Source organism: Callithrix jacchus, chromosome 7 (genome assembly GCF_049354715.1).
Source record: "Callithrix jacchus isolate 240 chromosome 7, calJac240_pri, whole genome shotgun sequence".
NCBI lineage: Eukaryota > Metazoa > Chordata > Mammalia > Primates > Cebidae > Callithrix > Callithrix jacchus.
Window position 1 is genome coordinate 160,035,796 of NC_133508.1, and position 122,367 is coordinate 160,158,162.

The 122,367-nt window shown below is 41.1% G+C and overlaps 1 protein-coding gene and 1 pseudogene across 1 annotated transcript; one reads left to right on the plus strand and one right to left on the minus strand.

Moving 5' to 3' along the window:
* Positions 1-30,341: 30,341 nt before the first annotated feature.
* LOC144577181 (uncharacterized) lies at positions 30,342-121,296 on the plus strand. The gene is made up of 9 exons (XM_078333085.1): positions 30,342-30,546; positions 110,591-110,743; positions 112,709-112,806; positions 113,533-113,737; positions 115,885-115,970; positions 117,216-117,417; positions 118,181-118,290; positions 118,497-118,613; positions 120,599-121,296. Exons 3-6 carry the CDS (start codon positions 112,750-112,752, stop codon positions 117,249-117,251), a joined length of 384 nt encoding a protein of 127 aa, XP_078189211.1. The 5' UTR covers positions 30,342-30,546; positions 110,591-110,743; positions 112,709-112,749; the 3' UTR covers positions 117,252-117,417; positions 118,181-118,290; positions 118,497-118,613; positions 120,599-121,296.
* Positions 104,507-104,603, minus strand: LOC144577216 (small nucleolar RNA U13; annotated as a pseudogene).
* Positions 121,297-122,367: the final 1,071 nt, after the last annotated feature.

The window sequence follows — 122,367 nt, forward strand, 5'->3', positions numbered from 1 at the left end:
TTACATGAGAGAGCATACTGAGTTGGTGTATATACTCCAAAACAGAGTAGAATAAGGCATTGTATATTTTTTCTTACAGACTATATTCAGAGCCATTTTCTTTTAACTTTTGGGCGCCTAGATATTATTTAGATTATTTTCAATTCACTTAAAATTAGAATTTCGGTATTTTACATGAGAGAGCATATTGAGTTTGTGTATATACTCCCAAACAGATTAGAATAAGGCATTGTATATTTTTTCTAACAGACTATATTCAGAGCCATTTTCGTTTAACTTTGGGGTGCCTAGATATTATTTATATTTTTTTCAATTCGCATAAAATTATAATTTCTGTATTTTACATGAGATCGCATGTTGAGTTGCTGCATATACTCCAAAACAGAGTCGAAAAGGGCATTGTATATTTTTTCTGACAGATTATATTTACAGCAATTTTGCTTTTAACCTTGTGGTGCCTAGATAATATTTAGATGTTTTTCGATTCGCTTAAATATAGAATTTCTGTATCTTACATGAGAGAGCATATTGAGTTGGTGTATATACTCCAAAGCAGAGTAGAATAGGGAATTGTATATTTTTTCTGACAGATTATATTCAGAGCAGTTTTGTTTTTAACATTGGGGTGCTTTGATAATATTTAGATATATTCGATTCGGGTAAAATTAGAATTTTTGTATTTTACATGAAAGAGCATATTGAGTTGGTGTATATACTACAAAACAGAGTAGAAAAGGGCATTGTATATTTTCTCTGACAGATTATACCCAGAACAATATTGTTTTACACATTTGGGTGCCTAGATAATATTTAGATTTTCTCTATTCGCTTAAATATAGAATTTCTGTATTTTTCATGAGAGAGCTTATGGAGTTGGTGTATATACTCCAAAACAGAGTAGAATATGGCATTGTATATTGTTTCTGACAGATTATATTCAGAGCAATTTTGCTTTTAACTTTGGGGTGCCTAGATAATATTTAGATTTTTTTAGATCTATGTAAATTTAGAATTTCTCTATTTTACATGAGAGAGCATACTGAGTTGGTTTATATACACCAAAAACAGGTAGAATAGGGCATTGTATATTTTTTCTGACAGATTATATTCAGAGCAATTTCTTTTTTAACTTTAGGGTGCCTAGATCATATTTAGATTTTTTTCGATTCGAGTAAATTTAGAATTTCTGTATTTTACATGAGAGAGCATACTGAGTTGGTGTATATACTCCAAAACAGAGTAGAATAAGGCATTGTATATTTTTTCTTACAGATTATATTCAGAGCCATTTTCTGTTAACTTTGGGGCACCTAGATATTCTTTAGGTTTATTTCCATTCACGTAAAATTAGAATTTCAGTATTTTACATGAGAGAGCATATGGAGTTGGTGTATATATTCCAAAACAAAGTAGAATAGGGCATTATATATTATTTCTGACAGAATATATTCAGAGCAATTTTTCTTTTAACCTTCGGGTGCCCAGATAATATTTAGAATTTTTCGATTCCCTTAAATATAGAATTTCTGTATTTTACATGAGAGAGCATATGGAGTTGGTGTATGTACTCCAAAACAGAGTAGAATAGGGCATTGTATATTTTTTCTGACAGATTATATTCAGAGCCATTTTGTTTTTAATATTGCGATGCCTAGATAATATTTAGATTTTTTCAATTCGGGTAAAATTAGAATTTCTGTATTTTACATGAGAGAGCATACTGTATTCAGAGCCATTTTCTTTTAACTTTGGGGTGCCTAGATATTATTTAGATTATTTTCAATTCACTTAAAATTAGAATTTCTGTATATTACATGAGAGAGCATACTGAGTTGGTGTATATACTCCAAAACAGAGTAGAATAAGGCATTGTATATTTTGTCTAACAGACTATATTCAGAGCCATTTTCTTTTAACTTTCGGGTGCCTAGATGTTATTTACATTTTTTTCGATTCGCGTAAGTTTCGAATTTCGATATTTTACATGAGGGAGCATACTGACTTGGTGTATATACTGTAAAACAGAGTAGAATAAGGTATTGTATATTTTTTTTAACAGACTATATTCAGAGCCATTTTCTTTTAACTTTGGGTCGCGTAGATATTATTTAGATTTTTTTCAATTCGCGTATAATTAGAATTTCGGTATTTTACATGAGAGAGCATACTGAGTTGCTGTATATTCTCCAAAACAGAGTAGAGTAAGGCATTGTTTTTCTTATCTTACAGACTATATTCAGAACCATTTTCTCTTACCTTTGGGGTGCCTAGATATTCTTTAGGTTTTTTTCCATTCACTTAATATTAGAATTTCTGTATTTTACATGAGCGAGCATATTGAGTTGGTGTATATACTTTAAAGCAGAGTAGAATAGGGAATTGTATATTTTTTCTGACAGATTATATTAAGAGCAATTTTGCTTTTAACATTGGGGTGCCTAGATAATTTTTAGAGTTTTTCGATTCGGGTGAAATTAGAATTTTTGTATTTTACATTAGAGAGCATGTGGAGTTGGTGTATATACTCCAAAATAGAGTAGAATAGGTCATTGTATATTTTTTCTGACAGATTATATTCAGAGCAGTTTTGTTTTTAACATTGGGGTGCTGTGATAATAGTTAGATATTTTCGATTCATGTAAAATTAGAATTATTGTATTTTTCATGAAAGAGCATATTGAGTTGGTGTATATAATACAAAACAGAGTAGAAAAGGGCATTGTATATTGTCTCTGACAAATTATACTCAGAACAATATTGTATTCAACATTGGGGTGCCTAGATAATATTTACATTTTCTCGATTCACTTAAATATAGAATTTCTGTATTTTACATGAGAGAGCATATGGATTTGGTGTATATATGCAAAAACCGATTAGAATAGGGCATTGTATATTTTTTCTGACAGATTATATTCAGAGCAATTTTGTGTTTAACATTGGGGTGCCTAGATTATATTTAGATTTTTTTTGATTCGCTAAATATAGAATTTCTGTATTTTACATGAGAGAGCATATGAAGTTGGTGTATATACTCCAAAACAGAGTAGAATAGGGCATTGTATATTTTTTATGACAGATATGTTCAGAGCAATTTTTTTTGAACATTGGGGTGCCTAGATAATATTTAGATTTTTTCAATTCCGGTAATATTATAATTTCAGTATTTTACATAAGAGAGCATACTGAGTTGGTGTATATACTTTAAAACAGAGAAGAATAAGGCATTGTATATTTTTTCTAACAGACTGTATTCATAGCCATTTTCTTTTAACTTTTGGGTGCCTAGATATTATTTAGATTTTTTTCAATTCATGTAAATTTCGAACTTCTGTATTTTACGTGAGAGAGCATATTGAGGTGGTGTATATATTACAAAAGAGAGTAGAAAAGGGAGTTTTATATTTTTTCTGTCAGATTATGTTCAGAGCAATATTGCTTTTAACATTTGGTTGCCTACATAATATTTAGATTTATTCGATTCGGGTAAAATTAGAATTTCGCTATTTTACATGAGAGAGCATACTGCATTGGTGTATATACTCCAAAACAGAGTAGAATAGGGCATTGTATATTTTGTCAGACAGATTATATTCAGAGCAATTTTGCTTTTCATATTGGGGTGCCTAGATAATATTTAGATTATTTTCAATTCATGTAAAATTAGAATTTTGGTATTTTACATGAGAGAGCATACTGAGTTGGTGTATATACTCCAAAACAGAGTGGAAAAGGGCATTGTATATTTTTTATGACAGATTATATTCTGAGAAATTTTGCTTTTTACATTGGGGTGCCTAGATAATATTTAGATTTTTTTCGATTCGCTTATATATTGAAGTTATGTATTTTCTATTAGATAGCATATGGAGTTGGTGTGTATACTCCAAAAAAAGGTAGAATAGGGCATTGTATATTATTTCTGACAGATTATATTCAGAGCAATATTGTTTTTAACACTGGGGTGCCTTGATAATATTTAGATTTTTTTGATTCGGGTAAAATTAGAATTTCTGTATTTTACATGAGTGAGCATATGGAGTTGGTGTATATTCTCCAAATAAGAGTAGAATAGGTCATTGTATATTTTTTCTGAGAGTTTATATTCAGAGCAGTTTTGTTTTTAACATTGGGGTACCTTGATAATATTTAGATTTTTTCGATTCGGGTAAAATCAGAATTTCTGTATTGTACACGAGAGAGCATACTGAGTTGGTGTATATACTCCAAAACAGAGTAGAAGAAGGCATTGTAAATTTTCTCAAACAGACTATATTCAGAGCCATTTTCTTTTAACTTTGAGGCTCCTAGATATTATTTAGATATTTTTCGATTCGCTTAAATATAGAATATCTGTGTTTTACATGAGAGAGCATATTGAATTGCTGTATATAATCCAAAACAGAGTAGAAAAGGGCATTGTATATTTTTTCTGACACATTATATTCAGAGCAATTTTGCTTTTAACATAGGGGTGTCTAGATAATATTTAGATTTTATTCGATTCACGTGAAATTAGAATTTCGGTATTTTATATGAGAGCATATTGATTTGGTGTATAAACTAAAAAACAGAGTAGAAAATGGCATTGTATGTTTTTTCTGACAGTTTATATTCAGAGAAATTTTTCTTTTAACATTGGGGTGCCTCGATAATATTTAGACTTTTATCGATTCGCTTAAATACAGAATTTCTCAATTTTACATGAGTGAGCATATGCAGTTGGTGTATATTCTCCAAAACAGAGTCGAAAAGGGCATTGTATATTTTTTCTTACATATTATATTCAGAGGAATTTTGTTTTTAACATTAGGGTGCCAAGATAATATTTAGATATTTTCGATTCTCTTAAAGATAGAATTTCTGTATTTTACATGAGAGAGCATATGGAGTTGGTGTATATACTCCAAAACAGAGTAGAATAGGGCATTGTATATATTTTCTGACAGATTATATTCAGAGCAATTTTGTTTTTAACATTGGGGTGCCTAGATAATATTTAGATTTCTGCAATTCGGTTAAGTTAGAATTTCGGTATTTCACATGAGAGAGTATACTGAGTTGGTGTATATACTCCAAAATAAAGTAGAATAAAGCATTGTATATTTTTTCTAACTGACTATATTCAGAGCCATTTTCTTTTAACTTTGGGGTGCCTAGATATTATTTAGATTTATTTCGATTTGCGTAAAATTAGAATTTTGGTATTTTACATGAGAGAGCATATTGAGTTGGTGTATATATTTGAAAACAGAGTAAAAAAGGGCATTGTATATTTTTTCTGACACATTGTATTCAGAGCAATTTTGCTTTTAACATTGGGGTGCCTAGATTATATGTAGATTATTTTCGATTCGCTTAAATATAGAATGTTTGTATTTTACATGAGAGAATATATGGAGTTGGTGTATGTACTCCAAAACAGAGTAGAATAGGGCATTGTATATTTTTTCTAACAGATCATATTCAGAGCAATTTTGTTTTCAACATTGGGGTGCCTAGATAATATTTAGATTTTTTAGATTCGGGTAAAATTAGAATTTCTGTATTTTACATGATAGAGCATACTGAGTTGGTGTATATACTCCAAAATAGAGTAGAATAAGGCATTGTATATTTTCTCTAACACACTATATTCAGAGCCATTTTCTTTTAACTTTGGGGCGCCTAGGTATTATTTAGACTTTTTTTGATTCACATAAAATCAGAATTTCGGTATTTTACATGAGAGAGCATATTAACTTGGTTTATATACTATGATACAAAGTCGAAAAAGGCATTGTATATTTTTTCTGACAGATTACATTCAGAGCAATTTTTCTTTTAACATTGGGGTGCCTAGATAATTTATAGATTTTTTTCCATTCGCTTAAATACAGAATTTTTGTATTTTACATGAGAGAGCATATGGAGTTGGTGTATATACTCCAAAACAGAGTAGAATAGGGCATTGTATATGTTTTCTGACAGTTTATATTCAGAGCAATTTTGTTTTTAACATTGGGGTGCCTAGATAATATTTAGATTTCTTTCGATTCGCTTAAATATAGACTTTCTGTATTTTACATGAGAGAGCATATGGAGTTGGTGTATATACTTCAAAACAGAGTAGAATAGGGCATTCTATATTTTTTCCGACAGATTATATTCAACGCAATTTTGTTTTTCACATAGGGTTGCCTCGATTATATTTAGATTTTTTCGATTTGTTTAAAATTAGAATTTCTGTATTTTACATGAGAGAGCATATTGAGTTGATGAATATACTACAAAGCAGAGTAGAAAATCGCAGTGTATATTTTTTCTGACAAACTATATTTAGAGCAATTTTGCTTTTAACATTGTGGTGCCTAGATAATATTTAGATTTTTTTCGATTTGCTTAAATATAGAATTTCTGTATTTTACATGAGAGAGCATACTGAGTTGGTGTAGATACTCGAAAACAGAGTAGAATAGGGCATTGTATATTTTTTCTGACTGATTATATTTCGAGCATTTTTTTTTTAACATTGGGTTGCCTAGATAATATTTAGATTTTTTCGTTTCGGGAAAATTTAGAATTTCAGTATTTTACATGAGGGAGCACACTGAGTTGGTGTATATACTCCAAAACAGAGTAGAATAGGGAATTGTATATGTTTTCTGACAGTTTATATTCAGAGCAATTTTGTTTTTAGCATTGGGGTGCCTAGATAATATTTAGATTTCTTTCGATTCGCTTAAATATAGACTTTCTGTATTTTACATGAGAGAGCATATGGAGTTGGTGTATATACTTCAAAACAGAGTAGAATAGGGCATTCTATATTTTTTCCGACAGATTATATTCAACGCAATTTTGTTTTTCACATAGGGTGCCTCGATTATATTTAGATTTTTTCGATTTGTTTAAAATTAGAATTTCTGTATTTTACATGAGAGAGCATATTGAGTTGATGAATATACTACAAAGCAGAGTAGAAAATCGCAGTGTATATTTTTTCTGACAAACTATATTTAGAGCAATTTTGCTTTTAACATTGTGGTGCCTAGATAATATTTAGATTTTTTTCGATTTGCTTAAATATAGAATTTCTGTATTTTACATGAGAGAGCATACTGAGTTGGTGTAGATACTCGAAAACAGAGTAGAATAGGGCATTGTATATTTTTTCTGACTGATTATATTTCGAGCATTTTTTTTTTTTAACATTGGGTTGCCTAGATAATATTTAGATTTTTTCGTTTCGGGAAAATTTAGAATTTCAGTATTTTACATGAGGGAGCACACTGAGTTGGTGTATATACTCCAAAACAGAGTAGAATAGGGCATTGTATATTTTTCTAACAGACTATATTCAGAGCCATTTTCTTTTAACTTTGGGGCGCCTAGATAATATTTAGATTTTTTTCGATTCACGTAAAATTAGAATTTCGGTATTTTACATGAGAGAGCATATGGAGTTGTTTTATATACCCCGAAACAGAGTAAAATAGGGCATTGTATAATGTTTCTGACAGATAATATTCAGAGTAGTTTTGTTTTTATCATTGGGGTGCCTAGATATTATTTAGATTTCTTTAGATTCGCATAAAATAAGAATTTCGGTATTTTACATGAGAGAGCATATAGAGTTGGTGTATACACTCCAAAACAGACTAGACAAGGACATTGTATATTTGGTAAGACAGATTATATTCAGAGCAATTTTGCTTTAAACATTGCGGTTCCTATATAATATTTAGATTTTTTTCGATTCACGTAAAATTAGAATTTCTGTATTTTACATGAGAGAGCATACTGAGTTTGTGTATATACTCCAAAACAAAGTAGAAAAGGGCATTGTATATTTTTTCTGACAGATGATATTCAGAGCAATTTTTTTTTAACATTGGGGTGCCTAGATAATATTTAGATCTTTTCGATTCGCTTCAATATAGAATTTCTGTATTTTATAAGGGAGAGCATATTAAGTTGGTTTTTATACTTTAAAACAGAGTAGAAATGGGCATTGTATATTTTTTCTGACAGATTATATTCAGAGCAATTTTGGTTTTAACATTCGGGTGCCTAGATAATATTTAGATTTTCTTCGATTCACGTAAAATTACAATTTCTGTATTTTACATGAGAGAGCATACTGAGTTGGTGTATATACTCCAAAACAGAGTAGAATAAGGCATTGTATATTTTCTCTAACACACTACATTCAGAGCCATTTTCTTTTAACTTTGGGGCGCCTAGATATTATTTAGATTTTTTTTGATTTGTGTAAAATCTGAATTTCGGTATTTTACATGAGAGAGCATATTTACTTGGTGTATATACTACAAAACAGAGTCGTAAAAGGCATTGTATATTTTTTCTGACAGATTATATTCAGAGAAATTTTGCTTTTAACATTGGGGTGCCTAGATAATTTTTAGATTTTTTTCAATTCGCTTAAATACAGAATTTTTGTATTTTACATGAGAGAGCATATGGAGTTGGTGTATATACTCCAAAACAGAATAGAATAGGGCATTGTATATTTTTTCTGACAGTTTATATTCAGAGCAATTTTGCTTTTAACATTGGGGTGCCTAGATAATATTTAGATTTCTTTCGATTCGCTTAAATATAGAATTTCGGTATTTTACATGAGAGAGCATATTGAGTTTGTGTATATACTCCAAAACAGTGTAGAATAAGGAATTGTATATTTTTTCTTACAGATTATATTCAGAGAAATTTTGTTTTTAACATTGGGTAGACTAAATAATATTTAGATTTTTTTCATTTGGGTAGAATTAGAATTTCTGTATTTTACATGACAGAGCATATTGTGTTCGTGTATAAACTACAAAACAGAGTAGAAAAGGGCATTGTATATTTTTCGGACATATTATATTCAGAGCAATTTTTTTTTTAACATTGGATGGCCTAGATAATATTTAGATTATTCTCGATTCTAGGAAAATTAGAATTTCTGTATTTTACATGAGAGAGCATATGGAGTTGGTGTATATCCTACAAAACAGAGTAGAAAAGGGCATTGTACATTTTTTCTGACAGATTTTATTAAGGTCAATTTTGATTTTAACATTGCGGTGCCTAGATAATATTTAGAAACTTATGGATTCACATAAAATAAGAATTTCGGTATTTTACATGAGAGAGCATACAGAGTTGTTGTATATACTCCAAAACAGAGTAGAATAGGGCATTGTATATTTTCTCTGACAGATTATATTCAGAGAAATTTTGTTTTTAACATTGGGGTGCCTAGATAATATTTAGATTTTTTTCGATTCACTTAAATATAGAATTTCTGTATTTTATATGAGAGAGCATACTGAGTTGGTGTATATACTCCAAAACAAAGTAGAATAGGGCATTGTATAATTTTTCTGACAGATTATATTCAGAGCAGTTTTGTTTTTAACATTAGGGTGCCTAGATAATATTTAGATTTTTTTCGATTCGCGTAAAATTAGAATTTCTCTATTTTACATGAGAGAGCATACTGAGTTGGTGTATATACTCCAAAACAGAGTAGAATAAGGCATTGTATATTTTTTCTAACAGACTATATTCAGAGCCATTTTCTTTTAACTTTGGGGCGCCTAGATATTATTTAGATTTTTTTTGATTTACGTAAAATCAGAATTTTGGTATTTTACATGAGAGAGCATATTTACTTGGTGTATATACTACAAAACAGAGTCGTAAAAGGCATTGTCTATTTTTTATGAGAGATTATATTCAGAGCAATTTTGCTTTTAACATTGGGGTGCCTAGATAATTTTTATATTTTTTTCCATTCGCTTAAATACAGAATTTTTGTATTTTACATGAGAGAGCATATGGAGTTGGTGTATATACTCCAAAACAGAGTAGAATAGGTCATTGTATATTTTTTCTGACAGGTTATATTCAGAGCAATTTTGCTTTTAACATTGGGGTGCCTAGATAATATTTAGATTTCTTTTGATTCGCTTAAATATAGAATTTCTGTATTTTACATGAGAGAGCATATTGAGTTTGTGTATATACTCCAAAACAGTGTAGAATAAGAAATTGTATATTTTTTCTGACAGATTATATTCAGAGCAATTTTGTTTTTAACATTGGGTTGACTAAATAATATTTAGATTTTTTTGATTCAGGTAGAATTAGAATTTCTGTATTTTACATGACAGCATATTGTGTTGGTGTATAAACTACAAAACAGAGTAGAAAAGGGCATTGTATATTTTTCGGACATATTATATTCAGAGCAATTTTTTTTTAACATTGGCGTGCCTAGATAATATTTAGATTTTTCTCGATTCTCGGAAAATAAGAATTTCTGTATTTTACATGAGAGAGCATATGAAGTTGGTGTATATCCTACAAAACAGAGTAGAAAAGGGCATTGTACATTTTTTCTGACAGATTTTATTAAGAGCAATTTTGATTTTAACATTGCAGTGCCTAGATAATATTTAGAAACTTATGGATTCACTTAAAATTAGAATTTCGGTATTTTACATGAGAGAGCATACAGAGTTGTTGTATATACTCCAAAACAGAGTAGAATAGGGCATTGTATATTTGTTCTGACAGGTTATATTCAGAGGAATTTTTTTTTGTAACATAGGGGTGCCTAGATAATATTTAGATTTTTTTCGAGTCTCTTAAATATAGAATTTCTGTATTTTACATGAGAGAGCATATGGAGTTGGTGTATAGTCCAAAACAGAGAAGAATCGGGCATTGTATATTTTTTCTGACAGATTATATTCAGAGCAATTTTGTTTTTAACATTGGGGTGCCTAGATAATATTTAGATTTTTTCGATTTGGGTAAAATTAGAATTTTTGTATTTTACATGAGAGAGCATATGGAGTTGGTGTATATACTACAAAGCAGAGTAGAAAAAGGCATTGTATATTTTCTCTGACAGATTATACACAGAGAAATATTTTTTTTAACATTGTGTTGCCTAGATAATATTTAGATTTTTTTCGATTCGCTTAAATATACAATTTCTGTATTTTACCTGAGAGAACATATGGAGTTGGTGTATATACGTAAAAACTGATTAGATTAGGGCATTGTATATTTTTTCTCAAAGATTATATTTAGCGCAATTTGTTTTTAACATTGTGGTGCCTAGATAATATTTAGATTTTTTTCGATTCGCTAAATATAGAATTTCTGTATTTTACAGGAGAGAGCATATGATGTTGGTGAATATACTCCAAAACAGAGTAGAATAGGGCATTGTATATTTTGTCAGACAGATTATATTCAGAGCAGTTTTGTTTTTAACATTGGGGTGCCTAGATAATATTTAGATTATTTCTATTAGGGTAAAATTAGAATTTCTGTATTTTATGAGGGAGAGCATACTGAGTTTGTTTATATACTCCAAAACAGAATAGAATCAGGCATTGTGTATTTTTTTTAAGAGACTATACTCAGAGCCATTTTCTTTTACCTTTGGGGCGCCTATATATTATTTAGTTTATTTTCGACTAATTTAAAATTTGAATTTCGGTATTTTACATGAGAGAGCATATTGAGTTGTTGTATATACTTTAAAACAGTGTAGAAAAGGGCATTGTATATTTTTTCTAAGAGATTATATGCAGAGCAATTTTGTTTTTAACATTTGGGTGCCTAGAGAATATTTAGGTTTTTTCGATTCCGGTAATATTATAATTTCTGTATTTTACATGAGAGAGCATACTGAGTTGGTGTATATACTGTAAAACAGAGAAGAATAAGGCATTGTATATTTTTTCTAACAGACTATATTCAGAGCAATTTTCTTTTAACTTTGGGGCGCCTAGATATTATTTAGATTTTTTTGGATTCACGTAAATTTTGAATTTCTGTATTTTACATGATAGAGCATATTGAGGTGGTGTATATACAAAAAAAGAGAGTAGAAAAGGGCATTTTGTATTTTTTATGTCAGATTATATTCAGAGAAATATTGCTTTTAACATTGGGTAGCCTAGAATATATTTAGATTATTTCGATTCGGGTAAAATTAGAATTTCGTTATTTTACATGGGAGGGCATATTGAGTTGGTGTATATACTCCAAAACAAAGTAGAAAAGGGCATTGTATATTTTTTCTGACAGATTATATTCAGAGCAATTTTTTTTTAACATTGGGTTGCCTAGAAAACATTTAGATTTATTAGATTCTGGTAAAATTTGAATTTCTGTATTTTACATGAGAGAGCATACTGACTTGGTGTATATACTGCAAAACAGAGTAGAATAAGGCATTGTTTTTTCTCTAACAGACTATATTCAGAGCCAGTTTTTTTTAACTTTGGGGCTGCTAGATATTATTTAGATTTTTTTCGATTCGCGTAGAATTAGTAGTTCGGTTTTTTACGTGCGAGAGCATATTGAGTTGGTGTATATACTGCAAAACAGAGTAGAATAAGGCATTGTATATTTTCTCTAACAGACTATATTCAGAGCCAGTTTCTTTTAACTTTGTGGAGCCTAGATATTATTTAGATTTTTTTCGTTTCGCGTAAAATTAGAATTTCGGTTTTTTACATGAGAGAGCATATTGACTTGGTGTATATAATTTAAAACAGAGTAGAAAAGAACATTGTATATTTTTTATGAACAGATTATATTCAGAGCAATTTTGCTTTTCACATTGGGGCGCCTGGATAATATTTAGATTTTTTTCGATTCGCTTAAATATAGAATTTGTGTATTTTACATGAGAGAGCATATGGAGTTGGTGCATATACTCCAAAACAAAGTAGAAAAGAACATTGTATATTTCTCTGAACAGATTATATTCAGAGTAATTTTGCTTTTAACATTGTGGTGCCTGGATAATATTTAGATTATTTTTGATTCACTTAATTTAGAATTAAGTTATTTTACATGAGAGAGCATACTGAGTTGGTGTATATACTCCAAGAGAGTAGAATAGGGCATTGTATATTTTCTCTAACAGACTATTTTCAGAGCCATTTTCTTTTAGCTTTGGGGTGCCTAGATATATTTAGATTATTATCGATTCACGTAAAATTAGAATTTCTCTTTTTTACATGAGAGAGCATATTGAGTTCGTGTGTATACTCCAAAACAGAGTAGAAAAGGGCATTATATATTTTTACTGACAGATTATATTCAGAGCAATTTTGCTTTTAACGTTCGGTTGCCTAGATAATATTTAGATTTTTTCGATTCACGTAAAATTAGAATTTCGTTATTTTACATGAGAGAGCATCCTGAGTTGGTGTATATACTTTAAAACAGAGTAGAATAAGGCATTGTATATTTTTTCTGACAGATTATATTCAGAGCAATTTTGTTTTTAATATTGGGGTTCCTAGATTATATTTAGATTTTTTTTCAATTTGCTTAAATATAGAATTTCTGTATTTTACATGAGAGAGCATATGGAGTTGGTGTATATACTCCAAAACAGAGTAGAATAGGGCATTGTATATTTTTTCTGACAGAGTATATTCAGAGAAATTTTGTTTTTAACATTGGGTTGCCTAGATTATATTTAGATTTTTTTCGATTCACGTAAATTTCGAATTTCGGTATTTCACTTTAGAGAGCATATTCAGTTGGTGTATATACCCCAAAAAAGGGTAGAAAAGGGCATTGTATATTTTTTCTGACAGTGTATATTCAGAGCAATATTGCTGATACCATTAGTGTGCCTAAATAATATTTAGATTTTTTTCGATTCACATATAATTAGAATTTCGGTAGTTTACATGAGAGAGCATACTGAGTTGTTTTATATACTCCACAACAGAGTAGAATAAGGCATTGTATATTTTCTCTGACAGTGTATATTCAGAGCAATTTTGCTTTTACCATTATGGTGCCTGGATAATATTTAGATTTTTTTTGATTCACGTAAAATTAGAATTTAGGTATTTTACATGAGAGTGCAAACTGAGTTGGTGTATATACTCCAAAACAGAGTAGAATAAGGCATTGTATATTTTTTATAACAGACTATATTCACAGCCATTTGCTTTTTGCTTTTGGGCTCCTCAATATTATTTAGATTTTTTTCGATTCACGTAAAATTCGAATTTCGGTATTTTACATGAGAGAGCATTTTGAGTTGGTTTATATACTCCAAAACAGAGTAGAAAAGGGCATTTTATATTTTTTATGACAGATTATATTCAGAGCAATTTTGCTTTTAACATTTGGATGCCTAGATAATATTTAAAATTTTTCGATTAACGTAAAATTTGAATTTCGGTATTTTACATGAGAGAACATACTGAGTTGGTGTATATACTCCCAAACAGAGTAGAATAAGGTATTGTATATTTTTTCTAACGGACTATATTCAGAACCATTTTCTTTTAACATTGGGGTGCCTAGATATTATTTAGATTTCCTTCGATTTCTGGAAAATTAGAATTTCAGTATTTTATATGAGAGAGCATATTGAGTTGGTGTATATAATCCAAAACAAAGTAGAAAAGGGCATTGTATATTTTTTGACAGATTATATTAATAGAAATTTTGCTTTTAATATTGGGGTGCCTAGATTATATTTAGATTTTTTCGATTCGATTAAATATAGAATTTCAGTATTTACATTAGAGAGCATATGGAGTTGGTGTATATACTCCAAAACACAGTAGAATAGGGCATTGTATATTTTCTCTGACAGATTATATTCAGAGCAATTTTGTTTTTAAAATTGGGGTGCCTAGAAAACAGTTAGATGTATTCGATTCGGGTAAAATTAGAATTTCTGTATTTTACATGAGAGAGCATCCTGAGTTGGTTTATATACTCCAAAACAGAGGAGAAAAAGGCATTGTATATTATTTCTAACAGACTATATTAAGAACCAGTTTCTTTTACTTTGGGGCGCCTAGATATTATTTAGATTTTTTTCGATTCACGTAAAATTAGAATTTCGGTATTTTACATGAGAGAGCATATTGAGTTGGTGTATATACTCCAAAACAGAGTAGAACGGGGCTTTATATATTTTTTCTGACAGATAATATTCAGAGCAATTTTGGTTAATACATTCGGGTGCCTAGATAATATTTAGATTTATTTCGATTCGCTTAAATGTAGAATTTTTGTATTTTACATGAGAGAGCATATGGAGTTGGTGTATATACTTTAAAACAGAGTAGAATAGAGCATTGTATATTTTCTCTGACAGATTATATTCAGAGCAATTTTTTTTTTTATCGTTGGTGTGCCTAGATATTACTTAGATTTTTATTCGATTCACGTAAAATTAGAATTTTGGTATTTTACATGAGAGTGCATACTGAGTTGGTGTATATACTCCAAAACCGAGTAGAATAAGGCATTGTATATTTTTTCTGACAGATTATATTCAGAGCAATTTTGCTTTTAACATTGGGGTGCCTAGATCATATTTAGATTTGTGTCGATTCCGTTAAATATAGATTTTCTGTATTTTGTATGAGAGAGCATATGGAGTTGGTGTATATACTCCAAAACAGAAGAGAATAGGGAATTTTATATTTTTTCTGACAAATTATATTCAGAGAAATTTTGTTTTTAACATTGGGGTGCCTAGATAATATTTAGATTTTTTCGATTCGGGTAAAATTAGAATTTATGTATTTTACATGAACGAGCATAATGAGTTGGTGTATATACTCCAAAACAGAGTAGAATAAGGCATTGTATATGTTCCCTAACACACTATATTCAGAGCCGGTTTCTTTTAACTTTGAGACGCCTAGATATTATTTAGATTTTTTTCGATTCGTGTAAAATTAGAATTTCGTTTTTTTATGTGAGAGAGCATATGGAGTTGGTGTATATACTGCAAAACAGAGTAGAATAAGGCATTGTATATTTTCTCTAACAGACTATATTTAGAGCCAGTTTCTTTTAACTTTGGGGCGCCTAGATATTATTTAGATTTTTTTTGATTCGCGTAAAATTAGAATTTCGTTTTTTTACATGAGAGAGCATATTGAGTTGGTGTATATATTCCAAAACAGAGTAGAAAAGGGCATTGTATATTTTTTCTGAAGAGATTATGTTCAGAGCAATTTTGCTTTTAACATTCGGATGCCTAGATAATATTTAAAATTTTTCGCCTAGATATTATTTAGATTTTTTTCAATACGCATAAAATTAGAATTTCGGTTCTTTACATTAGAGAGCATATTGAGTTGGTGAATATAATCCAGAAAAGAGTAGAAAAGGGCATTGCATATTTTTGTCTGAACAGATTATATTCAGAGCAATTTTGCTTTTAACATTCGGGTGCCTAGATAATATTTAGATTTTTTTCAATTCACGTAAAATTTGAATTTTGGTATTTTACATGAGAGAGCACACTGAGTTAGTGTATATACTCCAAAACAGGGTAGAATAAGGCATTGTATATTTTTTCTGACCGATTATATTCAGAGCAATTTTCCTTTTAACATTGGGGTGCCTAGATAATATTTAGATTTTTTTCGATTCGCTTAAATATAGAATTCCTGTATTTTACATGAGAGAGCATATGGAGTTGGTGCATATATTCCAAAACAGAGTAGAATAGGGCGTTGTATAATTTTTCTGACAGATTATATTCAGAGCAATTTTGCTTTAAACACTGAGGTGCCTAGATAATATTTAGATTTTTTTTCGATTCGCTTAAATATAGAATTTCTGTATTTTACATGAGAGAGCATACTGAGTTGGTGTATATACCCCAGAACAGAGTAGAATAAGGCATTGTATATCTTTTCTAACAGACTATATGCAGAGCCATTTTCTTTTAACTTTGGGGCGCCTAGATATTATTTAGATTTTTTCCGATTCGCGTAAAATTAGAATTTCGGTATTTTACATGAGAGAGCATATTTAGTTGGTGTATATACTCCAAAACAGAGTAGAAAACGGCATTGTATATTTTTTCTGACAAATTATATTCAGAGTAATTTTGCTTTTAACATTGGGGTGCCTAAAAAATTTAGATTATTTTTGATGCACGTAAAATTAGAAATACAATATATTACATGAGAGAGCATACTGAGTTGGTGTATATACTCCAAGAGAGTAGAATAGGGCATTGTATATTTTTTCTAACAGACTAATTTCAGAGCCATTTTCTTTTAGCTTTCGGGTGCCTAGATATTATTTATAATTTTTTCTATTCGCGTAAAATTCAAATTTCGGTATTTTACATGAGAGAGCATATGGAGTTGGTGTATATACTCCAAAACACAGTAGAATATGGCATTGTATATTTTTTCTGATAGACTATATTCAGAGCAATTTTGTTTTTAACATTGAAGTGCGTAGATTATATTTAGATTTTTTCGATTCGCGTAAAATTATTATTTCTGTATTTTACATGAGAGAGCATACTGAGTTGGTGTATATACTGCAAAACAGAGTAGAATAAGGCATTGTATATTTTTTCTAACAGACTATATTGAGAGCCATTTTCTATAAACTTTGGGGTGCCTAGATAATATTTAGATTTTTTTCGATTCCCTTAAATATAGAATTTCTGTATTTTACATGAGAGAGCATACTTTGTTGGTTTATATACTCCAAAACAGAGTAGCATAGGGCATTGTATATTTTTTCTGACAGATTATATTCAGAGCAATTTTGTTTTTAACATATTGGTGCCTAGAAAACATTTAGATTTATTAGATTGTGGTAAAATTAGAATTTCTGTATTTTACATGAGAGAGCATACTGAGTTGGTGTATATACTCCCAAACAGAGTAGAATACGGCATTGTATATTTTCTCTAACAGACTATATTCAGAGCCAGTTTCTTTTAACTTTGGTGTGCCTAGATATTATTTAGATTTTTTTCGGTTCGCCTAAAAGTAGAATTTCGGTTTTTTAGGTGAGAGAGCATATTGAATTGGTGTATATACTGCAAAACAGAGTAGAATAAGGCATTGTATATTTTCCCTAACAGATTATATTCAGAGCCAGTTTCTTTTAACTTTGGGGCGCCTAGATATTATTTAGATTTTTTTCGATTCACGTAAAATTAGAATTTCGGTTTTTTAGGTGAGAGAGCATATTGAGTTGGTGTATATTCTGCAAAACAGAGTAGAATAAGGCATTGTATATTTTCTCTAACAGACTATATTCAGGGCCAGTTTCTTTTAGCTTTGGGGCACCTACATATTATTTAGATTTCTTTCAATTCGTGTAAAATTAGAATTGCGGTTTTTTACATGAGAGAGCATACTGAGTTGGTATATATACTTCAAAACAGAGTAGAATAAAGCATTGTATATTTTTTCTGACAGATTATATTCAGAGAAATTTTGCTTTTAACATTCGGTTGCCTAGTTAATATTTCGATTATTTTGATTCACGTAAAATTAGAATTTCGGTATTTTATATGAGAGAGCATACTGAGTTGGTGTATATACTACAAAACAGTGTAGAAAAAAGCATTGTATATTTTTTCTGACAGATTATATTCAGAGCAATTTTGCTTTTAACATTCGGGTGCCTAGAAAATATTTAGATTTTTTCGATTCACGTAAAGTTAGAATTTCGGTATTTTACATGAGAGAGCATATTGAGTTGGTTTATATACTTCAAACCAGAGTTCAAAAGGGCATTGTATATTTTTTCTGACAGATTATATTCAGAGCAATTTTGGTTAATACATTGGGGTGCCTAGATATTTTTTAGATTTATTTCAATTCGCTTAAATATAGAATTTCTGTATTTTACATGAGAGAGCATATGGAGTTGGTGTATATACTCCAAAACAGAAGAGAATAGGGAATTTTATATTTTTTCTGACAAATTATATTCAGATAAATTTTGTTTTTAACATTGGGGTGCCTAGATAATATTTAGATTTTTTCGATTCAGGTAAATATAGAATTTCTCTATTTTACATGAGAGAGCATATGGCGTTGGGGTATATACTCCAAAACAGAGTAGAATAGGGCATTGTATATCTTTTCTGAAAGATTATATTCAGAGAAATCTTTCTTTTAACATTGAAGTGCCTAGATAATATTTAGGATTTTTTCGATTTGCTTAAATAGAGGATTTCTGTATTTTACATGAGAGAGCATATGGAGTTGGTGTATATACTCCAAAATAGAGTAGAATAGGGCATTGTATATTTTTTCTCACAGATTATATTCAGAGAAATTTTTCTTTTAACATTGAAGTGCCTAGATAATATTCAGATTTTTTTGATTTGGGTAAAATTAGAATTTCGGTATTTTACATGAGAGAGCATACTGCGTTGGTTTGTATTCTCCAAAAAAAAGTAGAATAAGGCATTGTATATTTTTTCTAACAGACTATATTCAGAGCCATTTCCTTTAACTTTCGGGCGCCTAGACATTATTTAGATTTTTTTCGATTCGCATAAAATTAGAATTTCGGTATTTTACATGAGAGAGCATATTGAGTTGGTGTATATACTCCAACACAGAGTAGAATAGGGCATTGTGTATTTTCTCTCAGAGATTATATTCAGAGCAATTTTGCTCTTAACATTGGAGTACCTGGATAATATTTAGATTTTTTTCGATTGACTTAAATCTAGAATTTCTATATTTTATATGAGAGAGCATATGGTGTTGGTGTACATATTCCAAAGGAAAGTAGAATAGGGCATTGTATATATTTTCTGACAGATTATATTCAGAGCAATTTTTTTTTTAACATTGAGGTGCCTAGATAATATTTAGATTTTTTCAATTTGGGTAAAATTAGAATTTCTGTATTTTACATGAGAGAGCATACTTTGTTGGTTTATATACTCCAAAACAGAGTAGAATAAGGCATTGTGTATTTTTTCTAACAGATTATATTCAGAGCCATATTCTTTTATCTTCGGGGCGCCTAGATATTACTTAGATTGTTTTCGTTTTGCAAAAAATTAGAATTTTGTTATTTAACATGAGAGAGCATACTGAGAAGGTGTATATACTCCAAAACAGAGTAGAATAAGGCAATGTATATTTCTTTAACAGACTATATTCAGAGAAATTTTCTTTTAACGTTGGGGTGCCTAGATATTATTTAGATTTATTTCGATTCACGTAAAATTAGAATTTCGATATTTTACATGAGAGAGCATATTGAGTTGGTGTATATACTCCAAGACAGAGTAGAATAGGGCATTGTATATTTTCTCTGACAGATTGTATTCAGAGCAATTTTGTTTTTAACATTGGGGTGCCTAGATAATATTTAGATTATTTTCGATTTGCTTAAATATAGAATTTCTGTATTTTACATGAGAGAGCATATAAAGTTGGTGTATGTACTCCAAAACAGAGTAGAAAAGGGCATTGTATATTTTTTCTGACAGATTATATTCAGAGAAAATTTGCTTTTAACACTGGGTTGCCTAGATAATATTTAGATTTTTTTCGATTCACGTGAAATAAGAATTTCGTTATTTTACATGAGAGAGCATATGGAGTTGGTGTATGTAATCCAAAACAGAGTAGAATAAGGCATTGTATATTTTTTCTAACAGGCTATATTCAGAGCCATTTTTGTTTAACTTTGGGGTGCCTAGATATTACTTAGATTTTTTTCGATTCACGTAAAATTAGAATTTCGATACTTTACATGAGAGAGCATTTTGAGTTGGTGTATATACTACAAAACATAGTAGAAAAAAGCATTGTATATTTTTTTCTGACAGATTATATTCAGAGCTATTTTGCTTTTAACGTTGGGGTGCCTAGATAATATTTAGATTTTTTTCGATTCGCTTAAATATAGAGTTTTTGTATATTACATGAGAGAACATATCAAGTTGGTGTATATACTCCAAAACAAAGTAAAATATGGCATGGTATAATTTTTCTTACAGACTATATACAGAGCAATATTGTTTTTATCATTGGGGTGCCTAGATTATATTTAGATTTTTTTGACTCGGGTAAAATTAGAATTTCTGCATTTTACATGAGAGAGCACACTGAGTTGGTGTATATACTCCAAAACAGAGTAGAATAAGGCAGTGTATATTTTTTCTAACAGACTATATTCATAGCCATTTTCTTTTTACTTTTGGGTGCCTAGATATTATTTAGATTTTTTTCGATTAGCGTAAAATTAGAATTTCGGTATTTTACATCAGAGAGCACACTGAGTTGGTGTATATACTCCAAAACAGAGTAGAATAAGGCATTGTATATTTTTTATGACAGCGTATATTCAGAGCAATTTTGCTTTTAACATTAAGGTGCCTATATAATATTTAGATTTTTTTCGATTCGCTTAAATATAGAATTTCAGTATTTTACATGAGAGAGCATATGGAGTTGGTGTATATAGCCCAAAGCAGAGTAGAATAGCGTATTGTATATTTTTTCTGACAGATGATATTCACAGCAATTTTGTTTTTAACATTGGGTTGCCTAGATCATATTTAGTTTTTTTCGATTAGGGTAAAATTAAAATTTCGGTATTTTACATGAGAGAGCATACTGAGTTGGGGTATATACTCCAAAAAAGAGTAGAAATAGGCATTGTATATTTTTTCTTAGGGACTATATTCAGAGACGGTTTCTTTTAATTTTGGGGCACCTAGATAATACTTACATTTTTTCGATTCACGTAAAATTATAATTTCCGTATTTTACATGAGAGAACATATTGAGTTGGTGTATATACTCCAAAACAGAGTAGAAAAGGACATTGTATATTTTTTCTGTCAGATTATATTCAGAGCAATTTTACTTTTATTATTCGGTTGCCTAGATAATATTTAGATTTTTTTCGATTCACATAAAAGTAGAATTTCGGTATTTTACATGACAGAGCATACTGAGTTTGTGTATATACACCAAAACATAGTTTAAAAGGGCATTGTAAATTTTTCTTTCACAGATTATATTCAGAGCAATTTTGCTTTTAACATTGGAGTACCTGGATAATATTTAGACTTTTTTCGATTCGCTTAAATATAGAATTTCTGTATTTTATATGAGAGAGCATATGGTGTTTTTTTATATACTCTAAGAAAGAGTAGAATAGGCCATTGTATATTTTTTCAGACAGATTATATTCAGAGCAATTTTGTTTTTAACATTGGGGTGGCTAGATAATATTTAGATTTTTTAAATTTGGGTAAAATAAAAATTTCTGTATTTTACATGAGAGAGCATACTGAGTTGGTGTATATACTCCAAAACAGAGTAGAATAAGGCATTGTATATTTTTTCTAAGAGACTATATTCAGAGCCAATTTATTTTAATTTTGGGGCGCCTAGATATTATTTAGTTATTTTTCGATTTACGTAACTGTAGAATTCCATTATTTTTCATGAGAGAGCATATAGAGTTGGTGTATATACTCCAAACCAGAGTAAAAATGGGCGTTGTATATTTTTTCTGACAGACCATATTCAGAGCAATTTTGCTTTTAACATTGCGGTGCCTAGATAGTATTTAGATTTTTTTCGATTCGCTTCATTATAGAATTTTTTTATTTTACATGGGAGAGCACATGGAGTTGGTGTATATAATCCAAAATAGATTAGAATAGGGCATTGTATATTTGTTCTGACAGATTATATTCAGAGCAATTTTGTTTTTAACATTGGGGTGCCTAGATAATATTTAGATGTTTTCGATTCGGGTAAATGTAGAATTTTTGTATTTTACATGAGAGAGCAAAGTGTGTTGGTGTATATACCCCAAAACAAAGTAGAATAAGGCATTGTAAATTTTGTCTAACAGACTATATTCAGAGCCATTTTCTTTTAACTTTGGGGCGCCTAGATATTATTTAGATTTTTTTCGATTCACGTAAAATTAGAATTTCGGTATTTTACATGAGAGAGCATATGTAGTTGTATATACTCCAAAACAGAGTAGAATAGGTCATTGTATATTTTCCCTGACAGATTATATTCAGCGCAATTTTTATTTTAACATTGGGGTGCCTAGATAATATTTAGATTTTTTTCGATTCTGTTAAATATAGAATTTCCGTATTTTACATGAGAGAGAATATGGAGTTGGTGTATATACTCCAAAACAGAGTAGAATAGGGCATTGTATATTTTTTTTTACAGATTATATTCAGAGAAATTTTGCTTTTAACATTGGGGTGCCTAGATCATATTTAGATTTTTTTGATTCGGGTAAAATTAGAATTTCTATATTTTACATGAGAGAACATAGGGAGTTGGTGTATATACTCCAAAACAGAGTAGAATAGGGCACTGCATATTTTTTCTAACAGATTATATTCAGAGCCATTTTCTTTAAACTTTGGGCACCTAGATATTATTTAGATTTTTTTCGATTCGCGCCAAATTAGAATTTCGGAATTTTACATGAGAGAGCATATTGAGTTGGTGTATATACTACAAAACAGAGTAGAAAATGGCATTGTATATTTTTTCTGACAGATTTTGTTCAGAGCAATTTTGTTTTTAATATTCAGGTGCCTAGATCATATTTAGATTTTTTTGTTTCGGGTAAAATTAGAATTTCTCTATTTTACATGAGAGAGCATACGGAGTTGCTTTATCTACTCCAGAACAGAGTAGAATAAGGTATTGTATATTTTACCTAACAGACTATATTCTGAGCCATTTTCTTTTAGCTGTGGGAGGCCTAGATATTATTTAGATTTTTTTCGATTCGCGTAAAATTAGAATTTTGGTATTTTACATGAGAGAGCATATTTAGTTGGTGTATATACTGCAAAACAGAGTAGAAAAGGGCAATTTATATTTTTTATGACAGATTTTATTCAGAGCAATTTTCCTTTTAACATTGGGGTGCCTAGATAATATTTAGATTTTTTTCGATTCACGTAAAATTAGAATTTTGGTAGTTTACATGCGACAGCATACTGAGTTGGGGTATATACTCCAAAAAAGAGTAGAAATAGGCATTGTATATTTTTTCTTAGAGACTATATTCAGAGACGGTTTCTTTTAATTTTGGGGCACCTAGATAACACTTAGATTTTTTCAATTCACGTAAAATTAGAATTTCCGTATTTTACATGAGAGAACATATTGAGTTGGTGTATATACTCCAAAACAGAGTAGAAAAGGACATTGTATATTTTTTCTGACAGATTATATTCAGAGCAATTTTTCTTTTATTATTCGGTTGCCTAGATAATATTTAGATTTTTTTCGATTTACGTAAAATTATAATTTCGGTATTTTACATGAGAGAGCATATTGAGTTGGTGTATATACTCCAAAACAGAGTAGAGTAAGGCATTGTATATTTATTCTGACAGATTATATTCAGAGCAATTTTTCTATTAACATTAAGGTGCCTAGATAAAATGTAGATTTTTTTCGATTCGCTTAAATATAGAATTTCTGTATTTTACATGAGAGAGCATATGGAGGTGGTGTATATACTCCAACACAGAGTAGAATAGGGCATTGTATATTTTTTCTGACAGATTTGATTCAGAGCAATTTTGTTTTTAATATTGGGTTGCCTAGATCGTATTTAGATTTTTTCGATTCGGGTAAAATTAGAATTTCTGTATTTTACATGAGAGAGCATACGGAGTTGCTGTATATACTCCAAAACAGAGTAGAATAAGGTATTGTATATTTTAACTAACAGACTATATTCAGAGCCATTTTCTTTTAGCTGTGGGAGGCCTAGATATTATTTAGATTTTTTTCGATTTGCGTAAAATTAAAATTTCGGTATTTTATATGAGAGGGCATATTTAGTTGGTGTATATACTGCAAAACACAGTAGAAAAGGGCATTGTATATTTTTTATGACAGATTATATTCAGAGCAATTTTCCTTTTAACATTGGGGTGCCTAGATAATATTTAGATTTTTTTCGATTCGCATAAAGTTAGAATTTTGGTAGTTTACATGAGAGAGCATATTGAATTGGTGTATATACTCCAAAACAGAGTACAAAAGGGCATTGTATATTTTTTCTGACAGATTATATTCACAGCAATTTTGCTTTTAACATTGGGGTGCCTAGATAATATTTAGATTTTTTTCGATTCGCATAAAATTAAAATTTCGGTATTTTCCCTGAGCGAGCATACTGAGTTGGTGTATATAATCCAAACCTAAGTAGAATAAGGCATTGTATATTTTTTCTAACAGTCTACATACAGAGCCATTTTCTTTTAACTTTGGGGCACCTAGATATTATTTAGATTTTTTTCGATTCACGTTAAAATAGAATTTCGGTATTTTACATGAGAGAGCAAACTGAGTTGGTGTATATACTCCAAAACGGAGTAGAATACGGCATTGTATATTTTTTTCTAGCTGACTATACTCAGAGCCATTTTCTTTTAACTTTGGGGCACCTAGATATTATTTAGATTTTTTTCGATTCTCATAAAATTAGAATTTCGGTATTTTACATGAGAGAGCATATTGAGTTGGTGTATATACAACAAAACAGAGTAGAAAACAGCATTGTATATTTTTTCTGACAGATTATATTCAGAGAAGTTTTGCTTTTAACATTGGGGTGCCTAGATATTATTTAGATTTTTTTCGATTCGCTTAAATATAGAATTTCTCTATTTTACCTGAGAGAGCATAAGGAGTTGGTGTATATACTCCAAAACAGAGTAGAATAAGGCATTGTATAATTTTTCTTACAGACTATATTCAGAGCCATTTTATTTTAACTTTGGGGCGCCTAGTCATTTTTTAGATTTTTTTCGATTCGCATAAAATTAGAATTTCGGTATTTTACATGAGAGAGCATATTGAGTTGGTGTACATACACCAAAACATAGTAGAAAAGGGCATTGTAAATTTTTTCTTTACAGATTATATTCAGAGTAATTTTGCTTTTATCATTGGGGTGCCTGAAAAAATTTAGATTATTTTTGATTCACATAAAATTAGAAATACGGTATTTTACATGAGAGAGCATACTGAGTTGGCGTATATACTCCAAAATAGAGTAGAATGAGGCATTGTATATTTTTTCTAACACACTATATTGAGAACCATTTTCTTTTAACATTGGGGTGCCTAGATATTATTTAGATTTTCTTCGATTTCCGTAAAATTAGAATTTTAGTATTTTACATGAGAGAGCATACTGAGTTGGCGTATATACTCCAAAACCAAGTAGAATAAGCATTGTATATTTTTTTCACAGATTATATTAGTAGAAATTTTGCTTTTAATATTGGGTGCCTAGATTATATTTACACTTTTTTCGATTCGCTTAAATATATAATTTCTGTATTTAACATGAGAGAGCATATGGAGTTGGTATATATACTCCAAAACACAGTAGAATAGGGCATTGTATATTTTCTCTGACAGATTATATTCAGAGCAATTTTGTTTTTAAACTTGGGGTGCCTAGAAATCATTTAGATTTATTCGATTTGGGTAAAATTACGATTTCTGTATTTTACATGAGAGAGCATACTGAGTTGTTTTATATACTCCAAAATAGAGTAGAAAAAGGCATTGTATATTATTTCTAACAGACTATATTCAGAGCCAGTTTATTTTAACTTTGTGGCACCTAGATGTTATTTAGATTTTTTTCGATTCACGTAAAATTAGAATTTCGGTATTTTACATGAGAGAGCATACTGAGTTGGTGTATATACTACAAAACAGTGTAGAAAAAAGCATTGTATATTTTTTCTGACAGAATATATTCAGAGCAATTTTGCTTTTAACATTCGGGTGCCTAGAAAATATTTAGATTTTTTTCGATTCACGTAAAATTCGAATTTCGGTATTTTACATGAGAGAGCATATTGAGTTGGTTTATATACTTCAAACCAGAGTTCAAAAGGGCCTTGTATATTTTTTCTGACAGATTATATTCAGAGCAATTTTGGTTAATACATTGGGGTGCCTAGATATTTTTTAGATTTATTTCGATTCGCTTAAATATAGAATTTCTGTATTTTACATGAGAGAGCATATGGAGTTGGTGTATATACTCCAAAACAGAGTAGAATAGGGCATTGTATATTTTTTCTGACAGATTATATTGAGAGCAATTTTGTTTTTATCATTGGTGTGCCTAGATATTATTTAGATTTTTTTTGATTCACGTAAAATTAGAATTTTGGTATTTTACATGAGAGAGCATACTGAGTTGGTGTATATACTCCAAAACCGAGTAGAATAAGGCATTGTATATTTTTTCTGACAGATTATATTCATAGCAATTTTGCTTTTAACATTGGGGTTCCTAGATCATATTTAGATTTATGTTGATTCCCTTAAATATAGAATTTTTGTATTTTACATGAGAGAGCATATGGAGTTGGTGTATATACTCCAAAACAGAAGAGAATAGGGAATTTTATATTTATTCTGACAAATTATATTAAGAGAAATTTTCTTTTTAACATTGGGGTGCCTAGATAATATTTAGATTTTTTCGATTCGGGTAAAATTAGAATTTCTGTATTTTACATGAGAGAGCATACTGAGTTGGTGTATATACTTTAAAACAGAGTAGAATAAGGCATTGTATATGTTCTCTAACACACTATATTCAGAGCCAGTTTCCTTTAACTTTGGGACGCCTAGATATTATTTAGATTTCCTTCGATTCGTGTAAATTTAGAATTTCGGTTTTTTACGTGAGAGAGCTTATGGAGTTGGTGTATATACTGCAAAACAGAGTAGAATAAGGCATTGTATAGTTTCTCTAACAGACTATATTAAGAGCCAGTTTCTATTAACTTTGCCGCACCTAGATATTATTTAGATTTTTTTCGATTAACGTAAAATTAGAATTTCGTTTTGTTACATGAGAGAGCATATTGAGTTGGTGTATATAATCCAAAACAGAGTAGAAAAGGGCATTGTATATTTTTTCTGAACATATTATATTCAGAGCAATTTTGCTTTTAACATTCAGGTGCCTAGATAATATTTAGATTTTTTTCAATTCACGTAAAATTAGAATTTCGGTATTTTACATGAGAGAGCACACTGAGTTGGTGTATATACTCCAAAACAGGGTAGAATAAGGCATTGTATATTTTTTTTGACAGATTATATTTAGAGCAATTTTGCTTTTAACATTGAGGTGCCTAGATAATATTTAGATATTTTTCGATTCGCTTAAATATAGAATTTCTGTATTTTACATGAGAGAGCATACGGAGTTGGTGCATATATTCCAAAACAGAGTAGAATAGGGCGTTGTATATTTTTTTTGACAGATTATATTCAGAGTAATTTTGCTTTTATCTTTGGGGTGCCTGAAAAAATTTAGATTATTTTTGATTCACGTAAAATTAGAAATACGCTATTTTACATGAGAGAGCATACTGAGTTGGTGTATATACTCCAAGAGAGTAGAATAGGGCATTGTATATTTTTTCTTACAGAAAATTTCCAGAGCCATTTTCTTTTAGCTTTCGGGTGCCTACATATTATTTAGATTTTTTTCAATTCGCGTAAAATTCGAATTTCGGTATTTGACATGAGAGAGCATATTGAGTTGGTGTATATACTCCAAAACAGAGTAGAGTAAGGCATTGTATATTTATTCTGACAGATTATATTCAGAGCAATTTTTCTATTAACATTAAGGTGCCTAGATAAAATGTAGATTTTTTTCGATTCGCTTAAATATAGAATTTCTGTATTTTACATGAGAGAGCATATGGAGGTGGTGTATATACTCCAACACAGAGTAGAATAGGGCATTGTATATTTTTTCTGACAGATTTGATTCAGAGCAATTTTGTTTTTAATATTGGGTTGCCTAGATCGTATTTAGATTTTTTCGATTCGGGTAAAATTAGAATTTCTGTATTTTACATGAGAGAGCATACGGAGTTGCTGTATATACTCCAAAACAGAGTAGAATAAGGTATTGTATATTTTAACTAACAGACTATATTCAGAGCCATTTTCTTTTAGCTGTGGGAGGCCTAGATATTATTTAGATTTTTTTCGATTTGCGTAAAATTAAAATTTCGGTATTTTACATGAGAGGGCATATCTAGTAGGTGTATATACTGCAAAACACAGTAGAAAAGGGCATTGTATATTTTTTATGACAGATTATATTCAGAGCAATTTTCCTTTTAACATTGGGGTGCCTAGATAATATTTAGATTTTTTTCAATTCGCATAAAGTTAGAATTTTGGTAGTTTACATGAGAGAGCATATTGAATTGGTGTATATACTCCAAAACAGAGTACAAAAGGGCATTGTATATTTTTTCTGACAGATTATATTCACAGCAATTTTGCTTTTAACATTGGGGTGCCTAGATAATATTTAGATTTTTTTCGATTCGCATAAAATTAAAATTTCGGTATTTTCCCTGAGCGAGCATACTGAGTTGGTGTATATAATCCAAAACTAAGTAGAATAAGGCATTGTGTATTTTTTCTAACAGTCTTTATTCAGTCCTGAATGTAATAAAATCTTTTTTATTATTGACCTATTCTACCAAAAGTATTAAAACATGTAGTTAAACTCCCAGTAAACACTATTTTTACCCAAATCACAAACTGCCAATCCCTTAAGTCTTGAGCTCCCAAGGGGAATTAGGAACCCTCCTGTGGCATTCCTCTTCTAAACGTCTGCTGAACAAAACTTGATGTTGCATTTTCAAAGAGCCCAAATGGATTACTTTTATGAAGTTTGGGGCAAATGAATTACACATGTATATAACCCTCCCTCAACACCCAGAAGGTATGCGGACATGCAGAATTCAAAAGTCTGAGGGTGACTGTGCTCAGGGGGTGAAGGGATGCTTAGAAACCACCTCTTTGAGGAGGAAGGCAGGACGTTCAATAAGAGCGGGTGGCTACCAAAGAACTAAATTTTAACGCAACAAAGGTGAGTCCATCTCCCCGCAACCACAGGCATCCAACCCAGGAACACCTGGCTCCGCCTGGATGGCTGAGGTGCAGCTGGAGGGGGACTGAAAGGGTCAGACCACGGGATTGTTTTCCACTTTGGGCTTTTACACAGCAGTTTTGAAGACAAAAGGGCTTTTCAGCTAGGTTTGGTTCACCGTTCCCCTCCTCCCAGGCCCAAGCTTGGTCCCCAATGTCCCCAGCAATGCTTTGGACGTCCCTCACTTTGCTGTTTTTTTGGGGGGCCACTGCCCACCCCTAGGTTGCGTGCTGTCCCTCCTAGAGAGAGGTGGATGGCCATGACATTCCAGGGAGCAAAAAGGGAGGGGCGAAGGGGCAACGACACCCTTCTAAAGTTTCACCCCAGAAAGGCATCCCACTCGGCCCAGGAGGCGCCCTCAGGCTACAACCTTCCCGTGAGCCTCCTCCCTTTGCCCCGCCCCTCAGCACGGGGGAGGGGCGCTGTGCAGCCGGCGCTCTCTGATTGCCTGCCGCGTCAGGGTTCCAGCCGGGATTGTGCTGTGGGCGGCTGTGGGCGGCTGTCGGCGCCTGCGTGCACAACGTGGAGAACCAGCGTTGGGAGTTGCTGGAAGTTGGAGGCGAGGGAGCGGTCACTCGCAATGAGCGCGGGCGGCACTGGGCGCAAGGTGGAGAGCAGTCCCTAGTCTAAGACTTTCCATCGCCCTCCGGCACCGCCAGTACCACGGACTCCACCCTGCTGCGGCCCCTCGGCGATGCGGTGCAGCTGCCACTCGACCAAGTGGGTTGAGGTACCACGAGGCACCGAGGCGTCGGGCACGCACCCTCGCTGCCCTTTGTGGCCATGGTGCCACCAGACCGGGGGCCTGGGAGAGGGGTGGGGACTGGGGCCCGCCACTGCTGGAAGGGAGGGGAAGACAAGCCTGTCCCAGTGACCTCTAACTTCCGCTGGCCTCCTCTCTGCCTCCATGCCTCTGGGGCATGCGCCCCAGACCCCCATCCGTCGCCCAGGGCCGGGGTGATCCAGGGGTAGGTGCTGGCGACAGTCTCGGCGAGGGTCTTCATGTAGACTTGAGGGTGTGCGTGCTGGTCCCTGCCCTCTGCCGCAGTGGGGCTGGGACTCAGCTGTTGGGTCCCTTCGGGTGCACAGGCTGGGATGTAGACGGAGCAGAAGTCTGTGCTCCGGAGAGGCCGGCGTGGTAGTGCCTGCCTGGCAGGTGGCTCTGAACGACCCCCGGAAAGGCTGAGGCGTGGGTCTAGGCGTGAACGGTGCATTAGAGATGGCGTCCATGAGTGCGAGGGGCTCAAAGAAAGCCCCCTTTCCACAGTAGAGTTCTGACTCCACTTCTAAAATACTTTTCTGCACGCCTCTGTACCTCATAAATCTATTTTATTATTTTTTGCAATGGAAAAAAACAGCTCTGTTTTTGTAAAAAAAAAAAAAAAAAAAGAATTTTCTATTAGGCCTAGAAAGAAACTTAAAAAGTGTTTCTTCTTTTATCTAATCGGAACTTGTGTATGTGCACACACCCGTGTGACAGAAAGAGCCAGGGAGAGAGGGAGGGAGAGGAGGTGAAGGCAAGAAGAGAGAGAGCGATTAAAAAGCAAGTGCACTGTGGCAAGCTCGTCTGGACTAAGTGAGAAGCAGGCGGTTGTGGTGATGAGATAGGAGCTCGGGATGCTTCCTGGTACCAAGACTGTCATAAGTGGAATTGGGGTCTGAAAAAGTGACAGCAAAATTCAGCGTTCCTTTGACAACCACTCAGAAAATAGAATGTGAGGAAGCAGGAGGAAGGGAAGGTGTGGGGCCAGCCATGAGAATGCACCCCGCTGCTCCACGGATGCCTAGAAATGCTGGTCGCTTATAGGGCACAGGTGAGGGGAAGTCTGGACTGGTGGCAGTAGTGCTGCCAAGCCATGTAGCCTGCTCTCTCAACGGTGAATGTTCTTGCATAAGTAGTGGGGAAGATTATTCCCTAGTTTATATAGGCCCCATTTGTCCTAGACACAGATTTTAATGTTCTCAGGTGATCGCTTGCTTGATTGTCTGTGTAAAAGATCAGCAATCCTTTTTTTTTTTCTGGAAAGGTCTAGGCAGTAAATATTTTAGGCTTGGCAGCCCATATGGTCTCTGTCACAGCTACTCATCTCTGTGGTTGTGGTGTGAAAGCAGCCATAGAAATGGGTAATAAAGGAGTGGGGCTGAGTTCCAAAGTACTTTTATGAGAACTGAAAATTGCATTTTATATAATTGTTGACATGTCCCAAGATATTGTTACTTTTTTGAATTCTTTCACATTCGTGGCTCATGAGCTGTCTGACAAGAGACGACAGGCAGGAATTGGTGGATGGGCCATGGTTGCCCAAACCCTGTGTCCAAATCATGGCATTGTACAAGCAGGAGGGATCTCTGACCCTCTCTTTTTTTCCTCTTTCCTTCTTTTCAGTTTCTCATTGTGCTGATTTGGAAACCAGAAATCGAAAGCTCTGGGAAGTGAACTCTTTCTGACTTAACCTGTTAGTGGCAGTGTTAGGATAAAATTTCATGTCTCAAGGAGCACTTCTTAGAGCCCAGATCAGACTGAATGCTGCTTTTGTGATTGCAGAAGGCATACCATCCTCTGGTACACTAGCTCCTTAGCGTCACCCTGAATCTGAAACTTAGTTCTTCATAAAGTCTTTTGTTCTATGATTCCTCAGTGCATCATTTGCTAATTTGCGCCAGTTATTCTGTTTAACACAACTGAGATATAGACATAAGCAAAGTTCCTACCCTTTAGGAACTCACTTCTTCAGGGCCTGGTTTTGATAATCCAGACAAAGCTACTTAAATGTAGTTTTATCCTTAAAAGCAAAATCGGCTGCACTTATGTAAGTTACAATAATAATTAGAATTTAGGAAAAATCCATTCTTAAAACAAGAAGGCAAAGAGAATAAAAAATAAACATCCAAGTCACCCTCTGACTGTGCGTTGGTTTTAAAACAACAAGACTATTATTTTAAGTGAACACAAGGAAAATTTTGCTACCAAGCGAGTACAATTTCTAACAGGTGATACATCGACTCCTCTGATTCCAGACATTTCCGAAAGTGCCCTTACTACCTACATTACTTCCTTCTGTAAAGCTCTACTGATTAAGACTTTATCTTTTGTGGTTGGATTTTTGCTTTTGGAATTACAATTCCAAAATTTTGCTTTGGGAATGAATGTCTCCCCGTGTTTGCCAGGGTAGTCTCCAAAGCCTGACCTTATGATCTGCCTACCTGAGCTGCCCAAAGTACTGGGATTACAGATGTGAGCCACTACACTGGGCATTTTTTTTTAATTACACTGAAGACTTTTGAAAGGGTTGTGTGTTGTATGAACTCCTTCCTCACCCAATTCTCATGGATGGGAAAATGCTGCTGCTTCATTTTAAAGCTAACGAGCTGCATGAACAGGAACTTCTAATTAACAATTCAAACTGATTAGCTCCTGTCCCTGAAGGCTGGAGAACACGGGAACTGCTATCCCATCTGAATACAATCCAAAGGCAAAAGGCTGTGGCCAAGTTGAAATAATGGGGCAGATAGAAGCGATAAAGACTGGAGCTGGGAGTGGCCCGTACTTCAAGTTAAGCCAAACAAAGGTGTTTGCATGTTTTATATGGGCCAAATAGGAATTCCATAATAGAGAAAACCATTGATTTTAAGGAGGACGCTGCCCTGAAAAGCTTCCTGCCAGGGGTAAGGAAGAGGCTGCCCAGGACCCCCAGAGGCAGGTGGTAGGAGGGCTCTTAGTGGCTTCCTAGAAACTGTATTACCTGAGGTAGTGAACTGCTGTCAGAGATCCCTACCAGGAGAATTTCTCAGGAACGCATGAGAAAGGGCCCAAAACTGCATGACTGCTCCTAAAATGTGACACCATAATACAGCTGAACTATTCAATAAAGCCCTATCTGTTCCTCTGTCTCTCCTTTCTCCCTGCCCCTATCCAACCCTAGAAGAGCCAGAAAGCACTGCTAAGAAGTGAGGGTGGGTGGTCATAAACAAACACACTGTCCTCCTTTCCCTTCCCACTGTGGGTTTCTCAGGCTGAGGCTGTCACAGAGGAGGAGGGATGAAAATTGTTTTCGTTGATATTTTATGATGAACATTTATGAACGTACAACAAAGTTGAAAAAACTTTACAGTGAACACTTTAACTGTATCTCCACCAACTTGGAGTCTTGTTTTATCTCATGTCCATCCATAGATCCATCTTTCTATCCATCCAGTAATCCATTATAGTTTTTAGGCATTTTAAAGTAAATTGCAGACATCAGTAACTCAACGTGCATTAACTAGAATTTGGTACCTTTTTTTTCCTTTTGGTGTAAAGTTTACAAATGATGAAATGCAAAAATTTTAAGTATGTATTTACCGAATTTTGACAAAAGTATACATATGTGTAACCCAAAACTCTATCAAATAAAGAACATTACTATAATCCCTGATATGGTTTGGCTGTGTCCTCACCCAAATCTCTTCTTGAATTGTAGCTCCCAGAATTCCCACGTGTTGTGGGAGGGACCTGGTGGGAGAGAATTTAATCATGGTGACAGTTTCCCCCATACTGTTCTTGTGATAGTGAATAAGTCTCACAAGAGCTGATGCTTCTATAAGAGGAAAGCCCTTTTGCTTGTTTCTCATTTCTCTCTTGTCTGCCACCATGTAAGATGTCCCTTTGACTTTCTGCCGTGATGATGAGGCCTCCCCAGCCAGGTGCAACTGTGAGTCCCTTAAACCTTTTTTGAATAAAGTACCCAGTATCAGGTATGTCTTTATCAGCAGTGAAAAAACGGACTAATACAATCCCAGAAAGTTTCCTCATGACTTGTCTCAGTCTCCAGCTCTGTACCCTTGGATTTTTTTCATTGTCGACTAAGTTTGCCAACTTTAGAAATTCCACATAACTTGAATCATGTTGTGATAACCCTATATATAAGGCTCTTTTCAGTCCACAAAATAATTTTTATATTTATCAGTCAGGTTACACATATCAGTATCTCTTTCATTTTTATTGCTGAGTAGTATTTCATGCTATGAAATAACGTAGTTCGCTACCTGATCCTCTATTTGTGGTCACCAGAAATATTTTCAACTTTTGATTATTATGAGTAAAGCTATTGTGGTCTTCTGTAAGTATTTTTATTAACATGTATTTTCACTAATTGGGGTAGATTCCTAACTCGGAAATTTATTATAGATGAGATGTATATTCGTTCTATAAGAAAATTCCAGAAATTTGACAAAGTAGTTGTACTGTTTTATAGTCCCATTAGCAATAGTTGTAGTTGTGCTGTATTCTTGCCAACATTTGGTGTTTAGTCTTTCCCAACCTAGTTATTTTGTGGGGTGTGTAGTAGTATCTCACTGTGGTTTTAATCTGCATTTCCTTGATGTTAACCATTTTGTCCCACTTGTATATTATCTTTGCAAAGTGGCTCCCCCAATTTTTTCCCCTTCTAAACAGTAATTGTTATCTTTTTTTCTTTTAGTTGTTCTGTCATCCAGGCTGGAAGGCAATGGTGCAATCTTGGCTCACTACAGCCTCTGCTTCCTGGGCTCAAGCGATCCTCCCACCTCAGTCTCCCAATTAGCTGATACCAGGCTAACTTTTTGTATTGATATTAGCCCACATACAAGGCTAATTTTTTGTACTTATACTAGGTATCAGGGTCTCACCATGTTTCCCAGACTAGTCTCAAACTCCTGGCCTTAAGCCATTCATCCTCCTCGGCCTCCCAAAGTACTGGCACTACAGGTGTGAGCCACTGTGCCCAGCCTTATTTTCAGGTTATAAAACTGCTTTCTATATTCTGGAAATCAGGCTCTTTACTGAAAATAGATTTATGACCATTTTCTGTCAGGCTGTGGCTTGCATATTCTTTTGTTTAATGTATCTTTTAATTTTCCCGGACACATTTTCTGCAAAATTCGTGTTAGTTTTTGTTGTATTTTTCAGATACTTTGTTCATTTCATCTAAGTTGCAGAATTTGTCACCATGACGTTGTTTATGATAGTCTCTTATTATCCTTTTCACGTCTGCAGGATCTGTAGTGATAGTTTCACTTCGCTTTCACTTCTGATATTGATACTGACCATTTGTGTTTCCTCTCTTTTTTTCATGATCAGAGTAGCTTAAGGTTTATTAATGTTGATATTTTAAAACAACCAGCTTCTTTGCTTTGTTAGTTTTCTCTATTATTTTGTCTGTCTTCAATTTGGTTTATCTCTGCACTTTTACCTTTATTGTTTCCTTCTTACTACTTCGTTGGAGTTTTCTTTGCTCTGTGTGTGTGTGTGTGTGTGTGTGTGTGTGTGTGTGTGGGTTTTCAATCTTCTTTAGGTGAACATTTACGTCATTGATTTTAGACCTTTCTCTTTTTCTTCTATTGCAGTATAAGCATGTACGGCTATACTTCCCTCTGGGAACTCCCATAGCTGTAATTCATAAGTGTTGGCATGTTGTATTTTGATTATCCCTTAGAATAAAATATTTTATATTCTACCTTTTGATTTCTTCTTGGGCTTGTGTATTATATTTAATCTCCAAGTACTTGGAGCTTTCCTAGTTCTCTTATTGTTAATTTCTGTTTTAATCCTATTGTGGTCAGGTAACATACACTGCATGAATTCAATTTGATTTAATCTATTCAGTCTTGTTTTACGACCTAGCATGTGACCTATCCTAGTGAACACTACATGTACTTGAAACATACAGTATTCTGTGGTTATTGGGTGTCGTCTTCCATTGGTTTGTTTAAGATGGTGGAGAGTGTGGTTCAGGTCATCTGCATCTTGACTAAGATTTTGTCTAGTTTATCTATCAACTGCTTGGGAGATGGGTATTAAAATCACCAATCAAAATTGTGGATTGTTTGTTTATTCCTTTAGTTCAATTTTGTTTTGTGCAAATTGATGCACAAATTATTTTTAATCCATTTTTTTGATGAAATGACTCTTCTGTAATCATGAACTATCCCTCTTTATCTTTGGAAATACTGTTTTGACTTAAGCACATTTTATTTGGTATTAATATAGCTTCTTCACACTTCCATTGCTGACTGTTTGCATAGTATATCATTTTAAATGTACTCATTTAGGGTGAGGTACAGTGGCTCACACCTGCAATCCCAGCACTTTGGGAGGCTGAGGCAGGTAGATCACTTGAGGTCAAAAGTTTAGGACAAGCCTATCCCATGCAGTGAAACCCCAGCTTTCTTAAAAATACCCCAACATTTAGCTAGGCGTGGTGGCAGGTTTCTGTATTCCCGGCTACTCAAAAGGCTGAGGCAGGAGAATTGCTCGAACCCAGGAGGCGGAGTTTACAGTGAGCAGAGATTGCACCACTGTACTCCAGCCTAGGGGATAGAGTAGGACACTGTCTTAAAAAAATTCAAATGTACTTATTTAGACCTACGTATATTTGTCTTCTTTTTTTCTATTCAAAGTGTGTATTTCATATACAGCACTGGGTCTTGTGGGTATTTTAAATCAATTCTGGCAATCTCTGCACTTTAATTGGAGTATGTGGTATGATTCAATAACATTTAACGTTATTAAATATAGATTTATTAGTGGTCGAATGATGTAATTGGATTCAAGCTTACAATTGAATGGTTTGTTTCATTATTTTGTTTGTTTTCGTTTGCATCCCCTTCCCCACTTTTTGTCCTGTCCCTTTTCTCCTGATGTCTTTTGGACTCTTTAAATACTTTTAAAATTTCATTTTAAAGTATCCATGACTTATTAGATGTAGTGGTTGAATATTCCTTATCTGAATTCCTTGGGACTAGAAGAGTTTTGGATTTTAAACTTTTTTCATATTTTGGAACATTTACATATACATAAAGAGATCTCTTAAAGATATAACTGAAGTCTAAACACAAAATTCACCTATGTTTACGTACACCTCATACACATAACGCAAATAAAATTTTACATATTTTTAGCAATTTTGTGCACGAATCAAAGTTTGTATACATTGAACCATCAGAAAGCACACATATCGCTACCTCAGCCATCGATGTGGATGAATTTCAGATCTTGGAATATTTTGGATTTTGGGGTTTATGGATCAGAGATGCTCAACCTCTACCTGTTTTCATTGTTGATTATTTTATGTGTTAAAATATGTAAAAAAAGGGTTAAGTTTTCAGCTGAATGAGATTTTTGAGTTTGGAAATTAAACTAAACAGGATTTTTCTTAAGTTCCAGGATACAGGTGCAGAATGTGTAGGTTTATTATATAGGTATATGTGTACCATGGTGCTTTGCTGCACCTATCAACCGTTCATCTAGGTTTTAAGCTTCACATGCACTAGCTATTTGTCCTAATGGTCTCCCCGTCTCACACTCCTCTGACCCCCAACTGGCCCCAATGTGTGTTGTTTTCTCCCTGTGTCCATGTGTTCTCACTGTTCGACTCCCAATTATGAGTGAGAAAGTGTGGTGCTTGGTTTTCTGCTCCTGTTTTGAACTAGACAGAATTTCTTAATATCTTAAATTGCTCAGTGAAATAGAAAATATCAAAGATTCTACCCAACAGGTGGGTAAGAATGAGTCCACGTAGCAACTTTGATAAAGTGAAGGGAAATAACAAACCATTTCTGATTGCTCCCTGCCACAGTCAGTGCATTCAACCTTTTTACTGTCCTTTTATTATTTTTCATTGTTCTTACAGTCATTATTATTTTTCCCCAAATGAAAAAATAAAAGTGGTGGGATTGATAGTGAGGAAACAAAGACTGACAGCTGCCCATACACGTGAGTTTAACTTTTGAGAAATATAGTCACCATGATGATTTTCACACAGGGCTAGTAGGCCTTCTGCATCTGTTATAATTCCTGTTATGTTGTGGACAGAAAATAAATTTTTCTCTCCATGGGAACCTGTTAGTGATACTTGAGAACAATGTCAACTGTAGACCAAAACCGAATACAAGTGGAAATATTGTTTCATTTTTTTTGCAGTATTCCTTTTTTAAGACCTGAGATAGGAGGATAAAAAAGGAAAGAACTATTGACATGTGCAAAAACATGGCTGAATATCAAAAACATTTTCTTGACTAAAACAAACCTTACATATGGAGTGATCACAATATAATTCTATTTCTATCAAACTTTAAAATCTGTGCTGAAAGAATATTTAAAAGTATATTTGGGTTCGGGACCGACTAAGAGGAGGCAAAAGTGAACTTTTTACTCTCTGCTGTGATCCAAAACCCATGCTATACACTTTGTACACAGTATCACATTTAATCCTCAAAATCACCCTAACAGGTAGTTACTGTCACTTCCCCTGCTTCAAACAGAACATAAAGCTCAGAGAATCCAGGTACTGTGTTTTTTTTTTTGTTTGTTTTGTTTTTGAGATGGAGTTTTGCTCATGCCACCCAGGCTGAAGTGCAATGGCGTGATCTCGGCTCACTGCAAGCTCCGCCTTCTGGGTTCAGGCAATTCTCGTGCCTCAGCCTCCCAAGTAGCTGGGACTACAGGAACGCACCACCATGCCCAGCTAATTTTTTGTATCTTTAGTAGAGATGGGGTTTCACCATGTTGACCAGGATGGTCTCGATCTCTTGACCTCGTGATCCACCTGCCTCGGCCTCCCGAAGTGCTGGGATTACAGGTGTGAGCCACCATGCCTGGCCCGGTACTGTGTTTTACACCTACTTAGAAGTCACCAATTCCTAAAGTTCTATAAAATGTTCTAAATAAAAATGAATAAAGTAGGCAAAAAAGACCATGTAAATAGCATTTCTACAAATATCTCCTAAGACAATTTTCACATCGATGTCCAAAGACATTTACAAGAACGTTTTCCACAACACTGTTTAAAATAATAGAAAACTACAAGCAACCTAAATGTCCATGGAAGAGTTAGATTCTTTCTCTTATTTCCGTATAATGCAATACTGTGCTGATGTAGAGATATCATATTCATTTTTAAAAATTACATTCACCTTCTTCTTATGGATCCAAGGAGATATGTTAGAGAATATCTATTGCATTTGGACATAAACATAAATACAAAGGAAATAGTAGGGGCTCTCTACAAGTGGTTATATATTGGAAGAGGAAGAAGAGAAAAATAAAAGAGATTATGAACTTGTATATGCTTTGGTAGTGTCTGGTTTTGTATATAACTTGAATTTTTCATAAATATATTTTACAGTCTGCATAATTACTAGGTAAGAAGACAAGTAAGTCACTTTAGTAAAAGTTCTTCCAATTACTGCAACTGATTTCTACAGCCAGAATGTTCCCAGAACCTGAAAAGAGGAAGCACTAGAAATGGAAGGCAGAAATACTGACACTAGAGGGCCAGAGCTGGAGAGGGTGGATCTAATGCAGCAAATCCATCAGCAGTTCTCATCGCCATCTTTGAGAAACCTCAAAATTTTCCTTGCTTAATAAATGAGTTAAATTGAAAACAAATCCATGACAGTGGTGCATGAGAAAGGTTACATGTGTCCCGAATAATAAGTCTGTGCACAATATAAATTAAAACATACCATTTTACATTCATAAGATTGACAAACAAAAAGTAAAGCCTAGGAATATCAAGTGAAGCCAAACACAAAACAAGTTTCCCCACATTTCCTGTGGGAATACCAATTGTTACAACTACTTTAAACAATTGGAAATTCATAGTAAAAATGAAGACAAGCCTCCCCTACAATTTACCAATCCCTCTTCTGGGAACACAGTAAGAGAGATTCTTCCCAAGAAACCTGTAAACAAATGTATATGGCACTATGCATGTAATTGTACATCGTGGTATTTCCATATGGTAAAGTATTATTCGGCAGGGAAAGTAAGTAGACCAGAGGTAGACATTTCAATATCAATAAGTTTTAGAAAAATAAAATGGAGTATAGGAAGCTGCAACTATATCTGTAATGCTTTGTTTTGCCAGGAAAATAAAGGGACACGTGGGGAGGGCAAAGGACAACAAAAACTAAACAATCTGAAACACATGCAGAAAAATACCCATATTTTAAAATTTTCCATTGCTGCTTATATTAGTTTCTGTCTTTTCTATACGCTTGAAGTACTTGATAATCAAGAAAATATAAAAGGCATAGGAAAAAGTATTCTGAGAAAATACATCGAAAGGTTTATGGTTATTAGATTTGGTAAGATTTTAAATGACTTTAATTTTCTTTGTTATATCTCTCTATATGTCCTAGTCATACCATATTAAATGTGTATTTCATTTATGACAATAAAAATGTATTGTTTAAAAACTCATATATATGCAGTTTTATCTGACATATGATGAAACTCTACGAAACATAGATTCAGCAAAAATACTGAGAACAAGAACAAAAATAATGATATTAAGAGTTGTTGACTTTTGGATGGAGCTATGAGTGACTTTACATTTATCTCTAAACTCGATTTTTCTATAGTGGGCAAATAAAATATTTGTGAAAGCTAGATTAAATAGAAAGCTATAGGTTTTAAATGAAAAGGAATTCAAATAATTTTCCAGCATGATAAAATGTTCATATTCCTAAATATGAACTACTTTACAAAAGCACCAGTGATTTTAAAGAAACATTAGATGATTTTTAAAGGAAGTCAGTTATGATACTGCAGTGTATAGTGATACTGAGTGTTTGCTAGCTCCACTAATCAGGATATTAAGTTAATAGTATATAATATGCCATAAAGAAATTATATGAGCAGAGGTTATTGCAAAAGGAGAACACAATGATTTTAAGTGGGCTGGTGACCTGAATTTCTTCCAGTGAGGGGAAACATCAGAGTCATTTGATCAATGAAGTGCCTTTTATAAATCTTCAGTAAATCTCCTATGAAGGCTTTAAGAAGATGGATTTCTTATTACTTCTGATGTATGTTCCCATGAAATTTTTCCATTGCCACCATGGGCCTGCCCAGCCTAAGAGATGGAAACTGTGAGTCCAGCCCACTGACGCCCACCATCAGTAAGAAGATTGCACACTGAGGAGGCCATGACCAGCCTGCTGACTGAAATCTATACTGTAAAAGGATGATGCTGCTCCAGCAATCCTGAAACCCTGCCCTAGGATCAATGCAAAGTGGTGTCAACCTTAGAATTTCAATACACCTAGGCAGATAGTTATCTTTAAATATAAGAACAGTATCATTTTCTGGAGAAACCAAAAGAATCCAGAAAAATTCTACAGTAGTCTACTCTGCCCTTCCTCCCCGTTCCGTCTTGTTAGTAACAGCCAAATCCAGGCACAAAGATGTCCTAACTTCTACACCTGAGGTTGCCCACAATGTGTGCTAGGTGATGCATCTTATAGAGCACATATGCAAACAATTATGGGATCTGAAAAACAATAACTCAGGCAGAAACATTAGGAATTAGTGCCCCTAAGTGAACCAGTGGGAAAAAAGGAGGCTTAGAGAGTTTAAACAACTTTCCCCAGTAGCTGATAAGTTACGGTGGCCTTAGACAAGCTGACAAGAGTGGTAGCAAAAAGGCTTCAAGGATTACAAATTGTTCTACTATAAGGTTTTAAAAAGGTTTCAAAGGCAAAGAAGAGCAAATGAAGCCATGAATTTTACAATCTATATATTTTTAGCCCTTTCTCTTTTTTGCTCTTCTTGAGTAAACTAATTAGACCCTGCAAACACATTCCCACCCACAATGTGGTCTCCATTGCTTTAGGAACTCACCTCTGAGCAGCCAGAGGAAATGCAGCTGACCCCTTATCTAGTTAACAACCTTTTATACTCTGCCCTTTCGCTTTGCTTTCTCCATGCCAACATAAGACATACAAAGATTCTTCTGCCTCCAAGATGCTGCAGCTTTCTTCTCAGCTAGTTACCCCCAGCTAAAAATAACTGTTCCACATACTCAGAGATATATGGCAATCAAGCAACCAAGTGCCCCTTTTGCCAATGACATGTTTTTAAAAAATATGTTCAATGAGCGGCTCTTTGAAAATTATTCACTTTTTTTCTGAGTTGCAAAGGAAAACGAAAGGCAAATTATGGCTCTATAAGCAACTGTTTGCACAGATCCCATTAATTCGCCATCCACAGGGCTATTGACAACTAGCTCTTTTCTCTTGTCATTTCGCTTACCAGGCAGAAATGATTACAAACTTAATTTCTTTGGGGGGTTATTTAGGTTAGAGAGGGCCCCTTGATAATGCAGAAGTCATAACGGCCACCAGACACAGGAGAACAATAGCTCCCAGTGCTTCCACAATGGAGAGAGAGATAACTGAATGTCATATTCGGAAGAAATTCAAACCATCATTGATTTTTTCAGATGAAAAAACTGAGGCTCAAAGAGGTTAGGGGGTTAACCAAAGTCAGTCAGTGTTTTAGTTTGCAGCAAAGCTGAAAGCAGGCGCTAAGCATTCTATATACAGTGCCCTTTTCTACTCTGTTTTGCAGGATATACACCAACTCAATAGGCTCTCTCATGTAAAATGCAGAAATTGTAATTTTATGCGTATCGAAAAAAATCTAAATAATATCTAGGCGCCCCAAAGTTAAAAGAAAATGGCTCGGAATATAGTATGTTAGAAAAAATATACAATGCCTTATTCTACTTTCTTTTGGAGTATATACACCAACTCAGTATGCTCTCTCATGTAAAATACCGAAATTCAAATTTTACGCGAATCGAAAAAAATCTATTTTTTCAGCCAAGTGCCTCACTTGGCTGTTCAAGGGAAAAATTCTTGCAAATGCAGCTCTTATTATTTGCCAAATGTTCATGCACAAATGCATTTATTTTACCAAGAGCGTAGTGTTGGGTCATTTAAGGAGAATGGGAAAACACCACTCACAATTGAAGAGGCAAAATAGCATACAGATAGCACTCCAGAGCTTGCAAACCCCTTCATATACACTATACCAATGGTACCTCACACTGACTGCGGAGAGGCTGAGATGATGAGAAAGGGCAGGTATATTTATGATTATTTTTAAAAGTAAGGTTAACTTAGACAAAGTAACTCTCTCCAGGTCACAACTCAAGGAAGTAATACATTTCTGTGATGAAAATACAAGTCTTGGGGCTTCTGATTTTATCATGTGTCTATCAAAATCCCCCACCTGCCAACGTTAAGCCATACAATGTAGAACATAAAAACCATACAGCCTCTGAAACAGAGGAGGGGGCGAGATCAAAACTCATTTGAACTTACATAATCATATTTTATCAATTCATTATTAGTCCACTATGATCATTGTGGTCGTCATTAATAGACAAGACGTGTTGAGCAACTACTACCTGCCAGACCAAATAGGAAGGACTTCATCTGTGCTGTTTCACTGAACCTTTACTTTCAACAAAGGTGCTCTTAAAAATCAGAATGATGAAAGTACAGATGAGAAAATGGAAGCCGAGAAGGCTTGAGTTGCCTAAACCTGCTCCTAAATCCTAGCCTTTTGCCAAGGCCACTCTACTAGACTTGCTTCTGTGGGATCTATTGTATTCATAGTCAAATACCAATAAGGCCAAGACAATGAGTACTTTTGAGTTCTTCTGGGTTTTGGGGAAAATTTAAACAATGTCTCCCAATCTCCTGAATGCATTGAATGTATTCGGCCGATTCTGAATAAAGACTGTGTTTTCTGGTTTTCCGGTGAACTGCACAAGGTTTTATAGACTTGTTGAGGAGGTGGTGTTTGATTTACATAGTGTCCAAATAAGGGTTGGACCAGGTGAGAGCTTTACATAGCTCGTGAAGAAGCTGGCTATCCACCCGAATCTCCTTATGCGTATAGGTTTTTTACTTGGCCAGTGCATGTTGGTCTGTCCCTTACTGCACTTGTGGTTGATAAAGAAAAAGGAAGATGAAGCCGTCGGGTTGAGCATGCCTGGCACCCAAGTAGCTTCCTATTGTTACAGCTGCTGGCATTCGCCTGTGCAAGCTTCCAGCTTGCTTGTCTATATCTGCAGCTCGATTTTACAGGCAACTCTTTGTTAGAAATGGTTTTGGGGCTGCTTTTTATTCAAAGGAAACCTTACCAAAGACTTCCTTACTTTCAATCTCTGACTAAATAATTCCTTTAGAACTCCTGTATCAATGGGACTTCCGGATTACAGTTGAAGTAGTTTTGGCTGATCATCAACTCTGCCTCCACTTAATAGTGAATGCTTTTATTTTCTATGTTTCAAGGAGGGTCTCTTTGCTTCTTGCCCTTCTTCAGAATAGCAGTGTGGAAATTGCATTTAGAACACCTGTTGGGCACAGTGGCTCACACCTGTAATCCTAGAAATTTAGGAGGCTAATATGGGAAAATTGCTTCAGGCCAGGAATTTGAGAGCAGTCTGGGCAACATAGCGGTACCCCATCTCTCAAAAAAAAAATTACTGGGTGTGGGGATGCATACCTGCTGCCCTGTTGGCCCAGCTTCTGTCAGGAGGCCATGGCAGAAAGGTCACTTGAGCTCAGGAGTTTGGGGCTGCAGTGAGCTATGGGCATTTAAGCAGCCAGGGTGGGCATTGAGGCTGCTACGACCAGAACTTTAGTAATAGCCTGCTGTGCATAGGTATGTAGTTTGCACCTATTTCTGCATGTGTACATTGTTTAAATAGTAGGCACATATTTGTATACGTGTACATACGGTGTTATCATGATACATATTTTCATCATATGTGCACTATACATATGTACCTAATACATACCTAATGTGTACAATACATACTTTTTGGTGATATTACACGACATATATGTATTAGTGTGATTATATATCTTACTGTGACTATATATATTTTATCACTGATATTTTAAGGAATGTGCATTCCTTTATTTATTTTTATTTCAGTCCTGAAATTGACCTTTATTTTTAAACGTCAGACTGGTAACGTGCTGATGTTGTAAAAATGTTCACACTTAGGTTTGAGTGGGGAAACCCAATCGTCATACTTAGGAATTAAAAAAGAACTAAAATAGACGTAAAAAAATGCACATGGGTACTTTTTAACCAGTAGTACCAGGCACCCAAAAATTAATGCTTTCAAGTGAAATAAGAAAAGATCACAGTTCTTATTTGGGCTAGTGCTTCTGATAGGCATAGCAGGAATGAATGAATGAATTTTATTAACATATATAATAAATAAGTAAAGAACTTTACAAGATAATTTGAGATAGTGATAAGTACCATAACATCAGTAAAATGGGGTCTATGATAAGTGAATTAAATATTTACTTGAATACCTAATACATTTCCAAACTTATTGTGGTCAGAGGGCTCCTGATTCCCCTTACCACCAACTTCTCACTAGGGGATGCTTCTGAAGATTGCGAGGTTTGGGAAGCTTTTGAAGACGTTATTTGAGTTGAGATATGAATGATGAAGTATCTGTATGCATTCCAGGTATGGAGGTGGCAAAGCATTGGTTTTGGGGTGGAAATGAGTTTAGGGTGTTTGAGACTGTCAGTAGGAAATGTTGGAATGTATCCAGAGAAGAAATAGTAGTAGATGAGGCTAGAGAGGTGGAAAGGGCCTTGATATTTTAGGGTAGAATAAGGAGTTAGGATGTCACTTTAATGATGGCAGCAAGTCTGTAGAGTGTTCTAGGTCTGGGGATTGATGGGCTCATGACTGTGGCTACTGTGTAGTGATGACTGGTAGAGGTAGAAGAGAAAATGGTGAACTTTCAGAGCTGTTGTCTGGGTAAGAAGCCATAGTAGCTGTGTAGATGGAGCCTGGGCCAGCTTTAGCAATGTACTTTGCAGACAGAGCTAAGAACTTAAGTGTGGATTCTATGTGGAAGGCAGGAGATGAGTAGTCAAGAGTTGATTCCTAGGTTTTAGTTGAGCAACTGAATGTATGATGGTTCAATTACTAAGATGGGGAAAATTCGAGGAGAAGTTGGTGGTGAGGGGAATCAGAAGATACCTTTTGGCCACAATTGGTTTTAGATACTTATTAGATAGTCAAGTGAGGTGGTTTAGTGGGCAGTGGAATAAATATCTGTAGTTCAGTGGTGAGGTCAAGATTAAAATGACAAAGGTAGGTGTCAGCAACATAGAGCTGACTTCAAAGCCATGAGACAGGATGAACTCCCTACAAGGGGAGGGGCTCAGTTTACTTCCTTAAATTGAGAAAGTTGGACAGGATGGTGTTTAAGGTCTCATCTTCTTCAAAAAGTTAACTGTTTATTGAATTTCAGAGAGTCTCTGTAAGAAACTTGAAGTGATGGAATTTTTTTTGTAAAATGCTGTAGCTGCTTTAAAATAATGAAATTGAATGGGAAGAAATACAGACATTTTAAGTATTGGAAATCTGTATTTATTCTGAAATGGCTTGTTTACAAAGCATAATATGTAACTGCGATCAGATATCCTTCTGAAAGTGAAAATAATCTTCATTTTGTAAGGTTTCAGTTAAACCCAATTGGTGGTCAATATGAACTTATTTTTATCAAAACATTTTAAACAGCTTTATTGAGGAGTCAAGTGACACCCAAGCTGCACATATTAGAAGTGTAAAGTTAGATGTTTTCACATAGGTATTCAGCCATAGAGCTGTCACCACTAGAGATAATAGACATACTTATCATCCCAACAGTTTCCGTGTACCCTTCAGTACTGTCTCCCTCCTGCCTCTGATCCATAGACAACCACTGATAAGCTTTTTGTAACTGTAGATTACTTTTCATTTTCTAACTTATATAAATAGAATCATACAGTAGGTATTCTTTTTTTCTGGCTTTTTTCATTCAACGTGATTATTTTGAGATTCATCCATGGTGTTTTTTGTGTCAGTAGTTCTTTTTCTTCCGTTTGCTAAGTAATATCCTATTGTATGTATATACCAGATGCATTTTTGCAGTCATAATGAAGTTAGACTACCTTCTTTTTTCCCTTCAGTGGGTCTCAGGATTTGCTGGTATTATTTGTAATCCTGAAAATTTGAGACAAGTCTCAGTTAATTTAGAAAGTTTATTTTGCCAAGTTTGAGGATGCACCCTTCTTAGACAGTCTCTGGAAGTCCTGATAACATGTGCCCAGGGTGGTCGGGACACAGCTTAGTTTTATATATTTTAGGGAGACGTGAGACATCAGCCAACATATGTAAGAAGTACAATGGTTGTGTCCAGAAAGGCAGGACAACGTGAAGCAAAGACAGAAAAAAGACTTGAAGTTGGAAGGAGCTTCTGGGTCACAGATAGGTGAAAGAGAGGAGTGCTTGCATTCTTTGAGTTTTTGATTAGCCTTTTTAAAGGAGGCAATCAGCTATGCATGTATCTCAGTGACAGGCAGGTTATCCCTAAGCAGTTCCCGGCTTGGCTTTTCCCTCTAGCTTACTGATTTAGGGGCCCCAAGATTTATTTTCCTTTCACACACCAAAGAGACTAAAAATGTGAGTACATATACACACAGAGACACATTCCAAACTCTCTTCATAGAAGGGCTTCCTTGTTCTTGTATTCATCCCCTTCATCCTGTTCAGGGATGAGCTTTCTGCTGGCTTTCATTTACCAGAGCAAGCTTGACAGTGCTGTGGATAGGAAGCAGGCCCACCCTTTCTGTGTGTTTGTGTTCTGTGTGATTTTTTTGGGAATGTGTGTATGTTGTTGAGCTTTTTTTTTTTAAATATAGATTGTGTTTATGTCAGGAGGTTGCCTAAAATAAAACTGAAGCTTCATAGTTTAGCCTTTAGTTGTGTTTCATAGTTTAGCAGTTATGGATTCAGTTAATCTAGTACCTCTGATTTCACAAGAGAGTATAATAACCCTTTGCTCAGTTCATAGGAATTTTGTATAGTTGGTTACGACAGAGATCAAAATGAGACAAACACTCATTCATGTGGTAAGTAGATGCTTACCTTTAATCTCTGTGGTGTCTTGATTAAATCACTTGCTTTCTGCTTCTGTTTCTATGCATTTGGAAAAGTTGACTGCTTTCTTGTTCCTGTGGATGATCTGAGAACACACATGAGTTAATCACCCTCTGGGTGTTTTTAACATCATGAGCTTACATGCAGTTTAAGGATTTCTGGGCTCTCTGTGCTGTTATCTGGGGTTGTCTGAGGAGGAATAGAAGCAGATACGGTAGGATGATGACACAGGTTAGCATGCAAGTGCAGTAAAGAATTCCATTTTGGATGTTTTTAGAATTTTCTGCAGGATGTTCTGTTTTCTAGGTAATTTGTAGATTTTTACACTGCTTTATAAAAAGCTCTTTCCTCAGTTGGTAGCTTTGAATTCTTCTTCAGTATTTATGGGAAGTCATATTCTTGATTTAGATGTTCTGCTTTACCTTACCAAAGATGACTCTACCAGTTGTGAAGCCAACAAGGAAGAAGATCTGCTGCTCTGGGTATCTAAGAGATCACTTCATCTTGGTACTTACGAGACTGCCTCATTCTTTGTGATGGCTGTAGAGTATTCACTCCATCGACTGAATGTAACATGTTTTAGTTGTCCCCGCCACTTTTCCTGTTATATCTATGCTGAAGTACATAATACTTACATGCAAATACATTATCTCTCACATTTCCAAATTGTTCTCCATTAACATTTTATCGTTATGTACTTCCACCAACAAGGTTTTAGTGTGTCTCTTTCCTTATACACTCAACAATACAGAGTGCTACTAGAGTTTATCTGATTGGCGAAAATGTTATTTTCTTCTGATTTTTAACTTATATATCTCTTATTACAGAGTTTGGGCATCTTTTCATGTGAATGAGTCATTTGTAATTCTTTTTCTGAGGACTCACTGTTCGTATGTGCAACCTATTTCTCTATTATATGGTTACTGTTTTATTGATGATATGTAGGAGCTTTAGATATATTAAGCAAATTAGCTCTTGGCGATATGACTTATACTGTTGCTTTTAAGTTTGTTGTTTGTCCTTCGATGTTGCTTACCGTGTTTTGCCATGAGGGGATTTTTTATATTGATGTAAAGGAATTACATCTAATTTTAAAAATTTCTTTCAAATTTTGTGTTACACTCAAAACATTGCAGATATTACGTTTATCATATTTTGAATACCCGCCTCAGCCTCTCAAAGTGCTAAGATTACAGATCCAACAGTGGCTGGAGCCACTGCACCCAGCTACTCAAGGCAAATATTGAGCCAATGTACTTGGCCATCCAAGGTTTTACCCTGAGTAGGGGAGCTCTGAGCACTGGCATCGGAGGGAGCAGTCTCTTGGATGAACTGTGGGATATACACATTTTCTAATGGGCACAGAATTCCAAGGCTTCTCATTTATATCTTCTACAACTCCAAGTCTTGGGATGCCTCAAACCCATACTCTACATGGGCTAGCCTTCATTGAGCAGCTAGTGTGGGGCAGACAGGCCAGGGTGGGCACGCAAGAGGAAGGAGACCCAGACTTTGCCTCAAGGAGATCACATTCAAGCAGGAACAGAATTACTCCAGAATGTCAGATCAAGGGACCAAAACCTCTGATTTTTTTTTTCCTTTATTTCTTCTCTCTCTAACTCTCTTTCTCTCTCTCTCATTCTCTCTTCCTCTCTCCTTTCTTTCTCTTTCTTTCTGTTTTTCAAGATAGAGTTTTACTCTTGTTGTCCAAACTGCTGTGCAATGGCCTCAGGTGATCCCACCCACCTAGGCCTCCCAAATGTTGGGATTATATGTGTGAGCCACTGGATCTTGCCACCTCCAATTTTCACAGAAAGAGGCACAGAAAAATTTGGCACCCAACAGAAATGAGTTCAAATATCAGTTTCCCTAGTTCTTGGCTCAAGCTTTCCGATTCTCAGTGATTTCCTATGAAAGGGAATGAGAGGGGTCTGTGGTGACAAAATCATGGCAGGCAAGGTGACACTCACCTGCAATCTCAGCAACTCAGGAGGTTGAGGTGGGAGGATCGCTTGAGGGCCTACCTGGGAAACATAGGGAGACCCCAACTCAAAAAAAGTAAAAAGGGGGCATGGTGGCTCATTCCTGTAATCCTATCACTTTGGGAGCCCAAGGCAGGTGGATCACTGGAGGGGTCAGGAGTTTGAGACCATCCTGGCCAACATGGTGAAACCCCATCCCTACTAAAAATACAAAAATTAACCAGCCGTAGTAGTGCATGCCTGTAGTCCCAGCTACTTGGAAGGTTGAGGCAGAAGAATCACTTAAACCCAGGAGGTGGAGGTTGCAATGAGCTGAGATCACCCCACCGCACACCAGCCTAGGAGGCTTTACAGAGCCAGACTCCAACTCCAAAAAAAAAAAAAAAAAGAGAGAGAGAGAGGAAGGGACATCAATCAACAAACACTGGTGATGAATAGGGTAGTGGTGCCACTGCCTGGCTAATATATATATATATATATATGTATGTATGTATGTACATGTATATATCTATATATATGCATATATTTATATATGTATATATTTGTATTTTTAGTAGAAACTAGGTTTCTTCATGTTGATTAGGCTGGTCTCAAACTCCTGACCTCAGGTGATCCACCCACTTTGGCCTCCCAAAGTACTGAGATTACAGGTGTGACTCACCGCACATGGCTCTCCTTTTTTTCTTTTTTTTTTTTTCGAGAGGGAGTTTCACTGTGTCTCCCAGGCTGGAGTGCAGTGGTAAAATCTCAGCTCACTTCAACCTCCCCCTCTCAGGCTCAGGCATTTCTCCAGCTCAGCCTTTCGAGTAGCTGGAATTACAGGAGTGTGCCACCACAGCAGGCTATATTTGTATTTTTGATAGAAATGGGGTTTTGCCCTGTTGACCAGGCTGGTCTCAGACCCCTGACCTGAGGTAATCCACCGGCATTGGCCTCCCAAAGTGCTGGAATTACACACAGGAGCCTACCCCACCCCCATCCAAGTAAGTTTCTTGATTGCACAGAATGTATCGTGATATTGGTGGACTTATGGACATCCTCTCCAGCATTGAGTGTTGCGTCTTGGGTGTGCTGTGCTTTTTGTTTGTTTTTTATGAGACTGAATCTCACTCTGTTGCCAGGCTGGAGTGCAGTGGCATAATTTTTTCTCTCTGCAACCTCCACCTCCCAGGTTCAAGCAATTCTCCTGCCTCAACCTCCTGAGTAGCTGGGACTACAGGCACCTGCCACAATGCCCAGATAATGTTTTTAAAAAGTGTTTTTAGTAGAGATGGGGTTTCACCATGTTGATCAGGATAGTGTCAATGTTTTGACCTCGTGATCCAACTGCCTCGGCCTCCCCAAGTGCTGGGATTATAGGCATGAGCCACTGTGCCTGGCATGTGCTCTGCTTTTAAACTCTTTTTTTTCTAATATGGGGTAGACTTGAAAGTGTGCCTTGCTTTCATAGCCCTCATGCAGCTTGTTTTGAACTGTTTTATGTTCACAGTTTGGGATATATTAGGCAATATTGCTGAGCTGTCCTGTCAACCTGAATTTGAGCCCTTTATCTGCCAGTAACCTTGCCATGTGATTATGAGCAAGGTATTCTAGCATCTCTGTTCTTCAATTTCTTTATCTGTAAAATGCAGACTATGCCCAGCTCATAGCACTGGTGTGAGGAATAAATGAAGATATGTGTAGATCACTTTTACATGGTATGTGACACTTGGTAGGCACCAAATCATTATTTCTGGGAGTATAAGTACATTCTTGCTTGTCTACACACACACATACACACACACACATACAGAAAGAGAGAGAGAGAGAGAGACAGAGAAATTGCAGAGATTATACAAAAAGTTCCCGTGTACCTGTACCCAGCTTCCCTTATAATTAACATCTTACATTAGTAAGGTGCATTTGTTAAAATTAATGGACAAATATTGAGATGCTTTTATTAACCCAAGTCTCTACTTCATTCAGATTTCTTGGGATTATTCCTAATGTCCTTTCCTGTTCCAATGTCTCATCTGGGACATAACATTCCATCTCATCATCATTTCTCCTTAGGCACTCTTCCTGGCTGGGTCACTCGAGTTTCTTTTGATTACATTGAAATTAAATTTTGGTGAAGACAATGAGATCTCTGTTACAGAATTCTTAGGTTAAAATTTACTCACAATGGCTGGGTGCAGTGGCACATGTCTGTAATCCCAACACTTTGGGAGGTCGAGGCATACTCATCACTGGAGGCCAGGAGTTTGAGATCAGCTTGGGCAACATAATGAGACCCTATCTCTACTAAAAATAGAAAAATGTTTGCCAGGCATGGTGGCACACATCTGTAATCTCAGCTACTCTGGAGGCTGCGGCGTGAGAATTTCTTGAACTCAGGAGGTGGAGGTTTCAGTGAGCTGAGACTGTGCGACTGTATCCCAGCCTGGAAGATGAAGCCAGATTCTGTCTCAAATAAACAAACAAACAAACAAATAAATAAATAAATAAAAGGCAAACCTTATTCACAAAATTATTATAGGGCACCTGGTTGTAGCGCCTGAGCTGGATGTGTAGTAGCCTCCCAAGATCTTAACCTAAAGTCTGCCCTACTGTGGCTAAACCTGCTTGTATGCCAGAAAGCAGACCCAAGCTGCTGAAAACCACCTGTACCTTATCCTGACCCATTTGTCCTCCCCCATCTTTTGGTAAATAATGTCCATTGAAAAATGCTGGTTGGGTCTACATGGTGACCTGAGTGATAACACATCTCAGGAATGTGTGGGGGCATGGGGTAGGAAAAGGAGGCCACTGTGTTTTTTCTAACAGTCACCTCAAAACTGCTGGTGCCTTGGTGATGGAAGGGTGTCACCCCAACATGTTAGCTGAGCTGTGTGGTTTCCCTGAATGTTAATAACTTTCACTGCTTTGGCTTGTGTTTCCTCCTTGATATCACCAACTAAAAAAATGTCAGAATTTTTTGGTTTCTGGTGCCAAAACCAAGCTGGTTTATCAGAAGACACCCCCTGCCAGACAATGGAGTCTGTGTGCTGGGGCAGAGCCGCTTTCCCTTTGACACTGGCTCTTTTCTAAGAACTGAAAATAAGCTGCAGAGGCTGTGACTTCACTTTTCTTGGAACTCCTTTGCATTACTCCCAAAAATGCAGAAAATCCTCATTTAGCAGCTTTTGGATTGCTGAGTTCTCTATTTCTTTCTGTTGCATATTCTTGTAATGCTCAAGTTTGACTGACAAATTCTTCTGCATCAGGTGAAGCAAGAGGGGGAAGGAATGACCGTGTGAAGGAACTGAGTGCTTTGTCACTTGGCCTTTTTGTGGTTTAATGGTTGATGAGAAAAAGGACCTAGAAGAGACACTGTGTGTAGAATGGCTTCCAATTCCAAGGGTCACAACCCTGTGATCTGTTGGCCAGCAGTTGGCTAGGGCTGAGGCAGATGAACATCAGGCCAAAGCCCAAACTTACAGAGCATATGCAAGGACAAGGAGAAAATGCATTTTCAGCCATAATGACCTACATTTAGTTGACACTTTGGAGCTTGTGCAAAAGGACATCCTCAAGGGGCCTCTGCCTCCTTGCATGAAGGGAGATAGTGATGTCAGACAAACCTGGGGTCCGGTCCTGGTCTTGTTGGTTCCTTTTTGACTTTGGCCTTGAAAGTCAGTCTGTGAAATGGAGATCTCTTCCTTTGAAGGGTGGTACCTGGTAGGTTCTTGGGAACTGAATTAATGTTCCCCTCTTAAGAGTGGGTGTCTGTAGACAGGCACATATGCTGTTCTGAAATCATCTGTTGCAATCTCTGTCTCTGTTGGAGGTGCTTCCAGTGATATGTGATTGTTTCTTACTTATCTCAGTATCCCTGCCCAGCATGGGGTCTTACATAACATACATGGGCAGTCATTCAGTGTCAGGACTGGCTGGGTTTTAGGCTGGAAGACAGTGGAAATATACAAGCAAAGGCAGTGCCTTGCATTTACACGTGGCCTGCAGCAGTATTCAAATGAAAGGAGCTCCCTGCTTAGAAGGGCCTTTTGAATTGGGCCCCCTGTATAGTTTATAGTTAACCTGAGGATGATGGCTAGACTGTTGGGGAGTGCTCTTTAAGTACAGAGGGAAGACTTGGTAAAGACATAAAAGCATGGAGGAAAAGGAGATAGTCAGCTGAGTCCAAAAAATGATTCATGTTGTTTGTTCACAATCTGAAATGAGAGGCCTTCAAGATTGACTCTTGATAAAGAATGCAAATTCAGCTAAGCTCAGTGGCTCACACCTGTAACCTCAGCACTTTGGGAGGCTGAGGTGGGCAGATCACCTGGAGTGAGGAGTTCAAGATCAGCCTGGCCAACGGGGCGATATCACGTCTCTACTAAAAATGCAAAAATTAGCCAGACATGGTGTGTGTGTGTGTGTGGGGGGGTGCCAGTAATCCCAGCTACTCAGGAGGCTGACACAGAAGGATCAGTTTAACCCAGGAGGTGGAGGTTGCAATGAGCTGAGACTGCTACTGCACTCCAGCCTGTGCAACAGAGCAAAGCTTTGTCTCAAACAAAACAAAACAAAAAGAATGGAAGTTTAACAAAGAATGAAGTGCCAGGGACTGTGAAAGAAGCCGTCTCATAAGTTGCTTCATTTTACTGTCCCTGTACCCCAAAGAGGTGCATTTCCCCTGTCCCCTTTCACAGCCATGAAAACTGCAGCCATGGAGATGAAGTCCTTTGTCCAGGGGCTCTCTCCAGTCACAGAGCCAGGTTATGAACCAGTAGGTGCCCCTCATCATTAAGGACACTTGTGGGTGGTCAGAAGCAGGCCCTTCCATACAGCAGCTCTTCCCCAGGGCAGCTCTGGGAGCTGAAGATCTCTGCACGAGCACTGGCACACTCTTCTGGTCTGTGCTCGGGAAATAGAATGACAACCAGTCACCAGAAAGCAAAGGCACAGAATGAAGCAAAGAAACAAAATGGGGCCATGAGAAGCTTCACTTCTGTTTACCCAGAAATTCTGCCCATTTTGGCCAGGCCGAGGTGGGGGTGGAGAGTTGTCAGATTTGTCAACCAGAAGGGTTCTGAGGAGCTTGCAGTGGGGCCAGCCCCACTGTTCATTCATTGGATAACGTTGGGTGGGTTATTTCAGTGCCCTTACTTCTGGATGACAGGGGGTCAGAGAGGTTAAATAATTCATGGCTGCTAGCTGGAATCCAGTGCTTAAATGTTCAGTTTAGTGGCTAATGCCTGTAATCCCAGCACTTTGGGAGGCTGAGGCGGGTGGATCAGCTGAGGTTAGGAGTTAGAGACCAGCCTGGCTAACATGGTGAAACCCCATTTCTACGAAAAATACAAAAAATTATCTGCGTGTGGTGGCACATGCTACTCGAGAGGCTGAGACAGGAGAATCGCCTGAACCCAGGAGGCAGAGGTTGCAGTGAGCCAAGACTGCACCATTGCACTACAACTTGGGCAACAAGAGCAAAACTCCATCTCAAAAACAAAAGGAAACCACAAAAGTTCACTTTATTTGCCTTTCTGTGGCCAAACGCCTGCTGGGTTCCAGGCTCTGGGGATACACGAGGTGAACGAGATGCATGGTTGCTCCCTGTGCGGCATGGTGACTTCTTGGACCTCCCATTCCTCTTTATTGTTCCTGTTTAAGCCCGAGAAAGTACTGTGCTTTTAAGAACGTGTGTGGTTAGATTGGGCTCACCTGGTTATTCAGGCCAATCTCCCTGTCTCAAACCCCTTACTAATGCCACCTGCAAAGTCCCTTTTGCTACATAAGGTGACATATTCAGAGGTTCTCAGGATTAGGACATGGATATTGTGTGGGGAGGAACAGTCTGCCTATCTAGTCAGCTCTTTAGACCCTGAAGATGTGTGCTCATCCCAAATACAAAATACATCCACCCTGCCCCAAGGCCTCATGCCATTATAACATCAACTCAGGAGTCCAAAATCTGCTCTAAACCTCGTCACTTAAATCACCTCAATCTGGCATGGGGGAGGCTCCTGGAACTTAGTAAACCAGTTACCTGGCCCTAAAGTGTAGTGAGCGGCCACCCAGAGGGGTATAATCTAGTTCTGTCCCTGATCCAAGGGACCTGATATGTGATATGGACAAGAAAAGGAAGAAACAAAGAAGCTGTACACCCAGAAATACCAGACCACTAAGCCTCCTTTCCTCCTGGTCACAGAGGATAGGGAAAGGAGTTTCTCCAAACGGTCTGTCAGCACCTCATTCCATGTCCTGTGAACTTGGGAGAAGGCTGACCTAGACACTTTTCTTCAGTGGGTACTGCTCATTTTAGAAAGTGAATCAAGCCGGGTGCGGTGGCTCACATATGTCATCCCAATACTTTGGGTGGCCAAGGCGGGCAGATATGCTGAAGCCAGGAGTTCATGACCAGCCTGCCCAACATGGCAAAACCCTGTCACTACTAAAAATACAAAAATTAGCGATGCGTGGTAGTACACGCCTGAGGTCCTAGCTTCTGTGTAGACTGCAGCAGGAGAATCGCTTGAATCCAGGAGTCAGAGGTTGCAGTGAGCCAAGATCATGACTGTGCACTCCAGCTTGGGCCACAGAGTGAGACTGTGTCTCGAGACAAAAAAGAGAGTTGGAGTCAGGGCCTGCCCTGGGGTCTTCCATCGGACAGCTGCGCATTACTTACAGGTGAAAATTTTCCCAGAGCACAGCTAAGCCTGGTTGTCCTGCTTGTAGGACTCTGGCATGTAGCTAATTATCAGCTCCACCTGAGCTGTTTTTACCTGGTCCCTACCCGTATCTTCAATTAGGAGCCACGTGCTTTGGGCTCAAGAAAGTCTAAGCTTTTAGAAAGCTCTCCAGTGACTCTTATCATCAACCAGGTTTGGCAGACACAGATCTACAGCTTTCTGGCCCAGAGACACCTGGGGCACAGGAGGGGTCAGAGCTTCCCATGACACTGGTTGTGAACTGGTGAAGGCTTCCTTGAGTGGGGACCCTGGAGTCCAGGGGACTAGGACCAAGGGGTCCCTGCCTGCCCCAGGCTTGTGAGGGGGAGAAGAAAGGAAGGCTGGAAAAGCCCATGTTTAGGAATAGAGCTTCTCTACCTCCTGGATGTCCAGGGCCATCCTTGATACTGGGCCGTTGCAAGGTAGTGATATCAAGTTTCCTTTTTAAAAAGCCCTGTGACTGGTTGCAGTGGCTCACACCTGTAATCTCAGCACTTTAGAAGGCCAAAGTGGGCGGATCACCTGAGGTCAGGTGTTCGAGACCAGCCTGGCCAACATGGTGAAACCCTGTCTCTACTAAAAATATAAAAATTAACCAGATGTGGTGCTGTATGCCTATATTCCCAGCTACTCAGGAGGCTGAGGCAGGAGAGTCACTTGAACCGAGAAGGCATAGGTTGTAGTGAGCTGAGATCACTCCATTGCACTCCAGCCTGGCTGTCAGAGTGAGATTTTATTTCAAAAAAAAGTGAGCCCTTTTACAGAAAACTATTAAGTAAACAATAATACAGTAGTACCTGAGAGACTGATGTGTGGGTACTTGGTTTTCCTTGATGTTCTAGAGTAGAGCTGCACTGTCTAATGTGATTGTCAGCAGCCTCATGGATCTATGGAGTACTTGGAATGTGCCAGTGTGGCAGGCAGGGTTGCCAAACTCAGTAAATAAAAGTTGAGGATGCCTCCTCCATCAGTGTGGGCTGTGCACAGTGACTTTCTTCCAGAATGGAAAGATAAATAAGAGTAACTTTACAGTGGCAAAACCTGACAGGCTGCCCCAGACAGCCAGCTGGGGTTAATGTCAAGTGATACACCACTTTAACAGCACACCTGGGTAAGACACATGAGGCCCTAGGGGGCCAGGACTTAGAATCTTCAAATTCTGCAGCCACTCGTCTTCTCACTGCCCTCACCTGGCTCCTGCAGAGAGTAGTGACAGTGCCCTAAGGGGCCTCTAGGAGCCTAATGGGACCACAGGAGGTCTCTTGGAGGCCTGGAGAGGCATGTGAGGACTTGGCATTTTCCAAAGGTATGACAGCTGGGGTTGGTGCTTGAGATCTCTGGTCAGAGCTGGTAATGCTGTGTAATGAATTGCCACAAACTTAAGAGCTTAAAAAAACAAATGTATTGGTCGGATTCAGTGGCTCACACCTGTAATCCCAGCACTTTGGGAGGCCAAGGCAGGTGGATCACGTGAGGATGGGAGTTCCAGACCAGCCTGACCAACATGGAGAAATCCTGTATTTACTAAAAATACAAAAAATTAGCCAGGTGCAGTGGTGTATGCCTATAATCCCATTTACTTAGGAGGCTGAGAAAGGAGAATCGCTTGAACCTAGGAGGCAGAGGTTGCAGTGAGCCAATGTCACACCACTGCCCTTCAGCTTGGGTGACAAAGCAAGACTTCATCGCAAAAAAGAAACAGGCTTGTTAAATTCCTCACATGTGTTGATGCCCTTGCTATAATATCTATTTCTGCTCTTATGAGTCACCCGCTCCCAGGGCTGCCCTGCCCATTGCGAGACCTCTTCTGTCTTCGTAAGTGTGAGACAGTGTTTTCCCTGCCTTTATCACATTGTCTGCTTCTCTCGCTGGTGTCACACCCCTTTAAGGAGAGAGAGCACATTGGCTGTGGGATCTTGGCCTCCCCAGTTTGGCAGCAGCAGGTCCCTGACTTGGCATAAGAAATAAATGTCAGTGGAAAAATATTTTCTTTTTTTGAGATGGAGTCTAGCTCTGTTGCCAGGCTGGAGTGCAATGACACAATCCCGGCTCACTGCAACTTCTGCCTTCCAGGTTGACGCGATTCTTTTGCCTCAGCTTCCTGAGTAGCTGGGACTACAGGCATGTGCCACCACACCCAGCTAATTTTTGTATTTTTTAGTAGAGATGGGGTTTCACCATGTTGGCCAGGATGGCATTGATCTATTGACCTTGGGATCTGCCCGACTCAGCCTCTTAAAGTGCTGGGATTACAGGCATTTTACTATCTATGTGCATCTTTATAAAGACTTTTACCGTACAGGGAAATGTCTTTATAAAGATGCACATAGATAATAAGGTGCATGTCCCAACACAAATGTCGTTGCACCTGTTGATGTGTGTCTTAAGCCTGAGGTAGGGAAGTTTGGTAGGTGGAAGTTACTTTCCATCTCCTTCCTATAGCATGGCACATGGAAGAGAAGATTTTGGCTTTAGCATTTCACTGTGAGCATCCTGTTTATTCCATGGTCATGGGCCTTACTACCAAATTTACTTGAAAACCTTGTGAAATTATTTATGCAGAAAGAATGAGGAATCTCGGGTAATGGGAAAGCAACTAGTCAGTTTTGGAAAACCTCCAACATCGGTAGTTTACAACTAATTGGAAAAACATGTCTCATCTCAGTTGCGTTAATCCTTTCTGCAGTGCTGGGCACCTTAAATGTTCCCAGAAGGTTTAAGGAGCAGAATCAGCTCCCAAGAAGGCCAGCATAGTGACAAAAAAGGACAAAGGGCTCTGCCTGCCCCTGAGGGTCCTTCAGTCATGGTCAGCTCTGTCTAGGGGAGCAAAGACCATGTCTGTCCTCAGCCTTCCTGGCTATGGCAGGGGCATGGGGTTGGGAGAGAAGAGCACGGGCATTTCTTCTGGCTGGAAACTTAGCCTTTGAAACAAGGCTCCAGGGGCAGAGTTTGAGACCCAAACAGGAGAAGGAGATGGCCAATGTTGATGCTCTCAGAGTGGAGGGTCCTGAACTGTCTGATTATAAGTGCAGTGTTGCGTCCTCATGTACTTTTACAAGGGTATTTTCAGAGACACGGAAGTCAGTGGACCCACTTTTGCTTTCTCATTGAAGGTCTCTGGAAAAGAGTGTTCCCAGGGATAGATGATCTGATGGGGCCACGGCCCCACCAGTGTCCTTAAGAGGAAAAGATCTGTCAGCAGAGAGAACCTCAGCCCTGGCTGATCACACAGGATACACTAGGGTGGGATCTGCAGACACCAAAAGCCTGCCCTAAGGCTTCCAAGTCAGAAAGGCTTAGTCATTTCCAGTCCTGGTTTTGCTAGCCAGTCTCAGTCCCTGGCTTTGTCTCTTGGGGGGGCTGATGCAATGTTGTTTGTGAGATGGAGCAAATGGTATTGCTCCTACCCCCACCAGGCTGGCATCAGGATGAAATTCAACATAGAAAGCATGCTCCCCCTACCCCCATGGACCAAGAGGTAATGCTATTAGAGTTACATGGGTTTGGGGTTTCCCCTTACTGTTTCCATTTCCTTCCTGAAACCTTGCAAGAGGCTTCGTGGGAAAGGAAGTTTCTTTCAGATGCCTGAGTCCAGCTGGGAGTAGCTGTTCCCAATTAGCCAGGCTGGTTGGAGTCCAGGGTGAGTTGGCTGAGTTGTAGGTTTGAACCGCCAGAGCCACTGAGGCACAGCTGGCCTACTGCCAAGTGCTGCCAACCATCCTGTAAATTTCACCATTGCTCATGCCTGGGAGACGCTTCAGCATTGACCGAAAGTGTTGCTAGGTCTTGTTTTGCTCAGGACAGGACACTGAAGAGTGATCTGTTGTCATACTCTAAGGACAGATCTGGGTCCTGTGCCTCCCAGGGACTCCAAACACGGAATGCCCTTGACAGGACCCCAGCCCATGGGCACAGCCCCTTTTGTTAGTATTAATTATGCACTTATGTGAAATGCACCTGCTCTTGAAGAGGGGGATAGCCAGTGATTAAAATAGTTGAGAGCAGGTCACCAGGCTCTTTCAGACTCCATTAGGAAATGGCTCTTAGAGGGTTACTTTAGAGCAAGGGAAAGGTCTCCCTGTTGTAGGGGCTCTGTGCCTGGCCAGCTTCTTTAAATCCTGGCCTGCTCCAGCCATCCAAAATGGCTCTGAAGTAGGAACTGCTACTTAATTTGCAGGGATCAGTACAAAATGAAAATCAATAATTTTCAGAAATTAAGATGAAGGTGGGCTGGGTGCAGTGGCCCACGCTTGTAATCCCAGCACTTTGGGAGGCCAAGGCAGGCAGATCACAAGGTCAGGAGTTCGAGACCAGCCTGGCCAACACGGTGAAACCCTGTCTCTACTAAAAATACAAAACTTAGCTGGGATGGTGGTGGGTGCCTGTAATCCCAGCTACTTGGGAGGCTGAGGCAGGAGAATTGCTTGAACCCGGGAGGTGGAGATTGGAGTGAGCTCAGATCACGCCATTGCACTCCAGCCTAGGTGACAGTGCAAGACTATTCTCAGAAAAAAAGAAAAATGATTCAAGCAGCAGAGCCTTCAAGCAAGCGTTAGGGACCCTTCTGAGCACGGGGCCCTGGTTGTGAAGTTTGTACACTGGGCCAGGTCTGGAAAGAGTACAAGGCATGCAGCTGGCCTGAACCATGTGGGTGAACTGAGTCACCCTGCCCTTTGTGGGGGTTGATGGGGATAGTTTTCTAGGCTGCTGGCCTGGGCATGGCTGACGCATGAGTGGGGCTTGTCCTGGTCTGGGCTGAAAATGATACACTGGGACAAGTTGAAGGGAGGGGGATTGGAGCAGGGTGCTCCAGGGAGCATCATCTGTGTCCAACAGGAAGTCCCTGAGCTTGGACACATGACTTAATCATCTGTCACGAGGTTCAGAGCAAAACCCAGAAGGCCAGGCAATGATGCATTGAAACTGTCCCTACCCAAGTTAGCATTTTCCAGTATCATTTAAAAATGTTTTATAGATAAGAGGTCTCGCTGTGTTGGACAGGATGGTCTCAAACTTTTGGTCTCGAGTGATTCTCCTGCCTTGGCCTCCCAAGGTGTTGGGATTATATTCATGAGTCATTGCCCCTGGACTCCAACACTGTTTTAAATTTTTTGATATATCTGTGATTTTTGGATTATACCTGTTTTGTGACTTCCATTGGAGAAAATCAACCTGGCTGGGTGAGGTGGCTCACGCCTGTAATTTCAGCACTTTGGGAGGTTGAGGTGGGCAGATCACATGGCATTTCTCTTGTGAGAGTTTGAGACCAGTTTGGACAAATGGTGAAACCCCGCCTTAACTAAAAACACACAAATTAGCCAGGCATGGTGATGGGTGTCTCTAATCCCAGCTACTCAGGAGGCTGAAGCAGGAGAATCTCTTGAACCCACGAGATGGAGATTGCAGTGAGCTGAGATTGTGCCACTGCACTTCTGCCTGGGCTACAGAACAAGACTCTGTCTCCAAAAAAAAAAAAAAAAAGCCATCAAAAGCAGATGTTTGTCACTGCCAGGTGACCTTACTAATCACTGACCATGGGCGTACAAGGACAAATGAAATCAGGGCAAAATAACTTATGCCTTGTTTTCTTTGCCTTTGACCTTCAGCCCCATGCATTCCTGCAAATGTTTTGCCCACAGCAAACCTTTGAAGACCTTAACTTTTCTGTTTTAAATGAGATTTCCAAGTGAATTGATGTCTGAAAAGATAATCCCTTTAGTGGAGAGCAATTGGTATTTGAAGAGAATGAGATCAGGTTGCTAAGGACACCCTTGTTTGTAATCTTTGGTTTATATAAATTGTTGGTGAATAAGAGAAATAAGTTTATTCTTTCTTCCAGATGGTAAACTGGAAGGGAAGTTTGTTAAGGGGTAAAGTGAGTCATTGGGTGTGGGAGGCTCAGATGGAACAGGGCTCTGGGACACCTCTCTTTCTTGACATTGGACCTCTAATTTCCATCCCAGGCCTCAAATTAAAAGACAAAGGCTTCTAATCTGCTTGGGTGGGAACACATAAAAATTCCTCTGGGTGGATGGATAGGGGTGGGAAGGAGGAAGTTTGTAGAAACTGAAAGAGGACTTTTTTGGGGAGAGAGGAAGAAATCTCTTGTTTAATTACAAAACCAAAATATCATTGGCATAAAGTTTTCAGGGTTCATCCATATTGTTGCATATGTCAGAACTTAAGTTTTTTGATGGCTGAAAATACTTCATATATAGTGTATTTTGTTTATTGATTTACCTGTTGATGGACATGTGACATTTCTACTTTCGGCTATTGTGAATAATGCCATTAGGAACAATGGCATGCAAGTAACTACTTGAGTCCTTGCTTATAATTTTGTTGGGTATGTATCAAGGAGAGGATTATCGGCTTATGTAGTAATTCTGTATTTAACAATTTTAGAAACCGGCAAATTGTCTTCCACAGTGGCCACACTATTTTGCATTCCTACCAGCAGTATCAAGTTCTCCATATCCTCACCAACACTAGTTATTTCTTTGTTTTTTATTAGAGCCATGCTAGTTGGTGTGAAGTGATACTTACTGTGGTTTGTATTTTCATTGTCCTAATGACTAAAGATTTTGAGGAGCCTTCAATGCACTCATTGTCCATTTGTATCAAGTTATTTGCCCTTTGCAACCTCATTGTGTTATAGGTGTTCTTATGTGTTTTGAATATTAACCCCTTATCAGATACATAATATGCAATTATTTTCTCGCATTGTGTAGATTGTACTTCACTATATTTAGAGTGTCTTTTCATAGACAAAAATTTTTAATTTTGATGAAATTTATCTTTTGTTGTTGCCCGTGATTTTAATATCATATTTAAAAAATATTGCTAAATCGGTGGCCATGAAGATTTGCCGCAGTTTTGTTCTGAGTTTATAATGTGTGGTCTCAAATAAAGGTCTCTGATCCATATTGAATTAATATCTGTGTATGGTATAAGGTAAGAGTCCAACTTTATTTTCTTGCATGTTAAAATCCAGTGGTCTCAGCACCATTTGTTGAAAAGACGGTTCTATAGGACCTTAGCATCATTGTTATGAATCAATAGGCCATGGATTTGAGGGTTTCTTTCTGGGCTCTCAATTCTATTCCATTGGTTTATAGGTCTGTCCCTATGCCAATATCCCATTGCTTTTTTAAATTATAGCTTTATATTTAGTTTTGAAATCAGAAATTTGAGACCTCCAAATTTGATCTATTACAAAATTGTTTTACCCATTCAGGATCCCTTGAAATTCTATATATATTTTAGAATGGTTTTCTTTATTTCTGTGAAGGATGCTGTTGGAATTTAGATAAGAATTGCATTAAATCTGCCAATTATTTGAGTAATATTTTCATCTTCACATTATTAAGCTGTAAGATATTAACTTTTTTTCAGATATATGAACAAAATCAGATATATGATTCTGACTAATGAATCAGGTTTCAGTTTTCCAGTTATTTAGGCCTTTTTAAATATCTTTCAACAATGGTTTATAGTTTTCAGTATACAAGTCTTGTGACTCCTTTGTTAAATTTATTCCTAAGTATTTTATTTTTATTATGTTACTGTAAACACAACCGTTCTCTTAATCTCCTTCACTTGATTGTATGTAGGAATCCAAATAAACCAGTTATGCAATGATTTAATATCTTGAAATTTTATGAGCTCATTTATTGGTATTGACAGCTTTGTGTGTGTATATATATATATATATTCTTTATATTTTTCGACTTATAAGATTGACTTCTTTTTCAATCTGTATATTTTTATTTCTCTTTCCTGCATATTTGCTCTGACTACAACTTTAAGTATTATGTTAAATAGAATAGTGAAAATGGGCATCCTTGTCTCACTCTTGATTTTAGGAGAAAATTTTCAGTCTTTCACCACTGAGTATGAAAGTTGTGAGTTTTTCACATGGCCACAGCATGTTGAGAAAGTTTTCTTATATTCCTAGTATATTGATTAATTTTATCATGAAGGAGTGTTAAAGTTTGTTAAGTGCTTTTTCAGTATCAATTGAGATGATCATGTAGGTTTTTCTTTTATTCTATTAGGTAACTGACTGATTTCATATGTTGAACCCTTCTTTTGTTATTGGGAAAAATCTCAATTGGTCATAGGGTACAATGCTTTCAATATTCTGAATTCAGTTTATCGATACTATTGTGAGGACTTTTGCATCTATATTGATAAGGAATAGTGGTCTATAGTTTTCCTTTTCTTGTTGGGTCTTTGTCTATATTAGGATAGTGCTATATTCACAGAAGGAGGTAGGACATGTTTCCTCCTCTTCTCTTTTTGAAAAAGTTTGAGGACTGGTGTTAATTTTTCTTTAATTGTTTGGCACCTTCACCAATGAATCCTTCTGATCTTGGGTTTTTCTTCATTAGGAGGTTTTAGGTCACTGATTAAACCTCTCTGTTTCTTTTAGTTCTATTCATATTTCCTACTTCTTCTAGAGTAGGCTTTGGTGGTTTATGGTTTGTTTTTACCTTAATTTATTTCTTGCTGCTATTGTGATTACTTTTTCTGATCTAATGTTGCTTAAGACCATAATTTTTAGAAAAATTTTCACATATTTGTGAGTTTTTCACAACTTTTTCTTCTGTTATTGATGGTAGTTACATTGCAGAGTAGTCAGAAAAGAATTATGATTTCAATATTTTTAAATTTATTAAGATGTTTTGTGAACTTAACATATGATCTGCCTCAAAGAATGTTCCTAATGCATTTGAGAAAATTGTATACTCTGCTACTGTTGAGTGAAGTGCTTTCTGAGTATTAGATAAAATTGGTCTATTGTGTTAAGTATTAGATACAATTGGTCTATTAATCTTCTGTCTGGTTATTCTATTCACTATTGAAAATGGAGTAATTAAGTCTCCAGATATTATTGTTAAACTATGCCTTCAATTCTGTTAATTTTAGTTTCACATGTTTTGGGAGTGTTGTCATTAGATGGGTATATAATTTGTATGTTTTCTTGATGTAGGGCAACTTTTATCAATATATAATGTCTTTGGCCAGGTGTGGTGGCTCAGGCCTATGATCCCAGCACTTTGGGACTCTGATTTGGGTGGATCACAAGGTCAGTTCAAGACCAGCCTGACCAATATGGTGAAACCCTGTCTCTACTAAAAATATAAAAATTAGCTCAGCGTGGTGGCATGTACCTGTAGTCCCAGCTACTTGGGAGGTTAGGCAGGAAAATTTCTTGAACCCGGAAGGCACAGGTTCCAGTGAGCCAAGATGGAACCACTGCACTGCAGCCTGGGTGTCAGAGCAAGACTCCATTAGGTGTGTGTGTGTGTGTGTGTGTGTGTGTGTGTTTTCATCTTTATTTCACTCGTAAAATTTTTGACTTGAAATCTATTTTGTATGATAGCAATATAGCCACCCAGCTCGGTTTTGGATGCCATTTGCATGAAATATATTTGTCCATTGTTTTTATGCAAACTTTTTGTGTTTTTGTATTTACAATGACTCTCTTGTGAACGGTATGTAGATGGATCTTTTTTTGTTTATTCTGCCAATTTCTGTCTTATGAGTAGCAGGGTTTGATCCAGTTACGTTGAAAATAATTACTGATAAGAAAAGACTTACTTCTGTCATTTAATTTTGTTTTCCGTAGGTTTGTTGTTGTTGTTGTTGTTGTTGTTCAATTTCTCTATTACCGCCACCATTTTTTGGTATTCTGTTGTTTTTTTATAGTTTGCCAGTTTTTCATTTTGTATTGTTTAAAGTTATTTTCTTAGTGGTTTTCTGGGAAATTACACTTAATGTCTTAAACTTGTAACTATCTAGCTTTAACAGTAACCCAATTTATAACCAACTTAGTTTCAATAGCATAGAAACATTCTGCTTCTATCCATCTCCTTTCCTACCCTTTATATTGTTATTGTCACATATTATGTCATTCTATATTGTGAACTCATTACCATAGATTTATAATGATTGTTTTACACACTTTCCCTTTAAATCATATAGGGAAAAAAGTACAAGTAAAAAGTACAATAAGAGTGGCTTGTATATAAAGTTACTTTTACCAGTCTTCTTTATTTCCTCTTATATCTTGAGTTCATGCTGGTATTCTTTCATTTCAGCCTGAATAACTCCTTTTAGCATCTCTTATGGGAAAAATTTACTGGCTTCTTTTGCCAACCTGACAAAGAAGAATGGGCTGTTCACACCATTTTCTCTTCCTCCCAGTCACTCAGCTAGGCTCCTCTTGCCAGCCTCTTTTGCAGGTGTTAGATAAAATAGTAGAATGTTAAAGTGGTACATACCTGGTCATTCAGACCTCCCACATATGATTATCTCAATACATGCAGTAAAAGCCTTTGATAAAATTTAACATCCCTTCATGTTAAAAATGCACAGTAAACTAGATATTGATGGAACATATCTCAAATTCTTCTTAAACTTTTCTAAAGTTTAGAACTAGAGAGAATACAGTCAAACCCATTTTGGGGCCAGCATCATTCCTGTGTCAAAGTCAGACACAATAAGAAAACTACAGACCACTATCTAAGATGAACATAGATGGAAAAATCATCACTAGAACACCAGCAAAATGTACTCAAGAAACATCAACAAAATTACACATAATGACCAAGTTGGATTTATCCCTGTCTCAGCACTGTTTTTATCATGAAACAATTGCAAAGAGGCTGAAAAGACAACTTAAATACTGAGAGAATAGATTTACCAAACATGGTCTCTCTTAAAAGTTTAATATCTAAAATATGTAAGAAATTCAAACAACTCTAATAGCAAAATAAATAATAACCTGATTAAAAAATAGGTAAAGGACCTGAACAGACTTATCTCCAGAGAAGACATAAAAATGGCCAACAAGTACCTGAAAATGTGCTCAACATCACTAGTCAACAGGGAAATACAAATCAAAACCACAATGATTTATCCACTAACATCTGGTGAGATGCTTGTTGTGAAAAAGTCAAGAGATAAGTAGTGGTGAGGGTGTAGAGAAAAGGAAACACTTGTAACCTGTTGATAGGAATGCAGATTTATGTAGCCACGTTTTTATTTGTTTGCTAAGCAAAATATCCTTGTTGGCAAAGTCCCATGTGAAATATAGAATGCAGTATTATTCTAAGATGGAGTTTAATGATGGGTTGCTCGATACACCCAAATTTCATAGTTTTGGGGTATTTCTGGATTTACTTCCTCAGAGTTTCCTCTCGTAGTTGTGGGAGACTTTTCTATTTCTGTTGCTACCTGGCTGCCAAATATTACTTCTTTCTAGAATTCATTTAAATAGTATAATCCAGCAAAAATATAAAGATTTTTGTGAGTTTTGAAAAAAAATGTTGTATTACACAAGGAGTCAATGGAAATCTTCTTGGCCCGGTGTATTTTCCATCCTTCCTCTTGTGGACATTCTTCATCCAAAAGGTTCCGGGCCTCTGGTGAAGTGTCTTTCCGCACTGAGTCTAGTCCCTAGGTCTTAGAAGGGAGTGACTCCCTGAAGCTGATGCTAATTTTTAGCTATGTTGAATTCTAATGAATAATATTCACATCACATTAAATTTTTATTTCTTATGAAATTGTTCTAAATTGCCATCTTGTCTCCCAGTCCTTGAAGAATAAATGGACCTTGATCTTGCAGATCCAGCAATCTTAATTCAGTTCAGCTGCCACATTTGACAGATGAGGAAACTAAAGCTCAGAGAAGGGAAGTGATTTATCACAAAATATTGGGGCTGTTTGGAAGCAGAGCTGAAGCCATAACTCTGGTCTTTTTTCTCTTAGGCCAATGCCCCTATCCACTTGTGACATTTTTTGCTTCCTTCCTGATTGGCAAGATTGTAATAATGAGAGGTGACAGCGTTGCTTATGCACCTTGTATTCTTGTCTATTATAACTATAAACCCAAATATGTTTCCCAGAATAGTTAATCATCTAGTAGAAGGTAGTGTGATTTCTCGTCCTGTAAATCATTAAAAAAACACCTCTGGTACCTTCTATTATGTTTGCCATATTGTTTTTTAGGCTATAAGGAAGTGATCTCATGTAGTTGTGTATAAATACTGCCTGTTGGTCTCTCCTTATTAGTAGATGCTGACTAACATTACAAGGTAATAATTGGTTATATTGTACTAGGAGAATAACAGTTTATAACAATATTACCTGCAATAAACTACATAGTTTATTTTCTATTCAATGAAGCAATTGTTTGGCTTTTTGGCTACACAGTTTTTTGCATAGCTAAGTTTGTTTTGTCATAAGGCAATCAGGCGGCACAAAAGTATTAACAACTACAGGAAACCAGCATCTAGCAAAGAAATTTGAAGATCATGTTCACCCTGAATAAACAAGTGGCTTTAAAAATTCTTCCAACTTTTAACTTCAAACAGAAAAGTTGAAAAAGAAGTACGGTAAAGACACATGTGCCCTTTATTTAGATTCACAAATTAACATTTTCTGGGATTGGTTTTGTGTGTCTCTCTGTCTCTTTTCCTCTTCACATACACACTCATTTTCTCTCTCTTACACACACGTACATATACATGCATACGCTCACATTTTGTGTAGCTCTGAACTGCCTGAAAGCAATATTCAGATATCAAGATTGTACAAGAATACTTAAGGCAGTTTTCCCAAAATTAGCACATTCTTTTATATTACTACAATAACAATCACAAGACATTTGCTACTGATAATTAATATCATGTAGTATGCAGTCTAAATTTAAATGTCTCCACTTGCTCTCAAATATTCTTTATATTAGTCAGGGATCTTATATTGGAATTTTTATCATGTTTCTTATTTTCATCAGTCTTGAATATTGCTTCCCCTCCACCATTTCCCTCATCTTTTGCAACCTTGACATTTTTGAAGAGTGCAGACTAATTGTCTCTTAGACTATTTCTCAAACTGGATTCATCTAACTGTTCTTCTGGATTAGACAAAATGTTTAGGCAAATATTATGTTTCCCATTGCATTCCATCGAGAAGTTTATAATGTCATTTTATCTCAATATTTGTGAAGCTAAGTTTCATCTCTTCATTTTAAATTCCTTACTTAATAAACATTAAATGGATAATAGAGATATATGAATGTCCTTTTCCTAACAATATGTTAGTGTATAGTGTTAGGAGTAATTTCATGCCAGAATCTCATATTAACTTGGTGGTATTTGTAAAACAGTGATTTTAAAATTCAGGCATTTTTCTAGCTCAGGGGCCAGTCAATTTTTCCAGTAAAGAGCCACATTCTAAGTATTTTAGGCTTTGTGCGCCACATACGGTCTCTGTTACTTATTCTAGTTCTTCTTTAGCTGTGTAAAAATTATTAGCTCATGGACTGCAGGAAAATGGTCTGCAGCAGCATTTGGGCCATGAGTAGTAGTTTGTCAAAGTCCTGTTCTGTGTTATAAAGAAGAGCTTTCCTTTTCCTCGTAACACATGTGTGTGTGTGTGTATGTGTTTGTGTGTGTGTGTGTGTTAGAGGGAGAGAATGAGATCCTTAATAACTTTTTTTCTTTATAGAGTTGATCTCTTTAAGCTTTTTTTTTTTTTTTAAATAAATACACTTTGGATTTAACTCTGGTAAATAACACTGTCTTAAGAAAATTTCATCTTCTATGCTTTCTGATACAATAGCCACTAGCTTCATGAGACCATTCAAATTTAAACTAAGTATAATGAAATTATAATTCAAAATTAAATAAATTAATAATTCAAAAAAAATTAGTTTCTCTGTCACATGAGTCACATTTAAGTGTACAAGTATTCACTCAACACTCGTAGCTAGTGGCTACATATTGAACAGTGCAGATGTGGGACATTTTTATGATTTAGAAGTTGTATTGGATAGTAATATACGTAGATTTCAAATGTATTTGCACAGAGTTATGCAGAATAGTCCCTCATAATTAGAGTTAACTTATACTTTTTTTCTTGTCTTTTATTTGCTTTTATGCTTATTTCCCTTCTTAGTAATTTGTCTATTCCTTTTCTTTTAAGGTACCAAAGTATTTATTATATCTATTGTTTTTTTGTTTTTATCTCACATTTTTCTTTCCTTATGCTTTCTTTTGATTTAGTTTATCAGTTTTTTTTTTTAACTTTTATTTTAGGTTCAGAGGTACCTATGCAGGTTTACTATATAGGTGTCACTGGGGATTTGTGTACAGATTACTTAGTCACTTATGTGGTAGGCCATGTACCTGATAGGTAGTTTTTAAGTCCTGACCATCATCCTTCCCTCCATCCTCAAATAAGTCCCAGTGTCTGTTGTGTCCATGTGTACTCAATGTTGAGCTTTTACTTGTGAGAACATTTAGTATGTGGTTTTCTGTTCCTCTGTTAGTTTATATAAGATAATGGCTTTTACCTTCATCCATGTTGCTGCAAAGGACATGACCTCATTTATAAATAAAACATAAAACAGGACATGACCTGTTTTATGGCTCCATCATATTCCGTGGCGTATATGTACCACATTTTCTTCATTAGTCTAGAATTGATGGGCATTTAAGTTGGTTTCATGTCTTTGTTATTGGGATTTATGCTGCAATGAGCATATGCGTGCATGTATCTTATTCTTTCCTCTATGATCTTCCTTCCCTCCTTCCCTTTCTCTCTTCTTGGCCTCCTCTTTCCTTCCTCTTTTCTCTCTCTCTTCCTTTCTTTCTCTTTCTCTCTTCCTTTCTTTCTCTCTTATCTTCCTTCCTTCCTGTCTTTCTTTCTTTCTCTTTCTGTTTCTTTTTCTTTTTTCTTTCTTCCTTCCTCCTTCCCCACCTCCTTCCTTCCTCTCCTCCTTCCTTCCCTCCCTCCCTCCCTCCTTCTCTCTGCTTCTGTCACCCTGGCTGGAGTGCAGTGTCACCATCTTGCCTCATTGCAAGCTCCACATCCCAGGTTCAAATGATTCTCCTTCATTAGTCTCCCAAGTAGCTGGGACCACCAGCGCCTGCCACGAGATCTAGCTGATTTTTGTATTTTTTATTAGAGGCTGGGTTTCTCCGTGTTGCTCAGGTTATCAGGCTGGCCTCGAACTCCTGACCTAAGGTCATCTGCCCACCTCGACCTCCCAAAGTGCTGGGATTACAGGTGTTAGCCACCACACCTGGCCTCCATCGCTCCCTTTTGTATCCCCCAACTCACACCTTGCCCATGCCACTCATGCATACCCCCTGCCTTTCCCCACAGTCACTTTTGAGTCCTGCACTAAATAGCCTTCAGTCCAGAGACCAGACATCAGACAGCAATCTGGACCTCTTCCTTGATCAAAGATGAGACCTCCACAAGAGGGAAATGCCTGCTATGGAGCCTGCAGGCTGAACACAGTCACTCTTCAGGCAAACAGCTAGAACAGAACTGAGTAAAATCTCCAGCCAAAAAAAAACTTCTCATTCAACTCATCCCTAACCCCATTTTACAGATTGAAATACTAAGGCTCAGAGGGGAGGAGACAGAGCAGGCACTGGACAATAGTCTTTTGGCTCCAAAGCCAAGTGCTGTTCACCCAGCCAGGCTCCATCCTTCCTTCTATAAATGTTTATAACAGTATGTGCTGGGCACTCTTAGGCTCTTTTACACATATCACTCAGTCTGCTTTTCCCATTCTTTTGACAAGTATTTATTGAGCTTCTACTGTGTGCATAAACTGGACTCAATACTATGGATATCTTGGTAAAAATCTCAGGCAAAATCTACCCCCCTGGGGTTCTAACAAGACAATGAGAGGGTTGGTGCTGTGGGCAAGGCTGTGAAGGCAATGAATGAAATGGTGGGGTCACACAGGAAGGGTGTTCAGGGATTCTCTCTGCATGGAAGGGGCATCTTCTTGGCTTTGAGATGCAAATGCTAAAATACCCGTGAGCAGCAGGCCATGCCCACTCAGTAACAGAGCTGAGCCACAACCCTCCACAGATGCCAAACCAAACACCAGATCAGGCCACAAAACCACCTAAGGGCTGGCTGGTTGTGCATTTGGAAGAGGGGGTGCTGTTCTTCCTCCAGATTGACAACATGATAGATTGAAAAATACATGGGATGCTGGGTGCAGTGGCTCAGGCCTGTAATTTTGGCCCTTTGGGAGGCTGAGGCTGGTGGATAACCTAAGGTAGGATTTCAAAACCAGCCTGGCCAACATGGTGAAACCCATCTCTTAAACATACAAAAATTAGCTGGGTGTGGTGGCATTTGTGGGATTACATTGCCTGTAATCCCAACTACTCAGGAGGCTGGGGTGGAAGAATCACTTGAATCCAGGAAGTAGAGGTTGCAATAAGCTGAGATATCACCACTGCACTGCAGCCTGGGTGGCAGAGTGAGACTTTGTCTCAAAAAAAAAAAGGAAAGAAAAGTGCATGAGCTCTGGAGGTAGAGAGATGGAATTGAATCCCAGCTTTTACTTCTCAGCTGTGTGCCCTTGGACAAGTTGGCTTCTCAGAGCTTCAGTTTTCTCATCTGTGAAATGGGAACAACATCTGGCTTGCCGGCGGTCTTAGGATGACTGGGGAGTGTCTGGTACTTAGTAGGTGCTCAACGTTTGTGCTTTCCCATGGCCATCTAAGAGTCCTCAGGGCTGCCTTCCTGCCCTTCCCCCACAACTCCTGTGACTGCCTCTTAAATGGGTACTCAAGGTGATAAGGAGGCACAGGTGAGGGAGCCACGCTGGCTCCACACCCACCCACGCCCATTGTTAGGAAAACAAGCTTTTAGTGCCTGGCCCTGCTGCTGCTGGCGGCTGAGAGTATAAAACGGGACCCAGAGGCAGCCTCTCCCTTCCTGTAAGGCACATCAAGGCAATGGTGTTTAAAATGAAAAGAGGCAGTGGCATTCCTACAGCAAAAAGGGAGGCAGTGGGGCCCCCTGCTGAGGGTTATCTGGCAAGTGTTTCATTCTACCTTCCTCATGGGACCCACAGCCTCTTCATCAGTGATGTCTTCAGGTTCACTGTCCCCAAGCTGCTTAGGTGAGTCCAGACTTCAGGATCTCGCTAAGGCTTGTGGTCTCTTAATGGCATCCATTCAGAGTCCGGGGGCTTCAGCTCTCATGCCTCTGCCTATAGATCTGGTGCTCGGGACACTGGAGGGTGGGTGGGAAGGATACTGAAAAAGAAAAATGATTAATGAGAAAGTAACTGTCCCCCACAGGGGCAAATAAGTAAGCTCTTACCTGACTGTATAAATTAGCTTTTGTTGTAAAATGCCCCCAAATAAGTGGCTTAAAGTTATAAGCATTCATTTATTTAGTTTATAGTAATGTGGGTCAGTAACGTGGACTGGGCTCAGCTGGGTGGGCTTTCTTTTCTTGGCTGGGTTTTCTCATGTGTGTGTAGTTGTGCCTGAAGCTAGCTCAGACATGTTCATGTGGCTAGTAGGGAGGGTTCTAAGCAATAGGCCAAAAGCTACATTTTCTCTTGAGGCTCACAGCTGGCATAGCTTTACCTCCACTCTACTCTTGGTCAAAGGTGGTTTTGTGGCCAGCCCAGGTCCAAGTTGTGTCTGCTCAGCTGCCATAACAGAGTATCACAGACTGAGTAGCTTCAACAACAGAAATGTATTTTCCTCTTGTTTCTGGTGGCTGTGAGTTCCAGATCAGGTATCTGCAAGTTGGTTCCATCTGAGGCTTCTGCCTCTGGTGTGCAGTTGGCCACTTTCTCCCTGTGTCCTCATATGGTCTTTCCTCTGTAACCACCCAGGTGTTTCCCTGTGTGTCTACATGTTCTCCTCTTATCAGGAGTCCAGAATGGGTGAAGGCCCAGCCTAATGACCTCATTTTAACTTTATTGCCTTTTTAAAGGCCCTATTTCCAAACACAGTCACATTCAGAGGTACCGGGGGTTGGGGCTTCAACATATAAATTTTGTGAGGACACAATTTACCTCATAACAAGGGGAGAGAAAAACACCATCTGTTGATCTTGAGGAGCTGCAGTAAGATTGAAAAGAAGCATGGACAGTGGGGGAAATAACCGAGATCACGATTGCGAAAAAGTCAACCACGCCGACCGATCCTCCACACCTGGCCTGGTTTGGGCAAAGGCAACACACATGGGCATCTACTCTCACCAGCTGTATCTTCTCCCTCCTTCCCCTGCAAGCCTTTTTCTGGAGTTTATTGGTGATCCCAAGTCTCCAGCCTGGAAGGGCTACCTCCTCGCGATGCTGATGTTCCTCTCTACCTGCCTGCAGACGCTGTTTGAGCAGGAGAACACGTACCAGATTAAGGTGCTGCAGATAAGGCTGCTGTCTGCCATCACTGGCCTGGTGTAAAGAAAGGTGAGTCCCGGGGGACAAGTGCAGGTCTTCCCAGCCGGGAAAAGGAACAAAACTGAACTGGTTGGAAGTAATGCTATCAGCAGCTGAGAACGCTTTCAGTCCTCACTTATTAGAGTCACTCACGATATATTCTCACTTCCTTTGTTATTTCTCTTTATTTGGATGTATTTATTATGTTGAGACAGAGTCTTCACCCACTGTGGCTTCCTAGAGTGCTGGGATGATAGGTTTGAGCCACCTCACCTGGCCTCCCTTCCTTCTTAAGTCTGAGTCATATTCTGCTTAGCAGATGGATCACACTGTGTTTTTTTTTCATCTGCTGGTGGACCCGTTGGTTGATTTTGTCTTTTGGCTTTTGTGAATTGTGCTGCTGTGAGCACAGGTGTGGAAATCCCTCTCGAAGTTTCTGCTTTCTATTCTTTTGGCATGGATGGCAATGGCTTTGTTAGAGCCAATGGTAATGCTGTGTGGAAGTGTTTTGAGGGACCACCATTCATAAAGTGTTTTGTTGTTGTTGTTGTTGAGATGGAGTCTCACTGTGTCACCCAGGCTGGAGTGCAGTGGCATGATCTGGCCTCACTGCAACCTCCTCCCAGGTTCAAGCCATTCTCATGTCTCAGCCTCCTGAGTAGCTGAGATTACAGACATCTGCCACCACACCTGGCTCATTTTTGTATTTTTAGTAGAGACAGGGTTTCACAATATTGGCCAGACTGGTCTCGAACTCCTTGCCTCAGGTGACCCACCCACCTCGGCCTCCCAGAGTGCTGGGATTGCAGGTGTGAGCTACCTCCCCTGGCTGTTGTGAAGTGTTTTAATCATCCTGTTTTACTGTTCTTCACCTGGGGTTATGATCTCAACCCTGCTTCTCTCTGTTCCTGCTAAGGGACTCCCCGTAGGCAGCCCAGTCCTTGCCTCTGTCCAGGAGACAGCATACCTGGAAGTGAAGTTGGGTCAGTCCTGCCTCAGTGCTGCTTCTGTTTTAGGTAAATATCCTGTGGGTTCAGGAGAGGAAATACCAAGTGCACATATGAAACACCATGGGCATCCCCCAACTCAAGACTGTGGGAGAGATGGGGTGTTGGAGGAGAGGTAAACCTGGAGGCCACTTAGCCCCACTCTGTCCCCTGCCCCAACTTTTTTTTTGAGATGGTGTCTTGCTCTTTCACCCAGCCTGGAATGCAGTGATGCAATCTTGGCTCACTGCAACCTCTACCTCTCAGGTTCAAGAGATTCTCCTGCCTCACCGGCCTGAGTAGCTGGGACTACAGGTGAGTGCTACCACACCTGGCTAATTTTTGCATTTTTAGTAGAGCTGGGGTTTTGCCCTGTTGGCCAGGCTGGTATCCAACTCCTGACCTTAGGCGATCCACCCACCTCGGCCGCCCAAAGTGCTGTGATTCCAGGCGTGAGCCACTGCGCTCAGCCAAGCCCTGCTCCGTTCTAATTCTACTGTCTGTGAAAGGCCTCTGGGAGCTTACAGAAACAATGGCCCCAGTATGATTTCTCCCACTCCCTTGCTCTTGGAGTTCTGGGGACCCACAGTGAGAAGTGATTGTTTTCCTCACTCATCTGGATGTGATGAGCCTGGTCAAAGAAGTTTACTGTTGCTGACTTGCAGCTGATCAGGTCCCGTCCCTGTGGAAATTGCCCCTACTAATTCCTTATGCCTCAGTTTACCCAGCTAACTCAGCTCTATAGCTCTGCCCCAGGCTGGGTTAGGCTCCTCGCTGTCACTCCATGTGGGAATCTCCTGTTATTTATTTATTTATTTATTTATTTATTGAGACAGGATCTTACGCTATCACCCAGGCTGGAGTGCAGTGCTACAATCTCAGCTCACTGCAACCTCTGCCTCCAGGGTCCAAGTGATTCTCCTTCCTCAGCCTACTGAGTAGGAGGCCATCACGGTCTGCTAATTTTTGTATTTTTAGTAGAGACAGGTTTCTCCATGTTGGTCAGGTGGGTCTCAAACTCTTGACCTTGTGATCCACCCGCCTCATCCTCCCAAAGTGCTGGGATTACCAGCTCACACCGCGCTGTTCCCGTGTGACACTTCAGTGAAGTCTGGTGTGTAGGTGATGGCTGCCTGAATATCTTCTCACCACAGGGCAGGGCTGGGGTCTGTGTTGTCTATAAATTCCTCAGCTTTTTATGCTGGTAAGGAAAGAAGGAAGAGGGGGCCCTCAGGGGACATGCAGCAAGGTTTGGTGTGGACATAGCTCACCAGATTGTACTTGGTGTTCCCATGTAACTTGTAACCGCTCTCATAGAAAGTGGCCTAGAACCCCAGAGAGTGGGGGTTGCTCTCTATCAGCTAGGGGTCGGGGGAAGAGAAGCTGAGGCTGTACAGAGCCAGGAGACAGGACAGGGCAACCAGGGCCAGGTGCGGTGGCTAACACCTGTAATTCCAGCAGTTTGGGAGGCTAAGGCCGGTGGACCATTTGAGGTCAGGAGTTTGAGACCAGCTGGCCAACATGGTGAAACCCCATCTCTACTAAAAATACAAAATTAGCCAGGCATGTTAGTGCATGCCTGTAATCCTGGATACTCAGGAGGGTGGTGCAGGAGAATCTCTTGAATATGGGACGCTGAGGTTGCAGTGAGCCGAGATCATGCCATTGCACTCCAGCCTGGCCAACAAGAGCAAAACTCTGTTTCAAAAAGAAAAAAGAAAAGGAATTTGCTCTGCAAATATTGCTGCAGGTGCAACCCCGATGTGTCCTCCCTTCCCTGCTCCTGCTCATGCTCCAACATCACCCCCAATCCCCAGCCATGGATTCAAAGTCCTGCAGTGCAGACAGCATGGATTTGCAGAGCTGTGAGCCTGGGGTCTGTCCTGCAGCAGGAGACACAAAGGAGGGAGCCCTGGGTTTGAGCCAGAGTCAGCCTGTGGTGTCCCCCTGGAGGCCCTGGTCCCGTTGTGTTTTGTGACACTCCCCCATATCCTCACACAAGCCACCCTCATTTTCAGCATAAATACAGATGCTCCTTAACTCATGATGGTGTCATGTCCCCATAAATCTGTCATAAATTTGTAATAGCAGCCAAGTCCAGTAGCTCACATCAGCAATCGCAGCACTTTGGGAGGTCAATGTGGGAAGATTGCTTGATCCCAGGAGTTCAAGACTAGCCTGGGCAACATAGAGAGATTCTATCTCTATGTGGGGGAAAAAAAGTGAAAATATACTAAGTTGAAAATGCATTTATTTATTTTTTGAGACAGTCTCACACTGTCATCCAGGCTTGAGTGCAGTGATGCAATCTTGGCTCACTGCAACCTCTGCCTATCAGGTTCCAGTGCTGGGATTACAGGCATGAACCACTGTACCTGGCCTATTTATTTTTATTTTTGAAGGTGGAGTCTGGCTCTCTTTCCCGGGCTGCAGTACAGTGATCCCATCTTGGCTCACTGCCTGCAACCTCTGCCTCCCGGGATCAAGTGATTCTCCTGCCTCAGCCTACTAGGTAGCTGGGACTACAAGCACACTACCACACCCAGCTACTTTTTGTATTTTCAGTAGAGACAGGATTTCACCATGTTGCCCAGCCTGCTCTTGAACTCCTGAGCTTAGGCAATCTGCCCACCTCAGCCTCCCAAAGTGCAAGGATTACATGTGTGAGCCACCATACCCGGCCCGCAAATGCATGTGATACACCTACCCTACCAAGTATTGGAGGTTAGCCCAGCCGACTTTGGGTAGAGAACAAGCAAGCAGTAGTAAAAGGAGAACAAAACCCACTCACCCTTCCCCACCTTGGATCATGACTTTGACATTTCAGGGGTCCAGCCTTCATGAATGTTTGTAGAAATAGGTAATAAACTTGGATTAATGTACCCACACTTAAGTGTACAATTCAATGGCATTTGGTAGATTCACAATATTGTGGAACCAGTGCCACCATCTGTTTCTAAACTTTCTCAACATCCCAAATAGAATGCTGTCCTCATGAAGCAATAGTTTACCTACTTTTTAATTTTTATGTATGTATGTATGTATGTATGTATGTATGTATGTATTTATTTTGAGACCGAGTCTTGCTCTGTCTCCCAGGATAGAGTACAGTAGCGCAATCTCGGCTCACTGTTACTTCTGCCTCCCAGGTACTAAGCAATTTTCCTGCCTCAGCCTCCGGAGTTGGGATTATAGGTACATGCCACCACACCCAGCTAATTTTTGTATTTTTAGTAGAGACGGGGTTTCACCGTGTTTCTCATGCTTGTCTCGAATTCCTGACCTCGTCATGATTCACCCACCTCAGCCTCCCAAAGTGTTGGGATTACAGGCGTAAGCCACCATGCCCGGCCTACATTTTTTGTTTTGTCAGAGACGAGGTTCTGCTCTGTTACCCAGGCTGAAGTGGCTTGATTATAGCTCACTGCAGCCTCAATCTCTTGGGCTCAAGTGACCCCTCCTGCCTCAGCCTCCCAAGTAGATGGGACTGCAAGTGTAAACAATTGCACGTGGCTAATTTTTATCTTTTTTATAAAGAGAGGATGTCAGTATGTTCCCAGGCTGGCCTCAAACTTCTGGGTTTTAGCCATCCTCCCACCTCAGCCTCCCTGGGGAGAGGGCAGCCGTATAGTCATTCTAGATTGGTAGATAGTTGTTCGATGGTAGAAACTTTTCGCTTTGAGGAGAATGCTTCTCAAATTATGAAAATTATAAGAATAACTGCTGTTAGTGAGATGAAAGATCCCACAGATGAGACAATGTTTTATGTGGTATATGCATCTGGATAGTCTGAGTATCGTCGAGGTATTCCGGATAGGCCAAGGAAGGGCTGCGGAAAAAAGGTTAGATTTACTCCTACAAACATAATAGTAAAATAAACTTTAGCATAGATTTGCTCAAGTGTGTAGCCTGAAAACAGTGGAAATCAGTGAATAAAGCCTCCCATAATAGCAAATACTGCTCCCATAGATAATACGTAATGAAAGTGTCGTGTAATACAATGTCTAATGATGAGTTGGCTAATACAATTCCTGTCAATCCGCCCACGGTGAAAAGAAAAATAAAGTCCAAGGCCCATAGTATTGCAGGGGATCATTTAATATTACCGCCGTGTAGTGTAGCTAGTCAGCTAAATACTTTTACTCCGGTGGGGATTGCGATGATTATAGTAGCTGATGTGAAATATGCGCGAGTGTCTACATCTATTCCTACTGTGAACATATGGTGGGCCCATACAGTAAATCCCAGGAAGCCAATGGATATTACAGCTCAGACCATACCCATGTAGCCAAATGGTTATTTTTTATTGGAATAATATGTTACAATGTGTGAAATTATTCCAAAATCTGGTAGAATGAGAATATACACTTCAGGGTGACCAAAAAATCAGAATAGATGTTGATATAGAATGGGATCTCCGCCACCAGCAGGGTCGAAGAAAGTAGTATTGAGATTACGATCAGTTAGTAATATAGTAATTCCGGCAGCTAGGACTGGAAGGGAAAGTAGAAGAAGGACCGCTGTAATTAGGACAGATCATACGAATAGGGGGGTTTGATATTGGGTCATGGCTGGGGGTTTTATGTTGATAATTGTTGTAATAAAGTTAATAGCCGCTAGAATGGAGGAGACACCTGCTAAATGCAACGAAAAAATAGTTAGGTCTACAGAAGCTCCTGGGTGTGATATGTTACCTGCTAAGGGTGGGTAAACTGTTCAGCCAGTTCCGGCACCAGCTTCTAGGGTAGAGGATGCGAGTAGGAGAAGGAGTGAAGGGGGTAGAAGTCAGAAGCTCATGTTGTTTATTCGGGGAAACGCTATGTTGAGAGCACCAATTATTAAAGGGACAAGTCAGTTCCCAAAGCCTCCAATTATGATTGGTATTACTAGGAAGAAAATTATAATAAATGCGTGAGACGTTACAATAACATTGTAGACGTGATCATCTTCTATTAGGCTTCCCGGTTGGCCTAATTCTGCTCGGATTAGGAGGCTTAGGGCTGTTCCTACTGCTCCTGCTCATGCACCAAATAATAAGTATAGAGTTCCGATGTCTTTGTGATTGGTTGAAAATAATCAGCGATTTATGAACATAGTTAGGGGTAAAATAGCTGAGTAAGCATTAGACTGTAAATCTAAAGACAGAGGAGTAACCCCTCTTTTTACCAGCCCCGAGGTGATATATCATATTGAATTGCAAATTCAAAGAAGCAGCTTCAACTCTGCCGGGGCTTCTCCCGCCTTTTTTTCCCTGACAGCGGGAGAAGTAGATTGAAGCCAGTTGATTAGGTTATTTAGCTGTTAACTAAATTTTTGTGGGTTAGAGTCCCATCAATCTAGGAAGGGCTTAGCTTAATTAAAGTAATTGATTTGCGTTCAGTTGATGCAGAATAAAGTTTTGCAGTCCTTATAATGGTGCAGAAATTAAGTAAAGTTTACTTACTAAGGGCTTTGAAGGCTCTTGGTCTTATTAACCTAAATTTCTAGTTTATAAGTATTAGTGGGGTTAAAGGTAGTAGTAATGTGGAAAAAGTTATGAGTGGGGGTAGGAGTGGCATTGGTTTTATGTGTTTTAGTTGTCAGTTAATGTTTGTGTTGTTGGATGTGGGAAATATTGTTATTGAGATGGAGTATGTTAGGCGTATACAGAAGTAGAGGTTTATTAGTGTTAATATGGCTATTGTGAGTGGGATAATTAGGTTATTGTTTTTTGTAAGTTCTTGTATAATAGCTCATTTAGGGGAGAAGCCTGTTAGTGGGGGTAAGCCTCCTAAGGATATTATTATTAGTGGAATTATGGGTATTATTCATGTTAGTTTATTTCAAGTGTGCGATAGTGATAGGGTTGTTACGTTTGAGTTTAGGTAAAAAATTATGAATGTGGAGATTGTTAGGAAGATATAAATAATAAGGGTTAGAATGGTGATGCTTGGGTTGTAGTATAGCACTGCTATTATTCATCCCATGTGGGTGATTGAGGAGTAGGCTAGAATTTTTCGTAGTTGTGTTTGGTTAAGTCCCCCTCAGCTGCCAACCATAATTGATAGGATTGAGATCATTAGGATAATGTTCATATTTATTGATGAGAAGATTTGAAATATGATTGACAAGGGGGCAAGTTTTTGTCATGTGAGAACAATTATGGCTGGAATTAGGGGGATTCCTTGGGTTACTTCTGGAAGTCAGAAGTGGAGGGGGGCTATTCCTATTTTTATTACTAGGGCAATCAGTATTATTGTGGATAAAATTTGGTTATGGGGTGGGTTGATTGTTCATTGTCCGGAGGTTAAGTTATTAAGGAAAATGGCTATTAGGAGAATTATTGATGCTGTTGCTTGGATTAGGAAGTATTTAGTAGAAGCTTCTGTGGATTGGGGGTTTGTGGTTTTGGCTAAAATTGGTACGATGGCTAATATATTCAGTTCTAGGCCTAGAAATCAGTGTGAGCTTAGAATTGTAATTGTGGTTCCTGTTAGGATGGTTAAGGAAATAATGAGGTGGGCTAGGGGGTTGATATTAGTACGGGAAGGATTTAACCAACATTTTCGGGGTATGGGCCCGATAGCTTATTTAGCTGACCTTACTGTTTAGGATATGGTGTAATAGGTAGCACGGAGAGTTTTGAGTTCTCAGGTATGAGTTCAATTCCTAAAATCCTAGAAATAAGAGGGTTTAAACCTCTATAATTTACTCTACCAAAGTAACTCTTGTCAGACATATTTCTTATGTTTGTGGTGGGATGCCGGATATTAAGATGGACATTGAAATATATCATATGCATAGTGCTAGTGTAAGAGGTAAGAAATTTTTTCATAGGAGGTATATTAGTTGATGATAGTGGAATCAAGGATATGCTGTTCAAATTCATAGGAATAGGGTGGTTAATAGGAGGGTTTTAGTTATAAAGTTGATTGTGTATGTTTCTGATATGGTTATGTTGAATGATGTTGCTAGGAAGATGGTGGTTGTTAGGGCATTTATTATGATAATATTTATGTATTCTGCTATAAAGAATAGGGCGAATGAGCCTGCGGCATATTCAATATTAAAGCCTGAAACTAGCTCTGATTCACCTTCTGTTAGGTCAAAGGGGGCTCGGTTGGTTTCTGGGATTAAGGGCAGGAACCACTGCACTTGGCCCTCATGCAGTTTATTGAATACTATACTAACAGTAAAAACCAGAAAGGTTGTATCAGTACTGGAAGGACAGTTTCTACTTAATGTGATCGTTTTTGTGCCACTGTAAAATCAAAAAATTGTGTGATCATCTGCACTTGCAACTACTGGTAGGCTTAGACACTTGGATTTTAGATCCAGAAACATCCAAACACTTCCTGCTGGGTGGGAGAAGGCTTTAAGGGTCAGAGCTCTTAGCTGCTAGCAAGAGAAGCCCATTCAGGCTGAGTTTAAAAACTGAGGCCAGGCACTGTGGCTTATGCCTGTAATCCCAGCACTTAGGGAGGTCGAGGTGGGTGGATCATCTGAGGTCAGGAGTTTGAGACCATCCTGACCAACATGAGGAAACCCTGTCTTACTAAAAATACAAAAATTAGCAATGCATGGTTGCACATGTCTGTAGTCAGAGCTACTTGGGAGGCGGAGGCAAAAAAATTGCTCAAACATGGAAGGCAGGGGTTGCAATGAGCTGAGATTATGCCACTTCACTCCAGCCTGGTGGCAGAGCAAAACTCCATCTCAAGAAAAAAACAAAAGAAAGAAAAGAAAATGAATTCATAGGCAGGTGAGAAGTATCGAGGAGACACGAAATTAAGATGACAGGCAGCCAGCTGGACAGCCACAGCCTCATCAAACCCAAACATGCAGAGGCTGGCCTAGGGGGGTGACACAGAAATTGCCAGGCATGATGGCTCATGCCTGTAATTTCAGCATTTTAGGAGGCCTAGGTGAGCGGATCACTTGAGACCAGGAATTCAAGACCAGCCTGACCAATATGGTGAAACCCCAACTCCATTCAAAATACAAAATTAGCCAGGCACGGTTGCAGGTGCCTGTAACTCCAGTTACTTGGGAGGCTGAGGCAGGAGAACTGCTTGAGCCTGGGAGACGGAGGTTGCAGTGAGCTGAGATCACACCATTGGACTGAAGTCTGATCAACAGAGTGACTCTGTCTCAAAAAAAAAAAAAAAAGGACACATCGAGACGATTTCTACACAGAATTGTGAGTGAGGGTCCCTCCTTTTGGGGGTAATGTCGGGAAATTTCCAGAATCTGGGAGTGGGCACCAAGCATGTGGCTGAGAATCCTGGACAGTAGCAACATCCAGATGTACTTAGCAGAGGAATCAGGGATGTGCCTGACTGGGGTATCAACAAAGATGTCAATTCCAGCTGGCTGTTCATGTTGATGCTATATATCTGGTATATAAATTCTCCTGTCAGAAACTCTATTTAGAAAGGCAAAGAAGAAAGAAAATCGTGCTCCCGTTCCCAGAAGGAAAGGGCAAGAAGGCAGGAAAGTGGAAGGGAACTTCCTGGTGCTGCAGCCTGAATCTCCACTCGTGTTGCTGTCTTCCCCACTAGACTCTGTACTTCCAGAAAGGGCTGGAGATGGGCACAATGCCAGCCCCTCCCTTCTCTCCAGAAGTATTCCCCAATGCTGACATTCACAGTAATTGCTGATTTCTGTTCCTCTCTCTCTTTTTGTTTTTTTTTTTTGTTTTTTGAGGCAGGTTCTTGCTCAGTTACCCAGGCTGGAGTGCAGTGGTATAAACATGGCTCACTGCAGCCTTGACTCTTGGGCTCAAGTGATCATCTCCCCTCAGCCTCCTGAGGAGCCAGGACTATAGGCGTGCATCACCATTCCCGGCTAATAAAAAAAAACTTTTTTCTGTAGAGACAGGATCTTACTATGTTGCCAGGCTGATCCCAAACTCCTGCGCACAAGCGATCCTCCCTTCTCGGCCTCCCTAAGTGTTTGGTGTTACAGGTGTGAGACACCACACCTGGCCTCCTTCTGTTTCTTTAGAGTAGAGCAGCCCTAGTATGCATTTCCAACCCATAACTGTTTCCCAGCATTGTTATGTCTTTTAAGCCTCTTTCAATTTCCAAGTTTGTTAGCTGGGTGAGTGCTCACACCTGTAATCCTGATGTGATAGGATCATTTAAATTCAGAGGTTTGAGACCGACCTGGACAACAAGGGGAGACTCCTGTCTCTACAAAACCTAATTTTTTTTTAACTCCAGCCAGGCTGCAGTGCAGTGGTGTGATCTCAGCTCATGGCAACCTTCACCTCCTGGGTTCAAGCCATTCTTCTGCCTTATCCTCTCGAGTAGCTGAGATTACAGGCACATGGGACCATGCCCAGCTAATTTTTATACTTTTAATAGAGCCAGAGTTTCACCATGTTAGCTTGGCTGTCCTCAAACTCCTGACCTCAGGTGATCTGCCCACTTCAGTCTCTCAAAGTGCAATGATTGTGATCACAGGTGTGAACAGTGCCCGGCAAAATCTAAAATTTAAAAAAATATGCAATCTACAAGTTTTTTCTCTATCCCTTTTCCCTTTTTATTCTTTTTTCTTTTTTTGAAAGAGAGTCTTGCTCTGTCACCCAGGCCAGAGTGCAATGGCACAATCTCAGCCCACTGCAACCTCCGACTCCCGGGTTCAAGTGATTCTCTTGCTTCAACCTCCTGAATAGCTGGAATCACAGGCATGTGCTACCACACCTGGCTAATTTTTGTATTTTTGGTAGAGATGGGGTTTCTCCATGTCGGTCAGGCTGGTCTCAAACTCCTGACCTTGTGATGTGCCCACCTTGGCCTCCCAATGTGCTGGGATTACAGGCCTGAGCCACCTTGCCTGGCCTATCCCTTTTCCTTTCTATGAATTTTGGAAGACTCCACATTGTTGGGTCTTTCTCAAAGTCTGGATTTCCTTGGTGAAGGTGAACCCATTCTCTGTCTTTTGTATTTGTGGCATATTTGCAGGTGGATTCATGGTCACCCCATTAGATTAGAGTTTGATTATGTTGGCAAGATTCAGTGGGTGATATGATTGATCTCTTAGTGATGATGAATTCTATCCTATTGTCTCTCTTATTTTATTCATTTTTTAAATTATTTTAAATTTTTAAAAGAGGGGTCTCATTTAGTCACCCAGGCTGGAGTGCAGTGACTCCACCATAGCTCACTGAAGCCTCAAGCAATCCGCACACCTCAGCCTCCTGAGTAGCTGAGACCACACACCACCACACCCAACTTTTTTTTCTTTTTTGAGATGAAGTCCCGCTCTGTCGCCCAGGCTGGAGTACAGTGGTGGGATCTCAGCTAATTGCAGGCTGCGCATCCCAGGTTAATGCAATTCTCCTGCCTCAGCATTCTGAGTAGGTGGAATTGTAGGCACCTGTCACCACACCCAGCTAATTTTTATATTTTTAGTAGGGATGGGCTTTCACCATGTCGGTCAGGCTGGTCTGCAACTCCTGACCTCAAGTGATCTGCCTGCCACAGCCTCTCCAAGTGCTGGGATTACAGATGTGTTCTACTGCACCGCACCTGGCTAATGCCCAGCATTTTCTTTTTTTAGACTGAGTGTTGTTTTTTCACCCGGGCTGGAGTTTAGTGGCGCAATCTCAGCTCACTGCAATCTCCACCTCCTGGGTTCAAGCGATTCTGCTGCCTCAGCCTCCTGAGTAGCTGGAATTACAGACACCCACCACCACGGCCAGCTAATTTTTTTATTTATAGTAAAGATGGTGTTTCATCATACTGGCCAGGCTGTTCTTGAACTGACCTAGTAATCCACCCACCTCAGCCTCCCAAAGTCCTGGGATTCCAGGCGTGAGCCACCATGCCTGGTACCTAATTCTTATTCACTGGTCATGTATGAGAGCTATGGAACGTTTTTCCAGAATACATGCTGGCCCCATCAGAACATCAGGGTTCAGTCTCCTAAGAGATGTTCCTCTGTTTGTGCTACACACCCAAATAATCCATCACAGTCCACTGTTAGAATATTTCCAGGAATTACAGTGGCTACAGTCTAGATAAAAAAACACTGAAGTAGGAGTCAGCAGACCCCGGGACTCTTGACTCAGCCACTAACAACTTCATGTGTACTTGGGGGAAAAAAAGCTGGAGCGACCACACCTGTAATCCCAGCATTTTGGGAGGTTGATGTGGGAGGATTGCTTGAGCCCAGGAGTTTGAGAGCAGCCTGGGCAACATAGCAAGACCCCATCTCTACAAAAAAACTTGAAAAAATTTTCCAGGTGTGGCTGTGTCCCCCTGTAGTCCCAGCTACTCAGGGGGCTAAAGCGGGAGGATCACTGGAGTCCCGGAGGTCAAGACTGTAGTGAGCCAAGATCATGCCATTGCACTCAAGCTTGGGTTTCAAAGTGAAACAAAGCTGGAGCTTTTGTTTTCGCATTTGTAAAAGGTAAATGATACTATCTCCTTCATGGAGTTACTATGAGGATAGAAATACAATTATTTCTTTTCCCTCTTTTTTTAGAAATACAATGAGATAGGCATAGTGGCCAGGTGAGGTGGCTCATGCTTGTGAGCCCAGCACTTTGGGAGGCCGAGGGGGGTGAATCACCTGAGGTCAGAAGTTCAAGACCAGCCTGGCCAACATGGTGAAACCCTGACTCCACTAAAACTACAAAAATCAGCCCAGCGTGGTGGCACGTGCCTACAATCTCAGCTATTCAGGAAGCTGAGGCAGGAGAATTGCTTGAACCCAGGAGGTGGAGGTTGTAGTGTGCCGAGATCGTCCCACTGCACTCCAGCCTGGAAGACAGAGCAAGACTCCATCTCAAAACCAAAACAAAACAAAACAAAACCCGGTGTGGTGGCTCATGCCTGTAATCTCAGCACTTTGGGAGGCCGAGGTGAATGGATCACCTGAGGTCAGGAGTTCAAAACCAGCCTGACCAACATGCAGAAACCCTATCTCTACTAAAAATACAAAATTAGCCAAACATGGTGGCGCGTGCCTGTAATCCCAGCTACTTGGGAGGCTGAGGCAGGGGAACTGCTTCAACCTGGGAAGCAGAGGTTGCAGTGAGCCGAGATTGCACGCCAGCATAAACAACAAGAAGGAAACTCCATCTCAAAAATAAAAATAATAGATAGGCACAGTGCAGAAGACAATGTCAGGTGACACCTGTGCCACAACTTAATACCACTTTGAGTCCGGACAGACAACATAGGTCTCTGTGCCTCAGTTTTTCCACCTGTCAGATAGGAATCATATGAGGATACTCTCCCAAGATGATGCTCAAGGCTAAATAATGTTACCCACGAACGAGCCTAGACAAGGACCTCCTGCATTTTAAACACTCTTCCCTTTTGGCTGTTGTCCTTACTGTTATTATTTTACTAACTAAAGTGCTTTCTAGCCTGCAAAAAAAGGATCTGAAGTTTGTGAGCAAGACCGTTACTCTTTACCAACTGATTAATAACCCCAATTTTTCTTTTTCTTTTCTTTCTTGGTTTTTTTTTTTTCTTTTTTTTTTTTTGGTCTGGGAGAAAGAGGTGGAAAGGCAACTTTCCATATACATTTATATATATATGTACATATATATGTTTGTATGTGCATATATATACATATAATTTCATTTTAGGTTTTGGGGTACATGTGAAGAACATGCAATATTGTTGCATAGGTACATATGTGTCAATGTGGTTTGCTGCCTTCCTCCCCATCACCTATATCTGGCATTTCTCCCCATGTTATCCCTCCCCAACTCCCCACCCCATGCTGTCCCTCCCCTAGTTTCCCACCACAGACCCCAGGGTATCATGTTTCCCTCCCTGTGCCCATGTGTTCTCATTGTTCAACACCCACCTATAAGTAAGAACATGCAGTGTTTGATTTCCTGTTCTTGTGTCAGTTTGGTAAGAATGATGGTTTCCAGGTTCATCCATGTCCCTACAAGGACACAAACTCATCGTTTTTTATGGCTGCACAGTATTCCATGTTGTCACAATTTCCCTGTCGAGTCTACCATAGATGGGCATTTGGGTTGTTTCCAAGACTTCATTATTGTAAAGAGTGCAAAAATTAACATTCGTGTGCATGTGTCCTTATAGTAGAACGACTTATAATCCTTTGTATATGTACCCAGTGATGGAATTGCTGGGTCAAATGTTTCTATTTCTAGGTGCTTAAGGAATCGCCAGTCTTCCACAATGGTTGAACTAATTTGCACTCCCACCAACAGTGTAAAAGTGTTTCTATTTCTCCACAGTTTCTCCAGCATCTGTTGTCTCCAGGTTTTTTAATGATTGCCATTCTAATTGACATGAGATGGTGTCTCAATGTAGTTTTGATTTGCATTTCTCTAATGACCAATGATGATGAAGATTTTTCATATGTTTGTTGGCCTCATGTATGTCTTCTTTTGTAAAGTGTCTGTTCATATCTTTCACTCACTTTTGAATGGGCTTGTTTGTTTCTTTCTTGTAAATCTGTTTTAGTTCTTTGTAGATTCTGGTTATTAGCCCTTTATCAGATGGGTAGATTACAAAAATTTTTTCCCATTCTGTTGGTTGCCAGTTTACCCTAATGATGGTTTCTTTTGCTGTGGAGTTTGATTAGGTCCCATTTGTCTATTTTGTCCTTTGTTGCCAATGCTTTTGGTGTTTTAGTCATGAAGTCCTTGCCTATGCCTATATCCTAAATGGTTTTTTGTAGGGTTTCTTCTAGGATTTTTATGGTTTTAGGTCTTATGTTTAAGTCTTTAATCCATCTGGTGTTAATTTCAGTGTAAGGTGTCAGGAAGAGGTCTAGTTTCTGCTTTCTGCATGGGACTAGCCAGTTTTCTCAACACCATTCATTAAACAGGGAATCCTTTTCCCATTGCTTATTTTTGTGAGGTTTGTCAAAGATCAGATGGTTGTAGATGTGTGGTCTTGCCTCTGAGGCCTCTGTTCTGTTCCATTGATCTTTATCTCTGTTATGGTATCAGTAGCATGCTCTTTAGATTACTGTAGGATTGTAGTATAGTTTGAAGTCAGCTGGTGTGATGCCTCCAGCTTTGTTCTTTTTGCGTAGATTTGACTTGACTATGTGGGCTCTCTTTTGGTTCCATATGAAGTTTAAGGTGGTTTTTTTCCTGTTCTGTGAAGAAGGCCCTTGGTGGCTTGATAGGGATAGTGTTGAATCTATAGATTACTTTGGGAAGTATGGCCATTTTCATGATATTGAATCTTCCCAATGAATACCATGGAATGTTTCTCCATCTGTTTGTGTCCTCTCTTATTTTGTTGAGCAGTGGTTTGTAGGTCTCCTTGAAGAGGTCTTTAAATTCCTTGTTACTTTTATTCCTAGGCATTTTATTATCTTGGTAGCAATTGTGAATGGCAGTTCATTCTTGATTTGGCTCTCTTTAAGTCTGTTATTGGCGTATAGGAATGCTTGTGATTTTTGTGCATTAATTTTTTATCCTGAGACTTTGCTGAAGTTGCTTATCAGTTTCAGGAGATTGTGGGCTGAGACGATGGGGTCTTCTAGATATACAATCATGTCGTCCGCAAAGAGAGAAAATTTGACTTCCTCCTTTCCTATTTGAATACGGTTTATTTTTTTTTCTTGCCTAATTGCTCTGGGTAGAACTTCCAGTACTATATTGAATAGGAGTGATGAGAGAGGACATCCTTGTCTAGTGCCAGATTTCAAAGGGAATGCTTCCAGTTTTTGCCTATTCATTGTGATACTGGCTGTGGGTTTGTCATAAATAGCTTTTATTATTTTGAGATAAGTTCTGTCAATACCTAGTTTATTGAGAGTTTTGCCTTCTCTGCATCTATGGAGATAATCCTGTGGTTTTTGTGTTTGGTTCTGTTTATGTGGAGAATTGTGTTTATAGACTTGTGTATGGTGAACCAGCCTTACATTCCAGGATGAATTTTCTTTCCTTTCCTTTTCTTTTTTTTTTTGAGACAGAGTCTCACTCCCCCTCCAAGGCTCAAGTTATTTTCCTGCTCAGTCTCACGAGTAACTGAGATTACAGGCACCCACCACTAGGCCTGACTAATTTTTGTATTTTTTTTTCATAGAGACGGGCTTTCACCATGTTAGCCAGGCTGGTTTCAAACTCCTGATCTCAGGTGATCCACCCACGTCAGTCCCCCAAAGTGCTGGGATTATGGGCGTGTGCCACCACCCCATCGCACAACCCCAGTTTTTTTGTACCAACTTTGATTACAGAAATTGGCATGACTCCCAGATTCCCATAATGCAAATTGTCCTCCCAATTATAACTGCTAGTTTGTTTTCATTTAAGAAAAACAAGACAAACAGAAATTGAAATGCTGGTCATTTCTGTTGACAAAAAGATAAGAATGGCCGGATGCAGTGGCTGATGCCTGCAATTTCAGCAATTTGAGAGGCTGAGGTGGGAAGATCACTTGAAGCCAGGAGTTCGAGACCAGCCTGACCAACACGGTGAATTCTCCTCTCTACTAAAAATACAAAAATGAGCAAGGCAGGGTGGCATGTGCCTGTAGTTCCATCTACTCAGGAGGCTGAGGCAGGAGAATCGCCCAACCCAGGAGGCGGAGGTTGCAATGAACAAAGATCATGCCACTGCACTCCAGCCTGGGAAACAAGATCAGAGCACCATCTCAAAAAACAAAAAAATGTAATGTGACTGCTATTTTCTTGTTATAATCACAGAGTTCATGTGGAAAAGCTAAGCAATATGAAAAAATACAGAGTTAAAGATATAAAAAAATTACCCCACATTGGATCAGCAAACTTTTTTTTTTCTCTTGAGATAGACTAGGTCTTGCTATTGCCCAGCCGGTGGGCAGTGGCACAGTCACAGATGCCTGCATCCTCGACCTCCTGGGCTCACTCTGTGCTCCTGCCTCCCAAGGAGCTGGGACTACAGGTACACACCCCTACACCAAGCTATTTTTTTTAATTTTTTTGTAGAGGTGAAGTTTCACTGTGTTGCCCGGGCTGGTCTTGAATTCTTGGCCTCAAGTGATCCTCCCGCCTCAGCCTTCCAAAGTGCTGGGATTACAGGCATGACCTTATCTGGAGACTGGGTCTTTACAGAGGTTATCAAATTAAAATGGGTCATGATGGTGGGGCCCTGATCCCATATAACTGGTGTCCTTACTAAAAGGGAAATTTGTTGCCAGTAAAAGAAAAAGAAAGAGTAAAATATTTTTTTTTGAGACAGTCTTGTTCTGTTACCCAGGCTTGAGTGTAGTGATGTGATCATAGCTCAATGCAGCATCAATCTCCTGGGTTCAAATGATCCTTCCACCTCAGTTTTCTGAGTAGCTGGGACTACAGGTGTGTTCCACCATGCCCAGCTAATTTTCTGTATTTTATGTAGAGATGGTATCTCACTATGTTTCCCAGGCTAAACTTGAACTTCTAGGCTCAAGCAATCCTGTCTCGGCCTCCCAAAGTGCTGGGATTATAGGTGTGAGCCACTGTGCCTGCCCAAAAATAAATTTTCACACAGAGACAGACATGCATAGAAGGACAATGGCCACTATAAGTCAAGGGATGCCTGCTGTCCCAGAGCCTCCAGAGAGCACCTGGCCTGCAGACACCCAACTACACTTTCGGCCTCCCAATTGGGAGACAATAAATTTTTATTTTATTTATTGATTTATTGAAACAGGGTCTCGCTCTGTCACCCAGGCTGGAGTGCAGTGGCATGACCTCAGCTCACTGCAGCCTCATTCTCCCTGGTTCAAGAAATCCTCCCACCTCAGCCTCCAGAGTAGCTTGAGATCACAGGAACATGCAACCATGCCTGGCTAATTTTTTTTTCTGAGATAGATTCTTGCTCTGTCCCTCAGTCTGGAATAAATTGGTGTGATCTCAGCTTACTGCAACCTCCACCTTCTGGGATCAAGCATTTCTCCTGCCTCAGCCTCCTGAGTACCTAGGATTACAGAGGCACACCACCACACCCAGCTAATTTTTGTATTTTTTGTAGAGAGGGTTTCACCATGTTGACCATGCTGGTCTCGAATTCCTGACATCATGATTTGCCTACCTCAGCCTCCCAAAGTCATAGGATTACAGGTGTTAGCCACCACTCCCGGCCTTGTATTCTTTCAGTAGAGATGGAGTTTCATCCTATTGGCCTGGCCAGTCTCGATCTCCTTACCTCAAGATATCCTCTCATCCTCCCCAAAGTAAATGAGCCATCATGCCCTTGGTCATTCATGAATGTGTAATCAGGTTTTGTCCAGGATCAGAGGCTCATGCCTGTAATTCCAGCACTTTGGAAGGCTGAGAAGGGAGGGTCCCTTGATGCCCAAAGTTTGAGGACAGCCTGGCCAACATGGTGAGGTCCCATCTCCACACACACACAAATATTAGTTGAGCATGGTGGCATGCACCTGTAATCCCAACTACTCAGGAGGCTTAGGTGATAGGATTGCTTAAGCATGGGAATAAGAGGCTGCAGTGAGCTATGATTGTACCACTGCACTGTAGCCTGGACAACACAGGAAGTCCCTCTCTGTCTCTATAAAAAAAAAAAAGGCGTTGTTTGATTTTGTGTTTCTGTTGTTGTTACTGTTGTTTTTTGAGATGGAGTCTCACGCTCTGCCCAGGCTGGAATGCAATGGTTCAATCTCGGCTCACTACAACCTCCACCTCCTGTATTGAAGTGATTCTCCAACCTGAGCCTCCCGAGTAGCTGCGATTACAGGTGTGCACCACTACCCTAGGCTCATTTTTATATTTTTAGTTGAGATGGGGTTTCACCACGTTGGCCAGGCTGGTCTGAAACTCCTGACCTCAGGACATCCACCCGCCTTGGCCTCCCCAAGTGCTAGAATTACAGATGTGGGTCACTGAGCCCAGTCGATTTTATGTTTTGGCTGGGTCGGGTCTGGTAGGTGTATGGTTAATAAACCAGGTCTTAATTTTTCTAGGCTACCTGGGGCTTGGGCACGCACTGACAGCAATGTCGTGGGTGGTGACATTGGCTTCGAACGTGGATGAAAACAAGATCTGGTCTCCTTTTTTTACCCAGACAGTGTTGATCAGCTGACCTAGGAGATAAAAGAACTGGTATATGAGGCCATGTGTACATCCTGGGAAAGGGGATGCCAACTGCTGGGACCCCAGCCCCCCCTGCCACCAACCAGCCCACCCTGCCAGTGGCTCTTCCATGTTTATTACAGCTTTTGAGAGGTTCACTATTCAAAGGAGGATGAACTGAGGGAAGTCCAGGGCTGGGGCACAATTCTGTTAAACCTGATAAGGAATCGTGGGTTTTCAAGAAAACCCACAGCCAGACATGGTGGTTCATGCCTGTAATCCCAGCACTTTAGGAAACCTAGGTGAAAGGATCACTGGCGGTCAGGAGTTTGAGGCCATCATGACCAACATACTGAAATCCCATCTCTACTAAAAATACATAAATTAGCCAGGTGTGGTGGCATATGCCTGTAGTCCAGCTACTCGAGAGACTGAGGGCTGAGAATCCCGGGAGGTGGAGGTTGCAGTGAGTAGAGACCACACCATCGTATTCCATCCTGGGTGACAGAGTGAGACTCCATCTAAAAAATAAATAAATAAATAAAGTGAGAAAACCAGGCATGGGGGTGCATGTCTGTAATCCCAGCACTTTGGGAGGCTGAGCTGGACAGATCACTTGGGGTCAGGAGTTCAAGATCAGCCTGGCTAACACGGTGAAATCTTGTCTCTGCTAAAAATACAAAAATGAACCGGGCATGGTTGCGTGTGCCTGTGATCCAAGCTACTAAGGAGACTGAGGCAGGAGAATTGCTTGAACCCGGAGGTGTAAATTGCAGTTAGACAAGATTTCACTACTGCACTCCAGCCTGAGGGACAGAGCAAGACTCCCCTTTAAAAAAAAAATCATAGAAGACCGAGATATCCGCAGATAATGCACCGTGTCACTTTCCCCGTGCACTTTTCCTGCCTCTTGGTAGACAGTTCCTAACATCACCATGAGATCCTGGTGAAGGAGGGGTGGATACTGAGGTTGCTACAGTTTTATGAACCATTTTTCCCCAGAGAGAGATGGTCATCTTCTGTCAGATTCCTTTGAGTGTTTTGCCAACCCCTGCTGTGGGAGGTTTACCCTCAGGGCACTCCTCCATGAAGCCACCAGGTGACGCCATTGCCATATAAATGAAACAAACTGACCCGACATTAGAAAATGGTGTTCTACTTTCTTTGAGCTGAGTGGGGTGGGTCAAACCTGTAATCCCAGCACTTAGGGAGGCTGAGGTGAATAGATCATTTGAGTCCAGGAGTTCGAGTCCAGCCTGAAAACATGGTGAAACCCTGTCTGTTTTAAAAATACAAAAATTAGCCAGGCATAGTGATGCACACCTGTCATCCTAGCTACTCAGGAGGCTGAGACAGCAGAATCGGTTGGGAAGCAGAGGTTGCAGGGAGCCAAGTTTGTGACTCTGCACTCCAGCCTGGGTAACAGAGTGAGACTCCATCTCCAAAAAAAAAAAGTGTTCCTAAGGACTGAGAGGGGAAATTGAGGCATGCAGACTGGAGTTGGGGTGGGGCTTGGTGAGAGAATGGGTTTAAGTAACCTGTGAAGGACTCTCAGAAAGTCAGAGCAACATAAAGATTATTTATTCTACCTCCCGCTTCCACATTTTCCAGATATAGAAACCAAAGCTGAGAGGGAGGGGGATATGTATCCCAAAAGCACCACGTTGGTAGGGAGCAGGGATGCCAGAGAAAACACAGGACATCCAGTGAAGTGAGAGTTTCAAACTCTCAGTGTATGTCTCAAATAATGCACAAGACTTAAACTAAAACTTTATTTACTTTTTGTCTTCAAAGGTAACTGGGCATCTTTATGATGATTTGCTAAGTCTTACAACCCTCATGTGGGTAAAATGAAGATTAGAAAGATACTTAAATGTAATAAGCAAACATGCAAAATGAGGGCAACTCTTTCCCATTTTGCAGACAAGGGAACTGCACGTTAGGGAGGGGACTTGCCCCAAAGTCACCCTCACAATCCTCAGAGTCATGATTTGAACCCAGTCCTTATTCCAGAGGTCTCAACTTCACTGTTGTGGCCAGGAACAGCTCCCAGTCCCACTCGTGTGTGTGCATGTTCTTTCTTGAATATGACTCTCCCCCCATCGTGTAAGTGGGTGGTTCCCCTCCCTGACATTGACGGACTCTGTCTTCAGCAGGCGCCTCCTGACCCAGCAGACCCCCATGAGCCCAGATCCCTGGGACCCGGTGGCTGTCCTTATCACATTCCTTGACTCCGCATCTTAGGATCCAAGTCTGACCCTCTTCAGGATCTGCAGCTGTGTTACAGAAAAGGGGACCCGATCCAGACCACAAGGGAGGGTCTTCGGATCTCGTGTAAGAAGCAATTCAGCATGAGTCTGTAAAGTGAAAGCACAATTGTTTGTTTGTTTGCTTTTTTTGTTGTTTTGTTTTGGTTTTGAGATGGAGTCTTTGTTGCCCAGGCTAGATAGAGAGTAGCGGTGTGATCTTGGCTCAGTATGACCTACGCCTCCCGGGTTCGAGAGATTTTCCTGCTTCAGCCTCCTGAGTAACTGGGATCACAGGTGCATGTCACCACACCTGGCTAATTTTTATATTTCTAGTAGAGATAGCATTTCACCATGTTGGCCAGGCTGATCTAGAACTCTTGACCCCAGGTGATCCACCTGCCTCAGCCTCCCAAAGTGCTGGGATTACAAATGTGAGCCACAGTGTAAGTTTATTCTTTCCTTAAACAGCAAGTTTTTTAAGAAGATGAAGATGAAATAGCTACTCCATAGAGCAGCCCAGAGGGCGCTGGTGCCCATCTTTAGGGTCATTTCTTCCTGACATGCTAAATGAGGGCTAGACTATTCATGACTCCCCTTTTATAGATCTTATAGGGAAACTTTCTGATGTTGCCATGGCATTTTTAAACTGTCATGGCGCTGGTGGCAAATGTAGGAGTGAGGATGAGCAGAGGTCACTCTGGTCATCATCTTGGTTTCGGTGGGTCTTGGACTGGCTTCTTTACTGCAGCCTGTTTTACTGACAAGGTCTCTGTGACCTGTGTCCTGTGCTGCCCTCCTGTCTCATCCTGTGACTCAGCATGCCTTCACTGCCTGGAAATGAAACCCAGTAGGTCTCAGCCTCCTTTTACGCATCTCCTATTCAAGATGGAGCCGCTGTGGTTCACACCCCTCTGGCAGCTGGGCTCCCCGGGATCTCCTGAGGTTCTGTCCCCTCCGTGCCTAGCTCCTGGGTCCCTCCACCATCGCTGTCTTCCTGAGCCACCTGCCTCTGAGTTTCTTTATCAGCATGAAGAGGAATCACTTTCAGGTTCGGCTTTTGGGGGAAAAGACGGACCAGGCAGGAAGTAGGGAGGAAGACACAGGCCCTGGTGTGGGCGATGGGGAGGGCAGAGCTGAGTGGGATCCGGCGGGTCTGGCTTTGTTCTTGTCTCTGCGAGTTGCCCATCGTGCAGACCTGCCCCTCTCCTTCCCCATCGCATCGGACGGCGGCTCTTCCCTCCATTGTTCAGACCCCAGGCCCCGGGTCAGATCAATGCCTTTTTCTCCTGCACCCCATCAGTCAGCAGATTTTCTTGGCGTCATCTGAAAAATGCATCCAGCAGCAAGGCCCTGGCTCACTCCTTACTTCCGCCCCAGCCTCTCTCCACTTCCAGCCACAGGAGACCTGTGTGAGCTGAATTCATCACACCCTCCTCTTCTCAGACCTACAGCAGCCCCATTTTCCTCAGTCTGAGCCAAAGGCCCCACAGTGGCCCACCTGGCCCTCCCTGAGCTGCCTCATTGACTCCAGCCTCACCTTCCACCCGTCTCCCTCCCTTTCCCACCTACCCCATCCTCACACCTGCCTGATGTTCACACATCTCTCCAGGCATCTGCTTTAGCTGCTCTCCGCCTGGACCACCCTCACTCTAGAAGACCCTTGTCCCCTCCAGCACCCCCTGCAGTCAGGTCCACCTTCCTCACCATCGTTCAGCAAGGACACACCCCGCCCATCCCTCTCCTTTCAGCATCTCTCTTCCTTGGCCTGTTTGGGGTTCATTTTTGCTGTTCCCCAGCACTTCCCACTTCCTAAAGGGCCCTTCAAGAAGCACCCGGAAGGGGCCAATGGCCTTGCTCTCCTTAGACTAGAAGCTCCACGGCAGCACAGCACACTCTTTATGGCAGATTCAGTATCTAGTTAGTGCTCGGCATGCAGAAGGTGCTGGACAAGTGTTTGAGAACTACGGAAGAATGGAGGGAGGGGAGAAGGGTAGGAAAGAGGAAGGGAAGAAGGGAGGGATGGGGAGAAATGAGGGAGGGGAGGAGTGAAAAGGAGGGAGGGAAGGAAAGATAGGAAAGGGGAGGACAGATGGAGGGAAGGAAAGAGTTGAAAGAGGAAGAGAAGGAATGATGGAGGCAAGGAAGAAAGGGAGGAGGGAGGTGGAAAAAGAGGGTAGAAAGCAAGGCAGGAGAGCAGAAGAAAGGAGTAGGGAAGAAAAGAAAGGTGGAAGGGGGATAAAGGGAAGGAACTTATTTTCTCTCTAGGCCCAGCTGTCCCAATTATCTGTCATTTGGCCAGCCTCCTGCATGGCCTCCTCCGAGCACAGTGACTCATGCCTCTAATCCCAGCACTTTGGGAGTTCGAAACAGGTGGATCACCTGAGTTCAGGAGTTCTAAACCAGACTGGTCAACATGGCAAAATGCCATCCCTCTTAAAAAATACAAAGATTAGCTGAGCATCGTGGCAGGCACCTATAATCTTAGCTACTCCAGAATGTCAGGCAGGAGAATCACTCGAACCCAGGAGGCAGAGATTACAGTGAGCCAAGATCGCGCCACTGCACTCCAGGCTGGTAACCAAGCAAGACTCCATCTCAAGAAATAACAAAATACCTTCTCCAGGCAGCTGCCTTCTGATGATGCCCCTCCCCGGTTAAGCACAGACCCCGAACTCCTGCCTGACCCTAAAGTGCCAAGTGACGCCGCGCATGTACTCCTCTGGCCACACTGAGTGTCCTCTCAGTCATGCTGCTCCCTCTGCCTAGGTGTTTGTTGTCCCCTGTCTCAGAGCCTTCAATCCCTCTTCCCGGCTCCATCCCCTCATCCTCTGCCTGCCCAGCACCCACCTCCTGGCCATTTAACATGTAGCTCAGGTTGTAATCCCAGTACTTTAGGAGGCCAGGGGCAGAGGGTCACTTGAGCCCAAGAGCTTGAGGCCAGCCTGGGCAACAGAGTGAGACCCCACAACTCCACCAAAAATGTAAAAGGAAGAAAGATGTAGCTCAGGCATTACCCACCTCCAGGTAGCCTTCCTGATGGTGCCATACCCAGGTGGGCTCAGGGGCAGCCTCTGTTCTCTGGGCACCAGAAGCCTCCTTTCTGTGGCAGTGGTCCTGGGTCAGCTCCTGCAGGAATCCAGGCACAGGATGATGGTGGATGGATCAGGACTGAGGGTCAGAGATGCGGAGAGGCAGACAGCTTTGGGAAGCAGTAGGAAGGATCAGCAGGATTTGCTGCACGGTGACTGTCAGGGTGCAGGGGAGAATTCCGGACCAGCTGTGTCTTCATCTCTCTCTTCCCTCCAATCCCAGGAGAGCAAACGAGGCAGAAGGACTTGTGGTCCCGAGTCACCAGCTCTATCCTCAGGAACTCGAGGACCATCAAGTTCCATGGCTGGGAGGGAGCCTTTCTGGACAGAGTCCTGGGCATCCGAGGCCAGGATCTGGGTACCTTGTGGACCTCTGGCCTCCTCTTCTTTATGTCGCTGGTGTCTTTCCAAGCGTCTACATTTCTGGTCATGTCACTCTAGTCTCTATGGTGATCAGGACTGGGGAAGGAGTGTGGGGCTCAGGAGGTGAGGTAGGTGGAGCCTCCCTGATCCTACCACCCTGTCCATCAAAACCCACACATTCTGGATCCTGTTCTCACCGGGTTTCTGCTATCTTCTGCGTGAATGAATTAATTCCATCATTCTGGTGAAGGTGACAGCGGCCGTTGAGGTCTGCTCTTCTGAGAGTTCCAGGCTTCCACTGATGTGGGGAGGAGAGTTCAGGTGCAGACAGGCTGCAGAGATAGAATCCAGGGTATGAGTGGCTTTTTTGCTGCTGGCCAACAAATGTCCATAGCCACCCTGTCACTGACGTGATTCTTGTTCTGCCGTTGTCGTTTATTTCTGATTGCTGTCAGAACACTCTTCCTAAAGCACAGCTTTCTGAAGAATTTAAACATGTTGATGCATAGGCAAGGCACAGTGACTCACGCCTGACATCCGAGCTCTTTGGGAGGCTGAGGTGCCTTGAACCCAGTTGGTGGAGGTTGCAGTGACCCCAGATTGTGCCACTTCACTCCAGCCTGGGTGACGGAGCAAGACTTTGTGTCAAAAACCAAACAAAACAAAACAAAAGGATCACAAATGGGACCAATACCTAGGGCCCTCCCATGCTGCTCTCTTCAGGAGTCCCCAGGCTCAGCCCTCATGTCTATCACCTTCACAGAGAGGCCTTTCCTGACCACCTTCATCACCACCTGAGCACCCCTGCTTGTGCTAGTGCACTCTAACCTGCACCCGATTTCTCTTTACTTTTTTATTTTTGAAGACAGAGTGTTGCTCTGTTCCCCAGGCTGGAGTGCAGTGACGCAATGTCGGCTCACTGCAACCTCCACCTCCCAAGTTCAAACAATCCTCCCACCTCACCCTCCTGAGTAGCTAGGATTACAGGCAGCTGCCACCACACCTAGGTAATTTTCTTTTTTGTACCTTTAGTAGAGATGGCATTTCACCATGTCGGCCAGGCTGGTCTTGAACTCCTAACCTCAAGGGATCCATCCTCCTCAGCCTCCCAAAGTGCTGGGATTACAGATGGGAGCCACCGCACCTGGCCATACCTGCTTTAGTTTTTATTCTTCATAGCACTCTCCACCTGATGTGCTGTCTGTGTTAATGGTTTGTTTATGGATCGCCTGTCTCTTTCCCCCCATTAGAATGATGGATCCATTAAGAGAGCAGCAACTTTGTTTTGCTCATTGCTGTTTCCCCAGAGCCCGGAGCCCTGTCAGGTATATGATAACCAGGCAGTAGTTATTCATAGAATGAATGAATGTAAGAATGAATAAATGGCCGGGTGCTGTGGATCACGCCTGTACTCCTAGCACTTTGGGAGGCCGAGGTGGGTGGATTACTTGAGGTCAGGGATTTGAGACCTGCCTGGACAACATGGTGAAACCCCATCTCTACTAAAAATAAAAAAAGTTAGCTAGGAATACTGATGCACGCCTGTAATCCCAGCTACTCAGGAGGCCGAGACAGGAGAATTGCCTGTACCCAGGAGGTGAAGGTTACATTGAGTCGAGACCATGTCACTGCACTGTAGCCTGGCAGAAAGAGAGAGACTGTCTCAGAAATAAATGAAAATAATTTTTAAAAAGAATGAATGAAAGATCAGAAGGCCTAGATAGAAGGAATATGTTACAGTAATCAATAGTGCACAAGGGAAATTACAGTGAATGAGAATTTATTTGAATATTTCAAGATAGCTAGAAGAGAAGAATTTTTTTGTTCCCAAAACAAAAGATAAATATTTGAGGTGATGACTGTCTCAGTTACCCCGATTTGATCATTACATATTGTCTACAGCTTGGGTCCCCAACCCTCCTGGCCACGGATCTGTACCAGTAGCCTGTTTTTGTTTTTCTTTTTTTTTCTCTCTCTGTCTCTTTTTGAGACAGAGTCTCAGTCTGTGCAGCGGTGCTATCTCAGGTAAATGTAACCTCCATCTCCGAGGCTCAAGTAATTCTTCCGCCTCAGCCTCCTGAGTAGCTGGGATTACAGGCATATACCACCACACCTGGCTAATTTTTGTATTTTTAGTAGAGACAGGGTTTCACCATGTTGGCCAGGCTGGTCCCAAACGCCTTACTTCAGGTGATTTGCCCTCCTCATTCTCCCAAAGTGCTGGGATTGCAAGTGTGAGCCATTGCACCCAGGCTTTTTTTTTTTTTTTAATTTGACAGGGAGTTTTGCTCTTGTTGCCCAGGCTGGAATGCAATGGCATGATCTTGACTCTCTGCAACCTCTGTCTCCCAGATTCAAGCCAGTTTCCTGCCTCAGACTCCCAAGTAGCTGTGATTACAGGTATGAGCCACCATGCCAGGCTAATTTTCGTATTTCTAGTAGAGACAGGGTGTCTCTATGTTGGTCAGCTTGGTCTCGAACTCCCAACCTCAGGTGATCCACCTGCCTCAGTCTCCCAATTACAGTCTGCTGGGATTACAGGCGCGAGCCACCGTGCCCATCTCACCTGTTGGGAACTGGTCAGGCAGCACAGCAGGTGAGCAGGGAACGGGCTAGGGAGGCTTTATCTGTGTTCACAGCCGCTCCTTATTTCTGGCATCACCACCTGAGCTCCACCTTCTGTCAGATCGGTGACGTTGTTAGAGTCTCATAGTAATACAAACCCTACTGTAAACAGCACATGCGAGGGAGCTGGACTGCGTGCTCCTTATGAGAATTCAATGCCTGTTTATCTGTCAATGTCTCCCGTCACCTTCAGAAGGGATGCTCTAGTTTCAGGAAAACAAGCTCAGGGCTCCCACTAATTTTACGTTACGGTGAGTTGTGTAAATATTTCATTATATATTACACTGTAATAATAACAGAAGTGGGCCGGGCACAGTGGCACATGCTTGTTATCCTATCCTTTTGGGAGGCTGAAGCAGTCGGATCACCTGATGTCGGGGGTTCAAGACCAGCCTGGCCAACATGGTGAAACACCGTGTCTGCTAAAGGTACAAAAACTGGCATGGTGGCAGGAACCTGTCATCCCAGCTACTTGGGAGGCTGAGGCAGGAGCATTTCTTGAACCCAGGAGCGGAGGTTGCAGTGAGCCACAATCATAGCATTTTGGGAGGCTGAAGTGGGCGGATCACCTGAAGTCAGCAGTTCGAGACCAGCCTGGCCCACAGGTGAAACCTCGCCTGTAATAAAAATATATAAATTAGCTAGGTGTGGTGGTAGGAGCCTATAAGCTGACTTACTCGGGAGGCTGATGCAAAAGAATTGCTTGAACCCAGGAGGTGGAGGTTGCAGTGAGCCAAGATCATGTCCCTGGACTCCAGCCTGGGTAATATAGGAAGATTCTGGTTTTGTTTTTGTTTTTGTTTTTGTTTTTAAAGGCAAGCCAGTTACAATGGCTTATACCTATAATCCCAGAATTTTGGAGGCCAAGATGGAAAGATCACTTGAGACTAGGAGTTCCAGGTAAACCTGGGCAACATAGCATGACCCCATCTCTACAAAACATTTTTTAAAAATTGGGCACAGTGGCATGTGCCCCTAGTCTCAGCTACTCAGGAGGCTGAGGCAAGAGGATTGCTGCAGCCCAGGAACTGGAGGCTGCCGTGAGCCATGCTTATGCCACTGCACTCCAGCCTGGGTGACAGAGTGAGACCCTGCGTCTTAAAAAAAAGAATTCAGAGTAGAGAAAGGTATGAATTGTAAGTTCAAGCATTGAACGTCCCACATTTCCTTCAGAAGTGTTGATGCGTGCCCCAAGAACTCTGCATTCATTTCCCAGCGCTGCCTTAACAAAGTACCCTAAACTGTGTGGCTTCAACCACAGAGATTTATTCTCACAGTTCTGGAGACCAGGAGTCTGAAATCAAGGGATTTTTTATTGTTTGTTTGTTTTTTCTCTGAAGGCTGTGAGGGAGGTCCGTCCCAGTTCTCGCTCATGGATTCTCAGAGCCTCCAGAGTTCCTTGGCTTGCAGGTGGTCTTCTGTCTCTGTCTTGAAACCGTCTTCCCTTTGTAGGTGTCTTTGTCTACACATCCCCTTTTTATAAGGACACCAGGCACACTGGATTAGGATTCACCCTCATTACCTCAGCTTAGGTCGATCACATGTGAAGAGGCTATTTCCAAATAAGGTCGCATCCACAGACCCTGTGGCGTAGGGCTTCAGCGTCTTTCAGGGAGACAGAGCACAACGCATAACACTATGGATTTGCAAATATTTTTAGTTTGAGTTTCTGGGTTTTATTTTTTAATTTTGGTGTCGGATGAGTGATGTGATGATGCCGTAACAAGTTCTGAGAATGGCACATATCATAAAATAGCCTGATAACCCAATTGTCATGATTAGGTTTTGATTTTTTAAAATTTTAGTTTTTCTTGAGGCAGGGTCTTGCTGCAATACTCATGCTGGAGGGCAGTGGTGCAATCATGGGTCACCGCAGCCTTAACCTCCTGGATTCCAGCGATCTTCCCACCTCAGCCTCCCAAAGAGCTAGGATTATAGGAATGAGCCACCACCCCCAGCTGTTCCCTATTTTTTGTTTGTACGTTGTTCATTTGTCTCAAAAAACACACCTTTTTATCTGTGCATGCTGGCTCATGCCTGTAATCCTCAGTACTTTGGGAGGCCAAGGCAGGTGGATCTCTTGAGATCAGGAGTTCAAGACCAGCCCGGCCCACATGGTGTAACGCCTTCTCTACTAAAAATACAAAAATGAGCTGGATGTGGTGGTGTGTACCTGTAATCCCAGTTACTCGGGAAGCTTAGGCAGGAGAACCGCTTGAACCCTAGAGGCAGAGGTTGCAGCGAGCCAGGTTCATACTCCCACACTCCAGACTTTGTGGCAGAGTGAGACTAACTCAAAAAAAGTGAAATATACATACATATAAACGTGCACATGAACACACACACACACCTTGGCAATTTTTTTATACATCAGCATTCACTGGTACAATGTAAATTCTATGGTAGATTTTATTTAGATTAATACAATCTAAATACTATTCTATTAAGTGCTACAACTAAAAAAAATAGGCCATGCATTTAAATGATTCAAAGTTCAAAAACTATGAAAGAGTATAGAACCGAGTCTCCCATATGGCAGCTCATGGCATATGTGTTTATGAAATCTACGTGATGCTGGATACGGTGGCTCATGCCTGTAATCCCAGCATTTTAGGTGGCCGAGTCTGGTGGCTCACCTGAGGTCAGGAGTTTGAGAGCAGCCTGACAAACATGGTGAAACCCCATCTATACTAAAAACACAAAAAGCAACCGGATGCGGCAGTGAGCCCATATAACCCTATCTACTTTGGAAGCTGAGGCAAAAGAAGCGCTTGAACCTGGGGGACAGAGGTTGCAGTTAGCCAAGATCATGCAACTTCACTTCAGCCTGGGCAACGGAGCGAGACTCCATCTCAAAAAAGGAAAAAAAATCTAAATAAATTAACATTTAAGAAAATGAAAGATTTGGTTCTTTGGCTGCATGGTCCACATTTCAAGTGCTGCACAGCTGCAGATGGCCCAGAAATATGGTCTTTATTGCAAAAAGTTCTATCAGTTGGTGTTGGTGCAGCCTTAAAGCCGCTCTCCCACCCCTCCTCGAAGCCAACCACTGTTACGGTTCCTTTGGTGATTCTTTTCCGAGATGATCTATGCACACAATCAGCACGTGGAGTTAATATATTTACCTAATAAAATCAGCATCTCCCGTATAGTGCAAATGACCATGTAATAGTCCATGGAATGGAATGCATTCAGCTAGTTTCATAATGAAGTGCTCTTGAGTTTTTCCCAGGTTTCCTGTTAAAATTATTCTGTCGAGAACACCATTCTCTCACAGAGTAAATGTTTATATGTTTTCCTCATTTCTTTTCTATTTTCTTTCTTTTTTCTTTCTTTCCCTCTCACTATTCCCTCTTCCTACTTTTTTTCTTCCCTTTCCCCCTCTCATCCTCCTCTTTTTTCTCTCCCCCACTTTTCTCTTTCTTCTACAAGGTCTTGTATTTAATGGCATAATCCTAATTCACTGCAGCCTTGAACCCCTGGGCCCAAGCGATCCTCTTTCCTCAGCCTCCCAAGTAGCAGAGACTAAAACCTGTGCCCCCATGCCTTTCTATATTTTTATTTTCTTTTTAGTGGAGATGGGTCTTACTATATTGTTCAGGGTCGTTTTCATCTCTGTAGGTGCTTTTCAAGAGATCTTACCAAAAGGTACCTGGATAGAACTTAGTCACTTGAAGCTCTTGTCCTTGTGTTGAAATTTTGTGTCTGCCTCCTCCATCCCGGGGAGATTTAAAACTTCTATCCACTTTTCAGGCAGATCCGTGACTTCAAAAAGTGTACGAATGTTGTGAGGCAAGGCGGAAGGATCACATGAAGTCAGGAATTTGGGCCCAGGCCGGCCAGGAAGGTGAAACCCTGCCTCTACCAAAAATACAAAACTTACATGAGCGTGGTGGTGCACGCCTGTAGGCCCAGCTTCTCAGGAGGCTGAGGCATGCGAATTGTTTGAATCTGGAAAGCGGATGTTGCAGTGAGTCGAGATCGTGCCGCCGCACTCCAGCCAGGTACAAATAGCAGCTTTAGACTTGATCTCGCCAGGCATGACCACTGGGCACATTCAGCATAGGATCACCGATTCTGCCTCAGTTTTCAGTGTCTTCTCTGGGGCCTGGAGTGTAGCATCTGAAGCCGAGCTGGATGTCTTGCTGCATAAATACTCTCTCCACTTGCACCTGTGCCATCAGTCTGGGTGAAGACTCATGTCAGGGGAGAGCCGTCGTCCTCCTACAGCCCCACCTGTCTGATGGCTGAGACTTCTGCCTCATTTCCAGAACTCCCAGGGGCCCTTGAACGTCTTGTTATTTGCTACATATGCAAGCACAGATTGCCCGTACCTCCCCTGAGACCTTCCTGCCACTCTCTATAGAGCTGCCTGAAGCCTCGAAATGTTTATTTGCCTTTGGAGAAATTCTACTTCCATCTACCCCAGACTCATCAAAATTACAGTAACAGCCAGCACTCCAACTTTCTGGAGCCTGTTCCAGCAGAGAGGAAGTCTGTTCTTCAAGTCCTCTTTGTAACCCCATTTAAGATGAGGAAACTGAGGCAGATGAGCTCATGAATACAAAGTGCCAGAGCTTGGGTTCAACCTCGAATCCCTGGGCCCAGGGGTTCGAGGCTCGTGTTCAACCTTAGAGTTTGTGGGATTTAAGGTTGATGGTGGAAGCGTTCTGTTTGGCACCCCCTACCCTGGTGTGTGGGGGTTGTGTCCTGGGTTGCCTGCAGAGCCCCAGTTTATGCCTGCTGACCTGACGCATTTGTGACTAGCATTGTCTTTAACTGCTAAACGTCGTGGTTTGGGAGAGAAATTCTGTGCTCACCCAGTTCACCCGCACCCTGAGGAAGCTCTGACACCACCGCACAGCTTCTGATACATACTGGAGAAAGCCAGCGCTAGGAGGTGCCTGTCAGCAGGAAGAGCTGCAAGCATCTACATCCACATGTAGACATATCTGTACAGATACATTCATATACACATATTCATATATATACATGTCTTTACATCCACACACACGTCTGTACACCCACACATTCATACACATGTCTACATATAGACACCTTCATGTACACATCACTGTACACACAATCCATATCCACACATTCATACACACCTATCTGTGTATTTTGGTATAGCTGTATACATACACATCTACACACATCCATGTTCAGATAAATCCGTACACAGATGCATACACATTCGTCCACAGACATCTGCACATACGTCGGTGGGGATCAGGGAAATACAGCATTAAGTAGTGACGGTCTGATAATAGCTAGTATTGTTTTGACATCTTTTGGGTGAACTGACTAGCTAGTGGCTATCAGAGGGGTGTGTGAGGTGTGTCTGCAGGTTGGCAGGGCCATCAAACGCGGTATTTGTAGTTGCTCGTGGCTTTCCTAGAGGATCTCTCACGTGGAGCCTTGGAGTGTAGTGAGCTGTTCCTGTGGCCCGCCCGCCAATGTCTGCACCAGTGACCAACAAAATTCTGGCTTCACGGGCCTCAAGGACTTTGGATTGTACAGTAAAAAACGCTATATGCCATCATCGGACGTGTCTGGTCTGCAAGTGGAGATCCGTTGCCAGTGGCGGGATGGGAGCTGGAAGAGCCAGGAGGATGTTGCAGTCAGACAGATTCAATAACCAGGGCTGGAGCTGGTGTGCAGCGTAGGTGGCAGATGAGGTTGACTCTAGTCACATTCCATAGCGACGGTCGACTGAGTTCCTGATGGATCCAATGAGGGGGTTGTCAAGGAGAGAAGAGGAGTCCTCTGTGTTTATAACACAGGTTTCTAATTTTGAGAAATCCGGAGTTTAAAAAATTGGGGAAGGCCTGGGCATAGTGGTTCACACCTGTAATCTAAGCACTTTGGGTGGCCAAGGTGGGCGGATCACTTGGGCTCAGGAGTTTGAGATCAGCCTCGCCAACATGGTAAAACCCCGTCTCTACTAAAAATACAAAAATTAGCTGGGCACTGTGGTGTGCGTCTGTCATCCCAGCTACTTGAAAGGCTGATGCAGGAGAATCATTTGAACCCGGGTGGCGAAAATTGCAATGTACCTGGATCCTGCCACTGCATTACAGCCTGGGTGACAGAGTGAGACTCCGTCTCAAGAAAAATTAAAAATTGCGGAAGAATCGGCATAGAAAGCCATTAGCTTGGCTATCTCCTGCCCTCTCTCTGGTCCCAGCTTGTGTAATCACGGCTGGGCTTGCTGTCCAAGCCTGTCATTTCAGATGACACCAAGGCCTTTTCAGGGCTAGAGAGACCTGCTGCCACCCATGGTCAGCAAGGCTGAGTGGTTTTAGGCACAGCTGGAGATGAAACTGGTGATGGGGGCAGCCCTGTCATCTTTACAGGGAACCTCACACAGCAGGTGGGCAGCAAGCTGGCCTCTCCACATCACTGAGCCATCTGCTGAGTGAGCAGGCCCATGTGACAGGTAGGAGATGCAACTCCCTGTGTCCTGTCTCCTCCATGACCAGGCTAGGGTGTGGGCCAAATGCCTCCTGATGATCTTCATCACTTCAGTTTCTCAATATCAACATCCCATCTAAGGACAGACTCAGGCTCAGTGTGAGCCCCCAGAACTTCCCACAACCTCCAGCTGTCCCCACAAACCATAAAATAGCATCACCCACAATAAGAAACATATGTAAAACATTGGCCTAAAATACACGGGGCATTTAAAACACACACACAGGCTTAGCAGATGCTGGCACTGTGCCAGAGCCAGGGCGGTGACACCAGGGTGTGCCGCTTATGTTTTCTGAAAGATTCTAAGGTAAGGACAGGAGCTGGGGCTGGGGGCACTCGGAGCGGTGACTGTTGACCACCTCACGTGGGTGTTTGGGAGTCATAACAGCTTGCCCATTTCTACCTGTCTGTTCTGGATGACCTTCAGTGTTGCAGACGCAGAAGCTTCAGAAGGTGACATTTATTTAACGACCCATGATGTGTGTAGTTAATTCTTTTGTCATCTGTCCTATTTGATTTTGTTTCATTCTACTTCTTTTTTTTTTTTTTTTTTTTTGTTGGAGACAGAATCTCACAGTGTTGCTCGGACTGGATGCAATGGTGCAATCTTGGCTCACCGCAGCCTCTGCCTCCTTGGTTCAAGCGGTTCTCCTGCCTCAGCCTCCCAAGTAGCTGGGATTACAGGTGCCTCCTGCCATACTTGGTTATTTACTTACTTGTATTTTTGTAGAGGCGGTGTTTTACTATGTCGGCCTGGCTAGTCTGAAACTCCTGACCTCAGGAAATCTGCCTGCCTTGGCCTTCCAAAGTGCTGGAATTACAGGAATGACTCACTCTGGCCGGCCTCATTCTACTTTATCCTTGGTCCAAGCACAGTGCCCCACACCTATAATGCCAGAACTTTGGGAAGCCAAGGCAAGAGAATTGCTTGAGCCCCGGAGTTCAAGACCAGCCTTGGAAACATACTGAGTCCCCTGTTTCTACAGAAAAAAAAGTGGTGTGTATATATATATGCACATGCACACACACACAAGTTAGCCAAGGTGGTGGCACATGTCTGTAGTACCAGCTACTTGGGAGGGTGAGGTGAAAGGATCGATTGAGTCTTGGAGGTCAAGGCTGCAGCGAGCCACGATCAGGCCTGTCTGTGGGCTGTTGTGCAGGGCCCAGGTGTTGACTCTTCAAGGATCCCCCAATCCCAAGGACCCTGGGGTATTCCCGAGTCCTTTTTTTGCCTGGGGCTGGCGGTGTCGGTCCCTGGTGGCTGACCCTTTCATTTGCCTGCTCTCTATCCCTGCAGCACCGATGGAAAGGAAGGAGGCTGGATGATGAGTGGCTGCCCTGGATGCCAAGCTGTTCGTGTCAGGACTGTCAGGGCTGCATGCCCTTGGCCTGCTGCAGCAGTGGGGCTGGCTGTCGACCGAATCCCTGAGTATCCCGTATGGCCTCCCGGGTAAGGCACTGCATGCCTGGCTGCGGGGAAGGTGGAGGTGGCAGGGCCTTCCCCGGTTCCTGTGGCTGTGGCTCTGTGAGCTAAAATACGCTGTCACCACAGGATTTTCCATCAGTCATTCTGTGGGCTCTGAGTAGGACTTAGTAGCTGCTCATTAGGAAAAAAAGAAAAAAAAGTGTGTCTGTTTAGGGGACATTCATTCATCTCTTAAGACCTCCCCACGGACAGGTTTTAATGGAGTGACGGGCGAAGCAGACCACAGGGCTGGGAGAACACGGCAGAGGCCAGGCTGGGCTTGGGCCTCCTCCTCTTGGAGCCCTGGTGGAGGGCTGCCTGGCAGAGGAGGGTAGGGGTTCTTTGATCGATCCTCACAGCTCAGGCAAAGCAGCCAGTGCACCAGTGCAGCACTGGCCAGAGGCTGCAGACAGAGAGCGGCTCAGACGGCGCCTACAGGCCGGGGCCGGGCCGCACACTCCACTGCACACAGATCCTGGCTTTCAGTCACAAGGCGGGTGCCCCGGCCAGGTGGGATGTCCAGAGAGAGTACCTGAGTCTGGCAAGTGGTGATCTGAGTACCCTGAGCTCATCCCCAGAGATGAACTTGCTTCCAATAGCATAGCCATATAGGAAAGAATCCAGGGCTGGCACTTCAGCTTCAGTCTTATGTCTATTCATCTAGGATTGCTTCAGCCCTGGAGGCAGAGGTTGCAATGAGTCAAGAATGTGCCACCGTACTCCAGCCTGGGCAACAGAGTGAGATCTTATCTCTAAAATAAACAAATAATAAGTTTACAAAAAAGCCAGTCACAGTGGCTCACGCTTGTAATTCCAGCACTTTGTGAGGTTGAGGCAGGTGGATCACGAGGTCAGGAATTCAAGACCAGACTGGCCAACATGGTGAAAGCCTACCTCTAATAAAATACCAAAATTAGGCAGTCATAGTGGCGGCTGCCTGGTTCCAACTGCCCTCCTGGCAGGACTAGGAACTTCTGACCTCTCCACCATCTGGGGCTAAGACCTTGACCAATGTCAGGGTTGGCGTCCCTCTGGCTGGCTGTTGAATGTCACCTCCATAGCCTCTCTGCTGTGCCAGAGTCCCATGGCCACCCACAGGGCAGTGAATTTGAAAAAGTGCTCAGGACTCTGCACACTATGCTGTTCACAGCTGTCATTGACTACAGTGAGAGGAGGCAGGAGTGTTGGCACAGGGAAGGGGCCGGGGTGGAGTCTAGTGTGCACCACGGCCAACACCTAGTATCGTTTCCCAGTCCCTGTGCCTTCACATGGGACGCACTTGTCTGTCCCAGCACTATGTCACCCAGGGTGTTTGGTGGGGCTGCCTAATTGGCAGGTGCTGCTCGGCTCAGAGCACAGTGTCAGACTCCTAGGAGGCAAGCAGGGGTCTCGAGTAAGCCACGTTTGTACAAACAGTTCAGATGCAGAGCACCTTGTATCACTCCTAGGATTGGTGGGAACCCTCCCCCAGTCCAAGTTCCCAGACAAGCTATGAGCAGGTCATGCAGAGGCAGCTCGGGTCTGCTGTGACAACTCACTCGCAATCTCCAGTGCCTGCTGCTCTATTCCTTTTCCTCCACTCCCGCCATCATCTTAATCCCAGGAAGAGGCCCTATCTCTTTGAGGCCTGGGCTGGGCCTCTGAGCTGCCCAGAGGCCTCATGGTGGGTGTTGGCTGCCAGTTGTAAGGCCCCTGGCCACACTGAAGGACTCCTACCTGGAAGTGATGCTGTGGCCCCTGGATGAGGTGTGGAGGGAGCGGGCAGAGGAGGCCATGTGGTGGCTACAGGCCTGGGTGGCCGGGATGCCAGGCAACCAGGGTCCCAGGCCTATCAGGTTGACCCTGGGGGCCATGAAAGGCACTCTGGAGCTGGTGAGTGAGAGCAAGGATGAGATGTGGCTGGCAGTTGAGGATGACCGAGACAGCTCTCACTGTCCCCTCCCTTTCCAGGTGGCCCACCAGATGCTGTCCTGGGCTGAGGCCACGTTCTCATGGGCACTGAAGAGGCTCTGCAAAGCCCTGCTGGACCTGTATGGCCTCACAGCCAGGTAACGCTGGGTTTGGGGTGTCGCATCCAGCGTTCCTGCCACGTATCAGTTGCAGTGCTGAACCCTTCAACATGCTCTGACTCACTGACTACTTTGACCGCCCTACACAGAGGCTTCTTCACTCCTTATTGCACAGGAGAGGAAACTGGGGTTTCTTCCTCACTCCAGAGAGACCTCGTGAGCACAGTCCCAGTGCAGGCAGGATTTTAGGAGCTGCTGCGGAAGAGTGCAGTGGGCAAATATGACCCCTTCCTTCAGGAAGCTCAGTTTTACTCAGAGACAGACACAAAGCCCAAGAAATCATCTACAGCAGAGTATGCACAGCTCCCTGCAGAAAGCCCGAGAATCACCTCTTAAGCAGGCCATTCTGCTCTGTCACATTTCCTTGCTTTTGCTTTGTAATCATCTTTTTTTTTTAAATGGAGCCTTGCTCTGTCTCAGTTGTGTGATCTCAGCTCATTGCAACCTCTGCCTCCTATGTTCAAGTGATTCTCCTGCCTCAGCCCTCCGGGTTGCTGGGACTACAGGTGTGTGCACTACTGCACCTGGCTAATTTTTTGCGTTTTTAGTAGACAGGGTTTTGCCACTCCAGGCTGGTCTCAAACTCCTGACCTTCAGTCATGTAACCCATTTGGCCTTCTAAAGTGTTGGAATTACAGGCATGAGCCACTACTCCCGACCTGTTATGTAATCTTTTAAACACATAAAAGCCCTTCTTTCTTGCAGGCTGTGCAGAAGCTGGCTACAGGCTGGGTGTGGCCCACCGCTCATCGTTTACCACCACTGAGCCATACCTTAGGTGGCAAATGCTTGAGATGGAACATTGGTGAGATGGTGAGCTGGGGATCCTATGGTGTGGCCATGGCCAGCTTTGAGGAGAAAGTACAGTTCAAGCAAGAGCCACGGGGCCAGTGTGGAAAGAGAGCTCCAGGTGGGGGCTCCACTGCACAGAGGACTGGGAGAGGGATGTGCCTGGCCTGTTTGTTTTTGAGATGGAGTCTCATTCTCCGTCACCCAGGCTGGAGTGCCATGGTGTGATCTCAGCTCACTGCAACCTCTCTCAAATTCAAGTGATTGTCCTGCCTCAGCCTGCCAAGTTGCTGGGATTACAAGCATTCACCACCATACCCAGCTAATTTTTGTATCTTTAGTAGAGGTGGGATTTCACTGTATTACCCAGGCTGGTCTCAGAATCCTGGGCTCCAGAGACTCGGTGCTGGGATTACGGGCATGAGCCACCGTGCCTGTCCTGTTTGAATAGCAAGGTGGTGTGGCTGATGCGACTGGGAGGTTCCAAGGCTAGGGAATGAGAGGAGGACTCTGGCTTCTGCTCTGACCTACGAAGGCTGTGATCACCCTTTCACTTCAAAAGGCCCCTTTTGTCCCTGTGTTGAGAACACGGGGGTGGTGGATAGAAATGGGGAACCCAGTCTAGAGCAGGGGTCTGGGGACCAAATATCCTTTTCCCTCACAGCCATGATGCCCACCAGGAACCGGGCTACAGGCAAGGGGGCCGCCCCTTCTTCCATGCAGGTGGTGGTGCAGAGCATCTGGATTCTGGCTCTGCCTCTTCCTGGGATATCTCTGCATCGGCTCTGTGTGCCTCAGTTTCCCCAGCTGTAGAATAGGGACCGGACCCACATCATGGGGAAAAGGCTCCACGTAATACAAGTTCCTGCTCCTGCCGCCTTGCGGTCAGAATGTAGGCTGAGGAAGGGAAGAGCTCCCAGGGCGGGGCTTTGGCTTGTTGAACAATCACCTGCCTGGTTATTCGCCTACCCGGTGATTGGAATCTCGTGGGGATACCAAAAAATGGATTTAAATGGCAGTGAGGGTGTCGAAGCTGCTTCCTTCCCCCAGCTGCAGGTCCTCTGGGCTCCCTAAAAGGTAAGCGAGTCCACCTGCCCGTCCCCCTCAGTGGCCCATCAACAACAGAGCGTGCAATATTTCTCTTCCCACTTCACCCCCACAGGAGCCGAGATCTCCCTGATCATTCAGATCTCTCAGGCTTGACCCTACTGTACATATTGAGAAAGTTCCAGTCCTCCCCTCAACTGTAGAAATTTCCTAGACCTGTCTGTCAGGCACACTGGCTTATGCCTGTAATCTCAGCACTTTGGGCAGATCACTTGAGGTCGGGAGTTCGAGACCAGCCTAGCCAACATGGTGAAACACTGACTCTACTAAAAATTTAGAAATCAGCCAGGCATGGCAGTGAGTGCATGTAGTTCCAGCTACTCTGGAGGCTGAGAAAGGAGAATCACTTAAACCCAGGAGGCAGAGGTAGCTGGGAATCGAAATCGTACCACTATACTCGAGCTTGGGAAACAGAATGACATTCTGTCTCAAAAAAACAAAAGAATTTCCTACACCTTCCAGCTGCTATTTTTTGCATCCAGACACAGAGTCCCCATGCTGCCCAAGACCCAGGGGGCAGATCAGACATGACATAAGATATCTGTGTCATCAAAATAGGGCAGCTTGTTTCTGTCCCGGCATCACCCACCACCTCCGCTGTCATGTCAGCCTCTGTGCTCCTCCAGCTCATTATGGGATTTTCTAGAACAAGGACAGCCCTCCCCAAGATGCACCCCAATGCTCTCCATGGTAGAGCTCTTCCTGCAGACCTCTGAGCTCCCCCTCTGCAGCCAAAGAAAGCACGGCTCAGCAGCTTGTCCTGTGGGTTCCCTCTAGGAACTACTCAGTGGTGGTGACGCAGCTGCTGCCTGGGGGCGATGTGGTGTGGGGGTGGGGGACTGGCTACCTGATGAAGGAGAAGCTGCCGTGGCCACTCCGACAACTGTCCAGGGCCAACATGCCATCCGAGTTCTACCGGCTCAGGTGCCGCCTGCTGCAGGGTCTCTGGAGGAATGAGTCCTGCCCCGGGCTGTGCCACCCTACTCCCTGGGAGCCCCCACCCCGTGGGCACAACAGCAGGGCCATGCAGGGGCAGGGACTGTGGGGGCACAGGGAAGCCTGCAGAGGCCTGTGGCATTACCGTGCTAGTCCCAGAGCTTATTGGACTTTCCAAGGTCCTATGGGACTAGGGCTGAGGCTGCACATCCTGCTTTTCTCCAGATTATATGACCTTGCCCAGCAGTGCAGCTAAGGGCGGTGCTGGGATGACGAGCTCTGGGCTCCCGAGAAGCTTGCCTGTGGCTCAGGTGAGTCTGCTAACATCCGTGGACTCAGCTTCCTTTACTGTGAAATGCAGGTAACCACGTGGCTTACTCACGTGGGTAAGGAGCATGTATGGTTTTTAATGCACGAGGAAGCCCCTCATGTCCGTGTGGGAGCCACCGTACCCAGGCTTGGCAAGTAGCGGTTTATCGGTGTGCGACTCACATGGAAGTCTACGGCTCCATAGAAGCGTGGGTGTAGTCAGGTCAAAGCAGCACGCTGATCTTGTAAAAAAAAAAAAAAAAAAAAAAAAAACAGCCTGGTCTTGAAGTCCTGTGCGTGTGACCATGGGCTTCTCTGTGCCCCTCAGTTCTGACAGCTGACCACGGGGCCGGTAGCGCCTCCTTTGGGATGCTGGCCCTGGCCAACAGGTGTCTGGCTGTGCATTATGGATGGTGCTTTCCTACCATGGGCACGAACACCCCCAAGGCACAGCTCAGGGGCTACACTGGCTGGACTGGTCAGACCTGTTCCTTCACAGGCCATCTCTTCCCTACCATGAACAGGGCTGGTCTGCAGGACACCAGTGTCATGTTTGAGGTAGCCGTTGGCCATCCACTTAAACGGTCAATGTTTTTTCCCCACCTGAGCAGCTTCCTTGAGATTAAATGGATGACTTGTATAATTTTTTTTTTTTTTTTGAGACTAGGTCTCACTCTGTTGTCATGGTTGGAGTGCAGCGGTGCGCTTTCAGCTCCCCGCACCCTTGACCTCTTGGGTTCAAGTGATCCTCCTTCCTCAGCCTCGCAAAGTGCTGGGATGGCTTAGCACCACCGTGCCCGGCCGATGTGTGAATTTTAAGTGCACGATTCATTGGCTTCCAGTTTATTCAGAGTTGTGCATGTCTTACCACAATTGTTTTTAAAAGCTACCAGTCTGCCTGCTGTGTCCATGGCTGTGCCTGCTCTGGACATCCGATGTAAACAGAAGGATGACCATGTGGCCTCTGAGCCAGGCTATGTTACTTAGCACAGCAGTTTTGTAGTGGGTCTGGGGACTCCATTCCTCGTTAGGGCTGAATCGGGCCATAGCCCTTCAGCTCACGTCATCCTGAAGCTGGTGGGGGATCACTGGGCCTCTGGCTGCCGCACCAGGGGAGGGGGACTCCTGGCCTCAGGGCAGGCCAAGCCAAGGCTCTAGGCAATGGGGTACCCAGAAGGCATCGTGCTCCCACTGCGGTGGGTGGATCTGGCTCCACTCAGCGTGCCTCTGTGGCTGCTTCTCCCCAGACCACGCCCTGGTTGCCGGGGCCCAGCACGTGGTGACTTTTGACGGCCGGGTGTGGGACCTCAGCGTCCAGTGCAGCAGCATCCTCCTGTCCCAAGACTTTGCTCACAGCACATTCTCACGGATGCTGAGTCGGACAGGCTTGGGGCTCATGGCCCTGACCTTGGAGCTGAACCATGTGACCTCATCTACTCCAGCCTTTAGGTAAGGAGGAGAGGCCCAAGCTTTCCCTGGAGACCTATGCCTGTGGCAGGTTGCCTGGGGGATGGCACTTTGAAGCTCGTCCCCTGGCTGTCAGTCATCCCTCCTGCCCACTTCCTCCGGTCCACAGGCCTACAGGCTGTACAACTCCTCCATGCCACGGGATAGCCGTCCAGACCTCCGGCTGCCTTTTGCCATGAAAAGGAGGGAGGTCCCCAGGATTGAGCCGGCCAGTGAGGACGGGGTCTCCATGTCCTGTGACATGGCCACCGGCCTCTGCAGCCTGACTGTGCACCTGTGGCACCACGGTTAATCTGGGCCCTGGCAGAGTTGGCCCCACCATCAAAATCCTGTTCGGGATGCACCATTCTCAGCTTCCAGTGCAACAGGTCCCCGAGCTGTAGGCAGCCACTGTGGTTGAGAGGCTGGCACCAAGGCCCAGGCTTTCTTCCCGCATCCCTTGGATATATGGCTCCAAGGTGGAGTTGGCCTTTCTGTGGTCCCTCTGCCAAAGAACACAAAGGGCAGGCCTGGATTCTGGCCACTCGTGCTGACGATGTGGAGAGGGGATGGGGGGACACATGCTGTCCTCAGTCTCTGTGCTTTCTCTCCTTCTTCTGATGAGGGTTTGGGGCCAGAGCTCTGGGAGTCTGGGGTGGAGGGATTTTACCAATCCTTCGTGTGCCTGAGGCTCATCTCTCATCCAGGACCCCTGGTGGAGGATCAGGGGCTCTCAGGATCACCTCATCTTTCCTCCTCCCCACAGGCATATCCGCTGGCCTCCTGGACACCAGCGACAACGAAGCAGGAACTGATCTGATGTTGTCGGACGGCTCTGTGGCTCAGAGCCTGGAGGAGCTCAGCCCGGCCTGGCAGGTGAGCAGGTGCACCTGCTTTTCTTCCCTCCGGCTGAGTGTCTCGAGGGCCGCTCACTGCAGAGTCCCAGGAGCGGCAGGTGGCCTGCCGGCTCTGCAGTGGTCTTTGCAGACCCAGGGTTGGGTGGAGTCTCCCGCTAAGGCCAATGTATGTGGGGGAGCCACATGGTTCAGCTGCATGCATGAGTCTTGCGTCTGTCCCACCAGGTGGATGGTGACTGCAGGGCCACCGAGAAGCCTGAGCCGACCTGCCCAGGACAGAGCCCCGCCCACCGGGCCTTCTTTCAAGACCCCTCATCCAGCTTGGGGAACTGCTTCCGGGTGGTGAGTGTGAGCCTGTGCCCTGGAGCACAGCAAGCTCTTTCCCCAATCTACCCTGGGTATTGGCATGGAGCAGAGGCCTAGGCTAGAGACAGTGACTGGGTGGCCCTGATTTCAGATGGAGCCTGCACCATTCCTTAGCCTTTGTGTGCAGGACTCCTGTGGCACCTGGGAGCTCCAGCCTGCCTGTACTCTGGCAGCCACCTATATCGACCTCTGTGCCTGCAGCTTCGTGTCCCTGACCCTCCTCCACAATGCGGTAAAGTGTCCCATCTGGCGGGCACTCTGCCCCCTGTCTGGCATCTGCCTTCCAGCCAGAGGGAAAACCTGTCTCTCTCTCTCTCTCTCTCTCTCTCTCTCATCAGAAAGAGCAAATAATTGTCATTTAAGGAGCTAAGAGTCAAAACAAATCATTTAAGGCCTGATACAGCCTGGATGTGTGTCTCCTCCAAATCTGATTATTGTTAGAGGGTGTACATCCCTCATGGATGGTTTAGCATCCTGCGTTTGGTGAAGTGTGAGTTCTTGCTCTATTTGTTCAACTGAGAGCAGTTTGTTTATAAAGAGCCTTGCCTCTCCTCTCTCTCTTTGCACACACTCCCATTTCTACCACGATCATAAGCTTCCCAAGGCCTCACCAGAAGGCAAGCAGATGCTGGAGCTGTGCTTGTACAGCCTGTAGAACTGTGAGTCAATTATATGTCTTATTTATGATCTACCCAGGCTGGAGTGCAGTGGCACAATCTCTCTTTCACCTCCCAGATTCAAGCAATACTCCTCCCTCAGCCTCCCAAAAATACCGGCAGGTATTTTTGTAGAGATGATGTTTTTCTAAGTTGTCCAGGCCGGTCATGAATTTCTGACCTCTGGTGATCCACCTCCCTCAGCCTCCCAAAGTGCTGGATGACAGGCGTGAGCCACCACGCCCAGCCTCACGAGGGATTTGAATGTCCACTATCGTTTAGGGAAAATGCTCAGCCCCCGTTTTTCCTCTGCTCTCCTACTTCAAAAATCATCATCCACACAGAAGATGACTTCTATGAGCAAACGTGTGGGGATTCGTCTCCACTACCAGGGCGGACCTCTAATTCAGTTCTGACACTAGCTACCTTGAGATCCTTCAGCCAGCGCCACATACAATCGCCACAGCCAGAGCCCCATTAAAAGGGCATAAATGTCAGTTTCAACAAGAGGAGTGGACTTCCAAGGGCTACAGATGCCAGAATTCGTGGCTGCCATCCGTAGACATTTAAAACTTAATCGGAAAATATAACAAAGGGAGGATGAAATGAGATGATCCAACTCGTCTCAAAGAAACGACAGGCCAGGTGTGGCGGCTCATCCATGTAATCCCAGCACTTGGGAGGCTAAGATGAGCGGACCACCTAAGGTCAGGAGTTTGAGACCAATCTGGCCAACATGGTGAAAACCCATGTCTACTAAAAATACAAAAATCAGCCAGGAGTGGTTGTGTGTGCTTTTAATCCCAGCTACTCAGAAGGCTGAGGCAGGAGAAATGCTTGAACCCAGAAGGTGGAGGTGGCAGCGAGCCAAGATCTTGCCACCGCACTCCAGCCCGGTGACAGAGTGAGAGTCTGTTTAAAAAAAAATTCCAGAATAAAAACAGAGAGGATCCAGGATCCTTCGAGTCTGGAGGCACAATCCGCAAGACAATAAATCCATCCGTACCTAGACCCATTCAACACAATTGCAGAAACGACAAAGGAAAGGTCCTAAAAGCTACTGAAGAGGGTGGAAAGAAGCAAGAACATGTTGACAATTGCTTTCCCACCGGCAGTAACAGAAGACAGTGGAGTAACAGAAAGTAAGCATGAGATTAGAGATGATCCCCAGGTCAACTATTGCTGAATGAAATAACCTCTCAGCACTGATCTGTCTAGGATCTCTTTACCACAAACGAACACTAACTCAATGGACACATCCACTTGTTTATTTATGTACTGTGTGTGTCTGCTTTCCTGCTATAGGGGCCGAGTATCTACAAGGGAGACCACATTTTTGCCCTGTGAAAGACTCAATTCGGAGGATGAAAAGATAAGCTACAGATTGGGAAAAATGTTTACAAACCACCTATCAGACCAAGAACCCATCTCCAGAGACTCATCTCTACAATACATAAATAACTCAAATCTCAAAAGTAGGCCACAGTTGTATTCCCAGCACTTTGTGAGGCTGAGGCGAGATGGCTCGAACCCGGGAGCTCAAGGCTGCAGTGAGCTATGACTTCACTCCCGGATGCATGACAGAGTGAGAGCTCATCTCACAAAACAAAACCTCCAAAGTAAAAAATGGGAAATAAACACATCAACCATGTTTGCACTCCCAGTCATAGAGAAACAAGGTAGCGCTACATATCTGAGCTCCAGTGAGTTCCATCACGGGTCGGTGAGTCGCAGGGACTCTGCGGCATAAAGCATCAGTCGAACATCCAAACGGCCAGGTTGTGATGACAGCATCCACCAATGAGTGCACTATAAAAAGCACTGTTCTAGTACCAAAACGGTGGTGGCTGCTGTTCTCAGCAGCTATCCTTAGGCTTAGAGGCAGGAATCGAGGTCACGGTCTACCAAACAAATCCTCTCAGAAAAGAGCATCGTACTCCTGAAGTGCCAAGACAGGAGGTGGTGTGGCTCCACGGGAATTTTGGAGAATCTGGGAATCAAGTAGAAGCACTCATTGTTCTGACCATGTAAATACAAAACTGTCAGCTAGTTCATCCATAAACAGAACGTCTGGGATGACAGGCATCTCATAAGATTTAGGGTGGCAATAAAGAATTGTCTGCAGTTAAGGTCCTCGGTCTCCCTCTTTGGGTCCGTCTGTTTGTTTGATTATTTCTTTCTTCCTTTATTGAGATGCAGTCTTGCTCTGCTGCCCAGGTTGAAGCGCCGTGAAGCAATCTAACCTCACTAAAACTGTCTCCTTTCAGGTTCCAGCAATTCCCCTTCCTCAGTCTTCTGAGGAGCTAGGATTACAGGTAAGTGACAACATGTCTAGCTAATTTTTTTTTTTTTCAGTCTAGACGGGGGTGAATCATGTTGTCCAGGCTGGTCTCAACCATCAGATCTCATGATCTGTGTGCCTCGACAACCTATACTACTGCGGTTGAAGGTGAGAGCCATGGAGTATAGTTAGGCTTAGGCTTGGTTAGGGTTAGGGTTAGGGTTAGGGTTAGGGTTAGGGTTAGGGTTAGGGTTAGGGTTAGGGTTAGGGTTAGGGTTAGGGTTAGGGTTAGGGTTAGGGGGTTAGGGTTAGGGGGTTAGGGTTAGGGGGTTAGGGTTAGGGGGTTAGGGTTAGGGGGTTAGGGTTAGGGGGTTAGGGTTAGGGGGTTAGGGTTAGGGTTAGGGTTAGGGTTAGGGTTAGGGTTAGGGTTAGGGTTAGGGTTAGGGTTAGGGTTAGGGTTAGGGTTAGGGTTAGGGGTTAGGGGTTAGGGGTTAGGGGTTAGGGGTTAGGGTTAGGGTTAGGGTTAGGGTTAGGGTTAGGGTTAGGGTTAGGGTTAGGGTTAGGGTTAGGGTTGGGTTAGGGTTAGGGTTAGGGTTAGGGTTAGGGTTAGGGTTAGGGTTAGGGTTAGGGTTAGGGTTAGGGTTAGGGTTAGGGTTAGGGTTAGGGTTTTAGGGTTTTAGGGTTTTAGGGTTAGGGTTAGGGTTAGGGTTAGGGTTAGGGTTAGGGTTAGGGTTAGGGTTAGGGTTAGGGTTAGGGTTAGGGTAAAAAAAAGGGTTAGGGTTAGGGTTAGGGT

What these genes read in the sequence shown, in the direction of transcription:
- LOC144577181 (XM_078333085.1), top strand. Translation starts at nt 112,750, where the DNA reads ATGGGCACTGAAGAGGCTCTGCAAAGCCCTGCTGGACCTGTATGGCCT. An exon ending in CTGTATGGCCTCACAGCCAG is followed by an intron (nt 112,807 to 113,532) that starts GTAACGCTGGGT and finishes TCTTTCTTGCAG; the next exon opens with GCTGTGCAGAAGCTGGCTAC. An exon ending in GTGTGGAAAGAGAGCTCCAG is followed by an intron (nt 113,738 to 115,884) that starts GTGGGGGCTCCA and finishes GCTTTTCTCCAG; the next exon opens with ATTATATGACCTTGCCCAGC.